The sequence below is a fragment of the Musa acuminata genome, chromosome BXJ2-1, assembly GCF_036884655.1.
Source record: "Musa acuminata AAA Group cultivar baxijiao chromosome BXJ2-1, Cavendish_Baxijiao_AAA, whole genome shotgun sequence".
In the NCBI taxonomy this organism is placed as follows: Eukaryota; Viridiplantae; Streptophyta; class Magnoliopsida; order Zingiberales; family Musaceae; genus Musa; species Musa acuminata.
The window spans coordinates 2935831-3075182 of NC_088338.1; the positions used below are offsets into that span (position 1 = coordinate 2935831).

A 139352-nucleotide genomic window follows, 5' to 3' on the forward strand; every position below is an offset into this window, starting at 1 on the left:
TTTTAGCGGATAATGCGTGGCTCATCCTTCCATCACAAGGCGCCCACTTTGATCCTGCAGAATGCCACGGGCCCGAGAATCCAATGTTTTATTTCTCTGGCGATCGATCGTACTCATGCTGAACTTCCACTTATGCTTGTGGATGGTGACATGGATTTGGATTCATCAGTCGGTCGATATCAATGTGGCATGAGGGAAGCTCCAACTGAAACCCTTGGAAAAAGTAGAGAGGATTCGAGGAGAAAGGAAGGAAGAACTAACTGTCCCTCACTTCAAGTGATCACTGTTTTGGCAGCCAATGCCCGCAGCATTGCTGATGAACGAGTAGAGGGACATTGCATGCTATCACTCATAAATCCACGAACGAAAACTTGGATAGGATCACTGATAGCTGTGATGATGCAAATGCCCATTCGATTACCCCAAAAGCTTCTACTCTTTTGGCTAAAAATAATCATTAGTGGGTTCCATACACGCCATTGTGACGATAACTACACAAATCTGTGGAGGTCCCATCATGAGAAATGAATCATCGTACTGGATATATATAAGAATGGCATGAGACATGTATCTGCGACTTACGTGCCGTTTTAGAATAGCGAAGGTGGCCGGCGTCGGCCAACAGTTCGGTGGTGCCAACGAGGACACAACCGGATAAGAACGATGTGAAGTGCGGTGCTCTTAAAGAACTATTACGAGGTATTCCGATCCCTTTCCTACCTCAGAGCTTCAATCGCCATCTCCCAAAGTGGGTGGTCGCGAAACAAAAACGCTCATAACTGGACCACCCTCCTCTCTCTCTCTCTCTCTCTCTCTCTCTCTCTCTCTCTCTCGATACCTATATATACAGAAGCGCTACTAACACAGCGCCTTCAAGGAGAAGCGTTATCAGCAAGGAGGGTAGACGATGAGATCGGGTCTTAGCACTAGTTTAGTTCTGATCCTACTCGTGTCTTCCATCGGGAACAGTAAGTCTCGCATTATGTACGGCGACGCACCGTCTCGGGTTACCGACCGGAGGCGGTCGACGAGCTTCAGGAGCTCGACGCTGATGGACTATCAAATGGTGTTTGCTGTTGTTTTTTATGTAGAATTTGAGGGCGAAGGAGAAGAGAATAGTACAAAAAAAATAAGGAGTACTATGTAATGTTTTCATTACTTTTAATCTGCCATATTTTCTGGAGTATTTTTAATGTGTACTGTTTTGCTAACTTTACGAACTCATAAATGCTCAAACTCCGATTACTTGTGATTAGTTTAGCAAGTCCCACGTAGTCCTATATCAGGAAAAATAAGTTTGATATCTCCTATTTAAATTATAAATAAGGGTCTGAACTTTGAAGTCAGGTGCACCACAAGAAAACTTAATTATTTACTTTAGGCTTTTCTTATTTAGTAGTTTCGTGTTTTATGACCTAGGAACATCTTCCTAAGATATTTGTAATAGTCGGTGTTCTTATCGCTTTTATTATTTCTGCTTTATTATCTTTGTTGGATTGGTAAATTTTCTAAGACTAGCTCTAAGACTTGCCTTAGAAGCATCATATAAGGAAACACACGGAAAGGCCATCCAAAATGAGTGTGGGAGTAAGACCAGAAATAATTAAACTAGTGCTAAGACCCGATCTCACCATCTATCCTCCTTGTTCTTAGGCCTTAAACTCTCCGAAAAGCCTGGTCCAGTGCAGTAATTCTGAGAAGGGATATAGCGGTGTTTGCATATTAGTAGTGTTTAGGCAGAATCTGTGTTTCTACGTCAACATGGCCACCTCGACCTTAAGAAGAAGGGTCATCACCCTCCCTTCTCCCCATTCTTGGAGCCCCCCCACCCCTCATAGTCTCAAGAAAAGCCTATGGTGCTCTTTAAGTTTATTTAAATTTTCAGGATTGATTTGTTAAATCTGAATCTCAAAAATATTGAAGTTAAAAACAATACACACATTAGATCTTTATAAATCAATTTAAATTAATCTACTTCATATGTGAGACTAAATCAAGCATATTATGGTTTGAGTCTTAAAAAAGAATCATTCATCTAAATGGATCATTGAGGGATCATAATGGTTAACACATAGGAAAAATCTATTATAATGCATTGAATGACAATCCCTTTGATATGGCTAGAGGGTTTAAATTTTCCTCTAATTGATGGATGTGGCATCTAAAATATGCATTTTACTAAAATGGAGATCCAAATAACGCTTCTTTTTGTATGGGTGAAAGTTTTAAGTCAAATGATTATATTGCTCACTTTGGTAGGGTTATATATATGATATTGATTTTTCAAACAATTTTTATTATGCTTCGCTTCCTTATCCTAAAATTTTATCATTTTCAAGCATAAATATATAATTTCTATGAAAATTATAATTTTTGACCTATCGTGGAAATTATATAAGCTTAGCTTAAGTCGTAACCCAAGCTTTTATTGGATTTGATTTCTCGTCAACAATTTGTTTATCATCTCGGATAAAATTATTTACAATAACATCTTTATGATATAAAAATCAATACCTTCCTTTCATGATTTTGATTAAGATCAACTTGAAAATGGATGGTGACATGGATTTGGATTCATCAGTCAGTCGATATCAATGTGCCATCAGGGAAGCGTCAACTGAAACCCTTGGAGAAAATAGAGAGGATTCGAGGAGAAAGGGAAGAAGAACTACTCTACCTTACTTCAAGTGCTCACTGTTTTGCCAGAAACGCCCACGGCATTGCTGATGGACGAGTAGAGGGACATTGCATGCTACCACTCTCAAATGCACGATCCAAAACTTGGATAGGATCACTGATAGCTGTGACAATGCAAATGCCCATTCGATTACCCCAAAAGCTTATACTCTTTTAGCTCAAAAGAATCGTTAGTGGGTGCCATATACGCCACAGTGACGAGAACTACACAAACCTGTGGAGGTCCTATAATGAGAAATGAGTGATCGTAATGGATGTATGCATCCATTAGACCATGGAATGACGAGAACTACACGAGAATGGCATGAGACATGCATCTGCAGTTTACGTGCCGTTTTAGAACAGCGAAAGTCGCCAGCGTCGACTGACAGTTCGGTGGTACGAACGAGGAGACTCCAGCCGGATAAGAACGTGGTGGAGTGCGTATAAACAACTATTACGAGGTATTTCGATTCCTATCCTACCTCAAAGCTTCAATCGCCATCTCCCGAAGTGAGTGGTGACGAAACAGAACCACTCATAGATTGATTATATGAGTTTCTATATATATATATATATATATATATATATATATATATATATATATATATATATATATATATATATATTTTGAATAAGAATGAATGTAATGTCAAATATGATATTTGAGCTTAGATTTTTTATTTATTCATTGATATGTTTCGAAATGTTTTATTTGCTATTGATATATTCTGAAATATTTTAAATATCATAATATTTCATATGTTGTTGATATACTCCGAAATATTTTATAAGTCACTGATATGCTCTGAAATATTTCACATATTATTGATATATTCCGAAATATTTCATACGCCATTAATATATCTTGAAATTCTTCTTACTTCATTGTTATGCTTCCATTATTCTTCACTCAATTTGTTATGAATCAAATACATTTTTAATGAAATGACATTTACGATTTTATATCTAATGAGATGATATATATGAATTTTTGTATCTCTACATTACATTTTTATACTAATTTTGTTTGAAATTATCCTCTCTTGTCATGTTGGTATGGACCAAGATCGTGCTTGTAGATTGGTTGAACTTGATTGACCTATAGGTCTAATGTTGGGTTTGACCATGATCTTGGCCTGATCGAACTTCATTGTCTTAGGCACCTTTCATCCACAAAGAGAGGATCGATCGAAAAAAAAAAATAAGTCTTATGAGTTTAAATCATTCTCTCGTTTTATGGAGATCTCTCTATGCTAAAATTATATCAACCGACCAACCTTCTTTGAACTCAGGGAAGAAGCCTTAGCCTCGACCAACCAACCTCCTTTGGACTCGAGGAAAAACTGTGCACAATCAAGAAGGTTCCCTAGAACTTGTATGATGTCAAGACTTATTTTTCTACAGAGAGTTACGGTAGCAAAGTCGACCTAAAATATGATAAAGAGGATTTCATAGATTCCAATAATTAATCAACGCATCATATGAAGATAACAAAATCAATTGAATATACGTTATCTAAGACATGTCCTAATTTTCCTAACATTTTCTGTATAATGCTCAAGCAAAAGGAAGTGGATGCTGTTATTTTATTAGATTACATTAACGTGAAGATTTTGTATCGGACCCCATCTCTCATTAGTAGTCTCACTAATGGATGTCTCCAATTTCCAAAGTGTTAATTCTTTTTATTGGTCAACTCATCACCCATTCACGTCAAATGCTCCATAGTCAATCCGCCAGTGCATTTCACGTCGAGAAACTTCTTTTGAGGACATTGGATGGTCTCGTGCATGCAGCTTCATTTTGACCTTTGAAGTGGAGAGTCGACTGTGTTTGTAGTCAGCACTTGGCTGTCCAACATGATTCCCCCACTGATGCACTTTTTAGCGGATAATGCGTGGCTCATCCTTCCATTACAAGGCGCCCACTTTGATTCTGCAGAATGCCACGGGCCCGAGAATCCAATGTTTTATTTCTCTGGCGATCGATCCTACTCATGCTGAGCTTCCACTTATGCTTGGAAAATGGATGGTGACATGGATTTGGATTCATCAGTCGGTCGATATCAATGTGGCATGAGGGAAGCTCCAACTGAAACCCTTGGAGAAAGTAGAGAGGATTCGAGGAGAAAGGAAGGAAGAACTAACTGTCCCTCACTTCGAGTGATCACTGTTTTGGCAGCCAATGCCCGCAGCATTGCTGATGAACGAGTAGAGGGACATTGCATGCTAACACTTGTAAAATGCACGAACAAAAACTTGGATAGGATCACTGATAGCTGTGATGATGCAAATGCCCATTCGATTACCCCAAAAGCTTCTACTCTTTTGGCTCATAAGAATCATTAGTGGGTGCCATACAAGCCATAGTGACGATAACTACCAAACCTGTGGAGGTCCCATCATGAGAAATGAATTATCGTAATGGATATATATAAGAATGGCATGAGACATGCATCTGCAACTTACGTGCCGTTTTAGAATAGCGAAGGTGGCCGGCGTCGGCCAACAGTTCGGTGGTGCCTACGAGGACACAACCGGATAAGAACGATGTGAAGTGCGGCTCTTAAAGAATTACGAGGTATTCCGATCCCTTTCCTACCTCAGAGCTTCAATCGCCATCTCCCAAAGTGGGTGGTCGCGAAACAAAAACGCTCATAACTGGACCACCCGTCTCTCTCTTTCTCTCTCTCTCTCTCTTTCTATCGACTACCTATATATAACTTCTAACACAGCGCTACTAACACAGCGCCTTCAAGGTGAAGTGTTATCAGGAAGGAGGGTAGACGATGAGATCGGGTCTTAGCACTAGTTTACTTCTAATCTTACTCGTGTTTTCGATCGGGAACAGTCAGTGTCGCATTATGTCCGGTGAGGCGCCGTCTCGGGTTGCCGATTACGCGCGCGGGAGATCGAAGCTGATGAGATATCGTATGGGGTTTGCTACGGGCAGGTCGATCCATGGGGACGCGGCGGAGGTCCTAGATGACACGAAGAGGGCGATCCCAGGAGGACCTGATCCCCAACATCACTCCGTGAATCCATGAGCTTGGATGTTGATTTTTGCTGTTCCTTCTGTACTCGGAGAAGAAAGGTTGCGGATTCTTTGCTACTTAATCTTTTGGCTAGAATCTGTCTTCCGTCTCTAACCATCTTTTGGCTTGTTGGTCAACTACTTCATTGTCTAATAAGATACCGTTCTTTGTGCTCGATTCTTTGCTACTTAATCATGGTGGAATAATTAAGCTTTTGTTCTCAGTAGTAAATAGAGTGTGTGAGTGAGTTTTTTCATGTAACTAAAGTCATGAATGTGTCATCATAGTTGATAAAGGCCTCCATAGTTTATTATAAAATAAAATAATTGATTCGAATTCTATTTTTATTATTTATTCTTTAAAAATATATTAAAATCATAAAATTATATAACTATTTAAAATGGCCAACATAGAGGATTATGTTCTACTTTTTTGAGAGACAACTTTGTTATTAAAAATTATATCTAAATAACAAAATACAATTTAAATAATAAAAATATTAATATTAAAATTAAAAATAATACATGTAAGATTTATATGATTCAATATTATCTGTCTATTTCTAAAAAAATTCTATCCTAAGTCAACTCAAATAGACATCTCCTATCTAAAAAAATTCTGTCAATCTTTTTAGATATATTAAAAAAATAAAACTCTATAAATACTCTAATTACTTTCCACATGCAAACACCTAAATACATATGAAACTTATAAATCATTGCTTAGTTTTTGAGGAATATTTTCTTTAAGAAAGAATTATTCCAAATATGCACTCTCTATTGATCAACCAAACGTATAGATCATGTATTTTTATCACTTTCTGTCTCCTATAACAAACCTATCAAATTCATTAACCTCAATATACATACATACATACATACATACATACATACATATATATATACATACATATATATATATATATATATATATATATACATACATATATATATATATATATATATATATATATATATATATATATATATATATATATATATATATATATATATATATATATATATATATATATATAATCTCTTTCAAACCATTATTGTATTTTATTCCAAGTATATATCATTTCAAATACATTAACCTTCATAGTATCAACACAAAATGTTGGTGATGGGATTACTATGATAGGTGAAGATAACATAGAAGAGTGATCGGGATGAGTAAAAGAGAAAAAATAGATATTAGAGGATTCTGCCCTCGTTAGGCATCTCATCTAAAGTTCTTTGTGGTTATAAGCTTTTAATTTTTCATTCCTTTTTCATAATATGAGATTTATAATATTTTTATATGAATGAATATTCTTTGGATAGTATCGTATTTTTTTTTCTAGAAGAGTGATAAGTAGGGATCCATAAAATGAGGGATAAGTATTCATCGAATGTCTCATATTTCTCTTCTAGTATGGAGGCGATTATGGATTGGAGACATATCCACTCCAAAATTCTCACTTTAATATGTGTGAATGATATCCCCTTTGATGACCTCATACAAGTTCCAATCCACATATCCAAATTCTATTATAATCTAATAAAAATAAAATATGTGCAAGATAAATCCTGTGCTTTACTTCCCATCACCTATTACGAACAAAAAAATCTAGATACCTTTGCTTAAAATTCACGAGTAACACAAATAGAACCTTACGAGTAACGTCAACTTCCTTAATTAATCTTATATTATTGCTTTGAATTTATTTGAATACTCGATCAAAGTCCCGATCTTACTTAATCTCCAAGTTGTATAATTTTACATCAGAAACAACTTATTATTATTTTAGTCAAATAAAACTTATTCGACTCACCCAATTCATCATTGGTAGTAATAATGTGGACCATTATGTCAAGACACATTATGCCTAGCTTCAAAGATTCCTACACTCATCTCTTCATTGCTTTTGCTAAGTCTCACTATAAATTATTTATTTCATTGTTTTTTTTAGAATAAGACTTACGGAAACATTCTTTAAACCTTTAATCATTTCAGATTTTTAAACTTTACTATGATTTTATATGAAATATCAATGTTATAGATGGCATACTTTGGTCACAAAATGAAAATAATTAAAGTACATATAAGATTTATGTGATTCCAAACACTTTTATCAATTCCTATTAAGATAATTAGATTCTTCATTATGTTAGAATAATCACAAAACCGGAACCATAACCTTTGGCATGATTCGAAACACTGTTAATGTCCATGGCGAGGTAATTATATTTTTTATTATGTTGAATAATCAACATTCTCGCTCACAAACTTGAAGATGTTTAATCTTTCGAGATCTACTAAAAAATACAAAAAGTATTTTTTTTTTTTTTTTGTGCATAGGACATGTCAAAAGTCTTACCAAATTAATGTAGCTTTTGGTTGGTTAATCAACCAAACTTATCCACCAAATTTTCCAGCAGATAAAGTTCATAAAAAAATTTCAGGAATAGATGTGAATGCTAATCCAATTTAAATACTTATTGGATTATAGGTGTTACAATTTTTTTTGGCCATGTGTTTTACTTTTAGGTATCTTAGTTTTATCTCTACTTGATCTTCATCTTATCCTTAGTTTCATAAACAAAAAGATAAAGAAGTTAGCATTTCAGATGACTGAACTACTTACCAACCTACGACACACACCCAAAGATGATGGAAATCCAAAGGGAGGATAAGAAGATTCGATAAGGTTGACCTTATCCTCATGTTGACTTCACACAACGCAAATCTAACAGGTCAAGCAACAACATGTCGGCAGACAGGCACAGAAATCGTCGGTGTCAAAGCCTTAATGGAGTTTTGACTGCGCCATGGCCGATTGGATGTCAGTTCAGCGTCTCCAATCTCCACCACATTAACACTAGCTTTCTGGGGATAAGATTACTACTGCAAGTGCTGGCGAATAGAATGCAAGTGAGCTGTTTGGGTGGCGAAGAGGGATGAGGGCTCGATATGATTCGATAGAATATAAATGTTAGAAGATGTGAATTGATTATTATTATTATTATTATTAGTATGAGTAAATAGAGAAGATTATTTTAAATAATAATAATAATTTAAATATTTTTAACTTAACTAAATATATGATTGTTTATATATCTGAACGAGGATAAATGAGTCCTTAAATAGTTAAGACTTTATGATTTTATTTATATTATTGTATCTTTCGTTTATATTTATAGAAAAAATCTAAATTCTTCTAAATTAAATATGAAAAATAAAACCCAAGTCTTATACTCCTATTATAATAAATCTCGATTTACTAGAATTTTTCTTCTCGATCTATGTAAATATACTTTAAGTGACTCTTCGGTATCATGTACTTTAAGACCCTAAAGTATATAGGATATTTATAGAGTAATAAATCAATGTTTTTTCTCTTTAAGAAGATTTTTTTATCTTCAAAGTAGTTTATTCTTTGAGCAATCTATTTTTGATTAAAAAACCCAAAAAAATTTGTCAACTCTAAAGATTATAATAATAAGCGTTCGATTAGTTTCGAGTTGGGTATGGATTAAGCTTCAATAAGAATGCGAGCCGCAATCAGATTTTGAGAAATAAGAATGCGAGCGGCAATCAGATTTTGAGAAGTTATATTTTGGGGTTTAGTCATGTATTAGAACTCAGATTGTGAATTGTGAATTGTGAATCATTATATTGTACCAATTATTCATCAATCACAAAACCAATTGCTTAGTTGATTAGGGCATCATTATATGCTTCAACCAAGATGATTTAGTTGAAGAACATAACCTGTAGAATTATGTTGTAGCAAATGTTCAATTCTGCATGGGAAAGAAAGGAACATGACAGGATGTGTTTGGGGATCACAAGATTTACCCTTTTTGTTGTTTGCAATAAGATTTGTCATGGAATTGTCAATGCAATTGACCTTATTCTATGGCTTGACCAGCTCTTGTTAGTGTTTCTATGATGACCTGATGGGTTAACTAATCTATCAACTTCGTTTGGTCTAAATCATCGATCAAAATACTTAAGCTGAAGTTGATAATAATACACTCATCATACTCTTATAAGTCAATCTTAATCTTTGTCTATTTTCGATGTAAAACTAATCAAGGGTGTTATAGTTTCTCTTCCCACTTAGTACATCTCATGCTTTATGAAATGATCATAGGAAAAATAAGGGATTTATTTTGATTATAATATCTCTGTAACTCAATGATGATAAAAAAAAAATCATATACTCAATCCAAATAATTGAGATATTATGGTTGTATTATTGTTGTAAACTAGATAAATGGAGAGAAGGGTATTGGCATATGAAGGTAGATGCATTTGGAACACTATGTAATATTATTAGGTAGATACTTGGTGAATACTTGATATATAATTCAATATAATGAAAAAATAAATTTAAAAATGATATCCAAAGAATAGAGGGAAAGAGATTGAGATTTAAAATATATTAATATTAGGAGAGGAGACTTGGAATGTTATAAATTGATGTGCTTCTTAGATTAAAATATATAATTAAATCAAAGAGAATTCAAAGGAAATTTATATGAAATTATTAAGGAATGCAAAAAGAACTAATCTGAGGCTCAAGAAACAATTGTTGCATCCGAATTCTAGACCTCGAATCGAACACCCAATGATATATATGTTTCTTTATTTTTTTCTATAAACATAAATGGTGAAGATGGATTTTGATCTCTTTCGAGATTTTTATTTATTGACAACCCGTTCTTTGTTATTTATAATCTTATTTTTAAAATATTTAATATTTTAAAAATATTCCTGACATAAATATTATTTTTTCTCGCTTTTTTTTTATTTTTTTCTTTCAGTGATGAATATCATTATCCACCTATATCGAATCGAATCATCGAGCGATGTCCATCAAATGATGTTGGATGACAAAAGGTGAAGAAGGAGGAGGAAGGAAGTGGGTAGAGCTCGAGGAGGTGGAGGGAAAGTAAAATGAGCGAGGAGGCTACGAGAAAAATGAAGATAAAATTAGTAATAATAAATAATACAATTATATTTTAGCATTTTTATGATTATCAATAGCAAAAGGAGATTACAATAAAAAAGCTTCACTATCAATAGAAATAGAAAGCTTTCTAAGATATTTATTTTTCTTCATTTATATCAGGAGGGATAAAATTGGGCTTTTAAATGATTTTTACTAAATTTACGATCTAACCAGTTGTGCGAGATAAGCACGCGAATCGAACCGAACCAAAGCGAACCGAACCAGTCAATTTCGGTCAACATAAATTAAGCGGTTTCGTCTTGCTTTTGTCCGCTTTCTAGGGTTAGGGTTTCGGCAGCCATGGCGACGGAGCAGCAGAAGCAGGGAGGAGCAGGAGGCGCGAAGAGGAAGCCGGTGTTCACGAAGGTGGATCAGCTGAAGCCCGGAACCAGCGGCCACACCCTCACGGCCAAGGTGCTCACCTCCGAGACCGTCCTTCACAAGGGCCGCACCGGTGCCGCCGCCGTCCACCTCCACCCGACCACGATCGCAGAGTGCCTCATTGGCGACGAGACGGGCACCATTCTCTTCACCGCCCGCAACGAACAGGGTTCGGTACCCTCCCTATCTATCTTTTGTTCGTCGGCAAATGCTATTTTGATCGAAGCGAGCGATTGCTCTTTTACATGCATCTATACTCTCTTAATTGAAGTTGGACTTGATGGTTAGCTGTTCGTTTAAATGCTCTTCTTGGGTTTCTGATCCTTCTTGAGATAGTGACCATAGAAAAAAGTTAATCTTGAACCATCATAAGTTTGGAAGCATAGTGAGAAAGATGCTCTTTGAAGCAGTACATGTGATTAGGAGTATTCAAATCGAACCGGAAAATCATTATTTATTAATGATTCGAGTTTGAAGACTATATATGGTTCCAATTTGGAAGGATACTGAATCTAACTTAAGAACCCTAAAAGCTCTTTTCAATTTGGAAGGATTTGGTTAACCGGTTCGGACTGAATCTAACTTAACCCAACAAACCTAAGAACCCTAAAAGCTCTTTTCAAACTTTGACGAGTTCATCTCTCTTCCTTCGTTTCTATGGCTCTTCATCGTCGTCCCCTTCTTGTCCTTGCTCTCTTGTGAACCATATATTTTTGTCATCATTTTTTTTGTTGATAATCCCTTTGTTGATTTGTATATATCAATGCATATCTTCATCATTAAAAAAAAAAAAAAGTATGAAGTCGTTATTCCTCTAGAGTTTTTTCAATAAAAAAATAAAAAATCACTTGTGCATAGGTCCAGTTGTTTAAAATATTTAGAATGATATTTGTGATATAAACATTTTGAGAATGTAGGTCCAATTGAATCAAAATTCTTGTTCGATTCAATTAAACTGAATCGGTTCACCGAATTGAACCAATTCATTTGATATTACTTAAAATTGAAAATCAGTTAACCGAATCAGATTAATCGGTTCGAACCAATTTGATTTGGAGTACATTGCTTTAACCAAACTAAATCATTTTTTACAGTTTGGTTTGGTTCGACCCTTAATGGTTTAGTTCGAACCTTTTTGAACAACCCTATATGTGATCTTCCCCCACACATTCAAGGTATTGACAGTGGGAAACTTCTCTATTGAATTTTTCTTAGGGTTTCTTATTAGAAGAGAAAAAAAAGACAATTTTTTCTTTGGTAGCAGTGACTTATGCAAAGATAAGGATGAGAGTACAATTGCAAGTTGTAAGGTTTGGGAAAGTAGGCGATTAAAATACATTCTAGTTCAAACATTGAAGGATGGAGTTATTTTCCCACATCTTTGGTGAACCGTCCAAAATAAAATAACAAGAAAAGGTGCAAGGTCAAATTCAGCCTCACCAATTCCCAGGAAATTAACACCTGCAGAGTTTATTCCTCCAATCAGTATCTATATTTGTCTTCTACTCTTTGAGGATTGTTTCAGCTTTTCAAATAATTTATGAGCAGCAGAAACGTTTATCCTTATTAAAAATTTTGGGGCCTTTCATTGTACTTTATTTGGATGACATGTCTTAGAGTTCCAGCTTGACCTTGATGTATCAATAACTTGATGTTTTTTACTAATAATTTCTCGTGCTTAAACATTAAATCGTTGTTTTCTTATGATAACCATCCTCTACAAAACCCATTTTTACACATCAAAAGATATGTATAGCTTGTGCAAGGAGATGAGTGTTTCCTAGTGAACTGCTTTTCTTTTCATTGTCTTTTCCATCTAAAAGTGCACAAGAGTTGATAAGGCCATAATTCTGGATTTCTACATCATACTGTTACTTTGTGTCAGAATGCTGAATGTTCCCCTTTGCTTCTTGTCCTTTTTCCTTTTTTAACTTTTTAACATTAATGTTAAAAGTATTTAGTGTTCTTGAAACAAAGTGCATCTGGAAAAGACCTCTGTATACAAGTATGTTGGTGTGTTTAGGCATGTGCTCATGCATGCAAATGCTTACATGGTTCCTTCATAGGCAGTAGATCTACACACAAAGAAGCCACAGTTGTCTCATGTCTTCTAAGTGCTGTAGCACCACCCTGCAGTGGATGATGGTGCACCTGCTTCATCTTTCATACCTATATGTTTTGCACAAGATCCTCAAATTATTAATTTAATTTTTGTCACATATAGGCATATATAGCATTTTGAGCCATGGATTGTTGTCAGAATTATTTCTTAGGATTTACGTTTGTTCCCATATGTTGAAAAGGCATTTGACAGTGCTGATCTTTCAGAAGGTCCAGAAATATGGCTGTAGTGAAAAATCAGTGAGGTCGGAGTAGTATGATGTTTGAAATGAACAGTATTTATCTACTGGATTCAGATATCCTTGATTTCAAGACGCTCTAATTTGTCTTGGACAGACATTATGATGATGTTTGCATTTATGGTTGCTCTGTTATTCTGAACATACTTATGTTTCCTGTAGCTTACGAAAACTATGTCAGAACAGTTATTCATCATTCTTTTGCTGCCTTTAGGTAAAGTGTTCCATTGTAATTATTGTTTTCTTATTTCTGCAAAAAAAAAAGAGAAAAACCTAAATATGAAAATTCAATCTGCCCTTTCACTTGGCATTGGACAACCAATTATGCTGTTTGCGTTACAAAACTTGCTCTCTCAGTATTGATGAATGATTATATTCTTTGACAGTTGATTTGATGAAACCGGGCACCACAGTCACCCTCCGCAATGCAAAGATTGATATGTTCAAGGGGTCAATGAGACTGGCCGTCGACAAGTGGGGGCGCATCGAGGTCACCGGGCCTGCTAATTTCACGGTAAAAGAGGACAACAACTTATCCCTCATCGAGTACGAGCTGGTGAATGTGGCGGACGAGTGACGGGTGCACCCCTAGCAGATGGTCGGTCACATTTGACCGACCGGAGTCACCGGTTCTACGTCGTCATCCGGTGATAGATTTGAGTGTGCAGGGAGGAGGGTATGGAGGCAAGTAGTTTGAGGGAGGTAGTCAGGCCATGTAAACCTTGTAATCTGTCAGGGCTAAGCTTTAAGATTTTCGCTGGATATTATTGTCTGAGGCACAGATTTCGAACTCAGAAAAGTGATTGACACTTTCACATCTTATATACAGATACTTCAAATTAATTTCTTGTGTTGGAGCTGGAAATGGACAGAGCCATCCAGTCAATATTTTGTGGTCTCATTATGTCATTTTTTTATTTTTTATTATTATTATTTTTGACTTGTTGATGCAGCAGTGCATTGCCAACACTAGGAGTGGATGCAATTGCGCATCAGGTGGTCAAGAACTTTTAGGAGTTCTTCTCAGAGATGCAACAACAATTAATTAAAAAAAATCCTTTGTTTATACTATTTCTAAATGCAAATATACCTCTCAGAAAGAACTAACTTGTAAAAGAAAAAATAAAAAGATTGAGATGCCGCCACAGGAAGCCAGAGACCCGACCGTTGGCGCACCGCAACAATGACATTGAAATAGAAGAAAAATGAAATTGAAATAGAAGAAAAATAAGATGAAAAAAGGAAGAAAAGAAATGAATGTAGATCTTTCAGAACTCTGGGGATGATTATTGTAGATCTTTCGTCACATATAATTGAGAGAAATGAATGTTCTGATCACTGCTACATAATTCCCTTGTTTGCTTAGTTTTTATACCAAACAGAACAAACATAACAACGTCCAGTCTTGTATCTCTGCATGTAGAATGCAAGGACTAGGAAGACATCTATGATGCACAACAAGAGCAGCAGGATATTCAATTCTATGAAGACGAGACGATAATTTTCTAGAAAAACAGACGATCAATGTCTCCGTTTGGCTATCTGAGAATCTAGAATAATATGCAACTTGCTTCTTTTCTATTATCGGAAAAAGATTAAACGTAATTACTCATCAAAATTATTCTGAACATCAAACTCACGAACCAAGTCTCTCAATCGCCGTCGCTGCTGCTCTGAGGCAGAGAATGGAAGACATGGACGTCATCAGCATCTTTTGTGAAGCCTATTCGCGACGGAGGATTTGCTAATAGCATCTTATCCTACATTGAAACAAGAACAGAATTGCAAAAAAGTTGGATCATCCGCCATGCTACACAAACGATATCCTTACAACTCTCTTGACTGAAACTCACAAACCACAAAAAATATCCTGTAGATGTTTGCAGAGTTGATAATTACCAGGGAGCAAATGGAGGATATCCAGTATAACTTGCATCAAGAGATACTCTGAAACATGCAGAACAAGCAGCAGTTTAGGCGCCATAGAAAGTAAATCCGATGGATGTTGACCCATGCAAGGAAGATGTAGAATGTTGCATCAGGGCATCAAAAGCAGTTTAATTTTCAGGTGAAACTTGTCTTAAAAAGTCTAGATAGATCCTTTGAGTCGTTACATCCTTTGAGTTGGAATTATCACCACAATATGGGTCCACAAGCTCAAAGCGTGTATGTCAGTCGAGAATTCATGTCAACTCTTCATGTTTTTGTTGATATAGAATAAGCAATAAAAATAAGTGCGTTATTGAATATTCAAGAACAGAGACATTTAATACATGCAAATTCAACCAGAAACTTTAATGAGTAATTGGAACAACACTAGTATGGACAATTGCAAAACTGAACATTATTGACCAAGTTAAGGCTCTTTAAGACACCTCCAACTGAAACTTTCCTCCATCGCCGGTGGGATATTGGTAAATATGATACCCACACAGGTTATGATTAGTACCCAGAGAAACCTCTTTCAGATTCTTCCAAGCCTAAAACCAAAAATTTAAATACCCATCCTGTACTAGTTTTCATACACCGTCAGAACAGTACCATACCAGTGCATTGGGTGGTACACAGACATGTATCACCCGATAACACTGGAAAAAAGATGCCTTCATATATTCTGATCGGACCAACAGATGCCATATACCATTACTGGATCCTAGTCGGACCAATAAATACAAGCCAATACAATTTTGTAACAGACCAGTACGTAGTTTAAAGTTTAAACCATGCCTAAACCAACTAAAATATACATTATCTTTGACTTTCATGCACACACTCGAAGTTTTATGCTAGCATTTAAAGCTCCACCAACGTTTCAACACAATAATTGGTTTATGAAGACAATAGCTATCTAGATCAACTCATACCATAGTTTGCACGAAATTTCTGGACAACAATAGTATATGAATGTGAATTTATAGTTTATACCACAGACTGCATAATAGCTTTCTGTCCATATGTGATGCATGGCATCATATAGCATAAAACTTGCTTCCCTAATGTTGTTATTCCAGTTACATTTACCTCAAAATTAATGACAGCATTGTGTCTGCTTTTAGTCTGATACAAGACAAATCAACTTAAGGGCAAAAAATATACCCCTCAATTATGTTTCATCTGTATCAACATGGAATACCCGAGTCCATTCTCTATTTTCCCAGTGGCTAACTATAGCCTCTTTGCTTGTACTAGATCATTCCAACTGATTTTCATGTTAACATGAACCACTGTGCTAATTTGTGTCATGTTCTGTGGATCCTATACTAGAACATAGAATTTTTCAGATACCACTATTTGGTTGTTATTTTTCAATCCTTCCTTGGTCATAAAGCCAAAGACTTACACTAGAGACCAATGTGTCTTTAATTCATGGACCATAGGTTAATTACAATACCCCAATTTCAAATGTCAGCTAAGAATTGTGATCAATGGCTCCTAACGAGATGATAAATTAGGACAACTGTAGAAAGGAATCAGGTAACTAAATTTCCACAAATCAAAAATAGGATAAAAACCTCAATAATCTTTATAAATTAGGATAAAAACGACAACATCATGTTGTTATGAAACTTTTAATAACATCAATTTGGGTTTGAATCATCTTTTAAAAATAACGAATATGATGCCAATGAGCTCCAGTAATATTTGGGATCTGTAAGGACATGTGGAAATGAAAAATGTTGGTGTTTGGCTAACTAACAAGAATCATAATAAAATTCATTAATGTTCAAGCCTTGAAATAATAAAAATTACATGTTTTTTAACAAAAAAGATGAATGTGAGGTACATGTATTGAAGTCAAATTTAGACTCTCTTTTTTTTCCAAGATAGAATAATGGTAAATAGTTACAATCATTACTATTACTTAATTCAAGATAGTAGGGCCTTCTTTTTACTTGGAAAGCCCAATTGCCCTCCCCATAACTTGATCTTGAAAATTACAATGAGATGGAAAGAGTTACAGTATATTTTAAATCTCTAATAATTTAAATCCCAAAGGCTTATTGACAGGCAAGGTACATGCAACACAGATTTTAAAGAAAGGGTATCCGTGCAACTGTCTTAGCTACTTTAATTTTTCAATTAAAGTACCATCCAGCTACTTTAATTTTTTGATTTCCAAAACATTAGCTATAAGATATAAAATGGTTAGATGAGTTAGTCATATGGTTAGTGGCTACTAAATCAATCACCCAAGATCCACACCAATAATCTTTCAAGGCATTTAGAATATGAGATGTATAATATTTACCTGAAAACTCTAAAGCTTCTTAATCTGTTGTTTATTTAGTCCCCCAATCTCAGAGTTATTAGAAACCAAGCTTCCATACATAGAAGTATCTTCAGAGTCTCAGACTAAGCGTAGTTTGCTTGACATTGTTGTCCATATTCCATACTGCTGTTGAATTCCTTCTTATTGTTTTTTTGTGTACCTTCTGACATGTCTCTTTGTTATGTCTCAATTTCTTACAGTAAGCATACCAAAGGCCACTTTGTTGTTTGGTGTTATAGATGTCTCTCCTTTCTCAGGAACCATGTTAGAGCTCAAACCACTTAAGATCTCAAATGGCTCTTGATTGTAGCAAGTGCAGACCTTTCAGTTGCTGGATTGTTTAGCAATTAGTATTATATACCTTTTTCCTTGCTCCAGCTCTAATGATAGAGAAGGCTCTAACTAGGGAAAACAGGTCTTTCACAAGTACTACTAAAATATGCACATAGATTATATTCTATGTTGAATCCAACCAAGAATTCAGAAAACCTCTTTCAAGCTTCAACAATCATTGGTAGTATAGTAGCATCTTTGCTACAGTTCATCTTTAACATTTTGATAATAATTGAATTCAAGCTGAAAACAGGTCTTTTCCAAGTACTTAAATATGCACGTAGATTATATTCTATGTTAAATCCAACCAAGAATTTGGAAAACCTCTTTTAAGTTTCAACAATCATTAGTAATATAGCAGCATCTTTGCTACAGTTCATCTTAACATTTTGTAATAATTGAATTCAATCCATGATCCTTTCACACCATTATAGTACTGAAATGCAGATAAAGAATATTATGTTGTGGCATGAAAGTTGCCCTCCCTCTTCCTCTACCTTCCTCGCCGACCTCGCCGGTAGCCCCCTCCACCAAGGTTGATGATAGGGACGATGGAGACGATGACCGGAGGGAAGGGGGCTCACGTGCCCTCGCCTGCAGCCCCTCTGCCAAGGTGACAGCGAGGATGACAGTAGCGGGGCAGGGACGACAGGAGGTGGGGGTGGGAATAATGGGGCGAAGATGGGGGCAGTGGGGCGGACGCATAGGTGGCCAAGGGCCTGGGTGGAGGCATAGGCATAGATGACCAGGGGCGAAGGCGGTGATCGATAATGTGAAGGCAAAGGCAAAATCATCTTTTAGGGAAAAAAGGACATTCTATGAGAATTTTTGAAAAAGGGAGCACTATCTGGGAATTTCTCCAAATAAGGGGTTTTTTCGAGAAATTACCCTATGAAGTTCTCCAGTGAACAGTTGATGCATGATTTCTTTAAAGGTTGAATCAGAAGTGGTTTGGGTTGAATAGGACATGAGAAAGAAAGATTTTTGGGGTAATGAAGAAACAATCAAAAGCTTTTGGCCATCTATGAGATAGGCATTGATACCATGTAGAAAGAAACTCTTCTTCACTCATTTGACTATAAGAAGGTTACAAAATTTATAGAGCACATTTGCATAAATGGGGACACTAACTCATACAATTTCAGGAGACTAATCTTGTCAAAATCGAAAAAGTTATTCCCACAATAAGGATACTAAAAAAAGAAAAATCATAAAAAAAAAATATAAATTAGGAATATGTTTACAAGGAAATAAACAAAATAGAAAGTATTTTAAAATCAGTCAACAACATCCAATAACTCACTTAAAATCTAAGAGTTATGTATGAGCTTCTTAGAAGTTATAAAGAAGCACAATTGAAGTACTGAACTGTATGACTTGCATGACTTAACTCATATTAAAGTCTCGCTATTTTGCTAATAGCGGATCTTGCTGTCATAGTCTATGATCTAAGTGGTCAGGTTCAAGTTGCAAAACTAACCTCTTTGCTTGCAGGCAAGAGCTATGTACATTGACCATTCCCAAATCCCATGTCCAAGGGAACCTTGTGCACTTTGACACCCCATTAAGCTAGTCATCTCAACCTAAATGAGACACCTGAACTTGGAATTTTCATGATATGAAGCTAGAAACTACCCCTACATGAAATCAGAACCACAAGATCAGGGCTATATGAAGTACTCTCTGTAAGTTTCAAAGACTTGCTGGCATCTAAAGATTAACCAACCAGCAGAAGCCCCCCCCTTGCGAAGCCATGAATATGGAAATTGCAATATTGAACATCCTCAAAGCACTTAATTTCATATTTCAACAGCATCCTATGGAAATTGAGGAAGCCACAAAAGACCAGAAAAAAAAGGAAAACATATATTTAATAACTCATTTGAACATAATCACTTGAAAAATGCAGCTAATGACCACAATAAACCACAAATAAAAGAATCACATGTAATAATACTCCAGAATAGGCCAAGCAAGCATTCACTGGCAATAGAAGTGTCATAAACAGCCAAAATGGATTTTTGTTCTTTAAGAAAGATATCTAATGCAGCAAGTAAATTGTGAAATATAACTAGCATTGCAACCTCATATAAGTGTTTTTTCATCATATTATTAATCTCCAAGCCTAATTTTCATATGTGACCACCTGCTGAAGTCTAAACCAAGAAAGCTCTATCGGAGATCCCAGTAGAATTCTATAGCCTGCTGCTAACCCATGTTAAACCTTTTAACAAATTATAATAAATATGGAAAAATGCATTATGAAAGTCTTTTTCGTAAACATAAAAGGACAGAAGCTGGATAGAAGCATTTAAACTCAGAAACCTGGGAATTCATGACATAAGAGAAATGACAAGCATGACATAATCAGTGCAATCATCTCATCTTAGTAGAGTGCAAGGAACAAAGTAGCTAGTGTTTTAAGCATACCTGCAGTTCATGACCTGGTCTAATTGCAATGTTGTATAATCTGGTGTTCCACAAAATTTCTGCAGAACAGTAAGCATTTTACTGTCGTCCAGCATGGACATAAATGATTATAGCAAGCATTATGGAAGTGTCTATGTTTGTATTATGTTGATGAGCAGGTTGCGAGCAATCGAAAAAGTTCGTCATATTCTTGGATCTCCACCTCATAATCCAATTTTTGAAAAAGATAGTGTTTGAAAGATCTCGAAAAAGGATACATCGCTATCCATACCTAAATGTTTTCAAAGAATTAATTCCATATAAAAAATAACAAACCACGATGTTCCTGTAAAGGGTCAAGCAGGATTTGAACGGAGAAAATTTGTGCATCTGTGCAGTTACATTGATGCAGGAGAAACAGAGAATTGATTTCAATCAACACAACTGCATGATATCAATCCAAATGTTGCTTATTCAGTAAAATCATTTGTACTATGGAAGAAAGGCATAGCTTATCAAATCTACAATGGAGGGCGGCTCCTATTTGGGGATCTGCAGGCATCAATACACCATCTTTAAGAAAAAACTTCAAAACTGGTGCAAGGGAATCACTCTCATAATCAGTTGTCCCAGTCTCATTCTTGTTTCTTAAGTGGTAAACACATTCTGCAGGTACACTTTCAACTTCAGAAGAAGAGCAATGGCCAGGTACCTTCTGAAGTTGTTTATCACTGTGTTTCTCACAGGCACAATGTTCAGACTGCATTCTGACATATTGTTCTCTTCCAAAGCTTTCTTCATTACCATGACTACTTGGAGAACAAAAGCATTGCCTAATTGTTGCTACGATATTCAAGGAACATGAAGCAAGAATATCATGAATATCATCAATCCTTGAACAATGACCACAAGACCTCCAGGAATCAGAGAGAATCCCGCGAACCAACACAAACAAAGTTTGCAGGCAGCGGCAACAACAGCAGTAAAGACACGAAATACCAGAAACAGTTGAAAGACTGCTACTACTTCCATGTGCGAAGTTAGTTGCTGTAGCCAGTTCATCAGTAACAAACCCAGCATTGTTCGAAGAAAGAACATTTACCGAATCATTGCAAGGATTTGAAAATCTTGTGGAGTAAGAGGTTGTATCCTTCACTACGCTGTCATCATTATAGATATTAGTCACTGAAGGAAGATTGCTTTCTGTCTTTTCCAAGCCACTAGATTGATCCTTGGTTTCTGGACTTTTCACAATTGGACTCTCAAATCTGCTCATTCCGTTTCCACTTGGTAGTGCACCTGCAGCTTCAGAACTTTGATATAATCCAGATGGACAAGGAGCAGATGGGAAAAGCTCACCTTTTTCTAAGACACAAACATCAGAAGTAGACACTGACTGAGATGCCAGTCCTTGGATCAAATTATTGTCTTCACCATCATTCACAAATTCATCAGGATTTCCTCTGGCTAACATGTCTTGAAGTTCATTGCAGCCCTTTTCAGGAACAATTGGCACACTTGATCTATTTCCAAGAATGTAGTTTTCATTAAGGCCAATATCCATTGCTGCATCCCCTAAAATTGTTGGCTTAGCATTTGGTGCTGTTCTATGACTCTCCGCTGGTAAACTGTAAGAGAAGAGAAAATAAAAGAGGAGGAAAAAGAACAGAGAAATGAAGCTCATCCTACAGATGAAACCCAAAACTTAAACTGCTTAACAGTTTTATAATACAGAAGCTCAAGAGAAAGAGAAGATAGAAGTTTTATTACAGTTTTATAATTAAATAACAAACTCAAGGGAAGATAGAACTTCTGGAGGTAGCCAAGTACAGCTTAAAGTATTAATAACTAAGGAAGCAAGTTCTCTGGTACCCAATAGTAGAATTAAGAAAAATATATCACAAGAATCTGGATACGAAACATAGTTATGAAACCATATAATAGAAACAGATACAACTTTAGGGCCAGATCAAATATGACAGCATGAAGATACCACAGTTATTTCAATATCTTAAGCTTGGAGATTATCAACTCAGTATCTTATATTATACAGAATAACTAAGAGATAGATGAAGACAATAAGGAATCCCCCAAATGAGTGTACCAGTGCATACCACCTAATACATGCTCTGGCCCCTGATTCAGCATAGAATGACCTTCTATAATAATGATTACCAAAATGAAGACAGATAGTTGGGACAGGCATGAAATTGGCATCCAATTACGAGGGTACTGAAGATTAAATAGAATGCTAGACTGGAGACCTCAGTGACAAAAAAATTACCTGCGGAACGTGTAAGCCCAACTATTAACAACATCCTCAAGGTAAGCCACCTGTGAGAGAATACGAAGGTAACGGAATGTGTCTTTCCTGCCTGAAATCCTAGCACGAATCTGTCCAACTAAGAGCTCTAAAACCTTTCTAACCTCAAATGACACTTCTCTGACTGATGTGTAAATACCACGGTAAGCCAATAAGCCTACTGCTATTAAGCCTCTTACTGTACCAGAGAGTTCCCTATCTTTAGGATTGCTATTTACTCCAGTAACTACTTTTTCAGGTGAGCTGCAAGTATTCATCACACAAGAATTAAATGGCCAACGCTTCCAAGGACCATTTACATCTGCACAAGGTCCTTCTTTCAGTTTTGAGGTTACCCAACAAAGCTCTGCAAAATGAGGGCTTCGTAAAATTTGGTAGCCAAATGTTGCAATTGACAACACGGAACCACCCTTCACGCCTTTATGAAGAGTTTTTGGAATCGAATCTTGATGACTATGGTGCTGATTGCCAATTTCGTCATGACCTCTTAAAGTAGATGGCAGGGGCCACACCTGATCGCCAGCTACATGTTGCTGATCTTGGTCTCCAACTCCTGAAGCTTTCTGATTAGGATCCATTTGCTTGTTAGTGACTAAAGTTGCTTGTCTCTCACAGTGTGTTTGAGGTTCTGAATGAGCTTCCATGGTTTGAAAGGTTTCATTCACATCATGAGAATTGACCAAATGAGTATGGTGATGAATCAACTGAATATAATGCTGAACCAAATCCTCTGATAATTTTGCAGCACATGAACTAATTAGCAGATCATGGTTAAATTTTCCATCTACATCAACTGAGAATCGTGGTACAGTGTGCTCGAGAGGAATTGAACCAGCATCATCTGGCACATAATTTGTGAAGAATTTCTTTATTCCAACTGGAAGACTATGAATTTGCATTTCACAAGTGGCCTGTTGAATAAAGACCATAGATTACAAAAGATGGAGTATAGTTTTACAAAGGAAAACAAGCACAAAGAGAGAGCTATAGCGAATATACTGGTTAGCCACACTTTTGCATCTTAAACCATCTTCACGAAACAAGCATGGCATTGATGAAAAATATTAATATATCTACTGAGAAGGGACCTTCTTAAACAATTGCAGAAACCATAAACTTCAGAATATGTAAAATGCTATATAAGACAAACGAAAATTGCAGCCCAAAAAATTCATCAATTAGATACAAATATGAATTATATTGAAGATTTGAAGTCATTAACAATTATTTCTCCTTTTAAAAACCAAGATGAGATGTACAACTTACATCAACTAGTGACTAAGCAGAGGCTATCCAGCCTAGCTACTGATTAATATGATCCAAAATACACATTGTCATTCAGAATACACTAAAGAATTTCATATAAGACAAAGATCTTATCTGTCACTGACTTTATCATGTTGAGAAATAAAACGAAGTCAGCATTTGTAATTGGCAAGTAGAAAATAAAAAGCCTTAAACAGCAGCAGTCTACCATAAGTTCACATTATAAATGAGTTTTAAAAAGTTAGTGCTTATATTTCAGATATATAAAGAAAAGATCACAAGCAATAATGGAACAATTATTCTGATGAATAAAGAGAACTATGGGTCTGAAGCCCATCAAAAATAGATACTATAAAGAACCTCGAAGAGAAAAAACATTAAGTTGCTTGAATGTAGGAAGATTTAATACCTTTATAGAAACAGAGAGACAACAAATAGGTTTTTTTAAGAAAATAAGCTAAGATACAAAAGCCTTGAAAGGCTCTAAAATTTGAACAACTAAAGAAAAACAATTCAGACTAAGTAAGCAACTTACACCATATCTCAATCTTACCATAATGATTAAAGATGCAGGTGCTGTCACAGAATCCACCTGCTCAACAAAAAGATTCCAAGCTTCTGAAGCAATTCTTATCACGTCATTTACCACAGACACAGCGGATAATTTGCAGGTCTCTGGGCCAGAATCATTATACTCGGGCTCCTTCCTGAGAGTTTCAATTGCCCACAGATCAATCCTAGGCATATAGATCATGCATCTTCCTCTCTTCATGCATTTCACTGTTCAAGAATATATGTCAGTTAATTGGAGTTCAAAAATTGGTTGGTGAGGAATCACAAGATCAGTAGATAAATACAACACACGCACTACAACAACAAAAACAAAATCATAAGTCCCACCTATTGGGTTGGCTACATGGATCTTTTACTGCCATTGAGATCTATAAAAAATCATATGTTTAGAGTACTTAGATCTTTATTTATAGCTTAGAGTACTTATATCTTTTGTCGTCATTAAGTTTAGAATACTTAGATCTTTATTTATAGTTTCTATTATAGTTTTTTATATCTTCCTCTATCTCTCCTCATACCATCAATATTAATCATTTCATCTCTTCTGACTATCACATCCGAAGGACTTCTAAGCACATGCCCATACTATTTTAAATAATTTTCTCTCATCTTATCCTCCATTGAAGCGATACCTAGTTGTTCACGAATAAAAATATATTTTGTCTCATCTTTCCTATTAAACTCCACACATCCATCTCAGCATTCTCATCTCGGCAGCACAAACTTTTTATATATGTTGTTTTTTAACTGTCCAACACTCTGATCCATAAAACATTATTGGTCTCACAACTATCTTATTGGTCAATCCAACTTAACTATATTCTTCTGTCTATTCCTAGAATTACTAAAATTATATATCATATATTTAGTTTTAATCCTACTTAATCTAAAACATTTAGTTTCTAAGAATTACCTCCACAACTCAAGTTTATAATAAATCCCACTTAGGCTCTCATCAACTAAGACAATATCATCAAATACAACACACACACTATCAATAGAAAAAGAAAGGCATGTCAAATGTAATATGGGAGATCATGAGCTGAAAGAGGGCTCCATTACAAAAACAGTGTATATTCAAATTTCAAATGCAAATTATAGTGCACAAAAGCACCAGAGAACATCCACTATGCAAGAGTTATGTTATAAATTAATTATCTACCAAGATATGGACAGGGTGAACATGGAGGATATGGAATAAAAGGTAAATGATGCTACATAATTGTTAAGACCGGGCCATGGGATTCTAATATGATACTCCAGTGTGGGTATCCCCAATGCAATAAGCAGGTATAGGATATTGCAGCAGGTCCACAAGCATTCCATGTGCAAAAGCATGGTGGTAAAAAATTTAAAAATAACAAATGTGGAAACACCTTTCAACCTGGTGTGGAAGCCAGATCTCCATGAAACAGAAGCAGGTATCAAATGATAGTTAGTAGATTCTTGCTAAAGTTTGGTTAATGTGTTGCATGCAGAACTTAAGCAATTAAAATGCAATTTGAAAAGAACAGATCAACAAAACAAAAGACATTGCTTAACCAAAATAAGCAAGAAGTTCACATGTTATCCTGTTCTGAACGACCTCAGAAATGGATAATGTCCATCCCTATGCCTTTCAAGCTAAGCACCTCTACCAACTTTAATTTTATAACAAAAAAAGAAAATAAAAAACATACAGAGTATCTGTGTCAATCCATGAATGATATCTCCATGTCCTTCCTGTGACATGGTCGCCAAATTAACCTTCTGAATTTCTAAATGGCCTGAGAAGCCATGAAGGAGACAGCTGGCTAGATGTTGCTGGCCAGACCTGGGTGTTCCAGCAATTAAAGCTCGGAACCCTGATGATTGTCCTAATTCAACAAGCTTTATTTTTGACTTACTAGGATCAGAAAATTCAGACAGTTTCGATCTATATGAATCAAACTTTTCAAAGTCAAAATTGACATCATCCAGCATATAAGAATGATCATATCCTGATCTAGCAGTTACAAGGCCATAGTGACAAAGAGTTCTCTCTATCTCATTTGCAACAGATGGTTGGTTAATCAAAGAATCAAAATGAGACCACCAAAAGCCAATGTGAAGTCTTTTCTGTTCAAGTGCTGCAGTAATGACACTCTTAAGAGACTCTGATGCCTTCAGAATTGCAGGAGGTAACCAGAGCCGTTCATCAATGTAAAACGAAATCAGGAGTTTTGACAGTGGCTTGAGAAGACATGGAATGAGATGAGAGTGAAGAGGTGAAGTGACTACATCATTTGCTGCCATTCCTGCTTCTCTACGTGAACACGGGGGAGGAGCAGCTGCAAGAGCTGTCAACCAGTCCCTTTCCTCAACCATAAACAAAGGCAGGGAAGGAAGTTTACCGCCACCAAACCCTTTTTCAGCAGAAGATAACAGTGCTTGCAGTGCACAATTCCTCTTCAAGGCATTCATTGCTGCTTGGGTACAAAGTGCCTGCAGATCAGCTCCAGCATAACCAGCGGTTTGGTTTGCAATCCATGAAAGAAGAGGTCCAGATACAGGATTCGACCAACTCTTTGTGTGAAGTGATAAAATAGCAGATCTATCCTTCAGTTTGGGAAGCGGGAAGTATATTTCCCGGTCAAATCTACCTGGTCTCCTCAGAGCAGGATCAACAGCATCCGGACGATTAGTAGCACCTATTACAATCACTGAACCTCGAGATTTTAAACCATCAAGCAAGGAGAGTAAAGTAGATACAACCGAATTATGTGTTTGATCTTGATGCCTAGAGCGGCATGGGGCTAAACCATCAATCTCATCAAAAAAGATTATAGAAGGCTGACATCTCTCTGCTACCTGAAAAAGAAGTCTTAATTGTCTCTCTGCATCACCAACATACTTTCCCAAACAATCAGCACCCTTGCGAGCAAAGTAAGCAATTCTTTTATCCCCACGAGAGCATGCACCAATCAATGCTCTCACAACCAGCGTTTTACCAGTACCAGGGTAACCATGCAATAGAACACCCCTAGGAGGTGTAAGGCCCAAACTATTGAAGATTTCAGGATACAAAAGAGGTAATATCACTACTTCTTTCAAGCAATTGATGACATCTTGCAGACCAGCAACAGACTCCCAGCCTTGAAAATTTTTTTCATTTTCAGAACCCCCAATATATATAGGTGCAATTCTTAAGAGATCTCTATGAAGCCTCTTGCCTTCTCGCTTCAAAAACTCTTCATCTTCTCCGCAGTTCTCTAACCATTTCTCTTCAGCTTCTAAGTCCTTTCTCCATGCATCATGTGAAAGTTTTCTCATTTCTAGCTTTAGCTTCTTAGTTTTCATTTTCTTAACTTGTTGAGCATATTCAGCTCCTTGAGGTTGGAATAGATGCCTATGATCATAGCATGCTATGAGAAACTTGCGATGATCAAATACACAACCATCTGCCCGACTGCAAGGCTGCAAAAAGAAAAAATGACATAAATAGAAAACTGGAGGAGCATAAATAAAATATAGGGGGGTTGAAGACTAAAAAATTATCCTATATAAAGGGAATGACTGTAACCAGATGATAAGTTTTAGGGCATCGATCAACACGGCAACCAATGGTTGCTCCAGGTCTCCCACAGCGACTGCACTTTAATGCTTTTCCCCTACATAGTGCAGCTCTAACATTTTTCAGGCAGCCCAAGCCAGCAAAATAAACCTGGAATAACAACCATGAATATAGTAAAAATAAGGATGCTATTTATGACAAGATCATCATGAAGATCTACATAGAAGCAAATGAATGAAGCATCTGGAACTACCAGGATATTGGCTCTTCTGGTATTAGGATATATATTCATATAAATATGCAGTATCCCATAATTCAAACAAGAAAAAAAGGCAGATTCATGAAAATATCAGGGAAACATTGTCAGATATCAAATATGCTAATACATGAAGGAAATTACCAGAAAACCTAGTGCACGAGGCTCCTGCCAATATGAGGTCTAGGTGAGCTCAATGTATGCAGCCTTAGAAGTTATTTCCAAGACATGAAGAAAATTATGGAAACATGAAATGATTGCATCCCATATGCCACTATATCACAATAATAGTCTTCATTTCTCCAAGGCATGCCATCAACCTACAAGCCGGACCTGCAGATGATGATCCTAAATTTTTTTTAACTTAACATACATTGAAGCCTGGTGGGGGAACGAAAAGAAATAATTTCATAATGCCAAATCTCCAGATTAAAAGCACTAATTCTGCAGTGCTGCTGATGGTCCATTGCACCTAAAGTTGGGTACCCAGATAGATAACTTTTCACATAATTTCTGATGTCAAAACATTTCAACAAAAGAAACCAGAAGTATTCAAGAATAACATCAATAAGAAACTCAGACATCAAATTAAAATCGTCAAATATAAAGAACCATCAAATTATATTAGATAGGCACAGTCCCTATAGGCCATAAAAAGGAAAGAAGGAAGCATATTAAAGAAACAAAATCTGAAGGACACGAAAAAATGAAATCCCTGTTCCTTGGTCTAAAACAGTTGCAAATACATCAACCTTTATTATCAATCATTTTCATATTTTATTTTCAGCATAAATACCTAGGAAATCCTTCCACATGGCCGATGTCTGCAAATTGATCATACAAATCAAATATTTTACAAATGATTGGACATGAAAAAAAAACTAAATGCAGGCCTTGATTTAAGTTGAAAAAATCATTCTACGTTTATCTTTACTTGAACATCTTTGACTGAAAAGAAACTGAAGTTGGCTCTGAACAAAAGATAAAGTTCAGAAAGGTTCACTTGAGCCAATCACTTACTCTCAAAAGGAAGATTGAGCTCATCATCTGTTGAATTAATGGTCACAGGACAAACCAATCCTAAAATCCAAATAGGAGAAGAAATAAATAAAAATTATTCTTAAATTGTTGCTCTCTAAAAGTAAGGCAGTGTATTGTGCATGTAAACTGCTGTCATGCTCCAGAATAATTTTAAGTGCATTTTAATTAAAGATAACTGTAAACTCCTGAAGTCAATTTTGAAAATACTACAATATTGGTGTGGTTAGCAAATGAAAGCAAGCATAGCATGGAAGACATATGGATCCTATCCATACTAGCACCCTCTATGGCTGAAATGAAAACCTTTGGAGCTGAATCAAGTCAGAAATTCTAAAGTTTTATGGTAAGATAAATACAGAAAGGTTCATGTATGAGACTATAGTCTCCTATAGTTTAAGAAAGACATCAACATGTAGAATATTAAACAAAATATACTTGCTACCAAAATTCCAGAGGTGCTTCCTCTTAATATTATATGCAAGAAATGAACATGTCATCACATACAAAGACACAAAAAGACCAATGAAATGAGGGTAGCATTCCGTCAATTATTAACTTCTTAAAAAATGTGGAATTTTATAAAGATTCAAAGAAGATACATATTTTATACTACAAACTTACACGAAGAACAGGGTTGTTTGACTCTAGAAAGGCCCAACGACCGAAAAAGTATACGAAATGAGATGGTGGAAAGCAGCACAATGTTGATAAACATTGTGCTTTCAGTTAGGAAAGTACTTCCTAACTGAAGACAAATTAAGAAAAAGCGAGCAAACAAACAGAAATTGCAAGATTTCTCTAAATTGTGTAAGGCCCACAATGTTCCTAAATAAAAAGAAGTGGACAACTAAATTACAAGCCTAGCTAAATCCAGACATGAAAGATAAGAGAAAGCCTCAAGACCATGTCAGCATTAGCTACAAGCTACCTGAGTTTTGACCTAGATTAGTTCACCCCTGGAACAAACACTAGCATAAAAAAAAAAACCATTAACAGTCTAATACTCATCCCTAGTCATTTGTCTAACTGAGCAGAATCAGAATCTTAGACTGAGTTGTTGTTATTGGAAACTAGAAGTGTTTGACAAATGGATCAATAAAACAAATAAATTAGACTTTATAATAAGGACAACATAAATCTGGTAATTAAGAAACAACTATGTCAACAATCGCCAATTAAATTACAAAATAATAAAAGGAACAATAGCTTGACACATGCAATTACCTCTGGACTCCAAACAGCACAATGTTGATGAACCCAAATACGAGGAATGCCAAACCGATCATTAATGGGACCCAAGAGCCTCCCAAGCCATCCAGGCTCATCACCAAACCCATCCCATACGTCATAGTTTGGTTCCTCCGAAGCTGAAGATCCTTCATAAGCCTCATTATCACTCCCTGATGACTCATGAACAAGTCTCTTAGGTGGCCTTCCATCAGTCCCACCCCCGCACAGCCCACACCTCCGGCCCTCCTTAACATGCTTCCTTGCAATCTTATCATCAAAAATGGGTGGCTTCGGTTTATCTTCCTTTAAGATGTCTTCACTCTTTACAGGTTTGTCATCAACATGTTCACTTAATGAGGTAGCTAAACAATTACCAGGATCAACATCGTCCAGCTGCAGATTTGGGATTGCAGTTCCTTCTTCGGACTGCTTGAGATCTTCTTTATCAGCCACATCTGTACGGTCTGCATTTTCTTTACTCTCCTCGGATGGTAAAGAAGCCACAATTTCCTGGTTTGGTTCACTAAATACTGGCGAATCTGTGACAATTTTAAGTTCCTCTCCATGAGAGGCTTTGTCACGACTATCTTCATGATCATTTGAAGACAAAACCTCACCTTGATATCCAGTTTCTTCAGCGATCACACTGACTTCGTCGCCAAAACCCCTTCTTCTGCCCCTCCTACTGGATCGAATTGCCTGTGAACTAAGTACACTCCCACTTGTCACTGGCTTCGCTGACTCCTTTTCTTTCCTCATAGCGACGTCTTCAAAAGAGCGTGATTTTCCCTTTCTTTTTCCAACCCTAGATCGCAGTCGTGACCTCCAATCTTCTGCTTCCTCTTCCGACATTTTAATTTCTTGAGTAGGAGAACCATCTTTTTCCTGCAACGAAACCGGATTTCCCTCTTCTAGATCATCTCCATCATCCCTTCTCTTCCGCCTCTTCTTCTTCCTCCTGCGACCACCACCAACACCAGAGCCGGACCGTATTGGGGAATCCCGGAGCCTACGCTTCTTCCTCCGGCGCGCGGGGGCAGGGGACGAGTCGAGGAAGGCCGGGGCCCGGCGGACGCGGGAGCTGCGGCGGATGAGGGCGCGGTCGTCGCCGGGCGATTGCGGACCCGCGGGGGTAGCAGGGCCAGGAGCGTCGCAAATTGAGTCCAGCCTCTTCTGCTTCTTCTTGGCGCGGGATCCCTTCGACCGGCCCCTCCGCCGTTTACCCCCGCGGATCAGCGAAGAGCCCGGTGCGGCCGCGTGCTGAGACAACGGCATCGAGAGAAGAGCTGCGCGAGGCAGAGAGAAAACGGAGAGATTAGCTTTCTATTGTCGCAGCGAAGACGACGAGGGTTTCCTTGTTCTCCAGTGGGTCGCTCGCCACATAAAGCTTCGAGAAAGGAAATGTGATTAGACCCGAGTGCTCTGAAACAGAAAACATAAATTCATTAACACTTATTTTTTATTCTTGTTTCTAAAAACACTTTTTGGTAGTGGTGACAAATGTTAGGATAAATTTATACCGATTCCAAAAATTTCGGATCTCCGAAAAAAATTAATAAACAATGAATTATATAAAACAAAGCTGCCAATTTTATCTGCTTAGAGGTGCTGACAAATAAAACAAAAAAGATACAGCCGATATATACATATATCTCATTAAATTAAGTGATTCTAATCTCTTTAAATTTAAGGTCACCACATATATATATGGCTGATCTCCGGAAATTGATTTTAGATTTATATTATAATAGTAATATTTCGAGAATTATCTCATTTATATTTTAATAGTGATGATCATAATTACTAATGATTAACTTTAGTTTTGTTTTATGAATGTTAACGAGATGGATGCTTTTGGTGGCCGATAGTAATTGTAGGAATATATATATTATATTATAACTAAACACCAACAACAAAAAAAAAAAAGACAGAAAATAAGCCAACAAGCATTTCTTTATATTCGAAATGCTTTTTCCGTAGTAAAAAAGCTCTCTCCTTCTTTATTCCTGACAGATTGTTATAACTTTATTTGGGTTTGAAACATGTTAGTTAATAATTCATCTGAGTTTGAGATCAAAAATGATAATAATATATTCAAAATAACTATATTTTATAAAAATTTATTTTTAATTCACCATATTTCATCAGATTAAAAAAAAACAGCTTCGACAAAATTTCCTTCTTCAACAAAAATCAATTTCACAATATTATGTAAATTCATTGATATAGACTTTTTTTCACAGTTCATTGATATAGACTTCATTCGCTCTTCATCGATATCTTATGTCACGACGATATTATAGCTTAATTTTTTTATGAAATTGGTATTCTGAAATCCTATCCTAACTTGAGAATTATATGACAATCATAATTTTTTATTTATTTAATTAACAATTTAATAATCACATAAAATTAATGAGTCTTTATGTAAATTCGCTTATTCGCTTATAAACATAAAAGATTAAAAGATAACTCATCATATAACTTTGAGCAATCAATGTTCACTCAAATCTTTTGTTATGATATTTTGTTTATATTAAAGTTAAATTTGATAACTAAACATATTGTATGGGTCATCTCATATCTAAGTATGTAATTTATCCCGCATGAATATCAAATTAGGAAAATTTATGAAAGATTCCGACACCCAATGTATAATAAGACTTCTGTAATATATACGATAAAATTATAAGGACTCTAATTATATATAATTAGAAGGACTCTAATTATATACGATAAAAGATAATTTGAATTGAAACTAATACAGATAAACATGATTGATAATATGAGTGACAATATATTATCGTCTAAGCACTAACATGGTGTCAACATGAGGTAAATCATTAACATGTCAACTTATCTATATTAGTTATATAATGAAATTTTATTAAATATCGAAACTAACCTATTTTTAGACGCAAGACGAGGGTTTTTTTTTTTATGGGTGATAAACCCAAAAGAAAATGAATATTTAACACTCCAATCATTGCTCTATCCAAAGAAAGACTGAATAACTGGTTTTAGGGATTTAATTTTAATTACAAATGTTCACAGACTAAAAAACAATATTTGGTGCTGTATACAATAATGATCCAATTTTTTATAAATACAAGGATCGAAATGGAAAAAAGGCAATTCAAATAATAGCATGAATGGGTTTGCTGTTGGAAATCACAGATAATGCATGAAATCAGCAGTGACATCCACATCTCATTGTCCTACCGTCGTTACCGTGCGACAGATAGCGCCGAGAGGAATGACGCCACGTCGCATGAGACGTGGTTGTCGCTCGATCGCAGGCTATATCCGTGGGCCCCGCACCAGTTAGGCTCACGCCTGACGTCACGAGCATCGCGTAGGCGGGGCTGACGCCAGGCCGCCGTCATCCACGATCCGCAAGGACACGTGTGCGACTCGCGTCAGGGAGAACCCAAGCCCGTGATGAACGAGCAGGAGAAACAGAGCGCGCCTCCCTAACTGCCGACGACTTGTGGGAAGAAGAAGCTTCTTCTGACGTCATCGCCCCCTGCACTATATAACCGTATCCGCCTCCCTTCTCTGATTTCTGTGTACTTTCTCTCAAATTCTCTCCTTAATTTGCCCCAGGTTAGGATGCCGAAAGCGACCCGGTGCCGATCGGCGCGGACGCGATTCCCCTCGCCGGCGAGCAACAGGGACCGTGCGGCCGTCGGCGGCGGACAGGACGGCTTGCTCACACCCTCCTCTTCCCGGTCTTCGTCGTCGTCGTCCACCTCCTCCCCCTTTCTCGGTGGTGAAGGCGACGGGGCAATGAAGCAGATGGTGGCGGAGAACCCGGTGGTGGTGGTGGCGCAGAGGGGGTGCTGCATATGCCACGCGGCGAGGCGCCTCTTGCTGGGGCTCGGGGTCAACCCTGCGGTGTGCGAGGTCGGCGAGGAGGCCGCGGCCGCGGGGGAGGCGACGGCTCTGGTCGAGGCTGCGGCCGAGATCGAGGCCCTCGGGGGGCATCGCCGGCCGCCGGCGATGCTCCCGGTGGTGTTCGTCGGGGGCAGGTTGCTGGGGGGCCTGGATCGCCTCGTCGCCGTCCACATCACCGGCGAGCTCGTCCCCATCTTGAAAGAAGCCGGTGCTCTCTGGCTCTAATTTCTTTTTCTCTTATATATATATATATTTATATATAAATATAATTTCGTTGCATCAAAAATGAAGATCTACATATTTGAAATTTCATGGTCCCTTCGATTGGTTTTACAAGTAATCATGCTCGTATATAAACTGTTTTAACAACACAGTATGATGGCATTCCGTTATTGCATATATCTTCCGTTCTCACGGCCTCGAAATCAATTCGGCTACTGAACTTTCAAATTGAGATCTTGAAATTAACAGAATTACAATTTCAGGGGAAGGTGAGACTTGATCTCACCAGCTTTCATTGGCCGCACTCGATCAAATCGAAGGCAACACCTCACCTACTTCCATTGGCTTTGTGAGTGGGACTTTGACCAAACCAGAAAGCATGCTCACGTCATGATGATAAGTTTGAGAATCTATCAACTTTCCTATGCTATTGGATGATTCACTTATTTACATTTTTTTCGTCATGATGGTATGATTTATTCTCATTCGATCGCATCATTAAGCTTGACTTTTTTTTTAGCACCAATTCAACTTAAGATTTAAGTTTATAGGTTATGGGTCAAATAATAATATAAATTAAAGCTTTTATTCATTAGTGATATTAGATTATCCTCTCAGTCCATATCTTTTCATCTTATACACATTAACAATCATAAAGATTACCCCCCCACATCTGAAAGGTCATATTCCCTGCTCAAATCAATCCAACACAGATACACTGCATGACAAAGACATTCCTTTTCTAAAGGGATATTTAGATTTGTCTGGGAGCATCCTTTATATTATGGATTCTAATTTTGCAGCCTTTTGTGGACATTTGACAGGTCTGAGGACTGCTAACTTTGGACCTCACTAGCCCAGATTTATCCCCAAAAAAACAAATATGGTTTTCTTTTTGCAAAGAAAATATATCTATATTAATTATGAATCAGTCTACAATATTTTTAATATATAATCAATTATTCCTTTGCAGTAGAATACAGAGCCATCTAATCCCAAGCATTTACTATTTAATTTTAATAAAACTGAAGAAAAAGCTAATTGTAACAACAACTTTGTGACATACAACTCTTAAGATGCCTCTTCTTATTAAAATTAGTGACTAATGCAATCTTAATCGTATTGTATTGATATGATTGATAAGATCTAGACGACACAAATATACTAAGAATCAAAATTTTCAGCTCTTAGAGATAAATATTTTGATAAATCATCGCAAGATTATAAAGTTAAATTTTATCTTCATCATTTATCTTTTTCTATAAAAAATTATAAAAACCTTGTAAATAGTAATGTTAAAAAAAATATTCCTAGTGGTTTTTTCATTACCAATCAATTTAGTGCACACTTTGAATTATTAGTAATTTAAAAATCATGTACTCTTAGACTCACATTAAATTTTTGCAGGACATAATAATATCCCAAGCAATCAAGTGCATTAACATAAACATCATTTAGTGATCTAATTAGGACTTAGAAACCGATGGCTCTTGGTTGCCAACCATGTCTATCTCTCGTCTTTTAGCTATTTTCTCTTGTACTTTGTTTTTTTTGTTTTCAGCTTGATCCGAGAAAAAGATTCCCTACTCATTCCAGACCTTCTACGATTGAAGAGCAAGAACTTAATTAAACGAGGGGCCGATCTCTCAAAGCATGATTGCCACTGGATTAAGATCTTCATTATCAATTATCACTTTGGTAATCACTGTTTCAATAGGTTTTTCCTATTCTGTAATATTATTGGTGACACAAATGATTTGTGTCCTGTTGACGCACTTGAGGGGGCCAATTTGATGCAGAATGTTCGTGCAGAACAAAAGATATTTTCATCCTCAAGTCTTGAATGTAATAGCTTCGATTTGTGGACTTGCATTAGGAAGATGCATGATAAAGGATTGGGAATGACATATTGTACTTGGCGTCGATGGTAGCAAAGCTATGCGGATGATGGAAGGGCTCAAATAAGCCCAACTCCACACCCTACATCATATTAGAGTTTATTTAGACTCCCTTCAACTCATTAACTCAATCAACAACACCATTTGGGAGATATGTATGTACAATCATACTAGACATTCAACCAGTTGCATCCTAGCTCAATAATTTTTTTCTTTTACATATTTGGATAGATATCTTAATCTTACAAATCATGAGCCCCCAATTTTGATGATTATTATATTTCACATAGTGATGACTAATTTAATGTAATATTTTTATTTTTAAAAATAAAATATTCCTTTACCTGTTAAAACACACTACATATATAGTTGTCGGTAACTGCTGCATAGGGTAAAAAAGTAGTATATTTTCCCTTTCTTTTTGGGTGGTCAAGTTATTATGCTGCATTTTTCTTATGTCAATTCAATTTCTTGTTATCGATCATATATATATATATATATATATATATATATATATATATATATATAATTTCAACTGTCACAATTCTTTAGTGTTGATGGAATCATGGAATATATTAATACATTTAATAAAAAAATAAACCTAAGGAAACCTGTCATTTAGCTTAAAGCAACGCCAATTTTCGCAAACACCCTTATCGAACTATGTTTCCCCGCTGCAAGGACTTCACCCGCCGCTTCCACGCGGCCGTTGCCGCCTCCAACCCACCCTCCGTCTTGAACCCAACCAAGCGTCGCCGGACTACCAAGCGCGGCAAGAACCCGCCTCCTCTGGCGTTCGACCCCGAGGTTGTGCGATGGAACAAGGCCATCACCGCCCACATGCGCCACGGCCGAATGGCCGCCGCCGCCGCCATCTTCCGCCGCATGCCCCGATGCAACACTGTCTCATGGAACGCCATGCTCTCCGGATACCTCTCCAACGGCTGCTTCTCCCTCGCCCTCCGCCTGTTCGACGCCATTCCCGACCCGGGTCTTGTGTCCTTCAACACTATGATCCACGGCTATGTCCTCAACCGCGACCTTGCCTCCGCCCGCCGCCTCTTCGACCAAATGCCCGTGAAGGACACCGTCACTTGGAACACCATGATCTCCGCTTACGCCCAGAGCGGGCTCGTCGAGGAGGCTCGCGAGATCTTCGACCGCACGCCCCACAAGAATGCCATCTCTTGGAACGGCATCCTTGCTGCCTACGTGCAGAACGGACGCCTGGAGTTGGCGCGGCGGCTCTTTGACTCGAATTCTGACTGGGAGACCGTATCTTGGAATGCGATGATCGCTGGTTATGTGCAAAGGAGGAGTCTTGCCGAAGCCCTGCAGCTCTTTGATCGGATGCCGGAGAGGGACATCGTTTCGTGGAACACCTTAATCTCGGGTTATGCCCAGAATGGGGATATGTCTGTAGCAACGAGGCTTTTTGACGAATCTCCTTCTCGGGATGTCTTCACTTGGACTGCCATGGTTTCTGGGTATGCACAGAATGGGATGCTGGAAGACGCAAGGAGGGTGTTTGACGAGATGCCAGAGAGGAACTCAATTTCATGGAATGCCATGATTGCAGCATACGTGCAGTGCCAGAAGATGGATCAGGCAAAGGAGCTGTTCGATGTGATGCCTTGTAGGAATGTCAACTCTTGGAACTCGATGATTACTGGGTATGCTCAGGCTGGGATGGTCGAACGGGCAAGGTGGATCTTTGATACAATGCCACAAAGGGATTCAGTCTCATGGGCTGCCATGATTGCTGGTTATTCTCACGAGGGGTCCAGTGAGGAAGCTCTGCAGCTGTTCATAGAGATGGGTAGGTATGGTGAGAGAATAAATAGGTCGTCATTTACATGTGTGTTGAGCACATGTGCTGACATTTCGATGTTGGAGTGTGGCAAACAAGTGCATGGGAGGCTTGTTAAGGCTGGATATCGAATGGGCTGCTTTGTTGGAAATGCCCTCCTTGCAATGTATTGCAAATGTGGGAGCATAGATGAGGCCTACGAGGCATTTGAGGAGATGACAGAGAAGGATGTGGTTTCATGGAACACTATGATTGCTGGTTATGCTCGACATGGGTATGGAAAGGAGGCATTAAAAGTCTTCAATTTGATGAGAATGACAGATACAAGACCAGATGATGTGACCATGGTAAGTGGTTTTGTGGTTAATATACTGCAGGCTCTTTTGCACTATACCAGTAGAGTTACCTATTTTGCCTGGCTGACACGAGCCAAAACCCTAAACTAACTAGTCACTGAAAACAGGAATTAGAGATCATGAAAGGAAAGTAATGTACTTGATGATGCAAGGATGAATCATCTGATCAAATAAAAGATATTAAAATGTAGTGGACATCACCAGTAATAGTAGTATTAAATCAAACTATGATAATAGATGAAGTCAACATACAGTTACCATATAACTTTAATTGTCTTAATCTTTTTTGTCTAGGAACCACATGAGTAGTAAGCATCAACTGCTGGCTATTTGAAGATCCTTTTCCATTTCTTACTCAGTTCTTTTTTCATACTTGATATTAGCTGTAGATGACTATATTATTATTGCTACTATTATTTTTGCAGCTGTACCTATGCAGCCATCTTATTCTTTCTTTTAGTATATGTTAAACCTTCTGAATCACTAGTCGCCTTATAACAGTAGTATATCCAATATACAAATTACATTTGCCTTTTTGGAATTGTCTGATTGTAAAAGATTCATTTGTGTTGAAAATTTTTATCTTACAAAGTTTAATTTTAATGCACAATCTTCCATTTCGCTCACTAGATCTTGAGGTGCATTCTGTTGGTATGTAACTGGGCTTCTTATCAAGCACACATTTTCTGTGCTGAAATGACCTCCCTAAGTTTCATATTCTCATCCATCTTCAACTTTTCAGGTCGGAGTCTTATCTGCATGTAGTCATGCTGGATTGGTGGATAAAGGCATCGATTACTTTTATACTATGCAGAGAGATTTTGGTGTAACAGCAAAGGCAGAACACTATACTTGCATGATAGATCTTCTTGGCAGAGCTGGACGTCTAGATGATGCTCAGGCTCTTATGAAGGACATGCCATTTGAACCAGATGCAACTATGTGGGGTGCATTATTGGGTGCAAGCAGGATTCATAGGAACACTGAACTGGGAGAGAAGGCAGCAAAAAGGATCTTTGAGATGGAACCTGATAATGCTGGAATGTACGTACTTCTTTCAAATATATATGCAACATCTGGTAAATGGGCTAATGTCAATAAGATGAGAGTGATGATGCGGGAAAGGGGTGTCAAAAAGGTACCTGGTTTTAGTTGGATTGAGGCAAACAATAAAGTGCATACATTTTCTGTTGGGGACATGCTGCACCCTGAGAAGGATAAGATATATGCTTTTCTTGAGGAATTGAATATGAAAATGAAAAAGGAAGGCTATGTTTCAGCTACAGAAATGGTTTTGCATGACGTGGAAGAGGAAGAGAAAGAACACATGCTCAAATATCATAGTGAAAAGCTAGCAGTTGCATTTGGTATTTTAAATGTGCCATCCGGAAGGCCAATTCGAGTAATCAAGAACCTTAGAGTATGTGAAGACTGTCACAATGCTGTTAAGTTCATATCTGTGATCGAGAATAGATTGATCATTTTGCGAGATTCTAACCGTTTTCACCATTTTAGTGGTGGCTCATGTTCATGTGGGGATTACTGGTGACATGTATAAGGTGTTTCAATGAAGACTAGAGTATTTTTGCTGGTGTTTCAACATATAAGGTGTTTCAAGAGAAAACTGTAAGAAAGTTCCTGGCTGTACATGAAAACTAGAAAATTTTCACTGGCAGGTGTTTCAATAAGCTGGAAAGACGAGTTTAACATGGACAAGTTGTTTGAAAAGGAAGGCTAAATTGTAGCATGTATAAGGGGAATAACCAGGTTTGTTACAAATTTATGTGCCCATAAATTATGGATACAGTGCCTTTTCTTTTCAACAGTAATGGCTGCACTTTCTTCTATCGGTGGAGTATGATTGCTCATACACTGAACCAACAGAACTGAGCAGCTATTATGTGATCATCAATCTTGATATCCCAGCCAAAAGGATACCTGTCAACAGAAAAAAGTTCAACATCAACCTGTTACCAATTTTGAAGATCAAAGATAGATGAAATGATCCAGAAGGATCCTCGCACGCGAACGCCATCCAGTATATGCACGACAACTGAAGGCAACATATTATATTATACTTAGAGCTGCCCATCACACTTAAATGGGATTTCAACTACAGTTTGGTAGATCCAAGAAAAAGAGAACGGTCAGTTGAATGCATAGAACTTCTAAAGCCACACTTCATAGAGATCCATCAGTGTAATAGTATTGTTGAATAATCATCAATACAAGAAATCAATGTGGAAGGATACCAGCAAGTAGGTAGTTCTTCTTTCTTCTAGATTTGGAATCCAATCCAGTGAAACATGTAAAATTTATATGCAATCTTGTGATACAGAATACATCATCTTGGATAGTTAATTATTTCTTTCATCTATAATTGTTATTTCACTTTTGTGAAACCTATAGAATTGCTTTGTAACTTTGTGAAACAGAATACATCACCTCGGAAAGATTGTTCTTTTTTTCGTCTAGAATTGCTATTAACTTTTGTGGAAACATGTAGCATTGCATAGGTCTTTCTTTCATCCTCGACATTGTGGTGATCCTGATCTCAACCGAGGTCTTTTTTCATATCAAGGAGGAGCTACTAAGAGAGCCACACTAGACGGGATAAAATAAAAAACTATAGATTTCATTGAGACCATAAGCATGATACCAAATATTGTTATGATCTTAAAGTGCAAATCAAGGGGTGAGGTCACCTTAACAAGTATTTTTGCGACAGATAAAGTAGGAGCTATCCCTATGTCTTGAGGGGTCAATTAACAGGTAGATCAACGTAATCATCGGTAGTCCCATGTTGGAACAAACGATTCATCTATTAGAAAAGGAGTAATCAAAGGAGTAATGATGATGATGATGCATTGATCATCTCTATTTAGATCCTTAATGAACTTATCAAAGGAGTAATGATTGATATAGGTAGTTCCACCGATATACCTTTTTTTTTTTTATGTCTATCAAAAAATGGGTTTTGACATCTTCTACTTTGACTAATATCATGGGTGACTCTATCTCCTTGGGATGACTAACTAACTTATATGTGATATTTGGCTTGTCTCGTTAAAAAAGTATCAAATTAAAATTTTTGATGGTTAATATATTTTCGGCCTACATAGCCATTACAAGAAGGTCGAATCTGATCATACTCCAAACTATAGTCTCAACTTATTGTATATTGATGAAGTTATATACTAGACCCAAAGGTGAAGAGCAACTCAAGAGAGTTTTAGTGGTGCTACTTAACCTCTACCTCTCTTCGAGAAGGTTAGCCTTATTCAACAATTGGATCTCAAGACGAATCCCAACTACACTCCTTGTATATTGAGGTAAATAAGTTGGCCGAGATCATGCTTGACTAGAATCAACCTGGCCGTCCAATAAAGATTGATTTGGTGCTACAATAAAGGCCGAGCTTATCAACTTCGTGTGGATGTATTTTCAAATTTTCGTATAGTCACTTGGAGATATGATAGGGATTGACTTGATACATTAGAAAACATAAGTTTACACTAGATCGATAAAGAGCAATGGAGGAGATAGATAAGTTGTTAGAGGCATGGTTCAAACGGTGGAGTTTAATATCCAAAATGACTTGCATGCATTACAATAGTTAAAAAAATATAATGAAAAATAGAGAATGTACTTTGGTTAAGGACTCTCTTACCTCGTATGAACTCTTGACCCTTAGGAATACTTTCTTTGGGTATAAGGAAATCAAAATATCCCAAATCGATGAACTCCAACAATATCAAAAGATCCTCTCGGATGATGGATAAAATATTCAAGATACAAATCATACATGATATGAAAGCTTGTCTGATGATAAAATATAAGGTAACCGACTCTCATATGATCGACTTAATCAAACCTTCAAATCTATAAGACAATTTTTGATGCTTTTAAACCGTATAGAGTATGCATTTATGAAAAAATAACTCGATTTTGTCATTTATTAGAGAATCGAATCAAACCATTCAGAAAATGAAACGACTGATAAAGGAAGCTTTAAAGGTAAACCGAAAGAATCACAACATTGCTCCGTTCTAATGGGCTGTGTCCTACTTAACTCATCCGAAGATCCGGATCCGCTATTGGATGTCAATCGGGTCCTATCGCACCCGAATTCGACCTGACTCATTGCCCAAACTTGATTCTGGTAAAGACCGGTCCGGATCCGCTGTTGGATTAAGATCCAGCCGTCATAAACCAATGGATCGCGAATCCCAAATCCTAAAGCGATCTAACCATCAGCACATCATCCCGAACCTTAAGACAAAAAAGCTGAGCAAAGTAGTCCTTCTTTGGTCTCCTTTCCCCTGGCGGCCGCCGTCCTGATCTGAAACCCTAGCGAAGCGGGAAAGCTGATGGGCTTCGACGTCGGCACCGTCCCCTTTAACTCCGACCGTTGGGGTCCGCCGGAGACGCCCGCCTCCCCTCTCCTCAGCAAGCACGAGGGCGCCGCTCACCCGGCCAACATTCCCTTCGCCCCCTTCTCCCGATCCGAGAAGCTCGGCCGCGTTGCGGACTGGACCCGCAGCTACAACTTTGCCGCCAATCCTTCCCGATCTGCCGGCGGCGGCCGCGACGCCGTCTTCGACTTCGCTCTCGACGAGTCCTCCGCCCTCGCCGGCGCGGCCACCGATGACTCGTGCTTCCGCCTCGTTGACGGTAAGCCCCCTCCTCGCCCCAAGTTCGGCCCTCGCTGGCGCTTCCAGCAGCGCCCGCAGCTGCCGCAGCGCCGCGACGAGGAGGTTGAGGCTCGGAAGCGCGAGGCCGAGAAGGAGCGCGCCCGCCGCGATCGCCTCTATCACCTCAACCATCGCTTCTCCTCGTCCGCCGGCGGTCACGGTCCTCGCCGGGACACCCCCGCCCCCAAGTCCTCCGTCGACATCCAGCCCGAGTGGACCATGCTGGACCAGATCCCCTTCTCCACCTTCTCTAAGCTCTCCTTTTCCGTCCCCGATCCGCCCGAGGACCTCCTCGTCTGTGGCGCCCTCGAGTTCTACGACCGCTCCTTCGACCGCGTCAATCCCAAGAACGAGCGCCGCCTTGAGCGCTTCAAGTCCCGCAACTTCTTCAAGGTCACAACCACCGACGACCCCGTCATCCGCCGTCTCGCCGCTGATGACAAGGCCACCGTCTTCGCCACCGACGTCATCCTCTCTGCTCTCATGTGCTCCCCGCGGTCCGTGTCATCCTGGGACATTGTCATCCAGCGCGTCGGCAACAAGCTCTTCTTTGACAAGCGCGAGGGGTCTCAACTAGACCTGCTCTCCGTCAACGAGACCTCGCAGGAGGCACTCCCCGATGCCAAGGAGGACATTAACTCTGCCTACTCCCTCGCCATTGAGGCCACTTACGTCAACCAGAACTTCTCGCAGCAGGTCCTTGTGCGTGATGGCAACAAGGTTACGTTTGATGAACCTAACCCCTTTGCTACTGAAGGCGAGGAGGTCGCCTCTGTTGCATACCGGTACCGCCGCTGGAAGCTCGATGAGGATACTCACCTCGTCGCACGCTGTGAGGTGCACAGTGTGACTGACGTCAAGGGGCAACGAGCCTTCATGACCCTGAACGCTCTCAATGAGTTTGATCCGAAGTACACGGGGGTAGACTGGAGGCAGAAACTTGAGACACAGAGGGGAGCAGTTCTCGCCACCGAGCTCAAGAACAACACCAACAAGCTAGCCAAGTGGACCGCTCAAGCCCTCCTTGCAGGCGCTGACCTGATGAAACTGGGTTATGTCTCTAGAGTCCATCCCCGGGACCACTTTAACCATGTTATCTTGAGTGTGATCGGCTACAAGCCAAGGGATTTTGCCGCTCAGATCAACCTCAATACGTCGAACATGTGGGGGATTGTAAAATCGATCGTAGACCTTTGCATGAAGCTAAATGAAGGGAAATATGTGCTTGTGAAGGACCCTGTCAAGCCGCAGGTAAGGATCTATGAGGTGCCGGCCGATGCATTTGAGAATGAGTATGTGGAGGAGCCACTGCCAGAGGAGGAGCAGGTGCAGCCGCCTGCAGAGGAAGATGCCACCGGCAATGCTATGGATGCAGCAGCAGAAGCAGAGGCCAATTCTGCTGCTGGAGCAGCAGAGGAGGAGAAGGATGTTAGCGCTTCCACTGTCTGAAGGTTACTCGTGTTCTTCATTAATATTTTTGATCTTTACTAGCAACAACATCTTCATGAGGACTAAGCTGTGCCATCTGAAGTTTTGAACTTGTGGGATTATTTTCTTTTTGTTATGCTTGAATAGTGGGTTGAGTCTTCTAAGACTGGCTTTAGCTTCTCACTGTGAGGGTAGTGCTTGGTCAAAATGCTAGCTTGCTTCATTTTTGGCAGGACATTTGCTGATATGTTTAGCTTATGTTATGTTCTGTTATTCAATATGCATGCCTTCAGTGTCTAACTGATGAGGTAGCCTGAATATTGTAAATTGATGGGCTTATTATTTTTATATACATACACATCTGACAATTTTCTGCAAGATTTATCTTTTCTTAAAAGTTATGAAGATGTATGAATACAGTAAAACACATAGTTTGAGGCTTGATTTCACTTGTGAGGCATTGCTATTCTACCAACTGATTGGAAGATTTTTTATAATTTGTTAGAAATCTTGGTATCTATGCTGGTATTATATTTGGCAATTGCTTTTCTTTTTGGAGGTCATGCTGTAGGCTGATGTTGAGCCACGATTTTCCTTTACTATTTTCAGATACTTCTTCAGAACTTCCATTATGACTGTTTCCTTTGTTGATATAAAGAACAGCTGAATTCACCTCTTGCTATTTGAGTTTTTTAAGCAATTGAACTAAAATCCTTTGATAGAACCGTATGTTTTAGGAAAGAAAAGTAGTGTATTTTTTTTTTCTCATCTTTATCCTTGTGGTTTAACATACCTAGATAAGGTCACTCAGGATTCTTTATTGCCATTTTGAAGAAGGGTTGTGTGATCTAGCTAGATTCCCTCCTGATGGGATGCATTTCATAATCCCATTGTCTAAACTATTAAACTATAGTGAACTAAACCAACATATGTTGTTTGGCTTGGTGAGATGGTAAGAAAAACAGTTTGGTTTGCTAAAATAGTTAGGACCTAAAATAATTCGATTTCTTTTTTCTTTTTCCCTCAACCAGTGCAACCATTACAAGCTATATAAATTTATTCTTTCAATTTTTTTCCGCTTACCCTAAAGACCTTGTCTACAAACATCTGTTGAGCCCATTATTTTGTTCATTGTCAACAATGTTCTCATTTCTTCATGAGCCTTCAATGATGAGATCAGAAATTTCATAAAAAATACATATCAGATGAGTGCATGTTTGAAGTTACATAAATGAGTGTGTAAACCAATATTAGCAACTAGACCATTCCACAATATTATGGTTCATTTTTCTTGATACAAAGGCTAGACTTGGTTTGGGAATTCTCAAATCAGAATTTGCTCATTTAGTCTGCAAACCAAACTGGACCTTGCACAGCCCCACTGCCTGGTATGTTATTTGGTTTCTGAATCTTTGTGTGTCTTTATTCCATTCCTATGCCTTATTCCCCTATCTTTATTGGTGGGGATTGTCTGGGAGGATCAACATAAACGGAATCACTAAGCAGCAACCTGATACCCTATGTCATGATTAGTGGTTGGTTTCCATATCATTGCATGTAGTTGGAAACAAGCTTTTATAGTTGCTCATGTTATCTTAGTCAGGTTTAATACATGTATTTGATGTTTAAAAGATTCTATATGGAGATACAGGTTTCTTGTGTAATCATTTACAAGGTAACATTAAAACATTGTACTATCTTCTCATCTTAGAGTTCATGAGGCATAGCTCTTGTTCCAAATGTTGTAGGTTGTAGGTATGGAGACTGGTCTGAGATTTTAATCCTTAATTTAGATCTTTGCATCCCTTTATATGATACTCTGATCCTGCATCATCTGTTAGGAAATGAATAGCAAATCACGTTTTGCATTTGAACAATGGACGGTGTTCAAAGCATCTCTGATCATCCATCTGGGACCCGTCGAATTTTTGTCCCTTGACATGACAGTAGTTGGAAAACGAGATAGATCGGATCAATTCATTATGTTGATGATAGACGATCAAAATTGATCATATCAGTACAATATTTGTGATTTTTATTTACTCGAGTCAGAATTCAATAACTACCTAAATAGTTAAATCGGTGTATAAATCTAACTTGTCTCCCTATTTTTCTACGCGTATCCTTCCCAAATCTGATCGATCACTAGTATTCTAATCCAAATTAAGCAGTCCAAGTATGACCGAAAAAACCTCTATCAATTTATCAGAAACCTATCGATTGATTTTTTAGGTTGTAAACCAATTCTAAACCCAACGCTCATATTTTTCACTTATCCTAAAACGGGTTAATTATATATTATTTTAAGTAGTTAGCTAATCTTAACATCTTGATCCTTACCGTTTAAAAAGTTACATTAGTTTTCTTATAATTACGAAAATAAAACATATGTGTTTATTTATCTTAATATTATTGATTTTATCAACGAAAACATAAAAATAAAATTTATAAAAGTAATTTTAATATTTTAGTTAGTGGTGATGAATGACATCGGTGGTGACAGACGATGGCATCGTTAAGAGCTCGATAATCGCTCGTCTACCAGCCTTACAAAGCTTCACTTCTCGATCGACGTCAATTGCGAGGAATAAAACTCCTCTGACGAGCTTCTCATCTCCCTTTTTTTATGCTCATGTCGGAACAAACGCAGTAGTGAGGAGAGCGATAGGAGCTCCAGCAACCCTAGCTTCGGGTCGAGTGATCTGCCCAATGGGTCAGCGACGAGGTGGCCACCATCTTTGTCGTAGATGATGCGGTGGCTACCACATCTACGCCGACGCCAACATAGTTGTTGAGTGGCGAAAGACTGTTTGGCATTTGCAACAGCGTCGATACAAATGCAGAGCGATGCCGCTCTGCATTTGCATTGGTGTCTATGTAGTCGACATTTGCACAGTTGCCAAACGGCAAAAGGGCCGCTCAATAACTACATCAACGTCAATGTAGATGGTGGTGGCCATCGCGACGTCTACGTCAAAGATGATGTCGTTGACCCGTTGGGTGGATCGCTCGACCCAAAGCTAGGGACACTGGAGCTCCTACCACTCCCCTCGCTCCTGCGTAAGTTTTGACATGGGCAATAAAAAGGGGAGATGAGGGGTTTATCGAAGGAGGAGTTCTATTTATCGCGATTATCATCGATCGAGAAGGGAAGCTCTAGAAGGTTGGCGTGTGAGTGGTTGTTGAGCCCTCGACACGTCATCATCCATCACCACCAATTAAAATATTAAAATTATTTTTTTATTATTTATTTTTATATTTTCATCGGTAAAACTGACAATGTCAAGATAAATAGATCTAGATGTTTCACTTTCATATCTACAGAGATGTCAATATAACTTTTTAAAATATAAAAATTAAAATACTAAAAATAATTAATTAAAAGGGTTAATATATAATTAGCCCTCCTAAATCTGATTAATGAGTATCTAGTTCAACCTAAGTAGGTGAGACGATTATGAATATCCATCCAATAAAGTCGAGGAAAATATTCTAGTTCAATATTTGAATTGAGTAAACTTAAGAAAAAGAATATGTCCCAAAAAAATAAAAAATAAAAAGAACATCTTGGCTACATCAGACATTCCCATCATCACTGATTTGCTTATAGTTGACGTTTTGACCAACCCATACAGCCAACCACTTCTCTTATTCCTAAATTGTCACTTCCCACCAACCAGAGACTTTGATTGCTCCCAAACCATGGCATTGCAACCACCTTTTCTTTTACTTCACTCCACAACATGTTCTAAGTATCTAATGGCATTTAATCATTTAATACAAGAAAAAAATTGACGTTATTTAATGACAGAAAAAAAATATTTTCACATTGTTGTCGTCGTCACTGTAACGTGCCTTGAGAGCTCGCCTGTCTCTGGAAGTCAGGGAACACAAAGTTAGAGTTGCACACGCACCGTTTGCTGATGTGATGGGTTGAGATTCGGACGTCAGACATGCGGGCTCTGTGAGAGGGAGAACCGTGTTCCATGGCTCGCCGGTGACAGGTGATCTTGAGCTTACGTTGACCATGTCAACTTGTCTAATATAATAATTCCTTTATCTTCTTTAATAATTATTATCACATTATGTAATATGATATCTCATTTTGGCTAAATAAAATAGGCAAGCAATAAATAGAAGAAGCAGAGCTATGCGGATGCCAGATCGACCGTAGAAGTCATGAGGACGAGCAAATCGAACGGACGAGTCTCGTCTACCGCTCACCATTCTTTCCTCTGCAATTATATTATCTCCCGCTGCATTTTTTTGGGGGTTTTCCTATTGAAAAATGATTTTAAATGAACAAAATTCGACGGAGAAAATAGAAATGGAGGGATGCATCGCCCTATGAAGGCGACTACTCTCCGACTCAAGCCATTATAACCCCGCTCTCTCCGGACTTCCTCGTCGGTTGCTTCAGATCCGTCCTAGCGCCGGGGCTTGAATCCTTTGGATTCCGCCCGTGTTGATGAAGATCCACCTGCTATCCCTCTGATCCGGAGAAGAAGGGTGAGATCTCGCGTTCGATTTCCTTCTTCCGGTCTTGATGTTGGATCTGCTTGGTGCTTGATTCAATCGCTTCTTGCAGTTTCCTTTTTGTGGCGCTCAATTCTATAGGAAGATGGCGGTGTCTAGTCCAGTGACCCCCGGTCAGGTACGCGGAACCTTTGCGCTTTTTGGTTTAGTTCTTGGGTTACCCTGACGCATTCAATTGTTCTTGTTTCCTCCATTTCTTGTATGCCTATTTCTGAATGACATGGTATTTATGTCTTTTATCATGTGTTCTGTTGCAGGTGTCATTCTTGCTTGGCCTTTTTCCTGTTATTATTGCGTGGTTATATTCAGAAATTCTGGAATACCGGAAGTCTTCCTCTCCGATGAAAGTGTAAGATATCTAATCCGAAACATACAATATGATTAAACTTTTTTCGCCCTCAAAGAATGTGCATTTGTAATTGTACTAGAAAATAATGGGCATAATTACGTAATGTCTTATGGAATTGAAGCATTCTTTATTAGGAATTCCTGCAAAATCAATTTTATTATAAAGGATACGAAAAGCCTTATATGCAATTGCAACAATAAAAGGTAGGAACTTTTGACCTTTTTGTTTACTTGGTTGTGGAAGAAGAATTTTACTTTCTGGTTAATCACTAAAACCTTCATTGTAAATTGAAATACTTCCCCGAGTGTGTCCTGAAGTTCCTCTGCCAAACTGCAGTAATTTATAGATCATGATGCTTGAAAGTGTTTCAGCTTATGAAATGCATTTAGTAGTTTCTCACAGTTAAGAACATGGTTTATGACAACTAGTGCAGGAACACATACTCAGGGAACAAGTCAAACTCCTGACAAGAGCAATCTTAACTTGTTAACTGATGAATGAACAGTGGCATTGTTGTACTTTTTTCATCCATCAAAGTACATTGTATTGGATCATAATACTTTAGTAGATACACCATTGGTAGAGCTTGTCTGATGCAATTTGCTTTATCTGAAATGACACTATGATTTCATTAAGAATTATATGGAATGTTCTCAGCTTACATGCTGTTACCAATTCAAAAACATGGAACATCAACATGCATGTATCACCTACTTTAATGGTTCTATATGCCTTTTAGCAATTCTTTATTTTTTGTGCTTCAGTCACTCAGATGTAAATCTGGATGGCCTGGACAATGAAACAGTCAGGGAAGATGATCGGGATGCTTTGCTTGAAGGAGGTTTATCAAGACCTTCTTCTGCAAGACTTCATAATTTGTCAGTTCGAGCAAATTTAATCAGGTTAGTTGAAGAGTGACGGAAGGTGCTGTAATTCATCATTCTGTATTTTAACTAAATTATTAATATTGATGTCGGAATTGTTATAAAATTCTAGGTTTATATCAATGGATGAGCCTTTCTTGCTTGAACATCGAGAAGCATTGAGAGCCATGTGAGATGCCACTATGATATACTTCAATCTGATAAGTTCACAAAGGATGACTATTTATTATTTGGTTGATACTATGCAGGGCAGAATTTGGGTCAATTCTCGTTTACTTCTATATTTGTGATCGGACAACTCTGTTCTCACAATCCACCAAGGTCCTTGCCTTGTGCTTTGATTTGATCATTGTGTATTCTTCTTTGCAAAGTTTATAATCTTGACTAAGCTGGTTAGTAGAAATAACTATTTATTGGTCTAACCAATTATCGATATCGAAACATATAGCTCGATGTTGGCATAGTATTATTTTTTTCTATTTTTATTATTTTTTTCAATGATACCACAAAATATAGATTGGTGTGCCATCCAGTATCTTTCGGAAACGTACCAATTCTTATATGTGACCGAAATTTATATGCTTGGTTTCGTGCTTGCTAAATTGATAATCCAGAAGTATATATTTTGTCTAAACTATGCAAAGTGTTTATAGAAATATAAGATCTGTATGAATTAAAAAAAAATTATGCAATTGTCTAAGCGTCAGCACTTGTTTGTAAAAAACATATGGCATTTTGTTTCTAAAACCAGCATCCAGCATCTCAAAGCTTATCTATATATTATAGGTAGCTAAAAGATTAACATGTTTTTTGGTATTAACCGGATAACTTCAGAATTTAGAAATGTGATTGTGATAGTGATATTGGACAGACCCTCATGTTATGCTCATATTCAGGATATTTTGTGTTGCATCAGAATAAGTTGTATTCTTATGGACATTCTTACATAAAGATGACACATCGTATCCTGGTTCTTGGTTGCTTTTAACTTGCAGTAATACATGACCATAATGAACACTTTTCTGGGTTCCTGCTTTTCATAGAAGAGCTTACAGTTGGCTTTATGAATGACCAGAGCAACATGATGATGCCATGAAATTGCTATAGTAGAGCTATTTCTAACTTGCAGTTATGGACCAACTTGCAGATATAATCATTCTCTGTACCCATTTTACAGTTTGAGATATTTTAATATTTTCTTTACACCTGTCTCTGTAATTGTACGTGCAACACAGTGTAGTTCGCATCTGGTTATCATTTTTGCATGTGAACCAGACTATGTGAACAATGGCAATTGTTTTATTTTCTTATAATTTTCCAATAAAATTGTGTTGAGAATTCCTTGATTTTGTCAACTGACCTTTTAATCCATTGAAGTTTTTTTTCCTTATCTCTGTGATTTAATTTTTCCAGAGTTACAGCCGGGACCTGTTTCTTTTTCTTTATATCCTTCTTATTATAGCATCAGCCCTGACTTCTCTGAAGAAGCACCATGACAAGTCAACTTTTACAGGGAAATCTATATTTTACTTAAATCGTCATCAAACTGAGGAATGGAAAGGATGGATGCAGGTCAGTTGTCACTTTTTTCCTTCTTAGTGTGCTAGTTCTTTTAACTCTTGTAGGACATCAATTCATAGATTGTCGCCAAAATTGTCACGAGAGTGTTTACTACCATTTTCCTTGGTTCAGCATCTGAGATTCTTCTGTGCCGGCATGATAATCAGCACAACCCTGATTCTGTTCTCAGGGTGTGCTGACACATCCTTTTGGATGTCACTGTGTTTGCTTGCATGGCATGCCATTTTCTATTTGGATCTAAGATTTTTAAATTTTAAGTTCAATTGTAGGCCAAGAGCTTATCAGTTAATGAAGATGCTACTTGGAGTCTTGAAGAGCATAATTGTCTAAATTGTTTGTCAGTTACTGGTACAAATTAGAGCTAAGTTAGCTTGTCAAGTATCTTTATCACATCCAAACATGTGGGATTTCTTTCCCAATAGTAATACAAATTTTTGATGATAGCCCTTCATATTGTTGTTGTTGCAACAGAAACTGCACCAGATGAATATTAAGTTAACCTAGTAGGTTAATAATTTCTAACCACTGTAAGTTTGTAGAAAGCCTACACAACTTGATATAATGTACGGATGACTTTGGAACATAATTTTGTCATTGCTGAATTGTAACTAGCATGATAAATAATTCCCCTGCAAGTATCTCAGGCTGCCTTGATATTTTAATGAGACTTCAATTTTGAAGTGTGTATCTTCCCAAATTCTGAGTGGCATTGCTTCAAAATAATAGTTTTCCACTGATTTTAGTAGCATTCAACAAACCACATCTCACTTAGTTATCACTAAATAATGTGCAACAGTAAAACTGACTGTCGCAAACTGCTGAACACTACCATTTTGATTGAGCTTATCTGTATCAGTTATTTATTTAACCATCTTCTTCCCAGGTTCTATTCTTAATGTATCACTACTTTGCTGCCTATGAAATATACAACGCGATAAGAGTGTTCATTGCTGCTTATGTTTGGATGACTGGCTTCGGAAACTTCTCTTACTATTATGTTCGCAAGGATTTTAGTGTTGCCCGGTTTGCTCAGGTACTTGCATGAGTTCTGTTCCCCTGATAAGTGCTTTAAGTTACTAATATTCTCCCTTACTAATCTGGAAGCACAATATCTATCAAAATGCAGATGATGTGGCGGCTTAACTTTTTTGTGTCATTTTGTTGCATTGTCCTGAACAATGATTACACCCTGTACTATATCTGCCCCATGCACACACTCTTTACTCTCATGGTGTATGGAGCCCTTGGCATTTTTAACAAGTATAATGAGATTGCACCCGTAATGGCTGTGAAGATAATATGCTGCTTTCTGGTGGTTATTTTAATCTGGGAAGTTCCCGGGGTATTTGATCTCCTGTGGGCTCCTTTCACGTTCCTAATAGGTAAATTTTAACTACATATCCTGTCTGTAACTTGAATTTTTTTATTCTTCTTAGACTTTCTGATGCAGGATACAGAGATCCCGATCCTTCCAAATCAAACTTACCACTCTTACATGAGTGGCACTTCAGATCAGGCCTTGATCGCTATATTTGGATTGTCGGAATGATATATGCTTATTACCATCCAACTGTAAGTGTCTTGTATTCAATTAATGTGATCCATGGATCTAGTCTTTTCAATTGTTTGAAGGAAGCATCTTCATATTATTGGTAGTAGTGGCACTCATGGAATACTTTCACATTTACTTTTGAATGTTGTGCATTTGATCTCTTCTTTCTTCAGTTGCTTATATTTTCAAGCTTGTGACAGGTTGAAAGATGGATGGAGAAGATCGAAGAATCTGATACAAAAAGGAGGCTGTATATCAAAACAAGCATAGTTTCTGCTTCATTATTGGTGAGTCATTGTTTATTGGCTTTGAACTTTTATAAAGTGACTTGTACAGTATAACAGTTCAAAGGGACATCTTTATTCTTGCAGGTTGGTTATTTATGGTATGAGTATATCTACAAACTAGACAAAATTACCTACAACAAGTTCCATCCATACACATCATGGATCCCCATCACGTGCGTATGAAAGCTTGTTCAAAGTCATTTTAATTTTTAATTTGGTGTCCTCTCGAAAAGGTCATGACTCTGGTTTTGTTAATTCCAGTGTTTACATTTGCCTACGGAATTTCACCCAGCAGCTTCGCAGTTCCTCCCTCACTCTCTTTGCGTATGTTTCAATCATTTTCTCCGGTTTTTTGCTTTAAGGATATTTGCTTTTGGAAGAATTTTTTTAACCTCTTTATTCACCAGGTGGCTTGGCAAGGTCACCCTGGAGACCTATATCTCTCAGATCCATATCTGGCTGCGGTATGATAATTCTAGTCCTGCTGCAATTTGACAGGCCTGTTCTTAACATTATCATGAACTTCACAATTTAACAACTTGAGCAAACAACTGCATCGTATTTCATGTTTTAAAAAACTCAAGCAATAAACTATGGCAAGGTTGAAGTCTTTTGAATGACAACCATGTCCAGTTATCTTCCTGAATCTATTGTAGCTGACAAAGCTTCACAGGGCAAAAATTAAAAGTTTAAAACTATAATGCACCTATTGTTGCCATAATGTCCATGATGAATTGACTACCAAATAAATGTGGGTACAAAATATTTTGAAGTTTCATGTTCCAGCCTCCACGTCTTGACTCTTAAAACTTATTTCGCTATCGGAATTACCAGGAATTTTAGGTCCTAATGGACTTCAATGTTTGTTTTACATGATATGCAGGTCAAACATGCCAAATGGCCAGCCCAAGTGGCTTCTTTGTTTCATTCCAAGTTACCCTTTGCTCAATTTCCTGCTTACTACTGCCATGTATCTCTTTGTAAGTTGATCTCACATCAACTCAGCAGAACTCCATAAATAAATTCAACTAAAATAATTGGTTGTACCGTTGCTGCAGATATCATACAGAATATTTGACCTGACAAATTTGCTGAAGGCAACATTCATTCCGAGTAAAGACAACAAACGCCTCTTTCATAATCTTATATCTGGAGCTATCGTTTCCTTCTGCTTATATTGTATCTCAACAGTTATTCTTCACATTCCTGGGATATCGGTATGACATCTTGTTTTCTGTTAAAGATCTCGAAAACCTTGTGAAGAGCTTTTACTTATTACTAATTGACCTTTTTAACAGGGATGAAGAGCCACAATCTGCACCAAAAAATGAGGTCTTCTGTTGGGCTGCCAAATCTTTCGGTTTTGGCGAGACGGTTCCTGTTTGTCGCAACTTGTAACATTCCGATAAATGCAATTTTGGTGATAATTATATGCCTCAGTTATACCAGACAACTTGTTTTGGCACACAATTGGAGATAAGTATTTAGAAAGGTTAGGGGCAATTTTATTCAAAAACAAGCCAATCTTTTGTGTTTTACCGATAATATTGAATGACCATTCGTCACTAGTAATCTGGTGGGGGCTTATGGTGGTTTTTCTTTTTCTCTAAATAATTGGATACTTTAGTGTCAATATTTCATTTATTTTATATTGACATTACAGGAAAAATTATAAGAGGAAGGCTTTCTTCATGTCTTCACCACAATAAATCATGACACTGTATTGATTCGCGGCTAATAACTCAACTGTGTTGACTGACAGCCGAGCAGAACTTCATGAAACTTTTAGATTAGCACAAATTGCTGTAAACGTTTATTGAGGAATCGGGTTTGTAATTTCATGGCATTATTCCACAGGATGTTGGTTAGAGATTAGGAATAGAACATAAATATGCTTGTTTGTTTCTTATGATGAAAGTAATAGATTAACATTCCATCTTTTAGGTTTCTTGTAAGAACTAATTCACTTTAGGCTTTTTGACTCAGCTGGACTCAGGTTGGATGTATATGTTCACAAGTTAACAGGAGTCTCCTCAAGGAAACCTTGGTGAATATAATTTAATTATATCAGGGAGTTTTCGAGGTATGTATATAACCACATAATTGAAGAGCAAAATCAAATTATCTGTTCTAACCACACCAACATCGAAGATTGTAATAAATGGTAATGCATACTGAGTCGATTACAATCTTCTAATCCGAGATCGTCTCACCAAAACCTTCCATCGCCATTCATAATCTCAACTTGGATGTTGGATCGCATACGAAATCTTGGGACCGCTCTTCAGCCATACACGCAGCTGCCAAAACCTGCAAGAAGAAAAATGCAATGCAATGCAATTTTGATCCTTTACATCTCCTGATGTGATCGGTTTTTGAAGATGGGGGACTCACTCGGGTCGGTCGTCACGACGAGCGCCGAGTTGTCGAAGTAGCAGTTCCACCTGTTCCTGCCCATCGCCCGGTAGTAGAGGTTCATGGCGATGGAAGCATGGGAGATGAGGATATCCGGGTCGAAGCAGGCGCCTTTCCGCTGCAGCACGCTGCAGTCCACCTGAGAGCAGGCGTAGTCCAAGTTGGCGATGAGAGTTGCTTTGTCCGACGAGGGTTTCGCCACGCACCAAGTCTTCTGCAAACGCACAGAGGAAGCTGCTGCAATCCCCAGGCGATACATACAGTAAGTAGTAAACTGTTGCCAAGATGAGCCGGAAAGTTACCTGTTCCTGCGCCTGCACCAGCTTCACCGATCCTCCTGCTGCGAGAAAGATGTGTTAGAATCATCGACAGAGATGAATGGAGCAAGAAAAGGAGAGGGCTTCATAAAGACAGCACCTGGCGTTAGAGAGAGGAGTAGCAGTGCGCAAGTGAGAGACACAAGGAAAGAGGAGGAGAAGGTTGCTACAACTCTCCCGGCCATTGCTCAGTTTAGCAGAGCAAAGAATGGTTCGGAGTGATCGAAGATATAAAGGGAGAGGGAAATGGAAAATGCAACGCCCGCCCGTATCTATCCGGTGGCGACGAAGAGGAGTGCATTCAATATGGTTTGCGGTCTGGAATCGGGTGCGGTGATCGCAAAGATACACTGACAAGTGCAACGTCCACGGACAGTGGTGATTCACTGGAAAAAGGACCCACGTTTCTATTTCTTCTTCATGTGAACGGCGCCAAAGAAAGGCTCTTCTTTTACATTTGGAATATCTTCAAAATAAATATTAAAAAAATTCATATATAAAGATAATAATCAGCAATCATAAAATTACAATGATCCAATTAAATAACTATATTTAATATATATATATATATACATATATTTTCTATAAGTCCTAAGGATCATGATTGATAATTGTTTAAATGCCTTTCACCATGTAAGAAGAGCATGCCTAAAAAAATTAATTGAAAATAAAAATTTATTCAAACAACAAAACAGTTGAGACAAGTATTCTATTTTCATTTTTTTCTTGAGAGGGATAATTCTGTTTAGATAGATAAAATCTTTATAAATGATTGAGTTGGTTAGTGCATTTGTGTGAGTGTTAGGCTTTTAAATACAATGAATATATCTTTTATTTTTATTTTATATTTTTTTAAAAAATAATTTTACTAAAATATCTTCATTAATTAGGGGAAGAATCAATCAACACGACTAAGATTTTTTCATGAACCTCTCTGGAGAAAATTTACGAGGCTACTGCTTATGTGAGATGTATCTGTCTTAACCTACCTGACTGATTGTTCTGAAAAGGTGAGAAGAATTCACTCTGTTCCAAAGCTATCATCCAAAATTTGCAATCCTCTGTATAACCAACACTTAAGTGTAAGATGACATTTCTTACATCAACAATTTCATGAAGCTCAAAGCGAAATTAGTCTGATAGGTTATAGCTTATAGCTTTGATACATGTGGAGTAGTTGTGGACTACTATTATTATATGCTAACTCTTTTAAGTGGTAGTCTTTTATAATTTTTTAATTAGGTCAAGTGAGTTTGAATCGATTAAATTGGTCTAAAGTCATTCTAAACTGTCTTGAACCAATTAAATCTATTTAGTTTAATCAATTAAAGAGCTCAAACCAATAAAAAGAGATGAATTTAGACTATATTGTAAAGTGCTAGCCTACATCAAACTAATTCACCCGAGCCTTAGATAGATCACATATAGTATAGATGTCGATCGTAGATAATAAGTTGAGTTAAGGTATAATGGGTTGGATAGAGAGGGTAACGATGTGTCTAGTGTCATTCGTTGAACTAAGTTAAATCTCACTTGCGGATTAGGTTAAACTCCATGTTTAACTCTAAATTAAATTATGTTTGGCTATATAAGTTGAATCGTGTTTTATTACGTAATATACACATGAGCTTAATAATTTTAAGAATTAGGGAATGAAATCAATGCATGCATGCAATTATGAAACATTCTTCGTGGTTTTCATGAGCAACGAGTGTATAATTAAATTATAAATTACTTTTAATTTCAAACATTCTAATACTAAACTGTAGCAATATTATCTTAACAAAAAGTTATGTTAATGAGAATATGATCCGACAGGGATCAATTTCCATGCAGACGGTCACCAATTTCCATGCAGACGGTCACCAAAAACACACGACGAATTCGAGGGAAGACGTCGTACCAGCCACGGATGGCCTTTGGACCGGTTTCCTGAAGAGAGAGAGAGAGAGAGAGAGAGAGAGATCTCCAACGGGAAAGGAACGGTGCGATGCACCGCCTTACGAGATGCTGACAGGCAGCTGAAGGCCCGAGAAGGAGTTGGCCCATTCATTAGACTCACCGTTAGCAGAGCAGACCCAACTTCAAATGGCCTATGGTCGATAATTCTTTGAACGGTCACATATAAGCAAAAAAATAATTTTAATATTTTAATTATATATTTTTTATTATATCTTAATTAAAATTTCTTAATCAATTATTGTGGTGATGACGGACAATGACGTCACTAGAGTCATGATTGTTGTGATAGTGATCGATGAGAATGATGCGATAGTCGATCTTACTAATGTAGATTTGAATGTTGACAATCTAGGCAGAGGGGACGGGTTTGGCAACAATGGTGATTTGATGATGGTGGTGATAAATCTCGAAGATGTCTTTGGACATAGACGAGATAGTGCTAAAGGGACTTTTGTGGCTTGTTGCGGGAGAGCAGTGGTGGGAAGTAAGGCAGAGGGAGAGGAGGAAGAGACTGATGACGATGACTGGGAAGAAGGATGAGAGATCGCAGAAAGGGGGAAGAAGGATAAGCGCCACTTTGCATTTGCATTGACGCTAACCCAGATGCAAGGCGATGTAGAGTAAAAGCTATGGATGTATAGTAGAGTAATGCTGCTCTGCATTTGTATTAAGCCATTGTCCTCATCCTTTTCTTGCTCTCCCTTTGCCTCATATCCCGTCATTGCTCTCCTTCCTTTTCCTCATCCTCCCCTCATGAGAAGTCGTAGAAGTCCTTAATTCCACCATGCATGTCTCTAAGGACATTTATGAGATCTACCACTACCATCATCAAACCATTACCATTGTTATGATCATTGCCCCTACCTCAGTTGTAGATGTTTGGATCCACATCGACAAGACCAACCACTACCACAACAGCCACTTGCGATCACTGACAACACCACAATCTCCCACCACCATAACAGTCGACTAAGAAATTTTAATTAAAATATAATAAAAAAATATAATTAAGACGTTGAAGTTATTTTTTTGTCATTGTATCTTTCGTCGGTAAAGTCGATGAGATTAAATATTTTACTTCTATAATTATATAGATTCTAATATAAATTTTTTAATTTAGTGACCAGAATATTAAAGAAGAGTTAATATGCAAAAATATTGTTATGAGTCGTAAATTCTGCAAGGGTTTCATATATGAACTGAAAACATTGTTTGCTTGGTCCCTAAATGATCGATCTTCACCATTTTTAAAGCTTGATCAAGGATAAATTGTTATTAAAATAGAAACAAAGCAGTTCTTGAACATTTTCCGTGGATCTAATCCTTTAACTAGTCACAGAATCTGCACGAACTATTGCAGGAAGCCAAACACAGTGATTTCCGAGAGCTGGCGATGCTTGCGAGAGCTGGGGGACAGTGACCAGGGGAATCAGATTCTCATGTGAGGTACATGGGGTAAGTGTCCTCGTTTCACTTGGGAACCATGAGAATAGTCTGAGGATATGATCTTAATGATCAGTGGATGTCTGAAACAAAGGGTCAGAGTCCTCCTAGGAAAGAGACAAGTAATATACATTCTTTACTGAGCCATGAGAATATATGCTGCTTTCGTTAGGTTTATGTTGTTTTAGTGGATGTTGGAATCCACTATGAAGATGATGGCTCGCTTAGATTAAGTCACAGATTCTTTGTTTATCTCTGAAATAATAGATATGAAACTACATAATGTGAAGTAACTGTATCAAGATTAAACTCGGGCACAAAAAGACCTACAACTTAGAGCTGAGGAAACTTCAATCCTTAGACCTAAACTTGGGGCAAGAACATCTCTCGAGTAAAAGCAGTCTCTCACTGAAATCTTAGATAAACGGAGCCTGTCATCAATCCTCAGATGATTGGTTGTAAAATACATTCCCAACTTGATTGCTGCAGCAGAGAACAGCCTCCACTTAGTCTACACTACTTCGACTTTTAGAATGGTGGGGAAGATCCAAATGATGAGGACATGGTCTTAAAGATGCAACTTCGCCTGTTGCAGTAGACAAGCCAAAGCAAAATGTACTCAGTGCTTCTAGTTTAGCTGCATGAGTATCTGATGCGAGAAATCAAATTTGCCTTCAAAAAATCGCAACAAGTTATGGCTTAGCAATACTACTTGAAGCACTCAAACAAACACCTTCCAAGCTTTACCAGAGAAGGCTAAAGAAATCAATGTGGTGAAAAGGGAGACACTCTTAAAGCTGCTGTGATTCAACACAAAGCAAATCAACTGGGAATGACGATCAGAGAGAGAGAGAGAGAGAGAGAGAGGAGAAGGGAAGGTGTTGTTGGGTTGGCAGTAGAAGGATTGAACAAGGCATCATCAGAACTTAGAATCTATTCCTTTATCTTACTTTCTTCTCTTTCGTTCAGATAACTACAACCTCATCCAAGAATTCCAGAATCATTTGAGTCACTCCACACTTGTTCACAAAAATACAATCTAAGTTGACGTAAAGGACATATCTTCTTTAGAAGCCTGTGGGACTTTTTGACTAAAACCTGCCACTAAGCAATACCCATTTATCTTATGTTGGATTTGTGAATCTAGCTAAAGTGAGCACCACTGGATGAGGATTTAATTAAATATATGTAATTTACTATTACTTCATAAGATTTTAAATATTGATTAGATCAAGATATATCGATCGATCGATATTTACGGATTCGATTGAGTTTTATATCTAGAGAGAAAACTCAATATCGATGTATATAGTTTCTTTTTTTTTACTAAAATTGAAATCAGATCAATATATACTGAATAGAATTCACTTTAAATATATATTATTGAAATAAAATATGGAATGCTTCAATATTATTTTTGGGGTTATTAATGTGCAATAAGTTCAGCATGATCTGTAATATACTAAAATCTATTTCATGTCAAAATGATTTAATGATTTCCTTGGAAGTACAATTTTAATGAATTATAGACAATATGAAAATAATGTAAGATCATAAACAGAACTATAAATAAATAAATAAATTTATTGCTCATTTATATTTAAAAAATTATCATCATTATATAAGAGTATATTTTATCGATCATATGTATTCGACAAACTCATTAATTTTCTAAAAGATATTATTTGAATATCAACATTAACTATTACTTGTAATCTTTTACTTCAGTGATTATTTGATTGGTGGATACTTCCTTTCATGTCATTTAAAACTAATTTTTCTTGGAATATAATGCCGCCAAATTCCAGAGAAGTCATCACATTGCGTGATAACTCTTTATATCGTCTACATTTTTTTTTTCCATATATATATATATATGATTATTATTGTTGTAAAATAGTCGGTTCTGGTGATCCCACGGAACAGTTTAAGGGCGCGGGCGCCGAGACGATGGCCATGCGCTCCTGCAGGTGAAACTTGGTCTGTTTCGCGATGAACGCCTCCACTGCGCGCCGGAACTCCTCCGCGTCCGCCGGAATCTCCTCCTCCGTCACCTGCATCTTGTCGCCCCGGAGCTCGGGTGGCGCCCCCCTGAGAGGATCCACCCTGTCCGACTGGCTCCGCTGGTCTGCGCGCATCTCCACGCACACCGCCTTGTCCTCGAACACCACCGCCACCGGTGGCGGCGGGAGGGGGCAGGAGAGCCGGCTGCCGCGGGTCTCGAGGAACTCCTCGTAGAAATCGCCGGAGGAGGAGTTGGGAGAGGCGGGAAATTTCCGGCCGGAGTCGGCGAGGAGGAGTAGAACGATGGCGTTGGCGAGGAGGAAGACGAAGCGGGAGCTGAGGAGGACGGAGGCGAGGTGGCGGAGGAAACCGGCGGGGATGCGGGCGGAGGACCAGGAGAGGAGGAGGAGAGCAGCGGAGGCCTCGAGGCAGCGGAGCAGCGTTCCGATCCGTTGGAGCCGGCGGTAACGCCGCATCGCCCTCCTTTTCGCCGTTTGGATCGCGTCCATTTCCGGGATCTGACAGTCCAAAACAAATCACCGGGTGACGAATTTTAAAGCACCGGATGACGAAACGGAGACTCCGTAACTGGGAACAGAAATGAGTTCTTGGGAAGTCGGAGGCCGATTGGGTTTTATAGAGGTGGCATCGCCGCTTTTGCTTCTTAATATATATATATATATATATATATATATATATTTATTTATTTAAAGCATCAATTGTTGGTGGAGTGCGTGTTGTGTTTCTTAGCAAGCGAAAAATCCATGCTAAGATTCAACAATATGAGTTAAATTTCAACAAAAACAATGAATAAAAAGCACAAAATGACATCTTTTATTATTGAAGGTGATTTTTTTATGATCTTTGGCTAATTTATGGACTAATTATGTTTTCCTTTTTTGCATGTGATCGTGGCAAGGAAGCAGCTTATATATAATTTGGTTGATCCTTGTGCTGTCATTCATGAGTTGAGCAATATAAGCTAAATCTATAACGCAAATGAGAATAGACAAAGAATTTAAACTCAATGAGTCACCACCGGATCAAACACTGAAGACAGTACAGTCACTATCAAAACAGAATCGACAAGGCATGTTCTTCCTCAAAGCGGAAGGGTTGGGAACTCGCGGCTGCCAATTCAAGCACTACGATTCTAATGGAGACAGCAGCACACATGGAAAGCCAAACGCCACTGCAGGGCGGCCATGTCCAGGTACAACTTTTGGGAGATCGGCTGCGGAAAGAAAATGATATGATTGAAAACATGTATATTTCATCCACAAAAGTGAAGTTAGATTAGGTAAAGACTCATCAAAATAAAGGCATTCATCGATCCACAAATATAAAATGTACCAATTAAAGTTCTATTCTGAAACATTAATTCTGATAAAACCCTCCCTCTCACTTGATTTCCCGGATCGATCTATCCGAGATTATAAAATCTTATCAAGCTTAAACATATCACATGTGTGTGTGTCTATATATCATGCAGTGAGGTGGTCTCTGATACCAAGTGTTTGCATCGTGCTTGGCTCCTTGGAATCAGATTCCCTGGCTTTCCTACTTTACAAACCCACTTCTTTCAAGAATCTGGCAACTACAAGGGGATGGCCATTAGCTCCAGGGTGATAGAGCCCTAAAACCTAGCCTTTATCTGTTGCTGCTGTAGTGGTTTCAAAAAGACAATGAGATGAATGGAGAGAGAGAAAAAAAGAAGCAAGTTCTTCTGCAGCTGGATTCCCAGCAACCACTGCACAAACTTTTGGTTTTCTTTCTTGTGATCAAACATGATATCTAGCAAAGCCTCTAAATCATGCATGCCCAGTTTTCTTCTATCTAGTCATATGCAAGTGCACTTGAAGCTATACATGCTTTACCAGGAAATTAACAAGGTTAAAGCTGAATCTAAGGGAAGCAACCATGAGTTCATTGATGAGCTAGAAATAAATTCTCAACTATCTCATGCAGACCATAGAATCACTGCCCATGAGCATGATACACACACACACACACACACACACACACACACACACACTCTTTCATGTACTGTTGCATTTCTAGAGACATCAACGGTTAAATCTCATACCAGTCAGGAAATTAAGCATAATTCGCTTTAATACTCTAGTAACTAATCAATTTTTGTATCATTTTGATATCTAAAGTTAGGATGCTGCACTTGTGGAATAGATATTTGAAATGTCATCAATCTAGAAAGAAGATTTTACTGTTGTTTTAGCATGCAGTGATACAGTTGCTTCTTTAGTGACGCAGAGAAAACAATATGAAACCTTGTGGAGAAGAGCAGAACCTGCTTTCCTATAAGAATAGTAGTAGTATGTGTTACACTTGTAAGAGTGTAATTTAACTTGTGACTTGAATTCAGAAATTGTTTGCAGCAAGAGAAATTGTATACAGGGAAAGTCAGGATTGATCTTAATTTGCAAGAAGTGTGCTGTTAAAGAGAGAAACCTGTTGTTTTAGGTAATCTAGTTGGTGTTTGAAAGGAGCAGAGAAGCAGTAAACCAAAAAACACACATTAGTACGTGATGTAATTTTGTGAATGCTAAGGTTATACTATTTCTGAAACAAAAAGAACTGTTTAGACTATCAAAATATTATATCAAAGCAACTGGAAGTAACTTACTAATGTTTGCTAAGGTTGATAAATGCTACCGGAGTTGTTTTGGTCTTCTCAGATAAAAGTTTAGTAGATGCCAGTAGTAGATCGAAGGTCTGGAGTGCCGATAACATTTGTCTCCCTTTGAAAGATGCTTCCCTGTCCAACAAGACAAAGTACATTGAAGATGTCCCTGGACAACAAAGTAGTTACTCAATGAAGCTATCAAGCTCAGGACTAGTATTACTGATACCATGTTCCAGTTTCAGTAAGCATATTGCAATTTTCTATCTTCATGGGCAATTCTCTTTTCCTTCTGGTAGTATCATCTGAGAAGCAGTAGTAGTTCCTGCATGTTATTAATCACTAAGTTTCACTCTTGCTAAAGTTTCATGCAAGGCTACACGACACTGCATGGAAGGAATTCGTTTACTAATTTAAAAAAAAGGTTTACAAAATTTATTACAACACACACTCTCCCTCTGCATGAACAATGCGTTAAGATTCATATATATAATTGTGTGTGTGTTGAGTAAAAAAACTGGAGATGTAAAAGAAAGCAATATAAAGCTACAAGCATTGCTCTTGCAGTATATAATGGTCAACACAAAAACTTTTCATAGGTTCAGATTTCAATTTCTTGATTGCATGTGTGTGCAGGCATATATATTAATAAAAGTCTGAAAGAAAGCAAGACGAAGAAAGCTACAATGAACTCACCGAAATTGGAGATGTTAAGAGTGATCAGAGCAGCATTCACTCTACAGAAAATGGAAGCTTCCATCTGCTGGCCTCCTCAGGCTGAAACCTTCAGATGAACAAAGAAGTGTGTGGAAGTCTAATAGCCTGAAAAAAGGAAAAATCGAATAGACTGTTGTCTCAGTGGTGAGAGCAACTTCTTATTGGCGACGCCAAGCAACATCAACATGAGGGATTGACGACTCTCAGACACAGCATCCTGCCATTTTCTCCTCTATCAATGGATTCAAGAATCTCCTCAGGTGGCTGCTCGATCAGGTTGCATGCCATGCAGATGAGGGAGATATGATCATAACTGGTAGAAAGCTTGCAACACAACAAAGATCATTGCCACTATGTTTGTCACCATGCCATGTTGCCATCATACTTTGACGTTGTCAAGATGAAAAGATGATCTCAATTCTCAAATGATTTAGCCCGTGGAGGAATGCCTAGCTAATCTTACTGTCACAAATCACTTTGTGACGTGAAGCACCCCTGCTTGGTGTTTATCCTAAGATCAGAACAAGTCTAGTATTTTAGAGAGTGCACTTGCACAAATTTCACATCCTCAAATGCCAAGAATGCTCAGTCGCTATAATCATTACAAAACTGATGTTTTCTTTCCAAAACTTCAATGCATTATTTCTAGACAATAATTGAAAGATTGAGAGGCAAATGCTATAGTGTACATTACAACTGCTATCTTTCTTCTGAGTTGAATCTGTTCCAAGCTTCCTGCATCAAGTTTCGTCAGAGTTAAAACCAAATCTAACCAGATATAAGAAAACACAATCTTGAACATAAGTGCTGTGACAGTGGGATAGACAGTGGAGTGTGATTCACTAGGTCATGCATACAGCTTGGATTGGCTTGTTAAGACTCTCAGACACAAGAATGTAAGTCGAGCTTAAGTATACTGGTACTTAACTAATGAGAGCAAAGAATGAAGAGTTGGATGGGCAAGCACTAAAAGCTTATGCAAATTATACATATAAATTTATACAAAGGGCTTGGAATCCATATGCAGCAAAAGAAGTGGTGAAATTTCCTTTATGATTTCAAACTTCATGTGATGATGGTTCAAGGTCGATAATCACAAACTATAGCAAGAAACTAACATCATGAAGACTACCTATTTGCTTCAAGTTATGTATGCATGAAACAGTACTATTTACACCAAATACATCTATTAAGCAAGTAGGAATAAACATTTGACAATCATTAGGAAAGAATATTGCTCACGGGCAACCAGCAAGCCTGAATAAAGAATTTTAACAAGACAATGCTAACACCAATAACAAATTGACAAAATTGTGAACATGGTGTCATTAAGAACTAATTCACATTTTTTACAGATTGATGACTGTTTAACCTTTTCAAAATTGTAAGCTTTAGAAATATCAAATGCTGGCCAAAGCCAAAAGCAGAGGTATGATATAAATCATTAGTGGTTAAATACACAGTAAAATGAATTAGGACAGTGACAATTCATGATGAATAAACCCACATTTGATCCTCAATTGACATAGGATATGAACTTGATCAAGAGGATTTAATCTGCTGCTCTAGAACAAACTATCATAGAATCTCAAAAGCTGGAACAGGGTTAAACAGATAATAGATATTACATTGACACGGAGACATCTTTATAATAAAAGCACAAATTCAAGGACATTACTCTATTTACCAAGGAAAATAACTTTTGAATGAGAGCATGTTGTTTACTTTCTTCGACAGTACAATGCAACATCAGAATTTACATTGTTAAGGAAGCTTACTAAACATTTCTGCACTTACGTAGTGACATTGAGAAGATCTCATATAAGTGGGTTTTGTATAATAAAAAAAAGACATATACTGAGCTACAAATGACTTTAAATGTACCACTCACCTTCCCCCTCCTGGCCTGTACTACCATACTTCTCTAATGTTACATCTCAAACCTTATGAAATGCATATTGCTAATCATGGATCCCTCAGAAAAAAATGTTCAAGAAAAAGGCTCAAGGGGGGTGGGTCAAATAGCATAAAAAATTATGTCCCCCAAAAAGTAAGTATATATTTTAATTATATCATAACAAGCACAGATCACTGGAAGTTTCAAAAGCATTCATGAATCCAACATATGTAGCAGGAACCACTATTATCACTTTCCAAATACAAAATGGTTTACCAGCTAGAAAATGAGTGGAACTAGTGCCACCAAAACAAAATTGATTTTCTTGTTCCCTTAAATCGATCCTAGAAGTTCAGCAAATAGAAAAACAGCTTTGATTACTAAAGACTTTGTAAAAGCTTTCATCCATTTAAAGTTGTCCATCTTATCAAGAAAGTCAATAAAGTTAACCAGTCACCTTAAGGAGATCGAAAACTTTCTCACAAATGTACTTCTGTTGAATGCTGGCCCCCCTTTGCTGTAACTTATCTGGATGAACACAGAGAGTAGCCCTCCTGTAAGCTTTCTTTACTGCAGAAGATGTGATAACATCTGTCAGTTGTATAGGCTGCCAACCACTCTCAGGGCCAAGGATCTGCAAATGGAAAACATCAAGTAAAACATTTTGAGAATATTTTTTTAGTCAAGACATGCTTGCTACCTGTAGTTTCACTATTTAATTATGTAAAGCAAGGTCCGCAATACTGAATGATACCGCCCGTACCGGGTGGTACGTACCGGTCCGTCAACAAACCAGTACACGGACCGCCAGCTACTAAGCGGTAGCATCGATTGAGGCGTTATCGTCGTCGATCGAGGCGTTATCATTGACGGTGACCGAGGGAGAAGAAAGAAGAGGGAGAAGGGGAAGAAAGAAATAGGAGAAAACGGGAGAACCTGGATATTGCCGCTCTCCTCCTCGTCTGTCGACGACTTCTCATCCGTGCACGGGAGAAGAGGCATCGACGTCGCGGGGTGAAGAGAGGCGGAGATTTTTTTTTCTTCTCTTCTCGGGCGATGTCGCTTGCATTTTTTTTTTTATCTGCGACGTTGTCTTGGCAACGTCGCCCGAGAAGGGAGGCGACGCCACAAATTTTTTTTTTTATCTGCAATGTCGCTCGGGAAGAGAGGCGATGTCGCCTTGCATAAAGGTAAACCGAGCGGTTTACCTATATATATATACCAAGCGGTATACCGAAATATACCACTCGGTATATGATACCATACCGAATAAGTCTCGAAATTTTGGTACGATACGTAATTTCAATCCTTGATGTAAAGTATCAGTATGCCAAGAAAACTTTGTGATAGTAGAAGCTAAGATTTTTGTGTAAAATACCAGTGATAGTAGAAGCTAGTCAGCATTATATTTTAAGAGAAATACAAGACAACTTATGTTACTAAATACATTATTCAGGCATTGCATGACTAAGATTTTTATCAAGCAACATAGACATTAGTATATAACACAAAATCATTTGAAGAAAAATCAGCAAGAATTTCCTATTGATATCAAAAGAGTCCTTCGTTGTTGAAATTTGAGAACACCAACTGTCAAGTGAGTTAGAGAATGCCTAACATGGGCACTTTCCAATCATTCTTTCACTTCCAAGTAAACCAGACCTAATATCTGTTAAAGAAATTTAACCACTCAATAATAATTTAACCCAAAAAACTGAGTAATAATGACATTCTTCAGCTTAAACATTTTAAACATAAAAAATCAGTTAATTCTGTGTAAAAGGTCTGAAATTACACACTTCAGCTTAACACATTCCAATTTTCAAGAGCATATACAAAAGCGACATCAGAGTTAGGATTTCAGTACCCATTACCCAACATCAAAGAAGATAGAGTCACCTAAGGTACTTATAAATGGTATCAAAATCACTTCTTTAAAATCCATCTGAAGAAACATCAGAAGCAATCAAACTTCTCAGACCAATTGATATGGATCATTTATCCAAATATAAGTTTACCTTGATATAGAATTTTAGTGCATCAATATACCACAATAGCATAGCCTAGCCATTTAACAAACCAAAACTTCCAACTTGTCTATTCGATCTGAGTCCCTAGGATTTTTCAGAAATAGTGAAGAAATAAATTTGTGTTATAAAAAAAAATTTAGTAAAGTCACCTTTTTCTTTCCACAAAAGAGCAACTGGCAGAGAACATTGGCAAATAAAATTGTTTAAACAACAATATTAAAATAAAAACTGGAAACCAAAATCTATACATACATATTGCAGTGTTGATAGCAGTGCACGCAAATTTCCTTCTTTTCCATTCGACCATCTCTTAATGTCACCATCCAGGTACTCTGCCAACCTCTACTACCACAGTTTTATTGAGATTGGTCATCTACAGAAAGAACATATCAAATTGTTGCTACATTTTGTTAATTTTCAAAAAGCTTACATTTTTCTCAGCTTGCTCTCTTTGTGCAAGAACATCCCGCATGTTTTTTTCTGCAAGAGCTTTGGCCTGTGGACCACAAAGCAAATTATTTGAGACTGACAATCTAAATCCCAAATCCAATTTTGCCCTACAGAAAACAGAAGTTATGTGATAGAAAGTGGACATACAGCACGTTCAGCTATTCTCTGATGCCTCTCTAGTCTAGCTTTACACCTTAAAGCTGATTCACCTTCATTTGAATTAAATCAATTATCAGAATAACCCCAAGTTACAAGAAAAGTAAATATATAGAGTTTCAACAGAACTGTAGAAGCTTAAAATTATAAACTGATGGCACATGGCAAAAACAAAAAAATGGTTCACCAAAATTACTACTCTGTTGATAATTAGAATCTGAATTTGCTTGGTAACTGTTCAAAGAACTAGTACTTTGAAATTGTGCATCAAGTGGGCCATCCTGTATGTCACACCACAACTCATTTAGTTAATTATCCAAGAGATAAATAAGAAGGCAAAAGAGGAAAAGCTGAATTTTGAATTAGCAAAAAGAAAACCTCTACCTTATCTCTGGTATTTGAACACTCTTCCGTCACATTTTCTTTCCTTGTTGTGTCTCTAGAAGTAGCATTGTATCTCTCAGCATGCTCTCTGGCATCTGCAGCAACTTTTACAGCAAGTGCTCTTTCTATAGCACGCTCACGAGCTTCTGCAGTGGCCCGTTCAACTGCAGCACGCTCAGCCCTTAACCTAGCATCTCTAGAAGCCTTCTCAGTTAATGATTTGTCCAGAGCATCACAAGAGGTCTTCTTTGCCTTTTCTTGGGCTTCCTTTAGTGCTCTTTGCCGAGCCTCAGAAGTAATCCTCTCTACAGCCATCCTTTCTGCCCTTTCTCTGGCTTCAGTAAATGCCCTTTCATGTGCTTCATGGATTGCTCTTTCCTCGGCAAGTCGGTCCTTTTCTCTTCCTCTCTCCCACTCGTTTGCTTCTTCTAATAACCTTGCCCTCTCCTCTTCTTCTAATTTCCTTTCCCTCTTTTTTGCTTCTTCTAATAACCGTGCTCGTTCCTCTTCTTCTTTCCTATCTCTCTCCTTTGCTTCCTCTAATGACCTTACTCGTGCCATTTCTACTTTCATTTCCCTCATTATTGCTTCTTTGAACAACTTTGCTTGCTCCTCTTCTTCTTTCATTATACTATCTTTTCCTTTTTCTAACAACTTTGCTAGCTCCTCTTCTTCCATTTGCCATTCAATCTCTTTTGCTTCTTCTGATAACCTTGCTCGTTCTTTTTCTTCTTTCAATTTTCTTTCCCTCTCATTGGCTTCTTCTAGTAACCTTCCTTGCTTTTTCTCTTCTTCCAATTTTGTTACCCTGTCTTTTGTTTCTTCCCATAATCTTGTTCTCTCTTCCTCTACTAATTTTTCTTCTCTCTCAATTGCTTCTCGCAATAACCTTGTTTTCTCTTCCTCTTGTTCTTGAATTCTTTCCTTCTCTTTTTCTTTTAAATTTCTTGATGGTTTCTTTATCTGTACTCCTTTTTTCTCCATTAATTCTTTTTCTTTTTGTTCGGTTTTCTTAGTATCCAAAATAATCTTTTGAGAAGCCACAGGAAGTCTATCAGTTGCAATTAGAGATGAATATGATAAGTTACCTTCATTTTCCGATAAATTAGATGGCTGGGCATTCAAAGCCATGTGAAGAGGCCTGTTGCAGATAATTGGAATTGTATTTATGGAGAATATTTTATCCATAAAATGAGGCTCAACTTGAATTTCTATAATACCTTCATTTCCACAAACTTGAAAACCTCTTTCATATTTATTCTGTCCCTCAAAGTTTTCCAGGTTGTATGGCTCTGGGGTTGCATCTTTTTTCTTGTCCCTTTGCTGCAGTTCAAGCTGAGTTTCTTTTGGATTATTTCCATCATAATTTAGCCAGAAGGCAGCTTTTGTTGCTTTGATCAGCTTCTCTTGGTCTTCAAGTGTTGTTGTTCTTCCTGATGTTTTCCATTTCTTCAGAACCTCTTCAAGTTCATCAGCTTCTTTATCTTCTTTAAATCTTATTTCATTTTCTGCAGATAAGCATGTCTGCTGTTTCATATTTAGTTCCTCTCGTCTTTCCTGCTCATGCACTACCATCATTCCTTCAGATCGATTTACATTCTCGGCATCACATTGCTTTCCTTCTCTCCTTGTCTTTTCAGAATCTGTGCACTTAGAAGCTGCTACTCTTCCCTCCCCTTTTGATACACATGATACATAAGGCACTTCAATATCCATTTCTTCTTGCACAACAGTGACACTGGCCATGTTAAACTTATCTTCACCCTTACCAGGTACAGGAGCTATGTTAGTGATGTCAATTTCCTTTGAATAGTTTTGATCTTGAGGTTTAGCAGCTCCTGACTTCCCTAAAGCAGATTTCAGTTTGCTGTTTTCTTCTTTGTCAACATGAGTATAGTGAAGCTTACAGTAATATGAAGGTTCCATTTTCTTTTCACTCCTTGCAGATGAAAGAGTCTCTTCACCTGCACATGGTGCTTTTGTTACCTCTTCTTGTATGTGGAGTTTGTGAACCTCTCCTGGCTTCTCAACTTCCTCCGTATGAGACACATGAGCTTCTAAGTTAGAATTGTCTTCATGTACACAAACCACAGGTGCTGCCTTATCTTTCTGCAAGTTCCTGTTGCTTTCAGTTTGACAAGCCAGTGTATCATTTGTGCTCTCATTTTGTTTGATCTCACCGATCATTGCAATTATTTTTGTTTTCCTCGTAAAATCTTTCCTCTCAGATACCTCTTCAATCAGTATGTGATTCTCACTGCTCACCAGCTCATTGTATTTGCCTGCTGATCTATTGAGCAATTCAGATGATTTCAAGTCATTTACTTGCCTTGCCTTTCCTTCCTCTTCGGTAAATTTAACTTTTTCCTTCTTTTCATCACATGGAGTCAGTTTGGCAGTACTTGTAACTTCCTGTCTTCTCTCTGAAGCAACTAGCATTTCATCAAAATCTTCACGCCTCGGTGACGCTTGACACAGTTTTTGTTCTTTATATTTCATGCTTTCAAGGTGACCTAGCTTCCTGCTGTTCCGAAGGATACCATGTTTTCTTTCCATCAACTGTTTTGCCCTTTTTAGTTTAGCTTGAGCAAGTTCCATTGCTTCTTTTACAGCAGCAACAGAAGCTGCAGCAGCTGAACTAATATCGACCTGCACATCAGTGAAGCTAGGAGAGTTGTCCTTGACAACCTCTTGACGCACATGGAAGTCTTTTTCTTTAGGAATTGATTTTAGGAAGCTTACTTCATCCAGACCAAATTTTGAACTTGACGACAACCTTTGTTTGGAGAGTTCTTGCTTATCATATAACCTAGGAGATGGCCTTGATGGTGGTGGCACTCTCAATGGTTGTGTCTGAAGACTGAATTCAGATGCAGTAAAAAACACAGTATCAGAGGGTGGTACATTCCCATTTGATATGGAATGACTAAAAGAGTGTGAATGATGACTTGCATTTGCATGCCCATTATCAGAAACAGGATATCTATTGGTATTCTTCTGATCTGCTCTCAAGTAATTTTCTGAACTCTTTGAAATATTGCCAGAAGAGGCACTTAAAACTTTATTTTGGTCTTTCCTGTTATCTACTCCTTCATTTAACATGTTTCGAGGGCCGTCACCTCCAATAGTCTGGAAGGGGGTGTCTGTGTCAACAACAAAGCTAAATGCAGGAATGGCATGAAGTTGAGTTATATGTGTTTTTCCACTCATTGCACCCTCTTTACTTCCTTGGCTACTCTTGTTATATGACACATTGAATTGTGTGGAACAAATATCTGAAGGAGTGGAATTTGGTGAGGACCTATCACCTTCTTGACAAGTCATACGACCCCCATGTGACTGTTCTGGGGTGACTTTCGGTTCTCTCGTCATGTGCTGGCTGCATGTTGCTTCCTCTCTAGTCCTTTTGATGAATGAAAGAAAGACAAAAACTAATTAATGATCATATCTGGGTACCTTTTAGGACAAAGATATTTATACAAATAATTATACTTGCCAATAAAAAATTTTATATCCTATTCAATAAAATTAAATCATAGAAAGAGATAAAAGAGACTGAATGCATATGAGCAAAATAGTTGATCATCTGTATCCAACATTTCCTAAAAAATACTTTCCCAGATAAAATTCCCCATGGAGATCAAATCATGATGAAACTTCCTGTGTAATTTTAAGTCCACCTTGAGGCAGTCAAAAGAATTTCCTAAGGTCACCAGAATAGATGCAAATAGATTAGAAAAAGAAAGGACTTCCAGGTAATGCGAAACTCGGAGACAATCTTAATGTTGTTTGACTCCTGACTTTGAATGCACTAGAAGGGTTTTTTCCAGACGTCCATGACAACATACCTATTCAACCCAATATCCTTTATCATAAAGCATTTTATAGGATTACAATGGCAATTTTCTTTACCAAAATAAACAGAAAAGAGATTCAAACAATGGATTTACAATTGTCAACAGAGAAAAAATTATCTGTAAATCCTTCAGCAATCATGAACACAAGGGGAAACAATGGAACATGCATATATGCGACCTGATATTTGACGTACTTTAAGATAATAGTAAGGTAATATCATCATCATGTTACCAACAATGCAAAAACAGACGAGTGTTCTTGGAAGACCATAGTAACAGCTGGTTGGCAAACTCCAAATAGTCCTCTACTTCCCTTAGTCGGCAAAGAACAATTTCATTTCTGAAGAACCATGTTTTTTTTTGTCTCTCTAACAGCTCATTTCAAGAGAAGTAGACATGAAGCCTTTGAAGGTGCTAAAGCTAATTATCCATTAGGAGTGCAAATTAAGCTGGAAGCACAAACATAGAGAAGAATAAGCTCAACCACTGGTGGGAACAAGAGTCAGTAGATCGCTAGGAGAGAAGCATATAAAGATTAGCATTCAAACAAGACGGGGAAAGGAGAGCTCTTTCAAACCCACACCTCCCTTTCGAAGAACAAGTCTCCTCCAGCTTAGGCGCCGCAAAGAGCTCATCGTGCAGAGCGGCGGACTCTCCAGAGTCTACACCCCCGAACACATCGGAGTAGTCGAAGCCGGCGCCCCGGGTCCGGACAGGGGCAGCAGCATCGAAGCCGTCCAGAGCCGGCGGTAGATCGAGAAACGGAATGGAGATCGAACCAGCGTGGTCGGCAAAGATCTCGGCGTAGTCGCCCAGGCGATCAGCGAATGGGGCACCACGCCTGGACCGATCGCCGAGGACGTCGGCGTCGGCGGACTGCTCGGAGCTGCCGCCGCTTCGGCTCCGAGCGTCCTCCATAGGGACGGAGACAGAGGAGGGAGGGCTTGGATTCAAGGCTTCGTTTCAGTCGTCTTTTTCTCTTCTACTATCCGTCGACTGAGGATGACCGGCGGAAAGAAAAGGTAAACTCGCACATATATTTATATATATCCCTCATAATTAATTATTTTTTATTGTCCTTCTCGCTGTGTACGTAACGTGTGTATGTATTTTTGTAATTATCTCCCTCATAGATTATTATTTGACTTATTGCTGAAAGAAATTTCAATCGGTGTTATTACTAATTATAAACTCATAAGATGTCTTAAAAAAAAAAGAAGGTATTTTTATTTTATATCATGAATTTAAATACATTTTAATTTGAATTTGATATTTAGAGAGCTTAACAATTAAGTGTAGTTTTCTTTTGGCCATAGGCTGGATCTTTCTAATATTTTCACTCCATATAGATATAATATTAAGATGGATTATTTAGTCGAAAAAATCCTTATTTTATATTTTTAACAATAAGCACTCCTTTTAATAATTTTATATTATTATTTTAAATATTTGACAATAATGTAGACATTATTGGTGTCCTTTCCGCTTTTAATAACACTTGTCTTTTAGTTTTCTTTGTCAATGTCACAGGCCAATCTGGTCTTAGTATGAGCTGTTCAATTCTGCTATGAACAGTTGGTTTTGTAAACGTAAAAATTTCTATTTATTTAAAAAAATATAATATTATATTTAGTAAAGTTTAACTTTTACAAAAATATAAAATTAGACAAAATAAAATAGCTACAGGAGGACTTATTTACTATCGATATATGCAATTTTATCTTAAAAAAGAGTTTAGGGGGTATTACGCCTTTACCGTCGATTAGATATCCAAAACAAACATTAATATGCGTTTGCCGGGAGTCGAACCCGGGTCTATTGCTTGGAAGGCAATTATCCTAACCGTTGGACTACAAACGCGACATGCTGATGGCTAAATTACACATTTATAATCATAATAAAACAAAAACAACAACGTAAATGATGGATTGGAGCGCATCACGCCATTACAGTCGATTAGATATCGAAAGCAAAAGAATTAACATGCGTTTGCCGGGAGTCGAACCCGGGTCTATTGCTTGGAAGGCAATTATCCTTACCGTTGGACTACAAACGCGACTTACTGATGATGATTACATTGCACGAAAATTTATAATATAAACTAAAAACAAAAATGCGAAAAATAGCGATTGGAGTGTAGTACGCTTTTACAGTCGATTAGATATCCAAAGCTAGAAACCAAGATGCGTTTGCCGGGAGTCGAACCCGGGTCTATTGCTTGGAAGGCAATTATCCTAACCGTTGGACTACAAACGCCACTAACTGATGGAGATTACATTTTACAAGAATTAATAATATAAAGAAAAATAAAAATGCGAAAAAAAGAGTCATTGCACTGCGTTACGCCTTTACAGTCGACTAGATATTGAAATAAAAAAACCGACATGCGTTTGCCGGGAGTCGAACCCGGGTCTATTGCTTGGAAGGCAATTATCCTGACCGTTGGACTACAAATGCGACTTCCCGATGGTGATTACATTTTATGAAAATTAATAATATAAAATAAAAACAAAAATGCGAAAAAGAGTGATTCCACTGCATTACGCCTTTACAGTTGATTAGGTATCGAAAGCAAAAAACCGGCATGCGTTTGCCGGGAGTCGAACCCGGGTCTATTGCTTGGAAGGCAATTATCCTAACCGTTGGACTACAAACGCGACTTCCTGATGGAGATTTCATTTTACGAGAATTAATTATATAAAACAAAAATAAAAATGCCGAAAAGAGTGATTGCACTGCATTACGCCTTTACAGTCGATTAGATATTGAAAGCAAAAAACGAACATGCGTTTGCCGGGAGTCGAACCCGGGTCTATTGCTTGGAAGGCAATTATCCTAACCGTTGGACTACAAACGCAACTTCCTGATGGGGATTACATTTTATGAAATTTAATAGGATAAAAAAAAGCAAAAAGTAATTGCACTGCATTACGCCTTTACAATCGACTAGATATTGAAAGCAAAAAATCGACATGCGTTTGCCGGGAGTCGAACCCGGGTCTATTGCTTGGAAGGCAATTATCCTAACCGTTGGACTACAAACGCGAGTTACTGATGGGGTTTACATTTTATAAAAATTAATAATATAAAATAAAAACAAAAATGCGAAAAACAGTGATTCCACTGCATACGCCTTTACAGTTGATTAGATATCGAAAGCAAAAAACCAACATGCATTTGCGGGGAGTCGATGAATTCAATTGTTATGGTTCAATTCTACCAGATAAAGAATGATTAACTTGATGAATTTAAAATGCTTAAATATAAATTAACAATAATATTTTGAAATTAAATTGTTATAATTCAATTTGTTGTGCATCGGACTAACCTGAATCCTCATAATGATTAAAGTATTTTATTTTAATTTTTGGAAGTGAAATTGACTCAACCCTGCCCGCTGGCGAGCATAGGTTTAACCGAACCCAACAATCATCAGCGGTGGGCTTATGCCCTCGAAGAAACGATCGCTTTTTTGACCGTCCAAACCTCCCATTTCTTGCCGCCGGACTGCATTAGCCGAGGCGGAGAATGGCGGCCACGCTCTTCCTCGTCTCCTCCTACTCCACCCCTTCCTCCTCCGCTCCCTCCTCGCCCCTAAAGCTTACCTCCCGATACTTGCCCCTCCGCTCCCTCCTCGCCCCTAAAGCTTACCTCCCGATACTTGCCCCTCCGCACCCACCGCCGTGCCGCTCTCCTCCGCGCGCCGCCGTCTCCCCCAAGATCGAGAAGCTCGGCACCCTGATGTCTAACGTCATCGAGGACGTCCCGAGCAACGCCAGGATCGCGACCATCAAGGTGATTCAGGAGCTGGCCAGCCTGGCGCTCAAGGAGGCCAAGGAATTGATCGAGGGCCTGCCGAAGAAGTTCAAGGAGGTCATGTCGAAGGAGGAGGCCGAGGAGGCCAAGAAGCAGCTCGAGGAAGTCGGGGCGAAGATCTCCATCGTGTGAACTCCTTCTCGAAACAGAAGATGCAAACAATTCGATGGCTAGGTTTGCACAGTTGTGCTCATCCTCTTATCTGTTCGATTGAGCTCGATGATCAGTCCTTGAACTCTTCCTAGCGAATTCAGGTTCTGTTTAGTCGATCACATTTTGTTGTTTACTTCATGTCACGTACAACTTGTTACTGTCATGATCTCACTGTTTTATATTGGTAGCTTTCTCTCTGACTCGTTTATCTTGCTTCTCTTAATTTGTTACAGTAAATTACGATTGTCCAATTTGGATGTTGATTTGGAGTCAACCAAGGATTTACTCTGCGTCTGTCTCTGAGCGATATGGTGTTGAGCAAGAAGAGGTCCATGCCGATGTCCTACAAGACTACGTAGGGCATGTCGGACAAAGCTCCTTCGATGCTTAAGTTAGTTCGGATTCCGAGAATTTAATCAAGTGCCGAGTCTATATGAAATCAAAACACCGAAAAAGTCCCCCCCGGTGAACATACATGAGGGGCCTTTTTATATTACGGTCTGATACCCTTTCACTCGAGGTTGTGATTAAATGCCTAGCTTCTTGATACCCTTGACTATAGATGCAACCATGTAGTACCGAATTTCGAAAAACTAGGGTAACTACTGGTTGAATCAGCTTCCTATGTAACTAACTCCACAGGGTTGAATCAGCTTCCTATGTACTGAATTATATAGTTCAGTAAAGGTGAAAACTGCAGGAAAGAGGATTAATATATGAATGGCATTATGATGAGACTTTGCACTAAAAAAGTTCAAAAGAGAATGGCAAAGCTGATAGTAGTGTAAATGGCACAAAGGAGAGAGAAATGAGCTAGGGTAGTGGTGTCAGTGTTAAAAACAAGGTTGATTCATGTCCTGAGCTCAGAAATAATGCCAAAGAAGGTGACTTGAGTAGGAGAACAGACAAGGACAAAGATCCAGCCAATGTGGACACTCAACCTACTACCATTAGTGGATTCGGTGATCATTCTGAATTGAACATATTCGGCAGAAAAAGGAAGTAGGGTACGTGTGAAGGTACTGCTGAATCTGTTTCAGAGGTGGAACACAAACCTACAAGTGCTTCTTAAGTATCTGGATCAAAGCAGAAGAGTAAGCAGAAAGAGGAAACTAACCACCATTCTGCATCTCTGCTACTGAAGTTTGCACCTGAAACTGCTTTGCCATCCAAGATTTGGCTTATGCTGAGCCTTGGTTGAGTGTGATACACAAATGTTCTAAGGTTCAGATTACGCTTGTGTTTTGTTTGAGAAAGGCATGGACACATAGAAGGCCTTGAAAGATTAGATAACATTGGGCCTTTGGCATCTCAGTAACTAATCATGAGCTTTATTATATGCCTGGAAATGTAAGTTCTCAAATACAGACATCAAGTGTTCTATGCTTGAGAGGGTGATTTCCTAGCTTACTGGGTCCCATCCCAAACCTTAAGGACAATCAAGTGGATGAAATGAACAACCTATTGGAAAAGGTTAGCAAGCTTCTCACTGGACCTTTTGTTAGTACATAATTTCAGTCCACATGGTCTTATGCCTCCTCTTCCTTTTTCACTAGCTAAAAATATTCCATGATTGACATTGTAGATTGTTCCAAAAAATGTTGCCATTATTGGTATCTCCCTTGTGGCATTTTCCTACATTCAAAAATTTACTTATGCTTTTGTCGTAGTAGATGCTAGATTATTTTGTCTGAAAACTTTGGTTATCCTAAGGTCTGAGTTGCTGTTTAGGGATATTATACATGTCCTATAAGTATAAGATGTATGGTATTAGCCTTTACATCAGTTAGAGGGCATTGCTTATATCTTGATTAAGTGTTTGGTTCCAACGATATGCTTTTACCCATGAAATATATATATATTTTTAATGCTCAACTGCCCTAACATAGTATCTTCTTTGGTTACATAGCTTTTTGAGAAATTTATATCATGGTTTTAAATGTGGATAATGGATATGTATTGGTCCTTGGCCGGACTAGCAACTAACTACCAGAGGGGAGGATAAGGAAAAGAAAAGGAGAAGGAAACGAGGAGAATATGAGGGGAGGAGGAGAAAAATGGAGTGGGAGGAGTAACGGAGAGGACAAGACAGCAGGCAATGCAAGACAGTAGGTGATGCAAAGAAAATTGGCGTAGAGAGAGAAGGGTTATGCAGCATAAAAAAATCGGATTAAGAGAGGTGTTAAAAAGACTGTTGTTTGTCTCAAAAATAAAATAATATCTGGATCCGGCAAAATTGGTCAGGTCAAACACGGATCAGTAAATGCCACCTGATCCAAGCGAAATTTACTATCGTAGTAATACCAACATTATACAGAGTCAGATTTTGCACATTTTGCATGTCAGTTCAAGTACAGACTGGCAAATACGAACTAATGTGAACTGATCTGAGCGAAGTTTAAAACCATGATTTGTACCACAAACTAAATCCTTCTTAATTCGCTGGCAATAGCACCAGAATTATAAAGAGAGGTCAGTTGCATATCAGAGTACATGTTAAGCTACTAAGACTTGAAAATTCTTGAGAAGCTGTTCTTTAACAAAACAATGTGGAAATTGTCATCCTGCCTTTTCTTTTATATATAGTATATGTAGAACATTGGAAATGCTATGACTTGTTTAGTTTTATAGGATTCAAGAATCGGCAGCAACTCAGACGAGAAGAATGTGGTCCGATCACAGGGTTCTCTGCACTATAATCCTACTCGAGGCATTTCTTTCTTGCTGAGGAACATCAAGGGCTCAACTCTTTCTTCCCAGCTACTCCATGGTGGTAAAACACATGCATCACATCTCTTCTTTGCTCAGAACCAGTTTGCTGGTATACATTCCTCAGATATCTCAAGGATTCACTTCAGAGTCCGCCAAGCTCTAGACTCCGTTGCTGCTCTGCGTCTGCGTCTGCGTCTGCGTCACACTCTTCTGTTCATCGTGATCGTGTTCTGTGGAATGATCATAGTCGATGCTGAAGGTATTGCTCCCGAACGCTATCTTTTGCAGCTTTTCGATGTCAGCCGAGTACTTCCCAGAGTCATACACGGTGCTGTGTCCAAATTTGACACCATTGGATAGGTCAGGTAAGCTTCCCCCGCCATCCAAAGCTCTCAACACCTACAACAAGTAGAAGATGGTAAATTTGATTGTTTGAATTGGCATGCAGAACAACCCGTGGAGTACCTGCACCATTCTTGGTCGCTTGGGAGCAGAATGACGAACACAAGCAGCAGCAGCTTCAATCATCTGTAACATGTCACTCTTGGCGAAATTGTTTTCGAGCTTGGGGTCTACCAGTTCTTCGTATTCACCTGTTTCGAGAGCATGAACCAATAGCGGTCGAGCCTGCAGAAGCGAAGTTACAGAGTTTGATGTAAGGAGCAATGGAACATGGAAATCTAGTATATGAAGTTGACATCAAGATCATACACATTCTTTAGCTTCATAATGATCAACAATCATGTAGATTAGTTGAGCGTACCCATTCGACTAAACTCTCATCCCCTAAAGGCTGAGATGGATCCACAGGCTTTCTCCCAGTTATGAGTTCTAGTAGCACAACTCCAAAGGAATACACATCAGATCTGTCTGTCAATTTTCCACTTGATGCATATTCTGGTGCCAAGTACCTAAAAATCATGGAAGAATTTTAGATTGGGTTAGTAGTCTCAATAATAATAACAATAATACTAATGTCTCTACTGATCAAATTAATTGGTGCTACACAAAAATGATCAGGGAATTAATCTGCAAAGCAGCGAAAAATAATACCCAAATGTTCCCATGACTCTAGTTGACACATGAGTGTGGGCATCATTTGATAGTTTTGCCAGCCCAAAGTCCGCAACCTGTGTGCCGGTAAGAGCTAGCTTTAGAAACTTGGATAAAAGTAATTCGAGAAAGAAGGAAAAAAATCATTATTGGTGAACTATTACAGAGGATCAATTGAGTAGGAATTATTTAGGACAGTAGCAACATGCACTGGAGATGCCTATTGTTGTTGGAAAATGTGAGAAAAATTTGGGGAAAAAAAAGAGTGATTTTTATTGCATGACGGGAAAAGATTCATATTGATATTATTGTGAAGAATAAGAAAAAAAGAAACTAGGTGAAGAATTTTGCCTGTGCTTCGAAAGATTCATCCAAAAGGATGTTGGCTGACTTGATGTCCCTGTGAATGATCCGAGGATGGCCTGGGAAAACACAGGAATCAGGAATGAAGCTTGCTTGTCACAGATGAAGAACGTAAATTGCCACTTACAGTCTTCATGCAGATATGCCAGTCCACGAGCTGAGCCTATGGCAATCCTCGTTCTCTTTGCCCAGTCGAGAACAGGAAGCCCTTCCCCTGATAGCCAAAGATCGATGGAGTTCGACACGATAACGATCTCTTCAAGCCAAACGAGAACAAGAGCGTGTTCATGAATCTAACTTACCATGCAAATGGTGCTCCAGTGTTTTGTTGGAGACGAACTCGTAGACGAGCAACCGGTGGTGCTCCACGATGCAGTAGCCCACCAGGGAAACCAGATGGCGATGGTGAATGCGGCTGATGATCTCCACTTCGGCTCTGAACTCCCTTTCTCCTTGTCCACTCCCGATCTTGAGCTGCTTCACCGCGACTTGCCTCCCGTCCGGCAGCGTGCCCTTGTACACAGGTCCGAACCCGCCCTCGCCGATGTGATTGTCGCGAGAGAACCCACTGGTTATGCCCATCAGCTCGTCGTACGTGAACTGCCCGCTGTTGCTGCCATACAGGCTCTCTGTCTTGGTATCTGCATGCCCATTGCCTGGATTGTCGATCATCGATTGAAGATTTAGGACTCTGCAGTCGGTCACTTACTTGGAAATGCGATTTGACCAGGTGGATGCCGGTATTGTCCTCGGGAACCCTTCGTGCTTCTCTTCTTCTTCCTCAAGGCCACAAAGAAGATGACCGCCAGCGCGACCAACGCCCCGGCAACAGCTATTCCGACGAGGGTTTTGGCCACGGAATTGTCGTTGGAGTGGGCTGATGGTGTGGTCGATGGTGAGGCAGTTGAGTTTTTGGTAGAAGATGTGGAGGACGGCCGCAAACTAGTATATGCTGGAGGAGGAGGGGTGTTTATTTGGGTAGGTGTCGCAGGAGGAGGAGCGGCGGTGGTTGAAGGTGCAGGGGTGGAAGTGGATGGAGGAGATAGAGCAGAGCCTGGTGGAGTTGTCTGCGTGGGTGGGGAAGGGGGTGATGGAGTAGAGATTGGTGTAGGAGGAGCTGTCACGACGACAGGGGCGTCTGGCGGCGGAGGGGGGAATTTGGAATCCGATGCCGGGGTAGGTGGAGGCGATGATGCTGGCAGAGGAGGCGGAGGAGGGGATGCTGAGTCATAAGGTGGTGGAGTAGGAACGGGGGAGACGGTTTTGGGAGGGGGAGGAGGAGGAGGGGAGGAGGAGACGGCTGGCGGAGGGGTGAACGATTCATTGGAGGTGGAAGGTGGGGTCGGTGTTGGTGGAGGCGGGGTTGATTTCTCAGCGGGAAGTGGCGCTGGGGCGACCGGAGGAGGTTGCGTCGGAGATGGTGGAGATGGCGATTGGGAGGTTGACGGTGGCGGAGATGCCGCCGCCGGGGAAGGCAGAGTCGGCGGAGAAGCGACAGGTGGAGGAGACGTCAAATCAGAACTTGGAGTCGCAGGAGATGGAGCTGATTCCGACATCCTCTCTCTCTGTCTCTCTCTCTCTCTCTCTCCAATCTATTCTCCCTTCACTCCTCTGTTACAATTCCAACGCTCAAAACGATGGTTTTCAGGCGATCTGTCATCCTGAACAACCCGTACGCGCAACAGGCGCAGTGGGAGAAGATGACGACATTACCAGGAGAAAGAGGATGCGGGTTCTGCATTCCGTAGGTCTCGGAAGCAGAGAAACAGGAGCGGGATCGATGGATGTGCATCCATGAAGCGGATGCACCGAGGGAATCTTGGCGGAGGCTGAAGCGACCTGAAATGGTTCGAGAATGGCCGGGGAAGGAATCCAAAACCGTGGGATGGGACGAGAGCGATGGAGAGGAACGACCGGGGAGAAGAATTCGACAAGCATGCAGTAGTAGCTGTCTCGAGATCAGCTCGTCCGTTCGTTTGGCGGTAAAGCGGCCCCAATAATAGGGGGCTTCAAGAAGCCCCTCCCGCGCAATCCAGCGTCATCCCCTCCTTCCCCCGCCGCTCTCAACGTAATATATATCTCATTGTAATTAATATCTCTCAATTAACGGTTGAGAAGGGCGTTACACATTTTGATTAAATTTTGAACGAATTTCCAAGAAAAACCCATCATTTAATTTTAAAAATAAAAATAATGTTAGCTCTTATTCTCTTATTCTTCGGTAAGTATCAGAGGTTTAAAGTTGGAATGCATATGTTCCTCTTGTTAGAATACCTCTATGCTATGATCGAAATGTCAGCATAGCTTGATCGAGCTCCTGATGTCCAAGGGTGCCCATGCGAGAACTTTCATGAGTGAGACGGACGTCGGGTTGAGATAGGTCGCAAAAGTTGCCCTCGTGTCGCCAACCTCAGCACTCAGGCCAAGGTCGAGAGAAGTTTTTCTCGATATGACCTCTCCGAAGCTTAACAGAATCGAGTGAAATAAGAGTGAGTTGAATGTGTCCCCTCCGTGTTGGGCAGTGGACATTTATATATGTACATGGGAGTTGGTCGTATGATGTGCCTAAGTTTCTCGGGGCTGCTTTGTACTCGACGACATCGTCTTGAGTTTCTCGAGGTGGTTTTGTACCTGATGGCATCATCCCGAGTTTCTCGGGATAAGCTTGTACCTGACAGTACCATCCTGAGTTTTTCAGGGTAGACTTGTACCCGACATCGTCATCCCAAGTTTTTTCGATCCATTGTGAATTGTTACGATGGCCTATGAAATCTCTGTTGATGTGATTGTTGGTATGGGCTACCGTCGAAGGGTCAGTTTCTCGGGGCTGCTTTGTACTCGGCGGCATTGTCCTGAGTTTCTCGGGGTGATTTTGTGTCTGATAGCATCGTCCTGAGTTTCTCGAGACGGGCTTATACCTGATAGTATCATCCTAAGTTTTTCGAGATAGGCTTGTACCCGACATCGTCATCCCAAGTTTTTCGATCCATTGTGGACTGTTACGATGGCCTCTGAAATCTCTGTTGATGTGATTGTTGGCATGGGCTACCGTGGAAGGGTCATTTATCAAAATGTGCCGTATCACCTCTCATCACAGAGTTCGTTATGTTGGAGAAGCAGTCTCTCATATTGATTCTGCACTTCCCAGAGACCTTTCATTCGTTGGGATTTGGAGAAGGCGCAGTAAGGCTCGGTTGAGGCGCAGGAAGAAGGCTGAGAGGAGTAGCAGCATTTGAAGTCGGCGTTCCTTCCAGAGTATGTTCCGCGTGCAGCAATTCCTCCGCATGATTCATCTCCGAGTTCGAAGGCGTAGAAGAGGCGGTGGCGATTAAGGCAGGCTGGGACGGATCCCGCCAAGGATTCGGGGATGATCCAACGCCGCCAGATCTTGCTTGATCGCAGAATCCATGGCTGAGTTCGCCTTGTTCATCGGATCCACCGTCATAGTCCCCGAATCACGGGTGTCATAGGATTTAGTAGGTGGGTTTTGAACCATTAAGGCAGGATTGATTGCGGAATTAATGGGAAAAGAGGAGGTAACGGATGAGATCGAGTTGGCAGCGACGCCAGAAGGGGGAAGATTGCCGGAAGAGTTAAACTGCGCCAATCGCAAGGATGATCGTGGAAGGTGCAGCGGTTGATGGGATCGGGAGTGCGTTTGAATCCTTAGCCAGCTGTTCCATCACGTGATGGACGCGTGTTGAACTGCTGGGCCGAGACTTCATCGTTTCCGGCGCCGACAGTTGCTCCGCCGCTTTCACCGGCGTGCTTGTACGATGGGAACGACGCTGGACCCTGACCCAAGGACCGAAAACGCTCCCTGTCTCATCTACCTAATTGGCAGTGAACACCTCAGCAACACATATGCCATGTATACTTCCAATTTTAAACCTTTCTTCAAATGGGAAAACTAAAATATGCCATGTATACTTACAATTTTAAACCTATTAATAGTATATTATGACTCTCAAATATGAGCAAATGCATCATCAACCCCTTTTTCATTTTCAATCATAATATATACATACCTCCTCCCTCCTTGCTGTTAAAGTTGAGGTGACTAAAGTTATCTTTTTCTTTATCTTTAATGCATTATAGTTATTATAATTTTGCTTCATCCTTACTGCTAAGTTCTACTATTTCTCATTTAAAAACATCATAAAAAGAGAAATTATTTAGGGTCATTGGGTTAATTGGTCTATAGACTTCGTTCGTTTGATTTAAATCATTAAAATTGATAATAGTATACTCATCGTAATCTTATAAGTTAATCTTAATTTTATCCGTTAGAGACTAAGCTGCAGCCTTCTCATCTAATTAGTAATTATAGCGAGCGGGTCCCCCGGTCTTGTCACCGTTTCCGGGCAAATCCCAGGCGGAGATTGCGCTCTTCCTCAAGCTCGGTCTCGCGTTAAAGCTAAATCATTCACTCGCCGCAAGTCTCTGCTCGCCGACGACAAGATCAAGTCTGAGCTCAGGAGAAGTGCACGAGATCGAGCAAAGTGTCATCGAATCAGCCATCGATGGCTCCACTCTCGAGCTATAAGATGACCATGGAGGCCGATTGTTAGCTCCGTAGTTGCAGAGCAGAACAGTGTAATTTTGAAGCAGAGTTCACGAGAGCTAAAGCAAGGAAGGTGAGTGGGAGGCACCACCACTCCCTTCTTCCTCTCTTCTGCTCTTTCTCTTTCTCTTATCCAGAACTTACAGCCTGATTTCATAGCTTTGCAGTAATGAGATGATTAAGTACAAGGTTTCATGACAGAATCCTGAAGGAGATCAGTGTCGTTGTTGCTTGCAGGAAATGGAGCCACTGGAGCGGATCAAGTCTGGCTTTGAACACTTCAAGAAGGAGGTCTACGAGTGAGTAGATTTCATGTGTTCTTCCTCTCGATGGCATGTACCTGCTGACCTCTTGCTCCACTGTTCATGGCAGGAAGAAGCCCGATATGTTTGCTCAGCTCAAGGAGGGTCAAAGCCCCAAGGTGATGTTCACGTCCCCTATTCTAAATAACCAAGAGAATTCGATGAAGAGAGTGTATGTTTATGTTTGGGAGGTCCTCTTTTCATGTATCAAGAACGAGCTCAAGTTGTGGTTGTTTTGGTGATGCAGTTCATGGTGTTCGCGTGCGCCGACTCCCGCGTGTGCCCGTCGGTGGTGCTCAACTTCCAGCCCGGTGAAGCCTTCGCCGTCCGCAACATAGCCAACATGGTGCCTCCCTATGACCAGGTTCCGTGCCCCTTCCAACTCTCCTCCTGCTGAGCTCTGGAGCTCCACCATTGTTGAACTTGTACTCGTGTCCCCTTCCTCATGCAGACAAAGTGCTGTGGTGCCGGAGCAGCCATCGAGTACGCTGTGCACCATCTCAAGGTCAGTAATTAACTTGTTCTCCACCCTCCTGCCACTCCAATCTCTTCCTCCTCGCATCGCATTTTCAAGAGAAGGTTGAAGCTTCTATCGACAACCACAAAGACCACAGAGGCTCCCTTCATAAACAAGCAATCGACTGGTTTCTGAGTTCATCAGGATCAGGAGAATGCTACTCCTCGTTTCGAACTTAACTGAGCTATGCAGCGTTGTGGTGCAGGTGGAGAACATAGTGGTGATGGGTCACAGCCGATGCGGTGGGATCAAGGGGCTCATGTCCATCAAGGACGACGGCACCACCAGCACGTAAGAATCCCTCCAATCCTCCAAAAGAAAGAGAAGAAACCCAATTCTTATGAGCATTTACACAAACAACTAGACCTCAATCTTTCGCAACACATGCACAGAGAGAACTGCCAGAAGAACTCAAGGATTGAAACGTTCTTTTTTTTTTCTCCATACTTCTGCTTACCATTAGAGTTGACTTCTTGTGATCAGTGACTTCATCGAGGACTGGGTGAAGATATGTAATGCGGCAAGAGAGAAGGTGAAGGCGGAGCACTCGGCACTGTCTTTGGAAGATCAGTGCACTCGGTGCGAGATGGTATTCCTTTCTGCCCTCTCTCCCTCCTTTGAGACCAGTTTGGTTCCACATACATGCGAGAAAAGAAGCTGCATTAATTTAGATGGTGCATAAATTCTTATTTTTCTCTTGTCATCTTATTCTACATTTATTGTTAAAATAATATTAACCTCGATATAAAGATAATTATTTGATGATCTCAATTCGAAACGTAACAATAACATCTAAAACTACATCATATATTTTTAAATATTTATAAACAAAATTCTTTTTATATGTTTTCTTTTTTTATGGTATTAAAATCTCACGATAATAAAAAAAATCTCTTTGATGAAAATTTATAGGACATGTATTGTTTGTTATATCTCCTTGTAACTTTGCTCTGTCCTTTTCATCCTTTCACAGGAGGCTGTTAATGTGTCCCTCCAAAACCTAAAGACCTATCCCTTTGTGAAAGAAGCTGTGGAGAAGAATTCCCTGAAGCTGATCGGAGCCCACTACGATTTCGTTAGTGGCAGCTTGGAGACATGGGAGTGCTGAGCCGATCGATCCTTCACCACTTGGCGCTGAGTTTCTCAGTAATAAATAATGCTTTTGATTGATTAAGGTGTCTTTAAATTATCATGTTTCATTTGGTTCTTATTTACCAATATCTATCTATGCAACAATTTTGGTGTTCAAAAGATTCGTTGATCTTGAATCAACAATTTAACATATTTTAATATTTTGAGAACAGTTAATCCAGTTTATTTTCAGAAAGAGAGAAAAATAAGCTGCATTACTGTGCGTCATCGAATCTGTCTTTGCACTGGCAAACAGTAGTAGAGGTCACAATTCCAAGCAAACTCAACTACACATTTATCGTTAAGATCAGGATAAATTTTCCTTTTGTGATTTTAGTGATACAGGAATTGAACACTCTATGGAGGCCTCGACACAAGTAAAAAAGATTCACCACATGGAAGAACTAACATCAGAATTTAATACAACAATAAGCTGCAATAACCAAACCATTTGGAGAGCCGTCAATATGAATCTTTTAAATCATTTAAGTTTTGTATAAAACGAAACCTGGGAATGTAATGTAGATGTAATGTGTAGAAAGAGAGGGACCTTTGGATGGCTTTTTAAAGAAAGAGACTGAAGCAAAAGAATGGTCAGATTAATGTGACAATAATCCGTTAATGCTCCTTCACCATTGCTTGGATCATTAAGCGTCCAGAAAACACAAGTAATATGAAGGCTTGCCACATATTTCCACTGTTCAATCTTGTATCCCCAGATGTTCAAAGCAGCAACAGATTTGGATGATTCATCACCAACAACAACCAGGTTTTGTTAGGCTTGCAAGCCATTCTTGCAGCAGAGACACCGAGCAGTTGTTGACTGATGATATGAGCCAATAATGATCCCTGCACATTGAAACACCCAACTTATTAACAGTTTCATATCTCAAGCAGCTCTCAAATCAGCAATTCAAAAGCAGAATGGATCAAACTGGGAAGGAAAAAAATAGCGGAACCCTGGAAAAAAAAGTAAAACAGCTTTTCTAAGCTAAAACATCAACCGTACCATATGCGAACACAATGTCAAGAATACATAGTCGATTAAATAAATCTCTTAGCATCATATTCCAACTTGGATTGTTAGACATCCGTAGCCAGGAAGAAGCCGATGAAGAATATGGAAAACTACAGACCCTCATTGAAGTCTCTGCATGAGTTTCTCCACCATGATCTTTTGCTGCACGCCACTCAAAGATTCCGAGTTCATTATTGCATTTGATACGAGAATGACTGTCGATGGGGAGGAAGCATTTACCTAATATAAAAAGCCGAAAAGGAATTAACAAACAGAGAAAAGTGTAATCTGGTAATGGTTCAGCTGTACAATTATAGTAACTTTTCTTTAGTTCCAATAATCAAGACAGAATAACATCAAGAATGATAATATGATACCCAGACTCGGCCATTTAAACCAACAGCTATTTCATACGACAATGTCTTTCCAAGAGCCTCAAGAACAGGGCATGTCGGAGAGCTTAGTAGCCTGAAGAAGAGAAGGTAAGAAATAAAAAGAAAAAAAAATCTGATAAACACTTGTCAGTTCGAATCGAATTGCTTAAACCAATAGCTAAGTTGACATCTTCTCACATCCGTGATAAGCCAGTTGATGTTTCAAACATGTAACCATCCTTCAACTGACCAAACTCTGAAGCTTTTCCAGTCTCTATATAAGGAAAACAGACAATTCAGTCAGCATATAAGCATGCCAAAACCAGAAACCACCAAGCAGTAAGATGTAGTTCTCATTCTGCATCACTAAGAAATTGTCACGACCCAAATGATGAATAAACAAACACATTAATGATGTCTGAAACCACATGATTCAAAATCCTTAAGTTGAGTTAATGGTACCAAGTTCATATAGTTGCTATAAACAATCACATGCATCTTCCAACTTTTGGTTTGGGACTAAATAAAAGCATCATAAGAACTCTTTTGTTGAGTAACAAAAGGAAAGCAAGCAGCAGATAGGTTCAGCAAGAACATAGTACCATCCACGCAAGAAAGTTCAGGATTCATGCTGTTATTAGCTTTGACCACCCGGACATATAGCAAAGTACCTATCTGCAGCAGATGTTCACCGATGAGTACAGATAAGCAACAGATATATATCATAACTCATAGGTAGCATAAAATTATAGGACAAGCAACATGGAAAAACAATGCACAACATCAGTCAAGTCATCCAAGATTGCTTTTAGGATCCTCTATTGGACGTAAAGCACAGGCTACACTGAAATTACAAGTGGACAAATCAGCACCGTTTCACAAATTCAAGATGCATGAGATGATGCACACACTTCTAGTCTTAAACTTTCTAAGCCTTCTAATCTTAAATCATGCATTTTTCAATATATATTTTAATTAAGCAGAGAACATGTTCGACACAAGAATTAAGAATAAATAAAACAAACAATCATGTAGACTGGTCAGCTACCTAATACTGACAATAAAACTTATAGGAAATGAGAAAGGTGATATTATTACAAAGCAGAAAAATGATGATTGAAAGAATAAGACATATTGCATTCTTTTTGCCGTTAAAGAAAAAATGGCAAGTAATCTTAACCTAGACCAGAAAAAAACAAAGCATGTTGCATAATGGTTAAATGATAAAACTGAATACTATCCACTATATCACAATAAATAATAATAATAATAAATTTTGCCATTAAAGTGACAGACAGAATTAAAGGAAGATCTGAAGGAAAATGGTGGTAAAATCACCAAGTAAACTAATACCTCAAACTTTGGTATGTTTCTCCGAGTTCCACCTTCAAATGCAAGCACAGGTAAAAATGCCAACGTAGGAGCTTTTATGTCAACCAGAAAGTTCTGAGAAAAAACAAAGAACAGTAACATACTCATAAAGAACAAAACTACTTCTTAATCGAACACAAATATAATTCTGCAAAACCAAATGGACGACTTCAAACAACAAGCCATAACGTCAATCTCTTTTTTTTTGTTTTATGACAACATTACTAGTCAATCAAAGATTAGTCAATCTCTTTCATTACTTCTAATAAAGTTTTCTTGGGTCTCTACCTCATCTTATACCACTAATTTCAATCAACCTCCTAGTTTAGTCAGAACATCTACAGAACTTCCTAGGATATTTTCCTACGTTAACAAGTGTTAAAATTTCTTGATCTTTCTAGTATCCTCACACATTCATCTTAGCAACACTAACATTTTGTATCCGTTATTTCCTAAAAGTAAAATATTCTGGTTGACAAAGCATCGCACAACTTACAACTATCATACAAAAATTTTCTTTTAACCATCCTGCTTTAACACTAGGAATAATACCAATCACATAGAACTAATATCGATCTCCCCATTAACCACCCTGCTTTAACACTAGGAATAGTAACTTCATCAATCAATTATAAAATATAAAACACCTTAAACGTCTACTTCTAGTAAATTCTTGGCATTCCATTTTAACTATCCTTACAATTCATCTTTTGTTATAGCTAATATACACGTTCGGTCTTGTTTAGCAAAATTATAGATTAAAAAAATGAGATCACATTGAGGTAGTTACTCAATGGCTGATACAAAGTGGAACCACCTATTACCTCTCTATGAACCAATAGAAACTAAGAAAAGAAATATCCTTGCATGCTAGAAGCTTCAGATTAGATTCTTTAACTCAAAACCTTTTCCATTTGTCACATTAATTTAACCCATGTATTTCATCATTGTAAAACTATATCTGCCTCATAATCTATTAATCCATGTACTATTGCTCATTTACTTGTTTTTGTTGTATTTCTTATCTGACATATGCACTAATCATTAGTCCACAATTCCTAGATCCTAAGAGAAATTTTTGTTGTTGCCCACATATTAATCAACTTTATAAACCATGAGAAGCTTAACCATGAACATGGCAACCTAAGTAGCATCAATGTAAAATAACGAGATATTAAAGGATGTAGCAAGAGAACATATAAATGAGAACTTATTCACCAAGGGTCCAACTATCATATAAAATTGATGGCTATTACATAAAAGGGACCTGGCTATGAATGACTCAAACAAACAAGGCTACATATGACAGATATCTTCGCGCTAAGTTTAGACAAGATTTACATGCCAAGCTCAAGAGGATTAATTACATTCTACTTAGTTAAGAACACACAAGAAATCAGGACAATATGAAGGATTTTAGTATGACATTTTTAATGATAGGTCTAGAAGGGTACGACCATAAACAGAGAAAAAAAAAAAAAAAAAGACAAGTCCTCCGCTTATTTTTCATCTTTGTTTCTCCATTCTATGCATGATCCCAGTGTATGCAAATGGAAAGATTATGCGGACAGACATTTGCTCTTAAATGTAACACAACACGAATGTGTGAATATGTAAAAGGCCTGACGTTGTCAAGACACTTACATCTGGTTTACAATCGACCACAATGCCAAGAACTGTATCTTCCACACACGGCGCATACTGCAATATATAAAGTACCATTAGGAATAACCGAAAAAGAATGATTGAGACATGATATGAACTCATATACTGCATAAAGATTATCTTATCGAGGAAAAAATAGCTCCTAATCATAAATACACAAAGATTCTCCAGCACAATCACCAAACAAAAGGTGCATCAGAGCGATGGTTCAACTTTTTTTTTTGGTGACAGACAAGTATCCAACCTCACCAGATAGTACTCTCAAAGCATACTGCACTTTTGCTGCCAGTGATAGACAACGAAGACCAAAAAGAAGAAGAGAAAAAGATCGCTCACTCTTTTGTGAGAGCTCTCGACCCAGTACTTGTTCGGTTTCGATAACCTCAGCTTCCCAGCCTTCATGACCGATATCGTATCGCAATCCTGCAGACCAATCAAAGAAAATAAGCAAATCAGGTTCACAAGAGAAAAAGAGAAGCAAGAACAGAAACCACAATCTTCGAAAGAACAAAATTCTGCAACACATAACAACACCTGGCGTAGCCCTGCTCCCAATTTGATGGTCTGGTTCGCCATGGCCGTGAGATCCAGAACGGTGTCGCCGGGGACCTAAGAGAAAAATTCAGTGATCGACGGACTCGCAAGATAAAGGTAAAGGAGATGGGAGATTGATGGAATGGTGAACTCACGACGGTTCTGTCGACGAGGCTCGTCGGCGGGGCATCGGAGGTCTCTGCATTCATCTCCGAGGTTAGAGTTTCTTTGGGTACTGATCGTGTCGGAGCAGAGGAGCGAGGCAAAGCAAATGGAAGAGAGCCTCAGCGGCCGGCAGATTAGGGGTTTTGGCTCGGGCTTCGAAATGGAGCGGGTCCAAAATTTTCGGGTCGGATCTATTTGAACCATTCATAACCGGTTCATACATATGTATGTTGACAGCATACGAGCGGATTCAAATACAAACACGTGTGTAAAGAAAGTTGGGTTTGGTTTCAAATTCTTATGCGTTCTCGTCATCTTTTTATAATTATATTTTAAAGATAAAAAATCTTAAATATTTGTATCTGCTTAATCCGTTTATATTAATATCAAATACCCAAATTAAAAAGAGACATTTTTTGAAACATGTCTCACAATCATCCTTTTATTGGCTCGCTCAATCGCATTTCTTTTGCTAATAGAAAAAAAATCAAGTGAAGTAAATTAAAGATTGATGGAACAAAAAGAGATAAATAAAGATATAATCAACAATGTTGTCATCAACAGTATTATGCCAACCTTTAGCATGCACCTGTGAGATGTGAGTCATTCAGTACAAAGGTAGACCTGTAAGAGAAATACCACTTTAATTCACATGCATCATGTAATCTTTTTTGCTTGAAAATTCATGAGTACAATCCATACATTGAAAATTCATGATTGGCTTTACCTCTCATGTATATACTTAATCTAAGCTTGGGATGACCCCTTAAACAACTTATTACCTTGAGAGCCCAGCCAAATACTAGAAACCTCCACAGTTATACATTTACCAGACTAAGATAGCAGACATTAAAATTCATCATCATCCTTGCTGATACTAGTATTGTTCACAAGGAATTCCAGCAGCCAGCTTGTGATGAGGCATGGGACAGCATTTCCTCCATCTTTCTTTTGCATGACTGTTGAAAAACCTACAAGCAAAAGAGCATAATGTCATCAGCCAAAAGCCAGATCAGTTTTTTTTTTTTTTTCTTTAACTAGATCTAACCAATATGGCATTCTTGTATCTTCCTTTTCTTCATTTGATGATAATTCAGTAGAACAACAGCCAATGCCTACTGATATATATATTGAGAAGAACTGGATGAGCCATCTTGATGTAAAATTAATTTACTATGGTTAAATATTACCTTCAGAATGTATCAGCTACTGAACTATTCTGCACAAGGACTGGCATTTCTGTTATAGTGCTATCACTTGGCAAATAAATGCTAATGGTTAATTGCCAGTAGTCATAATGTACAGATAAGCCTTTCCTTAATATGAATCTAAGTACATGATACAACGGAAACTCCTTTGAAGCCACATTATGTACAAAGTACAAACAACTAACAAGGAGCAGAAAGTCCCAATTAGGATTTGTAAAAATGCTGAGTAGCCATTATGCTAATTCTTATGACTCATCAGGCTTTGGCTCAAGCACTACAGAGATTTTCTCTTTGTGATCACCACGCAGAACTTCCACAGTCACCTAAAGTAGAGGAGGGCAACAGAGAATTAGTTTAAAGCATGAATAACACCTACATGCAACTGCACCACAAAAAAGTTCTTATTCACTATACAATTATTATAAGGTATTGGAAACTTAAAGAGGTTGCACATGAAGTTACTCCAGCAAAAATGTGGCTAATGATTCAAAGTTGCTTCATTCAACAAATTTCTAGAAAAAAAATTATATTTGATCTTAATTCCACTAGCAGTAATAATTTAAAAGTTCATCCTTAAAAGAAGTAATAATTTCAACATTTAGCAACTAGTTTAGTGAGAATCTTAGACAGCACCTCAAGAAGTTTAGTACTCAGCTAATGCAGAAGAAACTTTTTAGAGATCAGTGTTACTCTAACTTGAAGAGAAGAAGATGCCCCTACAAGCAAAAATAAATGGGAAATAAAATAGTTTATTGCTATAATACAAGAAAATGGTTAAGAGATATGGTATGCTAACATTATAAAAATTATCCTTAGTAACAGCAACACCATCCATTTTTTTTCATTCAGATACACCATCATCAGCAGATCCAAGGCAGCATGCAATCCTTCTCAAGTTTTATTCACAATTTTCTTTTATGTGTGTAATGATCTCAGTCATATCGGGATTGGGTGGTAACTGACAGCCTTGTTTTTCCAGGAAAACAACCATTTTGAGTGAGACGGAATAACCAACTTTGTTTAATTGGTTGGATCAGCTTTGTTGACAGGAATGCACACATGGGTGACCTGAACTTTCATCATGACAAAATTGTTCAAAACTCATGCTTTATTGATTCCTTGTAGCATGATATGACATACATCTGTACCCAAGAGCCACAAGGATATTCACATATAGTAATGAAACACCAGTCGATGCATTTTTTATTAGGAATTGCGGTTTCATGATTCTTTTCCCAATTCAATAAAGCACAGCTTACAGAAGTACACTGGATGGTGTGACAAATTAAAACTAAGTACCATGCAGATCTGCAAGTTTAAGTTTCCAGATATAAAGTATAATGTTTTCAGCAAAAATAATAATTCTCCATATCAAGAAAGAAAGAAACTGAAATTACCGTATCACCAACTTTGCATTGATCCAAGATTCGATACAAATCACTGCCATTTGTGACTTTTTTACCATTCACTGATGTAATGATATCTCCCAAAATAAGCCGGCCATATGCATCCCGCTTGGTTGGTTGCAGGCCCTGTGAATATCAAAGTATTGTGCAAGCTTGAGCCATCTTTCAAAATCCAAAAACAAAATTAAACACACAACTCCATCTACAGATACATGAACATGAAACACTCTTGACAAAGATTGCTGAATGAAATTTCTTGACCCATGAAGCCATACAGTGAGTATGTTACTTGTTAAGGAACACCATAGTCAGGTAATCGAATGGTCAGACAGCTGAATTTCGAAAAATAACTTGCTTCGTTATGTAATTAGTGATGGCACCTAGTCAAGCTTAACCATGCAGTTCACCCTCGAGGTTGATTTTCCTTCGGACATCCTCTTTGTTAATAGTATGCTGGCATGTCGGCTATTCCTGAGAGATCTCTTTAACTATCATTTATTTTATATATTTATCTTGTTCATGAAGTCTACATAACATTAGAAGTTGTATTTTGTTATTGACATGGAAGAACACATGAGAAGTGTCTACAGAAGATAGTGCCCTAAACATATTGTGTACATAGCAAACCTTGACAGATGCATCAGAAGGTTTCCACTCATTTCTAATATAAAAAATTGTGGTGAATCCTTTGAAGCGTGAAGTAAACGGATTGGTGGACTTCCTGCTTGTTGAAACTAATTTCAGTAAGATTTCAAGAACAATTAGCCTGATAGCTCTAGCACGAATAGTACCATTTTAATGGTTTTGGGATTTTTTTTTCTTTCTGACATACAACCAAATATTAAGATTCAGCATTATCAAATTCCATCACAATTCTTGCAGAAATCATGGAATTACAAAAGATACGTATCCAATGATTGGTAAGAGATACTTGAAGAAACATAAAAAAAAAGATTAATATGTTATCTATAAATTGGTAGCAAATCATTTAGGCTAAGAACAAAATTAATTTAATGAAAGCCAATGACAATACCGCTTTTCCAGCTGGACCATTTGCAGGAGCATCCAAGACAAGCACTCCACTAACTCCAAGCTGTTCAACTGACTGATCCGGTGCAAATTTGATTCCTAATATAGGTCGTGTAACTTTTCCAAATTTTACAATCTGATCAACGATACCATTGACCTAAAATTTTGCAATTAGAGTTTGTTTCGATAAGCCACTAACTCAATGGCTCTACTATATATATTTAATAACTATTTAATAACTACAGTCAGCTAAATAAAAATAACGCACTGTATCAACTGGAATGGAAAATCCAACACCAGAGGATGCTCCAGAGGGGGAGTATATCGCTGTGTTTATGCCTATCAAGTTTCCGGAACTATCAAGCAGTGGACCACCACTATTACCAGGATTTATAGCTGCATCAGTCTGTATTACATCCTGTATAGGACGTCCGGTGGCAGCAGAGCTTATTTCTCTCCGAAGTCCACTGCAGAAGTGCAACATGGACAGAATCCATATGATAACAAATTAAGAAAGAAGATAAATATGTTACATATTTCAAATATCAATAAATCTTGCAGTTTAGTATATTATCAGCAGAAATTAGACAAGGTCATGGCCTGCCACTATTTTACTGCAATACCTGGTTCTATGTTTCAAGCAATCAAGTGTCTGATAATAAAAACAGCAGAAAAGATTGTTAACCTGATAACACCGGTAGTAAGCGTGTGATCCAGGCCAAACTGCAAACAGAATCCACAAAAGAAAAGAAATTGTAATAATTTCTTTAAATAATTTGCTAACTGCACACTAAATGGTGTGATCATTGTAAATCAGAAAATTTTGTAAAATCCTTTACCAACAGGGCATATTTCGTAGAATTATCACTAAGTGAGCAAAAAAATACCAGATTTTGCTGATGGAAACTTGAGTCAGAAAATAAACATAAAACCTCATAATTAGATTTTCCAAAAGAAAATTATTTAATGAGGTTTCATTTTCAGCATCAGAAAATGACACCATTTTCTTACTTTTCTTTAGTTACAGAAGAAATAAACATGCCAAGGATATGTTACCCACACCTAAAGATAGAGAAAGTAGCCCCTATAATAGCTACTTAACAACATCTTCCTGAATTTTAATATCAACACCAGCTCAATTGACACTTAATGTCCTATGCTCATCGATCCACCACGAAGTACATTTTTTCTAAGAAAACATGATAATGATGCAGAGGTTTCAGAGATCATGGAATAAAACAACCATAAATATCCTCAATGTTCCATGAAAAGTTAGAGAGGGTGATCCTAGAAAAGTTTCTTTGGAGTGGGTTTCTCTGTATTATCAGGAATGCAACACTTAAAAGAACTTTGCCCTGCTATATCTATTTGCTGATTGTGCTTAAGGATGAGAGGAAAGTTTATGGTACAAGAGTCGCTTGCAACAAAGAAAATCTAAAACAGACAACTTGCAGATTGTTGGATTACTCACAGGATTGCCAATGGCATAAACTTTTTGACCCACTAGCAGGTCCGATGAGATGCCAACCGGTATGGGTCGCAACTTTTCCTTGGGTGCATCAATGCGCAAGACAGCAACATCCTTGTCTTGGTCAAATCCGACGACTCTTGCTTCGTATGTGGTCTGATCAGCCAAAGTAACCCTGTAAGCAACGAGAAATTCCAGCATCATTCCAATTGCGAGAACGACAATCCAAACATCTTAAAACAACAAGCAAACAGTGGGTGACGAAACAAGAACCAAAACTAAAAGCATGTTCAACGGCAAGGTACTCTTATTGACACTAATGAATTGAACAAGTTTCGAACAGAAACAACTAGTTGTAGAAACGGTAACGGAGGATCCAAGAAGATGAACCTGAGGTCGGATGCCCCGCGGATGACATGGTAGTTGGTCACGATATGGCCGTCCTTGTCCCAGACGAAGCCCGAGCCGGAGCCCTGCGGCACCTCCAGCACGTCCAGCGTGAAGGCATCTTGCCTACATCCAAAAGCACCGATTTTTATCGCTCACAAGACCGAACTATCGCGCGCGAACCAAATCGAATCGAGGGAGCAACCGCGCGGCGAGGTTGGTGATGTAGACGACGGAGGGGGTGTTCTCCTGGAAGAGCCGCACGGTGGCGAGCTCGTCGGATTGGAGCCTCCTCGGGGTGGTGACGACGAAGGCGGAGGCTGGGTCGACGTCGGAGACGAGGAGCGACGCGGAAAGGGCGACGGAAGCGAGGACGGTGATGACGGATTCGAACAGCCCACTGGTCGCCGCGATCGGCGTTAATCTCTGGAGGAGGAGAAAGATTCGGGAGGGGCATGCAATCGACTTATCAGATCTCTTTAGGAGTAATCTCGGAGGAACGGAGGTGGAGAAATTGGGGCCGAAAGCTCTTATTAATCTTGGAGAGTGAGATGGTGATTTTGACGATGAAGAGGAGGAAGAGAAACAGGAGAAGAGAGAGAGTGGCGACGAGGAGGAGGCGACGGCGGCAGCAGCAGCAGCCATTGTTAGCCGGACAAGCGGACGAGCTGCTTGCTTTGCTCGCGCACTTGCGATCGGTACCACCAATTATTTCGGGCGAGCAAAACGGATATAATTAGATTATTTGAGTGGACAGATCAGTAACGCGCACCAAATCACCGTTTCCGCCGGACTGGAAGAATCACGAGGCAGGCAAATCGACCTGATTGGGTTCCCTGTTGAGAACGGCAATCAGTACGCTAACCCGGAAATGCTAATCTGACTCGGACCAAATCTTTATCATGATTCGATTAGGACGCGTTAATGTTAGGTTCATATAAATGTGGTTCGGCCGTGTCCATGCAAAATAAACGGGTCCATAAGAAGCATCTCACATGTGTAGGAAGCCAGTAGTAACCCTTGCCATTATTGACAGGGATGTCGGGTTGGTATCGGGTATGGCTCCATATTGGATCCAAACAAATTGCTAGATCAGACAGGGATATTGGGTTCAAGTCCGAAACGACTAGAAACCCGAAACAGGACATGACCGATGAGTCCATTTGGGGGCGTCTACTAAGCTTTCTGGAATCGGATTCAAATATTAGTAGAATTCGACCCGACAATGATCATATAATAACAACGATTGGGCTCACGCGCGCACGACTTGTTTCCATCCAACCCAACCCGACACGCGACGACCCACCGCTTTACGATCGTTGATCCGGCATCTTGTTTGGCTAAATGTACGGCCACGATGTGCTTCTTTTCGACGGCTGTTTAAACGTGTCTCGCCGGTGGTTAAATCTCTGCAGTCTGTTATCGGGGGAGGAATCCACCCCAAACTTGGAGCTTTTAGGCCTTTGGAAACCCTAATTCTCGGATTTGCTCTCCGTGTTGTTGTCAGTTCCATCTCTCGTCCGGTATTGCTTCGGCTTGATACATCGTTATGTTTCTAATTTGATTCTGTAACCTCTATGTGGATACCAAAAATCACTGGATAGATTTTCCTTTTTAGCGGTAGTTCACGACGACTATTATGAGTTGGATTTCTGATTTGTTTGACGGAATTCTATTTCTGATGACCCCATATGTTTGATATGTGCCTACTCGTATAAGATCGCTTTGTACACAGATGTATTGATTAATCATCATTTATATGAAGATTGAATTACGTTCTGTATATATTGTTTTATTGATTATTCAGATGGATGTGTTATTTCCTGGTTGTTATGGAGTCAAATTTAAGATGGGGTCAAGTAATGGTTAGGTAATCTGCAGGAAATGGCTGAATCAAAACCCACCATGAGGAAGCCAGAGTTTACTAAGGTTGATCAGCTCAGGCCTGGTACCACCGGTCATACGCTCACAGTGAAGGTGGTGAGCTCAAAGATGGTGCTGCAGAAGGGGCGAACTGCTGGCCCACAAGTTCGTCAGATGCGCCTAGCGGAATGTTTGGTGGGGGATGAAACTGGAATGATCGTCTTCACAGCCAGGAATGATCAAGGTAGGGTCTCTCTTCTTCTTTTTCGTTAGATAAAAAGGACTAAGTTTTAAGATTTGGCTTGGTGGATGGTCTTCAGTAATTACACATGGCTATTATGCACATATGGATAAGCTTCCATTCTGTTTTGAAAAGTTAGTGTACATTGTCTTATCATTCATGATAAATATTGGTATATGTAGCAGTAATTTATATGTATTTATATAGTGAAATTAATGCCTTTAGAAATGTGCAATTAGTTCACTTTATAGCTGAGAAATCAAAAAGGAAAAAATACTATTAAGCAATAAGTGAAAGATTTTTGAGATAATTGATACAATGTTGGTTACTCCCTTGTTTCATTTAACTTGGTTATTTGTATTTTTCCAGTTTTATTATTATAGAATATGAATGATATCGGAGTTGCTTCAGAGAGATAATTAAGGGAAAAATTAATGGAGAGAAAACCTCCTCGGCTGATAGCTAGATAAATAATGGGAATTACCTCTTCCACATGTTTTGAGTAACATGAACTGAATGTATGACCTGAAAGGTCATTATAAGATACTTTCAAAATGGTTGTGGTTTTTAGCAACTTTAGAACGAATATAAAGGAGATTTCTTACCTAAAGGTTCTCCTTTGGTTACATCATAGGGTTTGTGTTCTGCCCGTACTCTCCAATGCTCCTAAATTTTCTGCTGCTGCTAATGGCCTTAGCTTCATTGTGCTGTATCTTTTCTTTTCTTTCATCTTTTAGCCTTGTGTCAAAAATAATGCATGTCTTTTTGTGTGCTATAGCACCTTTTTTTTTCTCATCCTACTTTTATATGATCATTTTCTCAAATCTCAATTATTTTTTCATTGGCATTAATAAAGATCCACTATAGGTTGGAGGGTTTCTTTGACAGTCGAAAGTGACTACTTTTGATCAATGATTAGGACCCTTTTTTTTACCTAGAACAGAATATTGCACCCTATATGATGACTCAATTACTGGATAAGTTACCTTGTGCATCTTCTTGGCACATCAATCCTAAGTAGAACTTCTACTTCCTGAATCATGTGACATTGGCAAAAAGGTGATGACTTATGGTCAATAACTTATTGACTCATGACTGTTCTAATATACAGAAATGTGGAGAACATATAATTGTGCATCTTCTTGGTGTTGTGATCCTAAGAAGAAATTCTACCATCTGAATTTTATGAAATCGACATAAAGATGATTACTTAATCTAGTCATTATGAATACTTAAATTACTTATCCATTGCTCTAATATGCACAGCATGTAAAGAATATATAATTTGATTGTGGAGGAAATGTACCAATATGGGAGATACACATGCAAAATACTTGGTCTGTTGATGAGTTGTTTCTTTTTAGCTAAAAAACATGTAATTTGGTTCTGGTGGAAATGTAAAAAGATGGGAAATATTCTAGTAAGTTATTATGGCAGACATAACCTTGGAAATTCTTGGTTCTGCTCTAATATGAACAACATGTAAAGAATATATAATTTGGTTGTGGGGGAAATGTTCCAAGATGGGAGATACACATGCAAAATACTTGGTCTGTTGATGAGTTGTTTCTTTTTAGCTAAAGAAAATGTAATTTGGTTCTGGTGGAAATGTAAAAAGATGGGAAATATTCTTGTAAGTTATTGTGGCAGACATATAAGGTTGGAAATTCTACACATATCAAGATTGAACTTTGTCATTGGAGTAGCATAGTTTATGGTCCTTCCAGGTGAATAAACACATTGCCATCATTCACAGCAAAGACATAGTATGAAGAGACAAAAACAACTCAAGAAAAGAGTAAAAAATGAGTAGTAGATTGGTCAGTTTACATTTTCATTTGAATGAAACCTTAGTCTTGCTATAATTATGCAACCACATGCCAAAACACAGTGAGGCTGTGGGCATGTATAGAAAATGTTACATTTACGACTACAATGGCATCTGTTACATTTGCAACTTTGGAGGGATGCTATTTGCTTATGTAACTTTTTTGTTCCAAGTTTTCTAGATATCACAGTACTTGCCAAAGCAGTTCATTGCTACATGAATTCCAGCAACCTTCTTTAAACATTGAATTAGATGTTTCTAACCCGATATTTTGTATCTCTAATGAGATGCTGACAATTTGGTGAAAATGCATTATGTGCATTAGTTTCTTGTTAATGGTCTCATTCTTGAAGTTTATAACAAAATCATATTTCATATTCGTTTATAATAAAATCATATCTGAAATTCCTGAAATTTATGAATAATCATATTTGAAGTTCCAGCAAGTTTATACTTGCACTCTGTACCTTCTTCATAGTAGAATATGCTTGCATTTCATCCTGTTTAACTAATTTATACATCAAATTTCTCATAAATTTTTAAATAAGATACTAATATTAAAGTGGGTGTCTTAGTAGGCTCCTAAGGTGGGCAATTAGTTGTCCTCCCAAGGCCAGTGTTACCTGTGGATCCATCTTTTAGAACAGTGAATGCATGTAGTTATCTGTACAATGGTAATTTCTCTTTTTTCTCCGGTACAATCTGAGATACTAATCTACAATCACAACGGATCATGGGTTTTTTTTTTTATTAAGTCAATGATTTGATAAAATTGTTGGCAAGCTTCATATTTTTTTTTTATTATATATATATATATACTGGTCTGATGGTTGAAATTTCATAATCACAGTGGATTTGATGAAGCCAGATACAACCATAATACTCAGGAATGCAAAGATTGACATGTTTAAAGGATCAATGAGGCTTGCTGTGGACAAATGGGGACGTATAGAAGTCACAGATCCGGCTGATTTCACTGTGAAAGAGGACAGCAATTTGTCTTTGATCGAATACGAACTGGTGACAGTTGTTGAACAGTAGCTGAAAAATAGTTATGCAAAGGCATGGCTCTCCCTCTCTTATCTCTAATCTGAAGTTGCTCAGCTGAAGGTCTTTGGAGGTTGAAAGACAAGTCTTAGATGTAATCATCAGGAAGCTACCTTCCGGACATGAAAACACTCAGCGATACAATGGCAACATGCTGGTAATCACAAAACATTATCATCTAGAATCAGATTGCTTTTCACAAAATATTTTCAGTTTCAAATGCTATTGCACTGTTCTTACTGTTATTGCAAATTTCTGATTAATTCTTTGTGGCAGCAGCTTCAATTTTCTGAAATGAACCAATTCACCATCAGATTATGAATCAAAGTTTAGTGAGGTCTGGTCAGATTATGAATCAGATGAGACATGCCCGGACTGGTCTAGTCTTCTCCCTCTTCTTCTTTTCTTCCCTCAAACCGAATGGTTTCTGGCTTTCTTCCTCCCATTCGTATTCTCTACAGTGGAACAAGTTTTCCATAATAAATGGAGCTTTTATTTTTCTTCCATTACTCCTTTCATTCCCTGGAGGAGTTTTTTTTCCTTCCCTTTTCCTTTCAATCCCTGATGGAGTTTTTATCTTCCCTTTTTATCTTCCATTATTCCTTTGATTCCCAAAGTAATAGAATGGGTTTCCCTTTTTTTTCTCCCTTTGTTGCCTCATAAGTCAAAAGTTCATCTTTCAGCGACAGTTGTTTGGAAAATACGAGATCATTTTAAAAACCACTAGGTGTGAGCATGTTGTATAGTCAGATAAAATCTTCCAAGTCTTGAATTCTAAGATTCGTCTGTAGATTCAATTTGAAAGTATATCAAATTCGACATAAAATATCTATTACTAGAAATGGACGTGTTCATCATATTTGATTCTTTGTGGTTGGGAGATATTTCAGATAATCCCATTGGAAGTCAATCTATAAACCGAGAGAGAGAGAGAGAGAGAGAGAGAGAGAGAGAGAGAGAGAGAGAGAGAAGGTAGCATGCAAATCATTATTATTTTTAATTTGTGGACTTTGATCTATATTTTTCATGATTGAACATAACTTTGATTCTAAAATATGATTGATAATCATAAAATAATAAAAATATTTATTCATGTAAACATGAGTTTATAGCAATAAAGAGAAATAACCTACAACTAAAGGTGGGAGACGACACCGTGCGAGGAAATGAGGCTTGATTAAGGGTGATTGAAGGTGGGAGGAGGCAAGATGCGACCAAGGGTGAGATGCGGCATCATGGAGGGCAAGAGGAGACGAGGTGCAATCAAGGATGAGAGGAGGTGGGAAATGAGATATGACTAAATGTCAAAGGGGATGAGCCATGATCAAGGGTATCAATGGCGAGGCGTAGCTAAGGGAGGCAAGAGCAGGATGTGATGAGGCATGATGGTGGCTAGAGACAAGGTGTAGCCAAGGGTGAGCGGAGATGAGACATGACTAAGGATGGGAGGAGACAAAGCATAACTAAGGATGGCCGAAAGGCAAGACGTAGAGGGTAGGAGGAGGGAGGAGATTAAGCATGATGGAGGGAGATGAGGTTACAAGCAAGGATGTCGATGGCGAGGTGTAGCTGATGGAGTCAAGAGCGAGATGAGATTATGCATGATAGAGGGTGGTAAGAGACAATGTGCAACCAGGAGCATGGGAGATGAGATAAGGCATGACCAATGATACCTAAGACAAGACCTAAGTGAGGACAAGACGAAATGAGGCATGGGAGATGAGATACAATCGTGAGGTGAGGTGTGAGGGAGGGTGAGAGGAGAGGTCATGATAGAAGCATATATGGAATGATATCTTAACATTCTAATCAATCAATAATTTAAGGATTGATTTGATTGAATAATTTAAGTGCATGATTGAGGAAAATCCCTTCCTTAAAACTTGTGTAAATATGCATCACAATAAAATCGCTCATCTTCATAATAATAAGTTCTTTTATTCTACATGATATCAAAGTCATTTTGACTCAAACAAAAAAGACTTCCCTTATCCCTTCCCCATCGAAGCTCGTTGATCTATCTAACGATAGCGATATCCTTCCCTTCATCTGCGCTATCATTACTATCCCTACAACAGCAAACCTTTTCCTCGATGATCCAGTATCTGAGTTCCTCAAGGATGCCCACTCCCTCATCTACCTCAATGCCTTTTGTTTGGTTGTGGACATCATTGTTGCTTGTCCTTTGGTTGTTTTGCTCCCCGATTGTTAATTCTCCATCTGCCAACCACATACACCTACTCTGTTCTGTTCCACAGCAGTTGTCAGAGTCATTTTTCTTTTCTCGGTGCTGCCTTTCCTCAAATCAGACACCCCCCCTCCCACGTCTGTTATTCCGAAGTCGAAGCAAGAACCACAGCAACCCCTCTCCCAACATTTTTCGTCGGCCACAAACTCACCGTCGATCATTGCTCCTCGAACACCTCCTTCGACGTTCTTGGAGCCTACTCTTGGACCTTCCCGATGACTCACTCCCAGAGTCAAAGCAAGAGTCACTCCCCTTTTCTAACTGTTGCCTTTCTTTAGATTGAATGTTGCTCGAAGCAGGAGCTGTTAGAGTAAGAGCTCTCGGAGTTGCCTTTTCCTCTATTATCCCCTTTTCCCAAAGCAAGAGCTAAAGTCCTCCCCGATCGCTACTCCCAGAGCCCTCCCCATCTAATGCAATCGAAGAAACAAAGAACAAACAACGGTCGGTGCCACTGTTGCAATTCTTTCCACACCTTTCGATCTATCATCTATCATATCGGATCTTTTTCGTCTATCATTTGCCAGATCATCAATTGGTTCTAGACTTCTCTCAATGGATCATATCATATTCTCAACATGTCTTCTTCAGCTACATCTAATGCCCCAATTATTATTTTCTTAGGAAACAATAGTTCAGCTGGACTTATATTCATCAGTACAGAAACTCCAATCCCCTTCAAATTATTCAAAGGCGACAACTATGTATCCTCATGAGCATAATTATCCAATCTCCTCTTTGAATATGATATATTTGGCTACATCAATGACTATATCAGTTGTCCACCAGAAAAGATCCAAATACTAAGAAAACCCAACTCAATAATAAATCATAATCACAAGTTATGGCTACGATAAGATCGTCTTATTCTATAAGTAATTCAAGCCTCAGTAACTGGCTCCATAGGACTACTAATCTCTTCGTACAACATTATAACGAAAGCATGGTCAAAGTTTCAAACAACCTTCGTCAATCACTATTGTACTTCCATGTCAAGTCTTTTATTTATTTTGATGAAAGCAACATAAGATGAAAGTACTATTATTGATTATATGCAAAATATAAAAAAAATTATAGATTACTTGGCTTTAATAAGTTATCCAGTGGTGAAAAAGTTATTGTTCATACTCTCAATGGCTTAGGAGAATAATATAAGGAACTGATGATAGTAATTCGGGCATGAGACTCACCAATATTATTAAAGAACTGTATGACAAGTTGATTGATCATAAAACATATCTAAAATGAGAAGAGAGAATGACAAGACCGATAATCACAGTTCAATTCAATCAAAAATCTAAAAGAAATGACAATCAAAGCAACACGAGTCTTTATAAAGGACCGAATAAGATGTCTCTTGGTCACATGGGCAACACACAAAGCCATCATCCTTCATTACACTATCAACCCCCCAACCATGGTGGCAACTACAATCCAAACAACTCTAACTACAACAACCAACGGTTTTGGCATCCCAACAATAATTATCGATCTCGGCCCAAGCCTACTATCACACTCAATTAGCATCAAGAAAATATCATGACTATTCCAACTACTCATCCAAACAACTGGATTGTTGACTTCAATACTTTTAACCATATCACTTCTTCTGATTTCCACAATTATGGAGACAATGAAGACATCATCATTAGTGTCGGATAATCGAATCTTTATTACTCACATTAGTTCCACAACACTTAATTCACACACAAACACTTTCACACTTGATGATGTTTTGTGTGCACCTCACATATGAAGGAATTTTATCTTTGTCTCTTAATTTTGTAAATAAAATAATTTCTTTATTGAATTCTTTCTTGACTCGTTTCTTGTAAAGTATCTGAGCATAGGGCTATCCTTAGTCTAAGATCAAAATAAAGACATCTATGATGGCCATTAGTGTCATAAATCACCCAACCAATTGCTCTTACTTCGTTTACTGCTTCAATCGATGTGCGACATCGTCGCGTTAGTCATCTATCATTCTCTATTTAATAATAGCTAATATCTCATTGCTCCCTTTTAACTTTCAAATCAAGTAGAATTGGAATCTATTGTGATACTTGTTTTAGTAATAAAAGTCACATAGTACCTCTTGGAACATTTTTCATATCCTACTTTAAATCATTTGAAATTATTTACATTGATGTATGGGCCCTATCCTAACCACTTTCTTTGATAATTTTAAATTTTATATACTTTTTGTATACTTCACAAAATATACATGGCTATATCCTCTTAAACATAAATTTGAAGTCACTAGGATCTTTTCCCATTTTAGAATGGTGGTTGAGAACTTTTTTTAGTCTACCATTAAGACAGTTTACTCTGATAGAGAAGGTGAATATCAAACTCCAACAACTTATCTCTCATCATATGACATATAACATCTCAAGTCAACACCACATACACATCAACTAGTTGGCTCTATCGAACGAAAGCATCGACATATAGTTGAAACTGGTCTCACCCTTTTACATCAAGCCTCTATGTCACTAACCTTTTGTTCGGTAACATTTCAAACTACAGTCTACCTCATTGACCACATGCTCATCCTAATCTTACAACACCAGTCACTGTTTGAAAAATAATTTTATAAAATCTCAAACATTCAAAAACTCAAAGTATTTGGTTGTTTATATTTTCCCTGGCTATGCCCCTACGCTTCATGTAAGTTAAAACCAAAATCCAAGCCTTGCATCTTCATTGGTCTCTTGAACATAAGCCTTGCATCTCAAGTCTCCTGAATATAATGTTTTTTCGGTGCTATAAGCCTCAAACTTAAAAGGTCTTCGTATCACATCATGTTAATTTTATTGAGTCCTCCTTTCCCTTTCAAAATCTTGCTTATTCAGTAATACAAGCCATTACAATAATAATACATCATTGAGTTCATATGAGTACACCTAAAACACACCTCTCACCACATTAACCAATCACTCTCTCCACTAGACCTATACTCCCTTATCACTCTAGTTTAGTAGCATCTCACACCCTCTGCAACTTCACCAATTCACCCTACAATGTCCGATGAAAGAACACCCTTGACACAACAAATGATATCTTTATTCTTTTCTCAGCCAAGTGATATCGAAGTGTATTAATCTGATTAGGTACATGTCACTAAATCTCCACCAGTTCTTATGCCTCCAACATAACTCAATAACACCACAGAGCCTGAACATTACATGACCACATGCTCTAAAAATAACATCTTCAAATCACGTTAAATCCTTAACCTTTATGACCACATGCTCTAAAAATAACATTTTCAAATCACGTTAAATCCTTAACCTTCATGCTACCATAAGCTCTCCATCTAGACCTACTGAACTCACAACTATCACCTAAGCTAAAAAAATCTCCACACTAGTACAAAGCCATGAATGGAGAATACGATGTCCTACTCCACAAAACCACATGGACCCTTGTACCATCTCATTACACATAAAATATCATCTAGTATAAATGAATCTTTTGATTTAAATGAAACCCAGATAGATCCATTTCCTGATACAAAACACGTCTAGTAGCCAAAGAGTTTCACCAATGATCAAGTGTTGATTTCACATAAATATTCAACTTGATTATTAAACCAATGATAATCTAACTCATCCTGAATTTGACTATCATTCAAGACTTGCATATACGCTAACTAGATTTTAATAATGCTTTCTTATATGAGACCTTAACTGAAGATGTCTTTATGCAACAGCCTCCTGACTTCATCCACCCTCAATATCCAAGTTATGTTTGTAGATTACGAAAAGTTATTTATGGACTTTGCTAAGCTCCAAGAGCTTAGCATACCAAACTTAACTCATTTCTAAGTTTTGTCAACTTCAAATATGATGCCTTTCTATTTCTACGATAATAAAAGGGAAGTATTATATATCTACTGATTTCTGTGGATGACATTATCATCACAGGCAATAATCCTATAAAGATCAAGCAATTTCTTAAGTAATTGGTTGATCGATTCTCCATCAAAGCTCTAGGAACATTAAGCTATTTTTTGAGAGTAGAAGTAACGTTCACATCTTTCGAACTTTTCTTAACTTAAAAGAAGTACATTCAAGATCTATTATCCAAGATGAATATGTAGAATGCTAAAGAAGTCGCTACTCCACTCTCCACCACTGATTTATTCAAATTATATGATAGCAGTCGTACTATGAATCTCATACAGTACTGACAAGTACTTGGTTCCTTATAGTATTTATCTTTCACACATCCAAACATCTCATTCGCAGTTAACAAATTATAATAATTTATGTATCGGCCATCCACTACGTATTGGTCAACACTAAAACGTATCTTGCAGTATCTCAATAAGGCTCTTAATTATGAATTTTTTCTTCGTACTCATCACTTCATATTCATTCCTTTGTTAATGTTGATTGGGCAAGCAACACTGATGATAAAATATCTACGTCAGCTTACATTATCTTCCTTGTAACAAATTTAATCAGTTGGAATTCCAAGAAATATAATACAATCACAAGATCTACCACCGAAGCAGAATGCAAAGCCATCAAATTTAATCAGTTGGAATTCCAAGAAATATAATATAATCACAAGATCTACCACTGAAGCAGAATGCAAAGCCATCACCATTACCATTGCATATTTCAACTAGGTTACCAATATACTACACGAATTTGGCATCATTTCCCAATCCACTCCTATAATATACTATGCTAATATCGGTGCCACATGCCAATGTACCAATCCAGTATTTCACTCACGCATGAAACATATTATCATTGACTTCCACTTAGAGATTAAGTTGTCAGACATCAACTATGTGTTTCTCACGTTCATACTTCTGACCAACTAGTAGACTCCCTCACAAAGCCTTTCACTCATAGGATATTTCAATTACATCATTTTAAAATTGACATCTTTGACAGAAACTCAATCTTGCAAGGGCATGATAGAAGATCATGATAGAAGAAAACATAAAATGATATCCTAACATTCCTTACATCATCAATCAATCTATGGTTTAAAGATCAATCACAGATTTGAGTAATTGTAATTTGAGTATATGATTCAAGAAAATTCCTTCTTCAAAACCTATATAAATATGCATAATCTCAATGAATAAAATCACTCCCCTTCACAACAAGTTCTTTTATTCCACATAGTCCAGGGTGGGAGGAGGAAGGAGATGAAGCATGTGCAAGGAGGAAGGAGATGAAGCATGTGCAAGGATGTGGATGGTGAGGTGTAATAACCAAGAGTACTTAGAGTATGATGAGAATAGACATATAGTGAATAGGACGACAAGATGAGAATAGACATATAGTGGATACGACGATAAGATGAGTGAGAGGAGGAAGGAGATAAAGCATGTGCAAGGATGTGATGAGTGAGAGGAGGAAGGAGATGAAGCATGTGCAAGGATGTAGATGGTGAGGTGTAATAACCAAGAGTACTTAGAGTATGATGAGAATAGATATATAGTGGATAGGACGACAAGATGAGAATAAACATATAGTGGATACGATGATAAGATAGAACAAAGGGCACGAGAAGATGAGATATGACTAACGGCGAGAGAAAACAAAACACAATGAAGGAAAGCTCGTAGAAGATGAAGCTCGTAGAAGAAGAAGATATGTGATTCACAATCAATCTTATCTAGGTTAAATTGTCCAACAATCATCCTTGGGCACTTGAATCAATATAAATATTAGATATACAGCTAAAAAATTTCAGAAAAAATCATACTTCGTCAGTTTGTTTATTGACCATTTAATTTAAGATTCAGATCAACAGCCTGAAAAATTAAGTGGCAACTTCGAAAAAAAATAAGCTCCAAAGTTCATCGTTTATGTGCTCCGGGCTTTACAAATTCTAAAAATCACTGAAGAGGAAAAAAGGACCCTAAATACTATCCTACAATCTTGTAACTTGGGTTGACAAGGTTTTCAAGACCAGATACTACTTGGATTGACTCAATAACATCACCAACCTTGAGATCTGCCAAATAATCTTCATTCTCTGTAACATATCCGAAAACAGCATATCGTCCATCCAATATATTGGCATTACTTGGTGTTAGCTCACTTTCTTTCAAAAGCCAAAACACTTGGCTTGAACCAGAGTTGTTGTCAAACTCCTGTTTTCAGATTAAAATAAACAAACATAAGTCAGTAGCTGATAGATATAATCAACTGGTAGAAGAGGATTTGCAAATAAATTACATCTCTAGCCATTGCCATTGTTCCAAATGCATTAAATGGAAGGCATGTTTGGGCTTTGTATCTGCCAAGTTCCTGATAAATTGGATGAAGAAAGCGCAGATTAGGCTGTGCACCATTGATTTAGTAAAGCATAAAACACCACGGAAATCATAAAGCAGAACTGCTCATGCTAAAAAAATCATTAAATTGAGGATAAAAGCAATGACTTGCTAATAAGTATTGCATAATGCGGACACCATGTTTTTAGAAGCTAGCACTTGAGGCATTTTTAATGTTGCTAAGCACTTTAATAAGGTACAAAATACGAGCTAATCATTCCACTAACTGAAACAATTTAACCAACTTACCTCTAATGTTTCACCATAAATGGGAGTCTTGTCACCAATAACCATGATTTCTAGAGGTATGGTACGAACTTTTTCTGTACTAGGATCAATGAAACCCTCTGCAGGCCCCTCAGGGTCACCAGTTTGGACAACAAAGCCATCAGCTGCAGCAGAGCCATGACAAATTTTAAAGGCAAACTCAATTCCACAAATGAGATCCTATACACATGCCAGAAAATGGCATGTCCTGTATACAGCATAAATTTGACATTCATGCAAGGAAAGTTTCAGTTCAACACAAAAAATTATTGTCATTATGCAGTAATCTGTATACGATGTGAATAGTTTGATATTCCAACTATGAATCAGATGTAATGTTCAGTTCCCTACAACTCGAAGACAAGATATAAGGAAATACCTCTTTGGATTGCCATGCCGTCATAGAAATGCCTTTCGACTAAATCTAAGAAGTTTCCAGCTGTAACTGGGGCATTGTACCCATCGAGCACAATGCGAAATACACAATCCTGGACATTTGGATTGTCCTTGACTTTAACCTTCATATCCACCGTTGCTCTCCCCTTCAATAGAGGCATATTGCTGTATTCCTCTGGCACCTCGTATGGGAAACCATCCACCATATCCTCTTCAACACTGCAGAAACGCAATGTCGCAGGAAGTCTCAGCTGCAGTAAATGACAAGGTTATATATGAGAATGATGCATTTAAGAAGGCTTTCTGCAAGCTTTTAATGCCAGATGTTGCTAACCATGGGAAGCTAGCAAACTTAAGCATCCACTGTATCATGTATGATCATGTAGAAACCCGAAGTCATCTTGGTGCATTTGAGAAACTATTTTTTTGTTTATTACTTGATAATACGTTCAATATACGCAAGAGGGGAGGTAATACCCATCAACATCAGTTAAAAGAGGGAAAATGCTTTTGGTTCCCAAGAATGGTGTGAATAACTCAGCATGTGAGAGAAGCATGATCCTTGAAAACCTTTTTCGTAATTGGGAGAGCAAAAGACACATTTACCATCCTAACACAAATTCTTGGGACTCTTCCCAGAGACCCAATGCGTCTTACTCAAGGAATCAGGAGATGTGAAATTCCTAGAGAAACAATTAGAAAATATTAATAGTAGATGAATCTATGGTCCTTAACAGCTAAATATATCTCGTTTTGCTTTGATTGCTCTCTTAAAACATTTCCTCAGCTACAGAAAATTAAATGCCTAAGTTTGTGGCGAGAAGACAACAATATTGTAAATAAAAATTTACTATAAGGAAAAAGTTAAAAGAGGAATATTGAGCTAAGCATTCACTTAGAACAAAATGAAATAGTGCTTATGATTTTGCGGTTTGAAAGAGAAATTATGTTTATTATACACCATAGGCAGAGAAAGGAAGAAGTAATGGTAGATTTGTGGAGTGTTCAAGAGCAGAGAATCAGAATTTGCAGCAGCTAACATACATCTCCAGATGCATAAATAATTGTTTACTTGAGGGTATTTTTTCTATCCTCTTTTGACAAGTAGTTTGCTGCTAGCTTGCTGCATATTACCACAAAAGCCAAAGCTGTAGGCAACAGCTACAAAGGCCCACATCAGGCTTCACATTGAGGAAAAATAATAAGACTGTGTGCATATATAGAGCCAAGGTATTCTAGTTGCTGGTGATGGGTTTCAAAACCCTCTATTTATTTTGTTGTAAAACTAGTGAATTCACCACAAAAAAAGCAGATATTTAATAAACAAACCCCCAGGTTGCATATGAGACTGTATTTGAAAACAGAGACAGAAACCTATTCTCTAATTCCTTTTAGTCTTTAAATCTTAAGAACATGATAGAGATTACAGGTGACAAGAATGGACACCTGAAGAAAATATGCTTTCTACATGGATGATGAGCTTGAGCTATCATTGCATAAGGTAATATATTTATGATTTTCTGAACCCACCAAGCGGAAATTTCAACATTTAGCACTTGATTACTATATCACCAATGTATAGGTAATATATCAGAGCCAATAAATAGGAAAATACACAATAATGACATGCGATTTTTAAGAAAAATCATCACATGTAACCAACTTAAGTTTAATTTCTCTCTCTAAAAGAAATATAACAATAGAATGACTAATGAAAACTTATAACTAGGTGTTGGTCATTAATATTGCTATGTAAAAGAAAAAAAAGAATTGTTCACAATTATAAAAAGTTGAATATAGTTCTCACCCTCCGACATATTGTAAGAGTTCCTTCTGCTTCGGTGCCACTGCATCCCTATCTCTTTGCTCCACAATCTGCTGGAACTCTTGCATCCCAACGGCAAGCTTTTCAATCAATTCCTTTCCATGTTCTTTCTTTGATTCAGCTACACCATTAAGAATCAGAGTCTTCCCTTGTTCGAGAGCACGAGAAGCTTGCCTTATGTTCTACCAATAGAGTAGGGAAAAAACAAAAGGTTCAGCAAGAAATTCACAACAAATCAACAAAAAGATAAGGTGGCATAAGCATCGCCTCGATATTCCAAGTGGACCTTCTATTACGAGTATCATCCAATCTGAAAGGTACCAACTAACTTAACCATATCTTGCAGAATTTCTAAGACACAAGTACTACCAGTGCTGTCATACAATTGTGTTGACAACCTGATGATTCAATGGCAATATTTACATCGACCTGTGCTACTTATGGGATAATCGCCATATAGGTTTTTCTTTTTTTGTGTTTCCCCCTTCTGAGGGGAGTAGGTGGATAGGCACACCTAAGTTTATTAGAATACATCAGGGTTTTGCACCTAGTGGGAGATAAAACAATGACATAACAAAGGAATAGAAGAGAGTGTTGATGGCCTCAAACCAAAGTTTGCATGGACATCTATTGTCACATGAAAATTTAATCCCAGTGGTGGGATAAAAAAAAAACTAATAAGAGTTTCTTTGAAAGTGACATAACAAGGAAACGGAAGAGTGTTGATGGCCCCAAAATCAAGATTTGCATGCACATTTATTGTCCCATGAAAATTCAATCCCAGTGGGATGATAAATAGAAAACATGATAAGAATTTCTTTGAAAGTGTGCATACACACTGAACAGTACGTTGGTTCTCTCACTTCAGATGGATCATTTGCAACCAAAGATGCATGCACATCATAGAATTTCTCATTTGAAATCCACACATGATGGTTCCATCTCATGAAAACCACAAAAAAGCTAACAGGTATCCTAGGTAGAGCAAGGATCAGCCACCCAATCTCATGCCTAGATCAGATGCATGGCATTGGTTAAAAATATGGTGCATTCTGGTTCCTAAAAAGGAAGCACACAAGTGACAGACAGACACTATATTGTGGTTTATTTTCAGTGAGAATGCAGAATGGGTAGCATGCTTTTGTTTATCACACAAACCACAATCAGATGTATAACCCACTGACTACAGTTTATCCAAATATAACAAATTTGAGAAGCACAAATGAGGGTCATTTTTCTCCAGAAACCAGGCGCATGAACATATTAATTTGAAAGTAGCATATCCAACAGGACTAAAGATAAGACTGTGACGAGTCTACTTACTCGCTCAACCAAGTCCAACGCCCTGACTCCAGAAACCTTGAGACTCTCTGTGATATCCTCAAGTGGTCTTTGAACCTCCCTTATAGCTTTGTTATCAATAGGCAATGCATTTCGCAACAAGGCACCAGGATCTTTAATAGGTGGTCCAGAGATGAGCACCGACAAATCAGGCAGCACTGGCCTTGCAGGAGATGCATGCGCTGGTGAAGTTAATGCGGGCACACCAGTAAACAATCCAATTGCCAGTGCCAAAGATATTGCAGACTCTTTTAGGCCAAACGACTTGTCTTTCTGCATAAAAGAAATCCCAATAAAACGAGCATTATCTCAAATATCTTGCGTCGAAACTGAAAAAGAAGAAATAGGCAATCGATTTCCTCTGAGGTAAGATGAAAAAGTAAATTGCCTAAATTGATCATTGATTTCCTCTGGAAAATTTAAAATAAGATGCTACGAGAATAGTAGGAACTCGGGGCATTTAAGAACGAGAAAAAGGGAAAAATAGCACGAATTAAAAGTCTCGACTTTTTTTTAGTAAACGACGCTATTTTGCACGAAATATCATCAAAGAAACATGAGCACATTGGTTTCATCATTCGATTATGACAGATATTACTCGAATCAAGCAACACATCGGACGAACGAAAATTTTCTCTTTCTCCATCACGAAAAAGAATCGAGCTTCCGTTCCAGTGAACCAACCAGATTGCAGCTTAGACAAGGTTGGACAACCATGTAAAGGGAGACTCGCAGAGAGTTGGCTTACCTGTTCGCTGTCTGGGTCAAAGCGGGGAGACCTGGAGGCGGAGCAGCGGAAGCCTAGGCGGAGGGGCCTTCGACGCGCGTCGAAGCAGCCGCCGTGCGAGGGGAGGGGAAATCTCGGGGTGGCGGGGGAAGGCCGGCAAAGGGAAGAGACGAGGGCGGCCATTTAGGGGAAGTGGGTGGGTTTGGGATTGGGAAACTAAGGGGCCTCCTACTACTAATGGCGGAGGAAGAGGAAGAAGTAGATAAACAGGATGATGTAGGGAGACTCGATTGGGCCACCGGAAGGACGACAGCCAGTTATAGCTCGACGTGTAAGATAAGGCTGGGGACGTAATGGTACTGCACGGGAGATAGAAGCTTTTATTTGCCCTTTCGGGTTTTTTAGGGTAGTCAACATGAGTGAGTTTTTATTGGCGAATTTTTGAAAAAACTTTTAGTTAAAAAATAAATAAATAAAACTATAATTATAAAAATTTTAATTTATCTTTATCATCATCCAACCCATTATTGTCCTATCTCCCACTCTCCTCTACTAAGAACAATGACAAGATAATGGGTCATGAGTAAACCTCATGAGTCCCTAGCCATCTATACCTCCACATTGCAAGTTAGATTTGGTACCTCTGATCGCCTTTGCGCGCAAGCTCACTCATGACTCTCTCCAACCTTTCTCTAGCACTCGCAACTCCCTTCTTCCTCGTTTACGATCCTCTCCTTCCTCAACTTTCTCCCTCCTCCCTCACAGGCATAGCTAAATAAGTAATGCATAGAACAATGAAGCCAATTAAGATGAGCGTAACTAGCTTACCAATGTGATTGGGTTGGCATGGCCAACGACACAGGTGACAAAAAATAAAATCATCATTTATGAAAATATTTTTTTATGAAATTATTTAAAAGTTGGATTACTGTACTGAAAATTTTCAAAACTAAGGTTTTTTAAAAAACTCATCTTAATTTTAATTAAATATAAATATATAAAAATATTAAATGCAAACATAGGTTAAGCTATAGTTTCAAACCAGACGCCAGAATTATACTTGGCTGCTTCTGAGTCAAACAGGTTCTGTCAGATTTTATAATATGCAATGTCAAGATGAAGTTTTCAAGATCTTACATGTTTTATTATTTCCAAGTATATTATTAATTTAAATTAACAGCCGACATACTTGAGCAAGGGTAGGGTAAATATGTTATGTTATATAGGGTAAAGATGACAAGGGAACCAGTACAATTATATGCCGTCGGTATGGACCGGGCTGGGCCGTATCCTAGCCTGAGCTTATACAATATGCTAATCCGAGAAGCGTTAAGAGACTTCTCTACACAAGCTGATATAGAAGTCAAAACTTGAGAGACCCGTCAGACTAACCTTTGATACGCCAATGGCAGTTTCAAAGATGAGATGTTTGCTGGAGAACCTGCAAAGATAAAAACAACTGAAGGTCACATCTGATAGCCACAAACAAAAAAAGAATTTTAGCTATATGTGATTCCAGATCAACTAAATATAGTCAATAATACCCTTTTTTGCGGCGCAGGAAGGGTGAGCACATATGAACAGGTGATAAAGACATGAAACCGCAAACCCTTGGAAGTAATTTAGCTTCAATAGTTATCATCCTTACAATCAATCATTTTGAACACAGAAAATGGTTTTTCACAACGTCAAGCTGTATTGTGCCTACGGCTTTCATTCATCTTATGTAATTATGCTACAAAGATGGGCGTAGAAAGACCACAACCACATCAGTAAAATCACACACAGAAGCATCAATTAACAACTGACTACTTTTTTTTTCTCTTTTGGCTTTGCTTGGAAAGAATAAGGGACAAAGAAATAGATTGTTGTAATGTTAGTTCAAATCACCCTCTTTTGGAGTCCCATAAAAGTTGTCAGCAAGAGGCCACATTTCATCAGCTGAAGAGTGATTCTACCAGTGGCAGAGATGCAATGGCAGCCACGCACTCAAACTGTCAAAAGACAACACTGTCACTTCAAAATTTGCCTATAGAAGAATACCACAAGACCTTGACAAAAAACGAGTAGAAAAAAAGTAAATGAATTAAGTAATGTTTGGGAAATTACTCGTTACTTAATGGTGGAATTACTAGATCATTTCCAATATTTCTACAGAAGATTATGAAAACCTATCAACTATGAATTTAAAGGGCATCCAGTCATTATTATGCATTTGGTAGTATGTTTTGATGTTTTGTGTTGCAGAAGATTATGAAGCTTGGAAGTGCCCTCTAGCCTCAGGACCAAGGCCAAATAACCTCTTGGCCTTATTTGACTTAATTGTCATAGATTAATTAACTAGGTTCTGATTTATCTGCACTACAAAACCATTTACCTTTTCTTGCCTATACTTCTCACGTATGGCATTGAGTGGACAGCTCTTGCTGTTCATCTGTAGCTCTTGCAATGCAAAAATTGTCACTTTTAGATCCGTTGCCTTGTATGTGGTGTAATATTCAAGAGTCGGATTCTGCATGTCAGATTAAAACATAGTAATCAGGACCTTCATATATTTAGATTGAAGTAAAATAGAGCATAATTTGCATTCATACCCATGGATGGCTTGATTGATCCAATGTCCACCTTGCAAGGAATACAGCAGATGCAGCTATGACTGAAGGAAGAAACTTTATAAAGCTATACTCTAACAAAGTCAACTCCGCCAAATAATTGGCCAAGTACCCCAAAGTTAATGATGGAGCCTGCAATTCCGGAAAAGTAAAGGTTACAAAGAACTTTTCTGCTTATAAAATGTCAACTAAAAAGCGGATATTGTAATCCTTTGGATCAGATCATTGAACATGAAACACCTTATTAGAAGCATGAGCAGCACGCAAAAATCTCCTGCATATTATCGTCGGAGTTAATTTCATACTGAAGCCATTGCTATAATCAGTAAAAGATTTAAATTTTAAAAAATAAAAAAAAATTACTTGAAGCTCTGGTACCTGAGAAATGTTTTAGTGGTGGGTACCGAAAGTTGAAATCCTAAATAACTGAGCACTTGACTCTCCATTTTGAGCACCTGTTCCTAAGAAATTAGTAAAAGTTGTGGCAAAAACATTTTCCCCTCCTAAATGCATGTACTCCTACTCAGATAATAAATTACCTCTGCCTTTGTGTATGTGTTGTCAGTTATTAAACAGAATTGTTCAACACGTGGAGTGCATATTTCTTCATATTTCCTGTGTACAAATCAAAGTTATGAAGATTTCTATTGACTAAAGAAGCAAAATCAGTATCATTTTCAAACTTCAGTCATCACCAACTAATTATTCACTCAAATTGCTTTTGTATCAGCTTGACGTTAAAGCTCCAAAACTTGATACCAAGTCCATCGAAATGACAACCATGGAATGAGTAGATGCTACAATTCCAAGTCCAGTCGGTCAGTGCAGTTCATAATACCAGGACCAACAGTTCCCAAAGGAGAAATTATGGGAATGTAGAGAATAGTGGATAATCGTCTTGCATGGAGTGTATAAGGCCAATTGTGATATTACCGATCAGTCGACTTTTGTCCATTCCAAGTAATCAAAGCAACTTTCAGCAAATATAGATGCTAGGGTTTGATAACTTTAATCACTTGAAGCCTTTAACTACAAACGTACATCGGATATTCATGAAGATTAAATGATGCAAGAGTGATTTGCTAATCCTAGTCACTATAACAGCTAAATAACTTAAACTGTTCATGATAAAAATTTTGTAAAAAGTAAAAGTTCATCTACAAGAAAAAATCATAATATACAGTCAAACTTATAACAATGCAATAGCAATAATTAATGAATACAATATCAACTTGCAAAAAAAATGACAATATAAATTTTAAAATGAAAAATCTCCTTGCAATATCTAAGATTTATTAAAAGGTGAAGAGAAAAGTGTAGTTTATTGTAAACTATACTGTGGACCCCATTCTCAAGTAGAAAAGAAGATATTAAGATGCTAGACTGAAAGCAAGCTTACGAGGCAATTAGCATGCACGTAATGCCAAGTAGCTGCAACCTGTGTCTTTCAATGTAGTTTTGTGAAAGAAACTGGTCAATCATATACACTGTAAGATAAAGCGTATCTGGGACAAGCTTATATTCCTCAGAAACCTGAAGCAGAAAACAATCATTAGCAACTGAATAATTTATGGTATAAAATATAAGTTATACACAATTATCAGGACCTACAATGATTTGATTATTCAAAATGCAAGTTATTAGTTATTACATACTAGTAATATGTTGTAGAACAGCAAAAACAAGATAGCAGTTCATTTATTTTTAAGGATGATGAAAATAATCAGTAACACAGAATCAGCCAAATGGATCTACAAAATGCTCAATGACAACTTCAACTGTGGCCATTTTTCTATTGTGAATTTGTTTATTAACTGCTCAACAGAGACTAAAGAATCTCAAGTTGACCACTTGTAATATATAACATAATTTTTCTCTGTCCTTTTAATTATTTTCCACTATAACAATCCAATAAAAAAAGACATACTCGGTGCACAAGGCTCCCGCCAATGCGAGGTCTAAGAAGAGTCAATGTACTATAAACAATCCAATGTCTCTTTTTTGCTTAAACATTATCAAGATCAATTAGCATAGCATCAAGTTCTAGACAAAGCTTAAAAAACAAGATTGTCTTAACTGACAACTATTTAACCAACTATGCTAGCCAGCCAAGCAATGACATGAAATGGTGTACATTTCTAGAATCTAACCTCAGCAGGCCATTTTACAATATTAAAGCCATAAGAAAAGAATGATATTGTTTCTAGGAGATTCATTCAAGGCTCAGTGTTTATATCCAAACGAAATTTTAGACATAACCAATCTCTCTGACAACGGCATACACTAGCAATCGTTCCAATCAACCTCGATTATGCTAATTTAATATAATCTGAAAAACAATAATGCACTTCCATTAGGTGCACTTAAAAAGCTTGATAAGTAGCTAGCACCAAGCTAACAACAAGCCACTGTTAAGAGAGAAGAGAAGGGATGTGGGAATATAATGGAGAAGATAAGAAATAATCTTTAATAAGATGTCCTCACACAATTACTTTTTCTCCACACATAAAAAACCACGGATTTCTATCTATTTATAAGGATTGAGAAACACTTCCTAAAAGATCATATTCAATGTCGTGCATCAATTCAAAGGTTCATGCATCTTTTCATGCTGTCCCTATTCAACTCAACTTATGATTTTTTTATACACTTTTTCATGATGTCTATTTTCAATAGAAGATGAATAATTAAATTAAGTTTATTGTTTAACATCCCCTTGGACTTAATTTACTCTCAACCAGTGATTTAAAAAGCGCTAGGCGCCAAAAGGCGCCAAGGTCCAAAAACGCCCGAGGCGCTAGGTGCTCGCCCAGGCACTCACCCGAGTGAAACGAGGCGCTAAAATATAAAAATATATAATATAATTAATAAATATAATTATTTAAAATTTTAAATTAAAAATATGCTATTAAATTAAGAAAATCTAAGATACAAAATCACAATGTCACATTAACAAAAAGTTTCAAAATTCAAAACAATAAAATTTTACATCAAAGTCATTTATGTTGAAACCTAGCAATAATTTTAAATAAATAAAAAATTAACAACATTAAAATCAAAATAATATATTATTAATCTATTAACAGTATTGAAAATTAATCATTTCAAAATTCAAATAAACTTAATATTAAGAGTATACTGTATACTGAGCCTAACGGAGAAACGAGGAACCAACGGCGAGCGGCGGTAGCGGCAGCGGAAAAGGGAGCGGGAGGCGCGAGTAGCGGAAGTCGCGAGCAGCGGGAAGGCTCGCGGGAGGCGCGAGCAGCGACAACGACGAGCAGCGACAGCGGGAGTAGGAGCGACGAGCAGCGAGATCGGGATCGGGAGCGGCAGCGGGTTAGGGTTGGGTAAGGGTTATATCAGTTTAGTTGGTTCGATTGAACCAACTAACAACCGAACCAAGACCGAACCAGACCTAAAATCCTGGTTCGGTCACTTGGTTTACCCAGGCGCTCGCCCGAAGCGCCCAGCGCCTGGGCTCTGGCGAGCGCCCAGGCGGCGCCTCTTTGAAGCGCGTCGCCTGGGACATTAGCGAGGCGCTCGGGCCTCGCCTCGCCTCGCCCGAGCGCCTAGGCGAGCGCCCAAGCGCCTTTTTCAATCACTGCTCTCAACATGCATTTTAAGCAAAATATTTAATTTAAAATATAATATTGAAATGAGGAGCTTGTTGAAAAATCAGCGTCTTCATTTAATTTAAGGTAACTTGACATGATATAACTCATCTTAAAAATAATAACTTCTCTCATCTCTCTTTTTCTTTATATATCTTGTATTTCTTCAATTCTTTTTTTTCAACTTGACTATATCATCGCTCACATCTATAATCTTATTTCATAAGATCTCAAAGTCTAGGCAGTCACAATTTTTTCAAAGTTAATTTAATCTAAATCTCCATAAAGAGGATAAATTTCTTCTTTTTCTTCTTTCTTATATCTTTTGAGATGTCTCTTTGATATGCCACATAATCATCCTGAAGCTTTTTGTAGCCTTCTTCTACCACCTTAACATATATACAAGAGTTTTATAAAATATCCCATGCTTTTTCAGAAGTGTTAACAACCACAACCTAGTCAATGTTAGGAACGAGTCGGCACTAAGAGGTGGGGGTGAATTAGTGCAGCGGAAAAAATTACGTCGGTTCAAAAATCTCATTGCGATTAAACTCGTTTTGGAAGATGTTAACTTGAAAGCATAGGAAGAGTGTAGTAGATGTAAAGCAAGTAAAGAAGGACAATTTGCAATAAATGTAAATTGTAAGAAGTAAATGCAAACCGAGTTATAGTGGTTCAATCATCGCGACCTACATCCACTTCATCGATTCCTCTTCCATCAAGGCCACCGGCATCCACTAATGATCTTCCTTTAATAGGAGAAGATTAACCTCCTTCTTACAACTTTATTCTCCTTTTGCAGGTTCAAGAGAGAACCTTTACACCCCCTTTTTACAAAGCTTCCCTCACACTCTCCCTTAGAATAATCTCTAAACTTTAGAAAGAGGGACTCTATACTTTACAAGAGTTTTCACTCTGGAAACATAAAGTTTTTGTTCACTTTTCTTGCTGCTCCATGCAGGAATAGCTGGGGTATTTATAGACCCCAAATGGCTTCAAAACTTGGAGCCAAAATTCAAATCCCCGAGATTTCGGGGTACGGGTGATACCATCGCCTGCAGCCTGACACGGGCGGTACCACCACCCAATTTGACGGTACTACCACTTAGGAGACTATGTCTGGGCGGTACCACCACCTGACAGCATCGGAGACCGAGTTTTTTGAGTTTTCCAACTCACAGGCGGTTCCACCGCCTGTTCTGGCGGTGCCACCGTCTGACCCAACTTTTGGGTGACTGAATAAGCCTCCCAATGAGCCCAAATCAGTCTCAACTAAGACCCAATTGGCTCCTAATTGAGTTAGCATAGTTACACCAAAAGCTAACTCAATTAACCCCCTAAACTACTTCGATCTTAGACAAATGATTACAAATCATACATCTTTTGTCCGGCATGTTATTGGTTCATCGCCGTTTTGTCCAATCCTTCGACGCATCGTCCTCTTTTGTGGTCTTTTGCCCAATCAGTATGTTGACCTCCGTAACTCTGATCTTCTTGGTGCAATGTCTGCTCCTTCGGTCGGATGTCCGAATTCATGGCACGAAGCCTTCTGTCGACATGTCGATCGATCCTCCAGTTTGACGTCCAATCTTCTGACATGTTCACTCCGGCCGAACATCTGATTCCTCCTGCTTTAATCAATTTGCCTCTCCTTGATTGAAGCTAGTCCTGCGTCACTCAAAACACAGATTAGATCACAAACTCATCAATTGATTTCATCATCAAAATCCGAGATTCAACAATCAAAAGTATCATAATCTGAACCTTGAAAGATAAGGAAGATCTATCTTTTTGTTCTTTCTCAAATCCTTCAAGATATCACTTTAGCATATCATTTCAACATCATCTTAAAGCTCTTTCTTGGTCTCTCTTCATCGCCTCCCATATACCTTGAATCCAAATAAGTCTTTTATATGGATACTTTATTTTTCAAGATAGTCTTTGATGAGACACGAAACTTGAATTTAAACATCATTAATCATTTCAACAATGACTTTGATATGAATTTGATAGGAGAGAAAGATAAAAAAAAGATAGGAGATTAGTGGATGAACATAAAAACTTGAAGATGATGTGGCATGCTAGAGATCTTAAAGGATTAAGGGAAGAAAAATTAAAAAATATTATTCTTCATGTGTCAAGGTCTAGATGAAGATAATCTCAAAAAAGGTTACGACTGCCAATACTTCTGAACAAGTATAGGAGATCTTAGAAAACACTTGTGCATTGGGGGGTTGTAGAAAAAGGCTATGAGAAATCTCAAGATGATAATGTGGCATGTCAAGGAAATATTTTGAAACATTTTAGCAGGAACAATTAGAAAACACTCTTCCATATCTATCAAGACTTAGATGAAGACAAAATTAAAAAGATTACGACTGTCAAAACCTCCAAACAACTACCAAAAATCATTAAAAATAAGATTATATATAAATTATTGATGACATGGTCAAGAAAAATGAGGTAAAATGACAAAATACAAGATGAACATAAAAGAATTGAGATAAGAAAAAAATTTATCTTAAATATAATGAGATCATATCAAGTTACATCAAATTTAGAATATCAAAATACAGAAAATTTTACAAGCCCCTCGATTCAAAATTGTTTTTCAAATTAAGAGTTCACTGCAATTCTGCAAATGCAAGATGCAAGAAAATTAAATTTAAGAAGGGATGTTAGAAGGTAAACTTAATTTGTTTAACTTGATCTTATATTATGAAGAGACACCATGAAAAGCTATATGAAAATGGAGGATTATACTGAATAGGATCACTATGAAAACATGAACCTTTGAATAGGTACATGGCAATGAATGTGATATTTAAAATGTATCTCTTACAACAAATGGATTATACTGTTACTTTTGCTTTATCCTTAGCAGCAAAGCAGCCCCTCCCATTCACTGATTCCACCACCAAACTAAGCTACCATACTTACGCGCTTGTTCATATTATACTGATATCATACGTACAAGCATATTTTTGGTTCATGGTCAACCCATGAGCGATCCCGTGAAAAACTTCTAAATTTTAGTTACTAAATTTAATCCATCACAAATCAACAAATGTAAGCATACTTATTTTAACTTTCAAATTTTAATGAAACAACAATTTTCTAAAAGCCTTTCTTAGTTACAATCACTTGTTACTCTTATTTTCTTCTTAACAAAACCGTGACAAAAACCTGCAGCCTTGCAACTCAATTAGCCTTATATTTTAGTACCAGTGTTGCAAGAGGCACTGTGGCACGTGCCTACTTGCTTAGGCGAGGCTGAGGACCTTGCACCTCAAGATGCCCAGGGCGAGGTGCCTAACCAATGCCTCGGTTGAGGCGCTAAACATCTCAGGTGCTTGTCTATTCTTTTTGCCTAGGTTGCAGACTGAAATAACCAAAATCCAACACAATAACCAACCCAAGATCTTCTACTTCCTTGCGTCATCAACATCCATGTACAACCCTGTACATGCATTTGCATAAGTGATTCAATGGAGCCATCACCGATTGCCTCGTCTATTCCGTCTCTTTTGCATAAGTGATTCAACGCCCCCGACTAACTTTCTCTACTGTCCCTCTTCCATCCCACTTCTTTATGTCCTCTCAGTTGGTTCTTCGTCGCTGTCCTTTCTCCCTCTTCCACCGCCACGTTCTCGTCTCCTTCTCGTGTCCTCTTTCTGTGGCCAACACCCGCTATTACTTCCCTCTCCTCCCATCTCTCCCTCTCCCTTTTTTCTGTCCGGAGTAACCAATAACCACTATCATCGTTGCCCTTTTCTCATTTCTCTTCCCTCTTTTCTCGTCTGCTCTTTCTGTTGCCCCTACTCCCTACACTGTCATCTTCTTTCTTTCCCGTCACTCCACTCCCTCTTCTGATATGTCCTCTCTTCCCCTCTTTCCATGTCCAACCTAATCAATTTAGCATGACAATTTGAATTACAATTTAAGGACGATGGCAAGTTAAGGTACATCAATGAAATCATCATTAAGAAACACTGAAAAGGATCGTTGATATATATATATATATATATATATATATATATATATATATATATATATATATATATATATATATATAACACTCTGTTCAGTGATTCATTAACAAATGATTAAGCACATGTAATTTGGTCTTTTGGTAATAATCATCTTGCATGTATAATGATATCAAATTATTTTGATAGAAGTTCTTGTTTGGATGATATCTTTATACTTAAATACATCCACATAATTTTTTTATGATAGCACCTTTGCTTGGACAAGCACCTAACATGCAAGGAGATTCAACCAATACTATGCAATATTATGAAAAGTTGACAATTGCATCAATTGTGACCTATGATAGAATGCCCTGATCAAACATGGGGACACAGGTGATGATGCTGATTGGTACAGGAGAAAGAATTTACATACAAGTGTCACTTAATCTACCATGAATTAAAAATCCTCTCTCAGAAAGCAACAGATTAACAAACTGAAGCAGAGAAAATTACAATGAATGGAAGATTAAATATCACTAAGAACTCAATGAAGATTAAATTATTCTAAGGCTCTATGATGAATCAATTAGAAAGGCAAAGAGAATTATTGGTTGAGGAAACAAAATTCGAGAACACAATAAACATTATAGAAATTCAAGTTGAGTATGCAACTAAAGGTCTAGTATGCAACACAAGATTCATGTGCTAAGACAAACTTCAGTTGATACAAAAAAAGGTCAAATAACAAAAACCATAATTAAAGGTTTCAATAAGATATATTTCCTAAATTGCCATAAAATTTAATCAGACTGAGAAATTGCGGCTTAAGTTTAATTAAAACAATAAATGCTAATATGTTGAACTGCATCCACATTAAGAACTTTCTAGGTTTCTAGAAGACTTCAAAAATTGTTAACAATTCGCTAAAGTTTAGAACCCAGGAACATGATGCTTAGGTTTGAAGTTAAAGTTGCCAAAGGTAACATTAAAAAATTAGGATTTAAACTGCTAAAGTGCACAACATAAGGAAGTATTTCACTTTAAGCAAATTATTAACTTGACCAACTAGTTCAAATGGAGGTCAAAGTCCATAATAATGAAGCCATGAAATTCCTTCCAGATTTTTATATATTTATTAAAGAAAAAGGTATATAACAAACATGTAATTTATATAACAACATTAACAGTAAAGTTTAAAAGTAATCTGGTGGAAATGTTAAAGCTAGGAAACCTCCACAAGCCAATCTATTAGAATGCCCCGCATACTCTCAGTGACATCTCGCTGCAATGTTTCCATGAAATCGGACACTGGCCTCCGGATGAGCTGATAAGACAGTTTTCAGCATAAGTCACTATCAAGAGTACAAGTTAAAATTTCCAGAAATCAGTGCTGGATCAAAAGGCAAGAAAAACGGTAAATGCCATGGATAAGGAATAGAAAGGAAATTCATTTGTTTGCTTTGTAAACATAAGTCCTGTGTTTATGTATTAAAAATATAATATCTTATTCCAGGATCTCAAGGACAACAGCATAAAAAGAAGTTCTGTATGTAAAACCAACTTAAAATTAACAAGCAAAAGGACCCACAGGCCATAGGCTATAGTCACTGTAAATTCATTAAGCGATACCTCTGCAGCAAGTAGATAGGTATAGATTTCCGGTGCATAAGTGCAACACATTTGAGGATTCCCAAGATCTGTATCAATATCTATGAAGTCCAAGCCATTGAACCCTCCTAAATCATCATCAAGCTTGAACTTCACATTATTGACAAAACCTAACAAGGAAATAATCATAAGCCCGCCAACATCAACTTCCTGATAAAATGAAAATGGCACTAACAAAGTTACAAATGCATGCATTACATACTCTAAAGGTCAATAGAAGAATTTCTTTCCTTAAATATACAAACAAAGTATTAATTCAATTTGGATTATCAGCAACATCAGTGTCATCTAATTCTGTTCTCAGTTGAGAAATTCTAAATGAAATTTCTGGCATAATATCAGACTCATCTATCATTTTTTTGAAAAAAAAAAAAAGGGAGCAGAACTGGACTACCATTCTTTGTGTGATTTATATCTTCAAGGCTTTCTCTGAAGTTTTGTTCCTCACCATCCTTGATGCTATCCTTGGTCTGTAATTCTACTGAGTCTCCTATTTTTGCGGACAGTGAACAATCTTTTGGCTCCAGTATCCCCACCTCCTGCACTCCTTCAGAAATTATATTTTGCTCATTATCTTGAGTCAAAGCATTTACAGCTGGGGTCAAGTTTGGAGCTTTGGAGTTGGAACATCTTTTGGTTTTTGAAGGACCAAGTTTACCCCTTTGGACAGCAGACAACTGGAATAAAGAAAAATAACCAACAGATCAAGACATCTTCAGAACAGACCAACTGAAAGGACAGCAAAGTTTAAGAGCATATATTGCTAATAAAACATATGGCACTTACAGACAAATAAATGTTTAAAACTTTAAAGAAAATCAGTGTTCCACTTCTACACCATCTATTTCTTTTTTTTACATATTAAAAATTGAGCATATCATCAATTAGTTACTTATAACTGTAAAGAAGGTTCTGAAAACACAAGAGGGACATCATCAGACCTGCAATTTCCCCCGTGGAATCCGTTGTCTAGAGGACTTCTGAGAGCATGCATTGGTAACATCCTTAAGCACTACACGCTTCTTGCAATGTGCAGCTGCCAAGTAAGGATCAACATTACTGTTCTCATCAAATGCTGCTCTCTTTGATTTGCCTCGGTGTGTCTGCTTCTTTAGATTTGAAAGTGATGGTATCAAGGGAAGAACTTTATTATTTACACAGCAAGCAGCAGCTCGCGCTCGTGTAATTCTACCACAAGGAACTTCAAAACTAGCTTTTAAAGAATCTTCCTTCTTCATAGGATGATACACGTTAAAAAAGAGAAAAAGCAAGATTCTCAGCAAAAAGAAGTGCTCATAGAACCTGCGAATACAGAAACAAACTAATGTGGTTATTCTGTGGATATTCAAAGGACAGAACATAAAGAAATCAATGGTTTGTTAACCTAGTCAACCTTTACCGAGTCATGTAAAATAACTTAAGCAGTCAATTATAGGGCATGAGGTCTAAAATAACTATTTTTAAAGATTAAAAATATCAATGATGATCTTGAAAGACATAACTAGCAATATAATCACCAACATACATTTGAGCAATGGCAACAATTTGGTTTATAGAATGGGAGATATCATGCTTTGTCCATGTTTAGAATCATGGCATCTACTCTAATGGAGTAGCAACCTTAGGGACCATAACACCTGTATATACTCAATTAGTACAATATGTTTTGAATTGCAACATATGTCTCCATAACTTGTAGGGTTGTTGCGAATCTTATGGTGAAGACTTTTAGATTAATGTATAGGGTTGCCAAAAAAATTATTGAACAAGAAAAATGCTCTCATGACTCAAGAAGGTACCAACTGAGGAATAAGTGTTTAAGTTTCTATGGAGAAATCAAACAATACCTGTAAAGACAGTGATTAGGTCAGGGGCATTAATTCTAAATTAGTGGTGCAAGAGAGTTAAAATACCTAAGAAGATAATACTGGAAAAATTGATGGTCCTTTGTCTAACAAGTAATAAGGTTCTCTGTAATACTAAATGGAAAAAAAGGATCCATGTTTCCATCTCCAAATATTTGGAAACTACTTCTTGAAGATAATAATAAGCAAATCCTGTCATTTTAAAAGATAATTTCAGATATCACATTCAGAAGGAAAACCATGGCATCACAATTAGACTAAGCCTTGTTCTTACACATAGATCTTATATTGCCATGTTTTTTATTTGTTTAGAAATAAAATTAGTTGGTTTCTGAAATATAAAGAATAATTTATGACAAGAATGCCTCAGAACAAGGTGCTTTGAGCATTGACATACTAACAGTATATGCTTTAGTGTAATTAAACCAAGAAAATGCTCCAATAACCAAGGATTAAATAGTCATGTGTATAATCAAGGGACATATTGTGTCATGACAATTCAAATTGTGAAATGCTAAATTACAAATTTACAACACAAATAAAAAAGGGATACTATAAGCTCAATGGGTGGCTAGTGTCGCTGTATAACACATGTTGGGTTAGTAGGCAACAGCATGCAACGAACAATTGCACATACCACACTTAAGGGCAAACAAGCATGTTCAGTTGCAACGATTGGGGAGGGACAGAAACAAATTGTCCTACCCAACATGAACACACAATATTTTTACAATCTACACCAACGAAACATGTGCAAGATCAAGCACCCAAACCACTATCCCAAGGCCCACATCAAGTACAGGGCATACCTTGGTAATTGCCTGTAGTTCAATAATGACATGAAGTATACACTCTAGTCAATAAATAAGTCATCCTTAAGGTTGAGTTTCTGCCTGAAAAGTCTATCCGAAACCCAAACCACAATCATCAAAGGTCATATTACTTAAATATCTAGCAGACACACATTTAGCCTAGCATAAGATCTCATCCTGGCAAACAAGCTTGGATGGAAGCAAATTTATCATAAATCTACTGAGATCATGACCGAAAACTTGAATTCATGTTTAGGTAATAACTAAAAATTAGATGTTGTAGTTAGAACATGTGAAGCAATTGATATTAGTGGTATGAGAAGCAGAGGTAAACCTGAAAGACTTTTTTAAAACTATTTAAAATTTTAAATGTTCTTAATTTAACTTAGGATATTGCATTAGATAAAGCTAAATGGTGAAAAATGATCCACATAACCCACCCTAAACTGTAACTGACTAGGAATTCTGCTAGCTGCTATCGATATGTCCCTTCAATACTCCTATTTTCTAACTTTCAAATCAAATAAAAGGCAACTTCTGCATGTTCCTAGAATGCAGAATTTTGTTCTGTTGATCTATCCAAGCTACAAAAATATTAGCATCAGTAGCCTTTTATGATCCATAATCTGTACAAAACAGAGCTGCTGTTTATGCAAGTGCCTGTATGAAGTCACAGACATGAGATATCCACAGTTCATGCACTTGTCACCTCTTGATTCATCTAATACTATAGCTGAAGTCATAGTCTACGGGATTCAAGTGAATTTTATGCTTAATTATGTTTCTGAACAGCTAAAACCATATCAAACAATCTTCCCTAGGTAAATATCAAAGTTGCCTCCATCAAACCCTTAAGATTCCAAGACATACTAATCTTTGAAATACACTAATCCAAAATTACAACTGTTGAGGGAAGGAAAAAAAGAAAACAAGAAAATAAAAGTATTGCACGCGCCGAGAAGATAGTATAATTTATCCTAAAAGTCCAGATAAGAGGGAAAAAAAAGGACGAAGAGGGCAAAAAATCAGAAAATAGGTGTTTCTTGGGGAAACGAAGAACAAAAAACATGAAAAATAGAGTTTCCTCAAGCCTCTTCTAGACTCATAAAATCCATGCGTCCCAACCCGAACCCGAGATATATTATCCACCAATTCATGATCACGTAAAGCCATGATGGGGCACTAGAGCACATGAGCCCCATACGATCGAAAAGACGTAGCCTGAGCAAGAAGCGTACGGAGAACGAGAGTAAAAAAGAAATCGCATTGAATCCAAAATAGGAAACCCCACCCAAACCCCAATGCTTATCCACGCAGAGTCCCCCGCAGGCGCCCGCGGCCTCAGAAACCCTGCTCTTGTCTTCGCATCAAAGGAGAGGGAGATCGAGGTCGAGATCGTGATCGTGAGATAGCGGGAAGAAAAGAGGGGTCTCGCGAGGCAGCCGCACCACTCCACGCCTCTCTCTCTCTCCCTCTCTCTCTCTCTCTCTCTATGACACGGTGTGGGACGCGGAGATGGAGAGAGGGCGAGCAAACGAGGAGGCGATGGCTCTTCCTTTTTGCTGTTCACTTCCCCTCCTCGAACATTGCCGCCCGAGTTCCATTTCAATTTCAAAGCGGTCGGGTCGGGTTCTCTTCGCGAACCCGTTAAGCTAGACCCCTTACGACCGTCGGATGCGGATCCAAGGGACAGCAGAGGGCCTCAGCTACTGTACTGCGACTTAGGATTAGGGATCGCAATTTCAAGTTGGACTCACATGGATCAGATGAAGTTTGACCAGTTTTGATCGAATCGATAAAGATCGTGACTCTGTCACTTATTTATGTCCTAATCTATTCTGATTCATTAAATTATTTCGGGAACATATTTATATTTGTAATATGCAGTTGAAGAAATAAATTTGAATAAATATATAATTGTAAAAAGTCTTGAGAACTTGATAAACATAATAGATGAAATTTATATTTTAAATTTGTATTGATGTAAGTATTGTTTGATAAGATTATATTTCAAAAATTCATTGAATATTTATAATAATTTTACCATTCTAATATTTTTAATATTTATTCAAAAATAATATTTTATTTTATAAAAGATAAGTGAGAGATTCGAGACTACGAACATGTAATAATCTATTAAAGTTTTTACCAATTAAGCTAATTGAAAATTGATAATGGTTTAAAAATATTTAAAAAAATAAAAGTTAATTATGGTCTAATAAAAAGTTCTTAATGCACATTAGAATTAAACCCAATAACGTTAATGGTGTTAAATTTAATTAGAGGACAAACTAAGAACAAATACTAAAGAAAAAAATTATACAGCAAAACCTCCTTTTATCAAGAAAAGATGGTAAATGATCAACAATGTCTTGATACCCAGTATAGAAATATGTACAAAATATGATAATATAAATTTTAATTTATTATTTCCTTAAATTTTGGTAATTTGTTTTTACAAATGAGCTCAACTTGAATGAGAGTTATCAATAATAAGTTTACCAAGATTGATTTATATAGATAAAATGAAGAAAACATAAAATAGTTATAGAGAATTTGATAAAATTGATATTATTGATTTTAAAATAAAATAAGAAATTATATATTACATTATATCTTATTATTTCATTTGTTAAAATTGTCTCGACGAGGACAAAATGAGGTCATCCACCGTGAACACATTGTTGCATATGTCTCATGTGTGAACATTTAAATAAAAAAAGTGTTTGATAATTTAGTTGATAAAAATTTTGATAGTTTATGAAAGGTCAAATCCTATCTTTTATCACTTAGTATTCAAAAACAAAAACAACTACAGATCTAAGAAAGAAAATGGTTATAAGAAAACTACAAGTCATTTCAAATCCATGGATTATAAGAAAAATGAAATCCAATCATAAGTCGTTTCAAAAACTACTAAAGATTATAAGAAAAATGAAAGAGCCACAAAATGAATTCGTCGGAAGATGGAAAGTTGGTGGATTAGCAAGGGGTTAAGTTAAAGAATCCCAAGTTGCTGATCTATTAGACAACAACCCGATCTGATTAATCAAAGCAATGATAAATTATACTCCGTAGGTGTCGATGGGCTAAATTCGATGGATATAAATTGGCCATTCCATATTATAAGGAACAGTGCATACGTTTGATAGTCAACAGTTAGAAGTTTAATTTTTTTTAGTTTTGTTAATCAGCAAGTAGGGATGGTTTGACATGAGCGGCGTTGTCTTCGGGTGGTGAAGTTCAGTTTGGGGGTTGGACGGTCACCTCTTATGGGTAGTCTCGTGATCGTGCCTCTAGGCTATATCGATGATTCTACACAACTAGCTTGTTCCAATGATATTTCGACTCGATCTCTTCGATACTTAAGTCAAGAAAATGAAGGAGATGACGGAAACAATATTAGCAATGTAATCAAGAGTGTAAGGAGACTCTTTTTCTTGCTTGCCTCGACTTGACTTGGGGCTTGACTTTTATACCTATGCATTAGGCGGAGCTAATAGACCTTCGTCAGGTCTCCCTTACCCTTTGTGGCAAAGACATTTAATGCTGGCGACTTATCAACGTGTGCTCCCAAGATTAGCGTTTGGGGACTGTCAGGATGACGTCTTCGATTTGACTTTCAGGGCTTTTATCTTAAATGTTGCTTACATGGCGAGGGGAAGCTAGGGGTGCTAGGATTATCCCTATCAAGTTTAAATAAATTATCATACTGATATATATTACTTGTGGGAGCTAATTACATATTATCCTTGTAGTTAGCTACCTTTAGCATTCTGATCTCTATACTTTAAAATTTTATATTGATATTCCTATAATTACGGAAGTAAAATATCTAAGTCAACTTACTATAATGCTATCGGTTTTATCAATGAAAATATAAAAATAAAGGGTAAAAGATAATTTTAATATTTCAATTAGTGGTGACAGACGATGACGTCGCTAGGGTCAATGGATGATTGTTGTGGATGAGGAGAGCGACGATAATAGATGAAGGTCGCTCTACATCTGCGTCCACGTTAACACAATTGCCGAGTGACCCTTTCACCGTATGACGTCGACATCGATGTAGTTGCCGAGCAATAAAATGGTCGTTCGGTATCTGCATTGACATCGATGTAGATGCAGAATAATCATCACCTTTCACCTTGCTTTCTTCATCGACAACATCCATGACCTCCAATGGCGTCGTCGTCTCACAATATATTAGTTATCTTTTTTACATTTCGTTTTTGTATTTTTATTAGTAAAATCGATAATATTAAGATAAATGGATATAGATATTTTACTTTTATAACTATATAACTATATGGATATTAATGAAATATTTTAAAATATAAAAATTAAATAATATATAATTAACCCGACTTACTCAAGCTTAACATCCAAATATCATACTTTTGAAGGCACACATCACTGCGACACAGGCAGTCTCGCTCTGCAACCTTCATCAACGCTAGCTTGTTCAATTTGTGTTTTCCCTCGATCTACTTTGTTCTTATGGCTACATCCTCGTGGCCCAAATACCAGTAGATTAACTCCTTTCAACTTTAAGAATAAGCTGAAATCGTGATACATCAGATGATGAATCGGACGAAACATGTTCATCCAATAGTCTCTGGGCCACCGAGGACCGGTTCCGATCGTCTTCCAAATGTTTCGGTCGAACCGTTCACTTCGCTTCCCTCTTATACGATTTCCTTTTCCGCGTCACGTTTGACGGTGAGCCGCCGGCCATGTTTGACAATTCTTCTCGGTTAACAAGTCTAAAGTGGAGGCGTTTAATTGTCAGTGTCTTCACTGTTTGTGAGGTCTGTGGTATCCGACAAGAACAGTGACCGTCACATCAGCACAGGGGATCGGTTAATGTGTGTAGGATGCACACCAAAGACGACCAATCCAACCCTCGACGGGCACTCTCACGATGAGGGCAGCTTGGTTTTCTTCTCTTGAGCCCCCGGTTCTCCTCTCCAACTCACAAAAAGACCGACAGCACCAGAAGAGCTTATCCACTGATTGAGGGGAAATGGCGATGGTTTTAGATGCTTTTGTGAACATTTTCATCGAGAAGCTGGCAGATCTCATCCAAGACAGGGTTGTGATGATGTCGGAGGTGGATGACGAGCTGCAGAAGCTCAAGGAAAGTCTGGAAACAATTATTTGCCTGCTGAAGGATGCGGAGAGGAAGAAGATCCAAGACTCGGCGATCAATAGCTGGGTGAGGAAGCTGAAAGATGTCATGTACGAAGCTGACGACATTATCGACCTCTGCAAAGCTGAGGATGGCAGACCCGCCGAGGAAGAACCACCGTCGACGTCGTTGGGTCAACGGGTACGCTGTGGCTCCCCTCTTCTCTCATGCTTTGGTAGTGTTCCCTTCCGTTATCAAATTGGTATCAGGATTAGGGACCTGAATGATCGACTCCAACACCTTTCTAATGATCACTTGAGCTTTAAGCTCGCTTCTATTAATCGACAAGCCTCAATAAGTGCCATTACCAGTAAAACTTCCCCGCTTCTGCCGCCGGACACCACCGGAAGTGTCATTTGTAATGCTACAGACACTCTCGTTGGCTTGTTGAATGAGGGAAATGGACAATCGCGTCGCCTTTTTGCTATTACGGGCATGGGTGGAATAGGGAAGACCACACTTGCTCAGAATATATTCAATGATTCTAGGATTATCGACAAGTATCAAATCCGATTGTGGGTATGTGTTTCACAAAAATATTCCGAGATCGATCTGTTAAAACAGATGATAAGAGGAGCAGAGATAGATCATGGGCAAGCAACGGAGAGAGCAGAACTAGAACCGATGCTTAGAAGGGCTATTGAAGGAAAGAGCGTCTTTTTGGTGCTCGACGATGTATGGCGAGCGGATGTATGGGTAAACTTACTTCGTACTCCACTGAGCAGTGCAATGGCCATCAGAAGAATTTTGATCACCACCAGAGACAGAAAGATCGCAAACCAGATGGGAGCCGTGCATATCCATAATGTCAAATTGCTGCATGAGGACGAAGGTTGGGAACTGCTGTGCAGGAGCGCATCGCTACAACGGAAGAAAGATATCCAAGACCTGCGAGATATAGGAATTGGGATTGTTCGGAAATGCCATGGTCTTCCTCTGGCAATCAAGACAATGGGAGGCGTTCTAATCACAAAGGAGAAAAGCCGGAGAGAGTGGGAAAAGGTGCTCGATAATGATGCTTGGACTATGAGCAAGCTTCCTGAAGAACTCAAGGGAGCTCTGTATTTAAGTTACGAGGATTTACCGTCTCATCTCAAACAGTGCTTTCTTTACTTTGCTCTTTTCCCTGAGGACTATGAGTTTCTTCAAGAGGATCTTGTTAAGTTGTGGGTAGCAGAGGGATTCGTAGAAAATGAAGGTAGCAAATTGCTCGAAGAGACAGCCAAGGAGTACTACACAGAGTTTATAAGGAGGAGCATTCTACAGCCAAAAGCAGGGTTTGGAAGTATACAAATTACTACATTGCATGATCTGCTGCGATCGCTTGCTCAATTTTTGGCAGAAGATGAATGTACCTATGGAAATGCTCGCGAAATAAAATTCCGTACCAAGCAAAAGCTTCGTCGTCTATCGATGACAGAGGAAGGGAATGTGGCAATAATGCCTGAAGTGTTTTCCAAGCACAACTGCCTGAGAACCTTGATGCTCTTCAGAAGCCCCACAACCGTCCTAAATGAATCCTTGGTAAGACTCCGGTGTCTCCGCTGCTTGTCTCTCAGAGGAACAGCAACCAGAAGCATCCCAAATTCCATCGGGGACTTAATTCACCTGCGATACTTAGATCTATGCTCTACCAGCGTGTCCAGACTACCGGAATCCATCGGGCAACTTACCAACCTGCAAGTGTTAGACCTCCGCTCTTGCAAGCATCTGTGCACACTGCCTCGGGGCATTACCAGATTGTGCAATTTGAGGTGTCTCGATCTTTTTAAGGCACCACTAGAACATTTACCGGCGGGGATTATGAAGTTGAAACAGCTGAATTTTCTCTCAG

The 139352-nt window shown here is 38.1% G+C and overlaps 18 protein-coding genes and 7 non-coding genes across 36 annotated transcripts in view; 10 read left to right on the top strand and 15 right to left on the bottom strand.

Annotated features, from left to right (window-relative positions):
- Positions 1 to 10954: 10954 nt before the first annotated feature.
- On the top strand, positions 10955 to 14299 carry LOC135598008 (uncharacterized protein At4g28440-like). The gene is made up of 2 exons (XM_065091535.1): positions 10955 to 11265; positions 13843 to 14299. The coding sequence occupies exons 1-2, from the start codon at positions 11016 to 11018 to the stop codon at positions 14031 to 14033; spliced, it is 441 nt and encodes a 146-aa protein (XP_064947607.1). The 5' UTR covers positions 10955 to 11015; the 3' UTR covers positions 14034 to 14299.
- A 6518-nt stretch (positions 14300 to 20817) lies between these two features.
- LOC135598435 (uncharacterized) lies at positions 20818 to 32090 on the bottom strand. The gene is made up of 6 exons (XM_065092217.1): positions 30684 to 32090; positions 28172 to 28312; positions 26310 to 28065; positions 24611 to 24837; positions 22753 to 23702; positions 20818 to 22096 (listed from the first exon to the last, which is right to left on the bottom strand). The coding sequence occupies exons 1-6, from the start codon at positions 31962 to 31964 to the stop codon at positions 20923 to 20925; spliced, it is 5529 nt and encodes a 1842-aa protein (XP_064948289.1). The 5' UTR covers positions 31965 to 32090; the 3' UTR covers positions 20818 to 20922.
- Positions 32091 to 34301: 2211 nt separating this feature from the next.
- Positions 34302 to 36733, top strand: LOC135598437 (monothiol glutaredoxin-S9-like). Its single transcript, XM_065092219.1, has one exon. It carries the CDS (start codon positions 34302 to 34304, stop codon positions 34809 to 34811), a length of 510 nt encoding a protein of 169 aa, XP_064948291.1. The 3' UTR covers positions 34812 to 36733.
- LOC135598436 (pentatricopeptide repeat-containing protein At4g02750-like) lies at positions 36367 to 41245 on the top strand. Its single transcript, XM_065092218.1, has 3 exons — positions 36367 to 36506; positions 37388 to 38863; positions 39615 to 41245. Exons 1-3 carry the CDS (start codon positions 36462 to 36464, stop codon positions 40419 to 40421), a joined length of 2328 nt encoding a protein of 775 aa, XP_064948290.1. The 5' UTR covers positions 36367 to 36461; the 3' UTR covers positions 40422 to 41245.
- Positions 41246 to 43163: 1918 nt separating this feature from the next.
- LOC135598438 (eukaryotic translation initiation factor 3 subunit D-like) lies at positions 43164 to 45372 on the top strand. The gene has a single exon (XM_065092220.1). The coding sequence runs from the start codon at positions 43243 to 43245 to the stop codon at positions 45013 to 45015; it is 1773 nt and encodes a 590-aa protein (XP_064948292.1). The 5' UTR covers positions 43164 to 43242; the 3' UTR covers positions 45016 to 45372.
- A 3971-nt stretch (positions 45373 to 49343) lies between these two features.
- On the top strand, positions 49344 to 55770 carry LOC135598439 (protein REDUCED WALL ACETYLATION 3-like). The gene is made up of 17 exons (XM_065092221.1): positions 49344 to 49503; positions 49583 to 49648; positions 49788 to 49879; positions 50644 to 50781; positions 50876 to 50932; positions 51012 to 51084; positions 52177 to 52335; positions 53228 to 53377; positions 53471 to 53726; positions 53795 to 53916; positions 54097 to 54183; positions 54268 to 54356; positions 54445 to 54507; positions 54591 to 54647; positions 55067 to 55163; positions 55242 to 55400; positions 55482 to 55770. Exons 2-17 carry the CDS (start codon positions 49616 to 49618, stop codon positions 55485 to 55487), a joined length of 1638 nt encoding a protein of 545 aa, XP_064948293.1. The 5' UTR covers positions 49344 to 49503; positions 49583 to 49615; the 3' UTR covers positions 55488 to 55770.
- A 6245-nt stretch (positions 55771 to 62015) lies between these two features.
- Positions 62016 to 62940, bottom strand: LOC135598440 (uncharacterized). The gene has a single exon (XM_065092223.1). It carries the CDS (start codon positions 62831 to 62833, stop codon positions 62204 to 62206), a length of 630 nt encoding a protein of 209 aa, XP_064948295.1. The 5' UTR covers positions 62834 to 62940; the 3' UTR covers positions 62016 to 62203.
- A 3315-nt stretch (positions 62941 to 66255) lies between these two features.
- Positions 66256 to 75477, bottom strand: LOC135586592 (uncharacterized). 9 transcript variants are annotated; one of them, XM_065092227.1, is made up of 9 exons: positions 75040 to 75477; positions 71489 to 74002; positions 70600 to 71431; positions 70403 to 70496; positions 70207 to 70268; positions 70040 to 70105; positions 69862 to 69951; positions 68037 to 68213; positions 66256 to 66417 (listed from the first exon to the last, which is right to left on the bottom strand). In XM_065092227.1, the coding sequence occupies exons 1-9, from the start codon at positions 75372 to 75374 to the stop codon at positions 66382 to 66384; spliced, it is 4206 nt and encodes a 1401-aa protein (XP_064948299.1). In that variant the 5' UTR covers positions 75375 to 75477; the 3' UTR covers positions 66256 to 66381. The 9 variants fall into 9 exon arrangements, 6 of the variants coding, with proteins under 6 accessions (XP_064948299.1, XP_064948301.1, XP_064948300.1 ...); XM_065092229.1 differs by having other exon boundaries at positions 70600 to 73459; positions 73908 to 74002; positions 75040 to 75179; XM_065092228.1 differs by having other exon boundaries at positions 70469 to 70496; positions 70600 to 74002.
- A 767-nt stretch (positions 75478 to 76244) lies between these two features.
- TRNAG-UCC (transfer RNA glycine (anticodon UCC)) lies at positions 76245 to 76316 on the bottom strand. The gene has a single exon. It is a non-coding gene; the product is annotated as a tRNA-Gly (tRNA).
- Positions 76317 to 76440: 124 nt separating this feature from the next.
- On the bottom strand, positions 76441 to 76512 carry TRNAG-UCC (transfer RNA glycine (anticodon UCC)). The gene has a single exon. It is a non-coding gene; the product is annotated as a tRNA-Gly (tRNA).
- A 128-nt stretch (positions 76513 to 76640) lies between these two features.
- TRNAG-UCC (transfer RNA glycine (anticodon UCC)) lies at positions 76641 to 76712 on the bottom strand. Its single transcript has one exon. It is a non-coding gene; the product is annotated as a tRNA-Gly (tRNA).
- A 129-nt stretch (positions 76713 to 76841) lies between these two features.
- Positions 76842 to 76913, bottom strand: TRNAG-UCC (transfer RNA glycine (anticodon UCC)). Its single transcript has one exon. It is a non-coding gene; the product is annotated as a tRNA-Gly (tRNA).
- Positions 76914 to 77041: 128 nt separating this feature from the next.
- On the bottom strand, positions 77042 to 77113 carry TRNAG-UCC (transfer RNA glycine (anticodon UCC)). The gene has a single exon. It is a non-coding gene; the product is annotated as a tRNA-Gly (tRNA).
- Positions 77114 to 77241: 128 nt separating this feature from the next.
- TRNAG-UCC (transfer RNA glycine (anticodon UCC)) lies at positions 77242 to 77313 on the bottom strand. The gene has a single exon. It is a non-coding gene; the product is annotated as a tRNA-Gly (tRNA).
- Positions 77314 to 77429: 116 nt separating this feature from the next.
- TRNAG-UCC (transfer RNA glycine (anticodon UCC)) lies at positions 77430 to 77501 on the bottom strand. Its single transcript has one exon. It is a non-coding gene; the product is annotated as a tRNA-Gly (tRNA).
- Positions 77502 to 77900: 399 nt separating this feature from the next.
- Positions 77901 to 81392, top strand: LOC108951741 (large ribosomal subunit protein bL12c-like). Of its 2 annotated transcripts, none has more exons than XM_065092232.1 (3): positions 77901 to 78526; positions 78659 to 79898; positions 81057 to 81392. In XM_065092232.1, exon 1 carries the CDS (start codon positions 77985 to 77987, stop codon positions 78402 to 78404), a length of 420 nt encoding a protein of 139 aa, XP_064948304.1. In that variant the 5' UTR covers positions 77901 to 77984; the 3' UTR covers positions 78405 to 78526; positions 78659 to 79898; positions 81057 to 81392. The 2 variants fall into 2 exon arrangements, with proteins under 2 accessions (XP_064948304.1, XP_064948305.1); XM_065092233.1 differs by having other exon boundaries at positions 77901 to 78446.
- Positions 81297 to 83374, bottom strand: LOC135597908 (proline-rich receptor-like protein kinase PERK12). Its single transcript, XM_065091413.1, has 7 exons — positions 82856 to 83374; positions 82681 to 82767; positions 82542 to 82612; positions 82191 to 82267; positions 81901 to 82048; positions 81603 to 81764; positions 81297 to 81536 (listed from the first exon to the last, which is right to left on the bottom strand). The coding sequence occupies exons 1-7, from the start codon at positions 83223 to 83225 to the stop codon at positions 81297 to 81299; spliced, it is 1155 nt and encodes a 384-aa protein (XP_064947485.1). The 5' UTR covers positions 83226 to 83374.
- LOC135597909 (uncharacterized) lies at positions 83352 to 83786 on the top strand. The gene has a single exon (XM_065091414.1). The coding sequence runs from the start codon at positions 83352 to 83354 to the stop codon at positions 83784 to 83786; it is 435 nt and encodes a 144-aa protein (XP_064947486.1).
- Positions 83787 to 87161: 3375 nt separating this feature from the next.
- LOC135598441 (beta carbonic anhydrase 2, chloroplastic-like) lies at positions 87162 to 89137 on the top strand. Its single transcript, XM_065092234.1, has 8 exons — positions 87162 to 87190; positions 87355 to 87416; positions 87490 to 87538; positions 87667 to 87783; positions 87871 to 87924; positions 88142 to 88227; positions 88420 to 88525; positions 88910 to 89137. Exons 2-8 carry the CDS (start codon positions 87358 to 87360, stop codon positions 89042 to 89044), a joined length of 606 nt encoding a protein of 201 aa, XP_064948306.1. The 5' UTR covers positions 87162 to 87190; positions 87355 to 87357; the 3' UTR covers positions 89045 to 89137.
- Positions 89138 to 89465: 328 nt separating this feature from the next.
- On the bottom strand, positions 89466 to 94338 carry LOC135583514 (uncharacterized). Of its 2 annotated transcripts, none has more exons than XR_010481560.1 (10): positions 94185 to 94338; positions 94030 to 94104; positions 93832 to 93918; positions 93475 to 93531; positions 91813 to 91905; positions 91062 to 91134; positions 90658 to 90733; positions 90463 to 90553; positions 90077 to 90325; positions 89466 to 89916 (listed from the first exon to the last, which is right to left on the bottom strand). XR_010481560.1 is itself a non-coding variant. In XM_065092230.1 (10 exons), exons 1-9 carry the CDS (start codon positions 94236 to 94238, stop codon positions 90206 to 90208), a joined length of 726 nt encoding a protein of 241 aa, XP_064948302.1. In that variant the 5' UTR covers positions 94239 to 94338; the 3' UTR covers positions 89466 to 89916; positions 90204 to 90205. The 2 variants fall into 2 exon arrangements, 1 of the variants encoding a protein (XP_064948302.1); XM_065092230.1 differs by having other exon boundaries at positions 90204 to 90325.
- Positions 94339 to 95494: 1156 nt separating this feature from the next.
- Positions 95495 to 100404, bottom strand: LOC135598442 (protease Do-like 1, chloroplastic). Its single transcript, XM_065092235.1, has 8 exons — positions 99898 to 100404; positions 99696 to 99818; positions 99309 to 99480; positions 98523 to 98560; positions 98106 to 98304; positions 97842 to 97994; positions 96800 to 96934; positions 95495 to 95725 (listed from the first exon to the last, which is right to left on the bottom strand). Exons 1-8 carry the CDS (start codon positions 100335 to 100337, stop codon positions 95648 to 95650), a joined length of 1338 nt encoding a protein of 445 aa, XP_064948307.1. The 5' UTR covers positions 100338 to 100404; the 3' UTR covers positions 95495 to 95647.
- A 655-nt stretch (positions 100405 to 101059) lies between these two features.
- On the top strand, positions 101060 to 104946 carry LOC103986272 (uncharacterized protein At4g28440). Its single transcript, XM_009404230.3, has 3 exons — positions 101060 to 101215; positions 101574 to 101799; positions 104475 to 104946. Exons 2-3 carry the CDS (start codon positions 101577 to 101579, stop codon positions 104663 to 104665), a joined length of 414 nt encoding a protein of 137 aa, XP_009402505.2. The 5' UTR covers positions 101060 to 101215; positions 101574 to 101576; the 3' UTR covers positions 104666 to 104946.
- Positions 104947 to 112634: 7688 nt separating this feature from the next.
- LOC135598443 (peptidyl-prolyl cis-trans isomerase CYP38, chloroplastic-like) lies at positions 112635 to 118081 on the bottom strand. The gene is made up of 7 exons (XM_065092236.1): positions 117804 to 118081; positions 117038 to 117328; positions 115697 to 115896; positions 113873 to 114108; positions 113476 to 113618; positions 113129 to 113200; positions 112635 to 113043 (listed from the first exon to the last, which is right to left on the bottom strand). Exons 1-7 carry the CDS (start codon positions 117963 to 117965, stop codon positions 112816 to 112818), a joined length of 1332 nt encoding a protein of 443 aa, XP_064948308.1. The 5' UTR covers positions 117966 to 118081; the 3' UTR covers positions 112635 to 112815.
- A 780-nt stretch (positions 118082 to 118861) lies between these two features.
- LOC103986244 (cyclin-A2-1) lies at positions 118862 to 133868 on the bottom strand. Of its 2 annotated transcripts, XM_065092237.1 has the most exons (13): positions 133619 to 133868; positions 130592 to 130952; positions 130045 to 130327; positions 129612 to 129760; positions 129214 to 129306; positions 121794 to 121927; positions 120934 to 121009; positions 120773 to 120849; positions 120635 to 120668; positions 120377 to 120526; positions 120160 to 120294; positions 119673 to 119776; positions 118862 to 119223 (listed from the first exon to the last, which is right to left on the bottom strand). In XM_065092237.1, exons 2-12 carry the CDS (start codon positions 130886 to 130888, stop codon positions 119720 to 119722), a joined length of 1485 nt encoding a protein of 494 aa, XP_064948309.1. In that variant the 5' UTR covers positions 130889 to 130952; positions 133619 to 133868; the 3' UTR covers positions 118862 to 119223; positions 119673 to 119719. The 2 variants fall into 2 exon arrangements, with proteins under 2 accessions (XP_064948309.1, XP_009402480.2); XM_009404205.3 differs by lacking the exon at positions 118862 to 119223 and having other exon boundaries at positions 119399 to 119776; positions 133619 to 133867.
- A 3345-nt stretch (positions 133869 to 137213) lies between these two features.
- The window catches only part of LOC103986234 (putative disease resistance protein RGA4), a 3659-nt gene continuing 1520 nt past the window's right edge, over positions 137214 to 139352 (top strand). Inside the window, exon 1 of the mRNA XM_009404179.3 lies at positions 137214 to 139352. This exon is cut by the window's right edge and continues 1520 nt beyond it. Coding sequence (XP_009402454.2) covers positions 137354 to 139352 — 1999 coding nt within the window. The 5' untranslated portion in view covers positions 137214 to 137353.

Excerpts from the sequence above, each read along its gene's own strand:
- LOC135598008 (XM_065091535.1), top strand. The coding sequence starts at position 11,016 with ATGGCGACGGAGCAGCAGAAGCAGGGAGGAGCAGGAGGCGCGAAGAGG. Across the intron at positions 11,266-13,842 it reads CACCGCCCGCAACGAACAGG|TTGATTTGATGAAACCGGGC; the intron begins GTTCGGTACCCT and ends ATTCTTTGACAG.
- LOC135598435 (XM_065092217.1), bottom strand. The coding sequence starts at position 31,964 with ATGCCGTTGTCTCAGCACGCGGCCGCACCGGGCTCTTCGCTGATCCGC. Across the intron at positions 28,066-28,171 it reads GCCCTAAAACTTATCATCTG|CCTTGCAGTCGGGCAGATGG; the intron begins GTTACAGTCATT and ends TTCTTTTTGCAG. Across the intron at positions 22,097-22,752 it reads TGGGCTTACACGTTCCGCAG|TTTACCAGCGGAGAGTCATA; the intron begins GTAATTTTTTTG and ends CTTCTCTTACAG.
- LOC135598437 (XM_065092219.1), top strand. The coding sequence starts at position 34,302 with ATGCCGAAAGCGACCCGGTGCCGATCGGCGCGGACGCGATTCCCCTCG.
- LOC135598436 (XM_065092218.1), top strand. The coding sequence starts at position 36,462 with ATGATTGCCACTGGATTAAGATCTTCATTATCAATTATCACTTTG. Across the intron at positions 36,507-37,387 it reads CATTATCAATTATCACTTTG|GACTTCACCCGCCGCTTCCA; the intron begins GTAATCACTGTT and ends CCCCGCTGCAAG. Across the intron at positions 38,864-39,614 it reads GACCAGATGATGTGACCATG|GTCGGAGTCTTATCTGCATG; the intron begins GTAAGTGGTTTT and ends TCAACTTTTCAG.
- LOC135598438 (XM_065092220.1), top strand. The coding sequence starts at position 43,243 with ATGGGCTTCGACGTCGGCACCGTCCCCTTTAACTCCGACCGTTGGGGT.
- LOC135598439 (XM_065092221.1), top strand. The coding sequence starts at position 49,616 with ATGGCGGTGTCTAGTCCAGTGACCCCCGGTCAG. Across the intron at positions 52,336-53,227 it reads AATGGAAAGGATGGATGCAG|GTTCTATTCTTAATGTATCA; the intron begins GTCAGTTGTCAC and ends TCTTCTTCCCAG. Across the intron at positions 54,508-54,590 it reads TCCTCCCTCACTCTCTTTGC|GTGGCTTGGCAAGGTCACCC; the intron begins GTATGTTTCAAT and ends TTTATTCACCAG.
- LOC135598440 (XM_065092223.1), bottom strand. The coding sequence starts at position 62,833 with ATGGACGCGATCCAAACGGCGAAAAGGAGGGCGATGCGGCGTTACCGC.
- LOC135586592 (XM_065092224.1), bottom strand. The coding sequence starts at position 75,374 with ATGGAGGACGCTCGGAGCCGAAGCGGCGGCAGCTCCGAGCAGTCCGCC. Across the intron at positions 74,003-75,039 it reads ACTTGTTCTTCGAAAGGGAG|GACTAGAGAGGAAGCAACAT; the intron begins GTGTGGGTTTGA and ends ATTCATCAAAAG. Across the intron at positions 68,214-69,861 it reads TGCTATCAACACTGCAATAT|ATCCTTGGCCCTGAGAGTGG; the intron begins GTATGTATAGAT and ends TTCCATTTGCAG.
- LOC108951741 (XM_065092232.1), top strand. The coding sequence starts at position 77,985 with ATGGCGGCCACGCTCTTCCTCGTCTCCTCCTACTCCACCCCTTCCTCC.
- LOC135597908 (XM_065091413.1), bottom strand. The coding sequence starts at position 83,225 with ATGATCGACAATCCAGGCAATGGGCATGCAGATACCAAGACAGAGAGC. Across the intron at positions 82,268-82,541 it reads ATGAATCTTTCGAAGCACAG|GTTGCGGACTTTGGGCTGGC; the intron begins GCAAAATTCTTC and ends ACCGGCACACAG. Across the intron at positions 81,765-81,900 it reads ATGAGAGTTTAGTCGAATGG|GCTCGACCGCTATTGGTTCA; the intron begins GTACGCTCAACT and ends TCGCTTCTGCAG.
- LOC135597909 (XM_065091414.1), top strand. The coding sequence starts at position 83,352 with ATGACCGCCAGCGCGACCAACGCCCCGGCAACAGCTATTCCGACGAGG.
- LOC135598441 (XM_065092234.1), top strand. The coding sequence starts at position 87,358 with ATGGAGCCACTGGAGCGGATCAAGTCTGGCTTTGAACACTTCAAGAAG. Across the intron at positions 87,539-87,666 it reads AGGAGGGTCAAAGCCCCAAG|TTCATGGTGTTCGCGTGCGC; the intron begins GTGATGTTCACG and ends TTGGTGATGCAG. Across the intron at positions 88,526-88,909 it reads AGTGCACTCGGTGCGAGATG|GAGGCTGTTAATGTGTCCCT; the intron begins GTATTCCTTTCT and ends ATCCTTTCACAG.
- LOC135583514 (XM_065092230.1), bottom strand. The coding sequence starts at position 94,238 with ATGAATGCAGAGACCTCCGATGCCCCGCCGACGAGCCTCGTCGACAGA. Across the intron at positions 91,135-91,812 it reads GAAACATACCAAAGTTTGAG|ATAGGTACTTTGCTATATGT; the intron begins GTATTAGTTTAC and ends CATCTGCTGCAG. Across the intron at positions 90,734-91,061 it reads TGAACTTTCTTGCGTGGATG|AGACTGGAAAAGCTTCAGAG; the intron begins GTACTATGTTCT and ends TTCCTTATATAG.
- LOC135598442 (XM_065092235.1), bottom strand. The coding sequence starts at position 100,337 with ATGGCTGCTGCTGCTGCCGCCGTCGCCTCCTCCTCGTCGCCACTCTCT. Across the intron at positions 98,305-98,522 it reads CTTACTACCGGTGTTATCAG|TGGACTTCGGAGAGAAATAA; the intron begins GTTAACAATCTT and ends GCACTTCTGCAG. Across the intron at positions 96,935-97,841 it reads ATGGTCCAGCTGGAAAAGCG|GGCCTGCAACCAACCAAGCG; the intron begins GTATTGTCATTG and ends TGATATTCACAG.
- LOC103986272 (XM_009404230.3), top strand. The coding sequence starts at position 101,577 with ATGGCTGAATCAAAACCCACCATGAGGAAGCCAGAGTTTACTAAGGTT. Across the intron at positions 101,800-104,474 it reads CACAGCCAGGAATGATCAAG|TGGATTTGATGAAGCCAGAT; the intron begins GTAGGGTCTCTC and ends TCATAATCACAG.
- LOC135598443 (XM_065092236.1), bottom strand. The coding sequence starts at position 117,965 with ATGGCCGCCCTCGTCTCTTCCCTTTGCCGGCCTTCCCCCGCCACCCCG. Across the intron at positions 113,619-113,872 it reads CGGCATGGCAATCCAAAGAG|CTGATGGCTTTGTTGTCCAA; the intron begins GTATTTCCTTAT and ends GCTCTGCTGCAG. Across the intron at positions 113,044-113,128 it reads CAATGGCAATGGCTAGAGAT|GAGTTTGACAACAACTCTGG; the intron begins GTAATTTATTTG and ends ATCTGAAAACAG.
- LOC103986244 (XM_065092237.1), bottom strand. The coding sequence starts at position 130,888 with ATGAAGAAGGAAGATTCTTTAAAAGCTAGTTTTGAAGTTCCTTGTGGT. Across the intron at positions 130,328-130,591 it reads TTCCACGGGGGAAATTGCAG|TTGTCTGCTGTCCAAAGGGG; the intron begins GTCTGATGATGT and ends TCTTTATTCCAG. Across the intron at positions 119,777-120,159 it reads AGAAGTATAGGCAAGAAAAG|TTTGAGTGCGTGGCTGCCAT; the intron begins GTAAATGGTTTT and ends GTCTTTTGACAG.